At 47.5% G+C, this 121896-nt stretch overlaps 4 protein-coding genes across 15 annotated transcripts in view; 1 reads left to right on the top strand and 3 right to left on the bottom strand.

Annotated features, from left to right (window-relative positions):
• LOC149335023 (2-iminobutanoate/2-iminopropanoate deaminase-like) overlaps positions 1-1662 on the bottom strand; it is an 8514-nt gene extending 6852 nt beyond the window's left edge. The window contains exon 1 of one of the 3 annotated variants that reach the window (XM_089551724.1): positions 1549-1662. In XM_089551724.1, the coding sequence (XP_089407850.1) occupies positions 1549-1613 (65 nt within the window). In that variant the 5' untranslated portion in view covers positions 1614-1662. Of the gene's footprint in view, positions 1-716; positions 1104-1548 lie in introns of those variants that run through there. The other 2 variants (XM_089551722.1, XM_089551723.1) reach the window with 2 other exon arrangements.
• Positions 1663-4024: 2362 nt separating this feature from the next.
• On the bottom strand, positions 4025-9393 carry LOC149335024 (transmembrane protease serine 6-like). Of its 2 annotated transcripts, none has more exons than XM_089553724.1 (7): positions 9339-9393; positions 8904-9046; positions 7211-7299; positions 6932-7010; positions 5680-5875; positions 4687-4808; positions 4025-4183 (listed from the first exon to the last, which is right to left on the bottom strand). In XM_089553724.1, the coding sequence occupies exons 1-7, from the start codon at positions 9391-9393 to the stop codon at positions 4025-4027; spliced, it is 843 nt and encodes a 280-aa protein (XP_089409850.1). The 2 variants fall into 2 exon arrangements, with proteins under 2 accessions (XP_089409850.1, XP_089409849.1); XM_089553723.1 differs by having other exon boundaries at positions 9336-9393.
• An 11050-nt stretch (positions 9394-20443) lies between these two features.
• Fak (protein tyrosine kinase 2 Fak) lies at positions 20444-103849 on the bottom strand. Of its 9 annotated transcripts, none has more exons than XM_089551728.1 (29): positions 103680-103849; positions 56392-56626; positions 54024-54199; positions 53433-53520; positions 52423-52499; positions 50810-50927; positions 48070-48210; positions 47596-47673; positions 47109-47213; positions 46139-46250; positions 43422-43445; positions 42575-42596; positions 42422-42483; positions 42243-42293; positions 40646-40743; positions 40177-40264; positions 39429-39529; positions 38654-38769; positions 36679-37074; positions 35461-35540; positions 35197-35228; positions 33575-33961; positions 31741-31842; positions 29126-29242; positions 27177-27267; positions 26392-26471; positions 24932-25174; positions 24699-24779; positions 20444-23051 (listed from the first exon to the last, which is right to left on the bottom strand). In XM_089551728.1, exons 1-29 carry the CDS (start codon positions 103763-103765, stop codon positions 22683-22685), a joined length of 3756 nt encoding a protein of 1251 aa, XP_089407854.1. In that variant the 5' UTR covers positions 103766-103849; the 3' UTR covers positions 20444-22682. The 9 variants fall into 9 exon arrangements, with proteins under 9 accessions (XP_089407854.1, XP_089407853.1, XP_089407851.1 ...); XM_089551727.1 differs by lacking the exon at positions 103680-103849 and adding an exon at positions 66385-69049 and having other exon boundaries at positions 24932-25138; XM_089551725.1 differs by lacking the exon at positions 103680-103849 and adding an exon at positions 66385-69048.
• Positions 103850-104139: 290 nt separating this feature from the next.
• On the top strand, positions 104140-120947 carry LOC149335026 (guanine nucleotide-exchange factor SEC12). The gene is made up of 9 exons (XM_089551735.1): positions 104140-104287; positions 106510-106735; positions 109931-110259; positions 111546-111629; positions 112238-112362; positions 113553-113726; positions 114891-114963; positions 117518-117677; positions 119570-120947. Exons 1-9 carry the CDS (start codon positions 104153-104155, stop codon positions 119653-119655), a joined length of 1392 nt encoding a protein of 463 aa, XP_089407861.1. The 5' UTR covers positions 104140-104152; the 3' UTR covers positions 119656-120947.
• Positions 120948-121896: the final 949 nt, after the last annotated feature.

Below are 121896 nucleotides of genomic sequence, written 5' to 3' on the forward strand. Positions count from 1 at the left end.
TACCCACACAAATCGAACAGCTAGTCAAACAAGATTTCTCAATGTGAAACAGTTCCATGGTAAATTCATATACGTTTTTGAATTTATGCAGTGCGCATTGACCTACGAACCGAGAAGTCTTAAGAACGGACTGTATTTGAAGAAACGGCGCATCAAGCATCATTGAAAATAATGTAAACACACTAGCACATGAGCAATCCCAGTTATGTGAAGGCTGTTGCAAGTAGATTTGTAAGAGCTGTTTACGGGAAGCACCTGTGCACACAAGGTAGCTAAACAGATGTGTCGGTGCTTACTGAATACAAGTCTTTCTCTCACTAAACTAAAACATGAAATATTAGTGGCGCTGAAAAATTTAGCACGAAAACAAATACAGCAACGTTTCAGCTATTTACATCGACCAACGGGGATAAAAAGTACAATTATATTATTGCCATACATGTTGCTGCATGCTAGCGGTATTCGAAGCATCTTCAGTTTAGAAATACAACTTTGTTTTCAAACTATGATTTCAGGATAACGGGGTGCATTTCAACGAGAATGCACTCATATTTCTGGAGCTAAGCAACACAACCACGCTGTTTATTCGTTCACCGATTACGCTCAAAGGCATAGTTATCTGCTTCGGATACTGTCATCACCACACAGCTCTGCAAAATCTGTATTAGAAGCGAGCAGTCTTAGAGCTCTGCGATTTCAGGAAGTAAACAACCCACCTGTAAGGTCCCAAGGCCTTGGGAGCATGCTCCGAACTTATAACTTCTCTCGTCACCTTCGACATATTTCTAATCAAGACACTGGGGCGAAGTTGTCGCGACACAAATGCGGCGAGCATGCACGGTGACGGTGCGAATTCTCGAAGCTTCCGAAGCGCGCCTTCTCTGCAGCCACGCGAGGACGATAACAGCTCTGCAAATACCTCTACGTCTGTCTCCTTAGCGATACAAGGGCGTTGCCGCACGGAGACTTTAGAGAGGAGATAAACGCCCCGTCAAGGCTTTCGGTCGAGGATTTTCAAGTGTAGAATGTCTGGACGGGGGGAGTGCGAACGGCCTCCACGCTATCCACGCAAACAAGCGACGCTGCAGCAGACCGCTGCCAGCTTTCCCAGTGTTGCCTACAAACACTACCAGAAATCGTTAGATTCGGTTTCGCTTTCAAGACCCAACGAATAGGTGTTGGCAATATTTGTGCTAACAGCACTGCAAAAAATCTCGCTTAGTTGAGAATAAACAACGCTGGCATGGAAGTTGTTTCTGTCTTATGGATACTTTATAAACAAAAAAAAAAACTACTTTTTTTTCGTAGTTTTATTGACGCGCGCGTTTCAAAATACTCGCTTCAGAAAAAAAAAAATCGTTGAAACGTAACCAGGCAACCGTAACCTAAAAGCTGCTAGTTTAAATATTACAATAGGCGCAGGCTCTGCCGTTACCGCATTCTATCCCTTTGTATGGCTCTACCAGGGCAGACTATTGTACCCGCGGTGGTCGCACTTATCAGTACCGAGCCACGACAGCAGTCATGAAATAAAGGATGATTTCGTACCTAAACGGAGAGGCGGATTTCCAGACATTCGGACTGGTTACCACTTCCTTCGTGACCTTTCCCATTGTCGATCGCTGATGGGACGTCGTCTGAGGGTGGAAACGCGAGGTCTCACTGAACAGGAAATGGCTGCGCGCCGTGCTTTTAACTCCGCGCTGGCGGTCAGGACTTGGTCAGGACAAGGCAGCTGTTACAAAGGCCTGCAGATATGAGGCGTTGGCCAGCTGCGATAGCACTTTTACAGCTCGTAATACCCACTGCGCTCTAGGCCTATCTGTTTGCTCTGCAAAGCTTAGCGGGACTACGCTCTTCCTGCAGTGACGATCTACACACGGATAATGCAATTGCAGCGGTCCACAATTTTTGTTACATTTCACCTGCATTTGCATACAATAATTTGTTGTTGCTGGCACAGTGTTTAGGGAAATCCCTATGGTGGAGTAGATTTCTAATGAGGGAGTATTTATTCATTAGCACCCACCCAGTAGCAGGCATACGGCTGCAAAGAAAAGTTACGCAGCTTCCACAGAAACTTCGTAGTTCTAGAAAAATTATCACCGGCCTAGGGCTTGAACTCGGGACCACCGCCTCACCGAGATAGTCGCTCTACCTAGTGAGCTAACGAGTACTGCTAGTAACTGGTAGGGCGAAAGCTAAATGATAATCAGTTCGAACTGGGAACGGTGCTGGTTTTATGTTTAGGGGAAATCCCCTAGGTGGAGTAGATAGATAGTAGCGAATTTCTCTTCTAAGAAGTTTCTGTGGAAGCTAGCTTTTCTTTGTAGCCGCAAGGCTGCGCTTGGGTGCATGTTAATGTGTTATTAATTCCTTATTACAATTAGCTGTTGCATGCCAAAATTTGATATGCAACAATCCGAATGTGTGATTTGATTTGAAATACACTGTACATCTTGTTCGTGCGGTGTTGAGCTCACAGCCGTTGCATGTATTTATGATAGTATTATGTTGCGTTGGCTGGAAAATTGCTTCGCAGAGTGGGGCCGCAGTTGGCATAACGCTGTCAAACGCCTAGGTGCCAAACTGGAAATTAAAAAGGGCAGAAAGATTATCCTATCAATTTGTGACGGCGCGGTCCGATATAGACGAAATGAGACTGTTGGATGACCTAGTATGGCATTACGCGAAATAAGGACTATAGGTTGAATATTTGATTTCATGAAAGGTATTCTTGGGCGTGCTCATAAAACTCTTCTAACTTAAAAAGACTATGTTTAAAAATTGCAGAAAATCTTAGGTGAAACACCCAGTATATTAAAACAGCAGAACCGTCGCAGAGAATGTTCATCGCGACTGGCGAGGACTTGATTTTTCTGAGGTTTGCATTGGTACATGAGTTCAATTATTTCATGGTAGCAGAATAGGTCAAAAGAATTGAAATCTCTGATAAGCAGTTTATTTTGTATGGGTGGCGTACGATTACCGCAGTCCGCCGCAGGTGCTTCATCGGGCAGCCTAGCCCCGTACTATCTTATCAGAGTAAGCGGGAACATGGATTTGCGTGACTTAGAATACATTCAGCCATTCTGCAGCAATCTTTGACGCTACTGTACAATGGCTGCCGCGGTGGCTCAGTGGTTATGGTGTTCGGCTGCTGACCCGACAGACGCAGGTTCGATCCCGGCCGCGGCGGTCGAATTTCTATGGAGGAGAAATTCTGGAGGCCCGTGTACTGTGCGATGTCAGTGCACGCTAAAGAACCCCAGGTGGTTGAAATTTCCGGAGCCCTTCACTATGGCGTCCCTCGTAGCCTGAGTCGCTTTGGGACATTATGCCCCCCTAACCGTAACCAATAACGCTACTGTATAATGCCTGGCATCACCGGTAAGCTCGTGCGTCGTCTGTTACGTTCGTAAACCGTAAAGCGTGACTCCAAAGCGGAAGCGGCGACCTTCCGCGCATTTTTGCAAAGATGTATTGGAAGCAATTTAAGGAAACGCCTCTTGACAGCCGGGCGTTATTCTGCGAACAAAACACAGAGCCTACTGATTTGGCAATAATTTTATCATATCACGTGATTCTAACCGGCACCTTGCATGACGGCCGCCACGGACAGCACATCTGCAAAGTTTTTATCAGACTGGTTGCTCAGAGCTCCTAAATTATTTTCTCATTAAGCAAATTTCAACGGCTACTGAAGCAGTGCCAGTTGTTGACTTATGCCTTTTCTGTGCAAGCGTTTCGTGCAGAGGATTAGCACATCATCTGCTCACTTGACCCTCTTGTGTGACGTCAGCCCCATTCCGATTAAGGCGGAGCAAAATCCCGCAACAACGTAAGAACGAATTCGGTAAGGTACATAGTGAGCTTTATTGAAAACCCGAGCCCTTCTGTCACTTCGTTCACCGATCAATGGCTTGAGATAGACAGGCAAAAGAGCTCGTGTGATGCATATGTACAGGCAAAGCGATGATGCAACTACATGGCGATGATGAGGTGAGAGAATGCAGGGCTCTTCTTAGACCTCAACGGGGATGTTGCAGATGAACTTGAGGAAGTACGAGATCTGGGTGTAAACGTCGGTGCTCCCGGACTGGCACTGGTAGTCGTTGGCAACGCCCACCAGAGTGAACTCGCCGGTCGGGGACATCTGCACGACAGGTGATCCGCGGTCGCCCTGAAGAGGGGAAAAAAAATGCGATATAGGTTAACCATACCAGTCAAATGGAAAGCATAATGCACAGTGTAAAATAACAGTTTCGGAACATGACCACTTTGATACGCCTTATCATTCATTTCTATTGTTCATGGCTGGTTTCTTGGATGTAAACTACAATTGTCTGGGATAAAGTACGTTAACACCCACTTGGCTCTAATGCATTGATACGGGAGCATTTAAAGTTACCTTTTAAACTGAAGTAAAGGGATACAATACGGGAAACCGAGGCCAGCCAGGCGGATAAGGACGATGAATGCGCTCTCCGGGCTCATTGCTGCTTAGCGCACAAGAGCGCATTGTGAAAGGACAGAGGGTCCAAATTTTCAGTTCAAAAACGCCTCACAACTAATGATTCCACCGAAGTTTGGAGGAAGTCAGGACAACGGACATTGCGCAGGATAAGGCATTTCTGCCATCCCTCAGTATCGTATGCTCAGACAGCTCGGTGCAAGCATACTTACCGTGCAGAGTCCAGCTTTCTTCCCGAGTCCACAGAATGCGTACGGCTTGTTCTTGAACAGGGGGCACTGGTCGTTTGGCAGCTTCTCAATGTTCACCTCTTGCATGATGTTGTTGCGTCGGCCTGCAAGGACAACAACACATGAAGGCTGTCCCGCAGCTCAGCGAGCAGGACGCCACGGACGACGCCCCACAGATACGGTCCTTGGGGGGCTAATGGAGGACTAATCATCCACTAGTCCTGTACTTCGCCAGCCGTGGTCATCCTGCCTCAGTAAATCTCCTTATTTCACCTTTTCATACCTCACCGTCTGACGCTGCTGGCTATTATTTTGCGCCCTTGGAATTCTTTCTGGTACCCTAACGGAGCATCGGCTGCATGCTCGCCGCAATTACACGTCTTGTTCAAGCTCATTTCCTTTTCTTGATGTAAGCTGAAATATCACTATACCTCGAACCGTTCACTTATCCGCGGTTTTCTATTTCTATGTTCCTATCGTTCCATTTTATGTAATGGCATCCAGGAGCCCAATGAGGCGCTTTCCCCGCGTTGTTTTATCGCTGTCTGGGGCACAGATTGTGGTCCTCCAAATTGTCGCACAAGTACGGGACTGATCGCGTTCGAATCTGCGTGAGATTTAGCGCAGAACTGCTAGTCGCAACTTGCGCCAGCCATAGGTCGGGAGTCGAACCGCCAACCAACATATGCAAGGGTGTCTATGGGAGTGGATCACACTATCGGCGTCTATGGAATGGTGTATATCTAAAACGGCTATGCTATCACTTTGTCATATGTAATCAGTAATCGAGTGACCCTCTTTGGAGTAACTTTTTTTCTTGATAGCCTGCTGCGCTCTCCTCAGTATAACGCCTAATCTAATCTAATATATGATAGAGGACTGAAAAGAAAGAGCCCTGCTACGTTCTCCTCAGTAAAATGTCTAATCTAATCTAATATATGATGGAGGTCTGAGGAAGAGCAGGCTAGGGCTTGCCTTCCTGGTCGTATCCGAAGCCAGTCAGAGTGAGCCATCCGCGGGCGTCGACGCGGGGCTCGGGCAGGCAGACGGTGTTGATGAAGCCGTTGGCCGACGCGAAGTCCACTTCCCGTTCCAGCTGCAGCAGAGCCAGGTCGAAGCTGTACAGGTCCTGCTCGCGGTCCCAGCGGGGGTGCAGCACGCGCTGGTAGACCTGCCGTACATCGACGTCATCGGCAGGAAAGAGAAAGGGGGAAGAAGAAATCCTTGGTTAGAACATATGCACCATCAAACAGAGTCCGAGAAGAAGAAATCTTTTTTATCACTGCTTACGAGTTAAAAAGTAAATTAATCTCGGAAATTATTTTCCTCCAGGCTTCTCCGATTGGTAAGTAAACCCGAGACCATAAATGTGGGCTCAATAAAGGTTTCAATCAATATATCAATTAATCAATTAATTTAGAAACAGTGGTGGCCACAGAAAAGGGGACAGGTTGAAGTACCATGAATCAGCCAGTAAACAAGAAAGACTATGTCCCCGACGAAGGCGAGTATCGTTCGTCTAAACTTTGGTCATCTGATTGAGACTTTCCTCCTTTCATGTTCACCGGCTCCTAAGGTTAACATTTACCCCTTCTTCCTCAAGAGATCCTGGGAGTGAGGACCCGAAAATAAAATGTTTTTCATCCTCCTCCTCCTAGTCCCACCTCTTTTGGAAGTTTTTGCTGTGAAGCAGTAGGAAGAGAAGGGAAGACGCGATGAAGTTGCGCCAGGCTTTGTCCTTCATCCCCTTAGAGTGTTTCATGTGGTTCTAAATGACTTATGCTGCTTGAATAAAATTCTAACTGCTCCGAAGGTGCTACCTTGCTCAGCTATTGAATCCAAACGACGAAATAGAAATGCACGAGGAGGATTACGCAAGAGGCAGAGAACTTCGAGAAATGAGAAGCCATTACAGGCTAATAATGCTATAGAATAACAGTGCAAATAATTAAAAAGAAGCGACAGCGGTTGCTTAGTCAAGTGGGTGTAGCTATAGCGCCGATGTGTGAGCATTTCGCTGGGAGTTAGCTAGCAAGCGATTAACAGAATGCCAAAAATACACAGTATGCAGAGGGAATGCAATGCCCTTCAAGCTGTCAGCCCAACCAAAATACGCCAGAAAGCTGCGAATCCATTAGGTTACACGCAGTAGTATTTCGTATGCACTTTTCCCGCCCCCGAAAAAAAAAAAAGCGTGACGTCAGGCACGTGGCGACGTCATACGTACGGTGTAGGTGCGCTCCGTTGGCGATTCCGTGTCCAGGTCGGTCTTGCCAAGCTTTACTTGCAGCTGTGATGGGCGGAAGCTAGAAAGGGCGGGAAATTTAATTAGAAACACACAGAGAGACCATTACTCATTGCCAAGAACCGTCCCACGCGAAATTAAGTGGTCCCTCGGCCACGGAGGCCACCCCGAACATATCGATTTTTTTCACGAGAACTGCAATTCCGCTGTTTTGGGGGGATTTGGCAGAAACACAGAACATAATGTGGTGTGGACACTCACTCCTGGACGATGTAGGCCGTGGTCAGGACGAAGTTGCAGGAGACGAGAGCGCCGCCACCGATCGGTTGACCGTCGGCGTAGATGATGGCCTGCGGGATTAGAAATTTACAGAGAATTGCAGATAAGTTGACACCCATTTGCGTCACTTTGAACTCCTGAGAAATAGCCACGCGCACTTGCTCAGAAAATGACTTAATCGTTTTGTCGTCATCGTTTTGTCGTCACTGCGCTTTCCTCAAATTAGATGTAGTTCACCTGGACAAGGTAAACCCGCCTAAATTTATTCACCATCGGTGCCTTGCTGCTAGCCTTGTGACCTCTAGAGCTCTTCCCCTTCTTTTGTAAAATGGGATCGTGTATATTAGACAGGAGTTCCGCATTTTGTGTACAGGCCTTATGATACCGCATAGCGCAACAAAGTCCTCTTTAGGAGGCCAATATTTTTAGTTGGCTTTCTGGCCCTTTTTGAGAGCTCAACAAAGACGGTCCTTTCTTAAGCAGACTGATAGGAGTCGACAAGCGAAGTTCGAATTTGTATGAAAGGAGTAATAATCGGCAAAATACTACTTAGTTGTTCCCTTTCACAATGTTGGTTTACCTGAAAATAAAAATATAGACGATCAATGCGATTGGTGGGGCAGATGTATGCGTTGCTATTGTTCGCTCCGAATGGTGCAGCCCCTGCCGTTGACGGGTTGAGACCACGTGAACGGGTAGCGTAATCCACTCCGTCAGTCACTGTGTGACTCGCCGTACCCCTGCTCCGCCCTTCCCCACCTGCCCCCCTTGGATTCGAACCCGACCGCGGCGGCCGCGTTTCGATGAAGGCGAAACGCAAAAGGCGCCCGTGTGTTGTGCGATGTCAGTGCACGTTAAAGATCCCCATGTGTTCGAAATAATTCCGGAGACCTCCACTTTGATGCCTCTTCCTCCTTTCAGTCCCTTCTTCCTCCATTCCCCCAAGGCGTGGTTGAGGTCTCCACCGAAAAATGAGAGAGTTAGTGCACCTTTACTCTCTTGAAAAACCGATTGCCTTCCCAATTTCCCTCCCGCCTTCTATTCGTCTTCCTTCTTCCGCTTTTTCTGTCTGGAAAAGGAGACTTTCCTCCTTCCAATGAGCCGCCGCGGTGGCTCAGTGAGCGCCATAGCGCTCGGCTGCTGACCCCAAAGACGCGGGTTCGACTCCAGACGCGGCGGTCGAATTTCGATGGAGGTGAAATTCTAGCCCATTCCAATAATTTAGCGCACAAGACGGGACGAGAAGAAGAGAGACGACAGCAAGCAAAACCAACTAACCCAACTTCATGCATTGACGGAATTCTAGAGGCCCATGTACTGTGCGATGTCAATGCACGTTAAAGAACCCCAGGCGGTCAAAATTTCCGGCGCCCTTCATTACGGCGTCCCTCATAGCCTGAGTCTCTTTGGGACGTTAAACCCCGTAAACCAAACCACCTTGCACTCTTTACCACCTGTTGCCTCCCACCCACTCTCTGTCTTCCCTCTCACTGAGCAGGGAATATCTCTCTACCCACTTCGCCGTCTGCCAACCGAGGCTTCAGAAGTGCGAACGGATTTTTCCCCCAACTCGAGGGTTATAATGCTAACGCAATAATAAAGCAACGCTCCTGCGGGAGTACCAGAACGCAGTCAAGCATGGCGTCTGCAGCGTGTATGCCTTGCGTATACTCACGTGCCACGGGTAGCGCCCTCGTGTGGAGTTGACACCACCGTACGTGCGGCCGGGGAGCATGTCCCAAGGACTGCGCGGCCTTCCGCAGTTGCGAGGCACGCAGGCCAGACAGTACGGCTTGTACGGGTACAGGGAAGTGGCCGCTGGAAGAGAAAGAGAACAAGATGCAAATGTAAATTGATTCTATGGCTCTTGGTGGGTATGGTGATGTAAGTCGGGCAGCAAAAACAGCATTCATTGTTGAGAAAACTCTGTTGAAAATTTATCCGCAACTCGATTCAAGTTTGTCACGTCTACACCGAAAACTACGCCGGAATCAACACTTGAAGTGAATGGCTTTGCAGCCTTGCTTCTGGGACAAACGCAAACGTATGTCCCTTGGCAAGAATTGCACGGCGTAGCTCGAGGGAGTATAGGTTACGAAAGACTCACCACCAATGCTGGTCACGGAGCAGAGGACGAGCAGGGAGACGAGTGTTCGGAGATCCATGGTGCTTCGGATGTCTGGAGACGGTCGAAGTGTGGACGGCAAGGACTGTGCCATGGTTCTTATAGGGACTCGCATGTCACTTTTTCTTTGTGACCTTTTTTTTTTGGCCCTACAGATAGAAATGGGACTCACATTGGTCATAGCAGCAATCATTTTGCTGAGATAAAAAGTTCTTTTTGAGGACATGCATGACGGATGATCCCAGAAATGGTCGATTCGACCATTTCTAGAATCAAGAAATCGATAAGCATTGTCATACTGCATCAAGGAAATTGGAAGGAAAACTGCAGAGGAAGAGCTTAGATGTATATCTGATGTGTCGTTCTTTCTGTTGCGATATGACACGACACTGCTAGGCTTTAAGATAGGTCAACCGGTGCCGCCGGATAAAAAAAAAAGAAAATAATCTAGGCGTAGAGCAAAGCTCTTGTTTCCGCTTGCTCGGTTGAGACGAGCTGGTAGTGGGATTTGCTGATATCACATGTTCGTCATGGGGTTGACCGCTATCACCTTGCGAGGGAGCAGAGAAACGACAACGCTTATCCATAGCTGTGATAGAGGCGTCGTGGAAACCAGTTGAACAAAGCTGCCGGGTGAATCATTGTAGATTGGAGACAACTTTTTAAGCCATGCCAAATTCATTCCTGGAACCGGATTTAAGGCCGTGACTCGGAAATGACTCTTTCTGGTTGTTCGCCATGCGTTCCATATCTGTGCAAATGGCGACCTCGTTTTTCTGGCCCTTTTCTTCGCTTCTTTTCTCATGGCCCAGCTGCCTGCTTTCTGCATTGTAGTATACTTCATTCGTTTAATTTATTTACCAAATTTACGTTATTTATTACGTTTTAACTTTATTTATTTATTTTTGTTGGCTACGTTTTATATATTTACCATTCATTTCATAAAAGTTGAGATCAAATTGTCGCGATGACAGATGACTTTCAATCTTGGCTTTAAAGACAGGGAGAAAGGACAGGGTAGAGAGAATTATAACATATAGTTCCCTAAAGTGACACACCATGGAAGGATTAACACCACTGGCGGGCATGGGCTGTTAGGTCCCGCGCACATTGTAAATTAAGCCTTGGAATGCAGCACTGTTCGTCGTGCATGTAGTATTAGGTGTCATTACCTGCCCTAAGTAGACGTATTCCCTTACCAATTCCAGCATCTCGCTACCAGTAGTGGACTGTTGTTCCCTTGCTAGACCGTTGAACATTACTTTCGTTTTCTGCATGCTAATTTTTAGAATTTTTAGACCCGCCGTTCTGCTCTGCCTGTCTAAAACATTGATCATGCTTCGCAGTTCACCTCATGAGTGATTTAGCAAGGCGAATCGCAAATTAGCTAGGTATTCTCCCTTTCTTTTCCCCAACTGTTCCTAATCTGGCCAGGTCTTGGAACATCTTCTTTAAGCAGGCAGTGAATAGCATTGGTGAGATCTTGCCTCCCTGCCTGACACCCTTCTTTATTGGAATTTTATTGCTGACTTTATGAAGGACTATGGTAGCTGTGCAGTCGTTATAGATATCTTTCAGTATTTTCACATAACTCCCTTCATTCCGCAATGCCTGCATGACTGCTGAGGTTTCCACCGAGTCAAATGCTTTCTCGTAATCAATGAACTCTATATATAGGGGATGGTTATATTCTGCGCATTTCTCTAAAGACTGACTGATAGTTTAAATATGGTCTACTGTCGAGTACCGTCTACAAAAGTTTGCATGATAATTTGGTTGATTGAAGTCTAAGGTTTTCCTGAATCTATTAGCAATTACCTTAGTAAATACCTTGTAGGCGAAGGACAGTAAGCTGATCGCTCTGTAATTTTTCAACTTCTTTTTTATTTCACTTCATTTATTTTGCCCTCAAGGCCCTGGGTCACTGAAGAGGGGGTGGTTGTATACAGTGGTTGTGTACAGGGCATTTCAATTCTATTTATACAATTGTAGCTAAGGCGGAACAAAAACGCTGATGATCGATGATGGAGGCTGTAGTTCCGGGAAGGCGGTTCCAGTCCTTTGCTGTTCGTGGAAGGGAAGACTCTGCTGAACATTTTGTTTTAAAGAAGGGTATACCGATTTTATGCGAATGAATATGATGGAGGGGGTATAAGATCGCTGCGCAGTCTGGGGTTATGGCGCATTACTTTGTGAAGTAAACGAATACGAACGTACTTTCGATGGCTAACAAGAGATGTTAACTGTAATGTACTATTCACAGATGTTGCGCTATACGTGTGGTTGTAGCTCTGAAGGATGAAACGTGCCAAGTTACTCTGAATTAGTTCGAGGGCACTGATTAGGTTTTCCGTGAAGGAATCCCAAATGTACGCAGCATATTCCAACTTACGGCGAACTAGAGATTTATAGAGAAGTTTCAGTGAGGTGGGGGCAGAGAAAAAGTTACGGTGAAGGTAGCCGAGGGCACGGTTGGCGTTGTTAATTACGGAACTTATGTGAAAAGACCAAGTTAGATCACTTGTTATGTGAACGCCTACATAGTGTTATGAAGACACTTGTTCAAGTTCGATGTTATCAAAATGATAAGTAGGGTGGGTCGAAATACGCGACACACGTAGTACTTTACACTTGGTTACAGTTAGTTCTATTGACCACGTGGTACATCACTCACAAATTCCATCAATGTCGTTTTGCAAACGAAGAGTGTCGTTAGAGTCGTTAATGTCACGAAATATTACGCAGTCATCTGCAAATAAATGAATGTTAGAAGTAACGAAAAGAGGGAGGTCGTCAGTATATATCAGGAACAAAAGGGGTCCTAGGACAGACCCCTGTGGAACCCCCGAATGCATGGAAGCCAATGGAGAAGAATTGTTATTAGCTATTACAGACTGTGTTCGATTACAAAGAAAATGTTCTAACCATGTTAAAACATTGGGGTGAAAATTTAGATTGCTAAGTTTAAAAAAAAATGTAGTTTGTGACTAAGCTTATCGAAAGCCTTGGAAAATCTAGAATGATACAGTCCGCGCATGATCGACGATCATTAATAGCGTGAGGTTTGTGCGTGAGGGTAAGTAATTGGGTTTCGCACGAGAATGATTTGCGAAAGCCGTGTTGAGCGTCAGTGAACAAGAAGCTAGATTCAAGAAAACTAACTATGTCAGTGTATAAGATGTGCTCAAAAATTTTGCATGGAATGCTGGTTAGCGATACTGGGCGGTAATTAAGAGGGGAATTTGTACTACCTGACTAGTGCAACGGAACCACCTTCCCGATCGTCCAGTCCGCTGGAAGCACAAACGTCTCGGGTGACTGCTGAAATATTTTGGATAGGATGATTGAGGAATGAAGTTCGGTACTCTTCAGGAACTTAGCGTTAATTAAATCTGTACCATGGTTTGTAGGAGTTTTAAGATTTTCTGCTAATTTTTCTATCCCTTGGGGCTCGATGGATATTACGTCCATCATTGAAAATTGGCAATCCTCCACCGTAGGAAACGTGATGTTAGAAGAAAGAACAAAATTACGACAAAGTGTTTCATTTACAATTTCAGGGCATTAATTGTCAGCGATAGTTGAACGGTTTGCTTCTAACAGTTTAAATGAATGATTTGTATCGGGATTAATGACACGCCAAAATTTTTTGGGATCATTTGTGAGCATGTTCGGTAGAGTGGGCTGTAGGAAGTGAGCCTTTTCGTTTTTCATTGCTGACAAACACGCGTTATTTGCCGCTTGTTATAAGCTTCCCATTTAGAAACGGAGTTAGATATTTTGCATTGCGGTAAAAGCGTTTTTTTTTTTTCTTTTAGGAAGCTTCTTATGTGAGCGTTGTATCACAATGCCTTTTTATGAGTTGTAATGTTGTGTAGGCGGATATATCTTTCCGTTAGTTCATGAACTTTAGCAATGAAAATGCTCCACTTCCCTTTCGTCTCTCGGCTATCAATGTCCGTTAAAAATGCATCTAGAAATGGAGATAGTTCTTCGTTGACAGCCTGAAAGTCAGCTCTGCTATAATCACGGACACGCTTGACTTTCCTGTGAGCGTTATCAGATGGAATGCTAAGTTAAACGAGAGTGGGGAGTGGTCGCTTATGCCGGGCGTGCACGTGAAGTCTGAAACGAGATCAGAATGGGATGTTAACACCAAATCTCCTATGTTAGCAGTGGTATCTGATACCAGGGTTGGTTGTGCTACTAGTTGAGAAAGATAAAATAGTGAACAAAGGTTCGAGAACTGATTGCGCCGCGACGATGGGGATGCTTTAGGAGTTATTTCTGAAGACCATGTCAGCTCAGGAAAGTTAAAATCGCCTAACAAAGTAATGGGTGCCGCAGGGTGCCGCGTAACAGCAAAGTTAAGCACATCATGCAGTTTTGATGTGAACGTAGAAGGATGATTGGGAGGTCGATAACATACACCAAAAACGTATTTTTGGTGCTTTAATTCCAGGCACGCCCAAATGGATTCCAGGTTAGTTTGCTATGGAATGTGGTAGGAATCTGATAGGACCTCTCTTTTCTTAAAAATTAAGATAATGTTAGCGTTCTTCCAAGCTTCCGGCACGCTAGATGTCATAAGGCATTGATTGCGTGCACAGCCAGTCTTTGAACGGAAAGAATAAGGCAAGAACAAAGATGCGGGAGCCAAAGTATCCACAAGAATCCGCACTCTTGGCGAAGCAACGTACGAGCAGAGACTCACTGGGAGCTCAGAGGTTTGTCACCAAACCAAGCGTGTGCGTATGTATGTGTGCGTGCGCGTTTATTTGGGTGCGTGCATGCATGACGTGTGTGCGCGCGTACGTGCGTTTGTGTGCGTGCGCGTGCGTACGTGCGTTTGTGTGCGTGTGCGCGCGTTCGTTCGTTTGTGTGCGCGTGCGCACGTGCGTTTGTGTGCATGCGCGTATACGCGTGAGTGCGCGTGCGCGTGCGTGTGTGCGCGTGCGTGTATGCGTACGCACTCGGCTCAGCGGGAACATCTTCGGTCACAACACCGACTAAATAAAGTGTTCAGCGAGCATTAATATGTAAACTTAGTACAAAATAAAAAAATAAAATGCCCACCCGAATTTCCGCAGCCGACAAACATATTTTCATTACTTTTAGTTATTTTTTCTTATGAAAAGCCACCACCAGCAACAGGGGTGTAAATAATATCAACCAGCAGGAACGGTGTGAGGCGTTCACACGCATACATGACCACTTTGTTATTCATCACGTATCAATAGGAATTATTGAAATAATCAAAATAAATAATCAAAAATTTACAAACTTTTTAATGGAGAAATATATTTTAAGCACTCTACGCTCCTCGTCACGCTCCGGCTAATAATACCAAGGTGTCCTCTTTTCTAAATACTGTTTCACATGCTGCGCTGGATGGAATGCTACAAGCCTTTTGCAGGTTTCGATACCGCGATGCGATTATTTGAAGAAGTTGCTAAATTGTACGTGATGCGAATCTTTTTTGTCATTTATCCGGGTGTTTTTCTGCCCAGATATTCCTCTTATAAACTGCGAAAGATGCATTGGGTGAGGTCTGCATGTTGATTGCGTGACAAGCGAACATTGCGACAGAGAACAATTGAAAGATTATGAAGTGAAATTACTTATCCGCTTTGTTTTTTTAGGGCAAAACAATGCGAAATCGAAAACCGCTGAATCCAATTTTGAAAGAAGTTATTTTTGGACATACATATCATGGACGTCTGGATTGTGGAGTGGATTTTCTACGAAGAGGGCACCTTACTAGTTTCGCGCCAGGAACACAACGCGCTCAAATCGGCTGGCGCCGGCGAGCACTAAGTTGGCGACAAGAAGCTCGTACGGGGCTGCTATGCGAAGGATTTATTGACTGTTCCCGTGAAAGAGGTCGCGCTAGAAGGCACAGGAGATTTTTTTTGTTTTGTTTTGTTTTCAGAGTCGTATCGCGATGGTAGATGAAGATGGTTGAGCACATTGTTCGACGAACACGTCGCAGCGAAGGCGATGCATAAAGATGGAGCAGGAAAGCGAGATGCTTGTGGCACCTCACACTGCTCGTGGGGGACAGGAAGAAATCTTGCACTACGCGCGGCTGTCACTGAGGTGCGAAGTCAGATGACACCAAGCACGGCATACACGAAACAGCACGTCCAGTTGGTGCAGTGGGTATAGTACACAGGAAAGCCAGAGCACCTGGAGAAATAAAAGGCGATGCAAACAAAATGGCACAGGAAATTCGCGCGTGCACTCTGACAGCACCCAACCAACGTTGCTAGGCCGCGCAAATTTACTTTGTAGAAAAAAAAATTTGTTGTCCCCTGCCAGTTTCGCTTGTGGCAAGGCGAATTTCGTGGATACTGGCGCTTGCGGTCCAAGAGTGACCGGGTGTTTACCCTATGGGAAAGGATAGGGGTGTGCCGTGGGGATGCAGTTAGCATATATGTCAAGCATGGTTGCTCATCCATCTGTAATGTATGTATAAACACACAAGCGGATGAGGGAATGCGGTGCCTTGACACTGTAGGATTATCCGGGTGCAGTAAGCAGTCCACGAGTACGAGCGTGGGTACAAGGGGCGTGGGGTTTTATGGTGCACAAGAGGATTTTGAAGAATTCAAGGTAAATAATAATAACAGCCGGCAATCAGATAAAAATAGAATAATAAAATGCAGCAATACCTGAAAAGTAATTTACATGTGAACAGAAAAAAACGTAAGAAAAGGGCGAGTGAAAAAGAGCACACAAAGAACGGGAAAATTGAAGATTCGATACTGACGAGTCGGCTTCGAGGGAAGAAAGCCTGGACGAGATGAAGGCACCGCAGCAGTAAGAAAAAAAGAACAATAAAAGATACAACTTCGAAAAACAGAGCGAAAACTACACAAGATATGAAATCTGTGAAAGTCATGAAAGCGTTTGCGAACGACGCATTTCACACGACACAGAACTCGCTAAGCTAGCTCACACACTCTAAAAATAAAGGAGTAAAAAGGAGTAAGCTGTCCTCTAGAGCACTCTCTTTCATAAAAGGGAATGCGCTAGAGTACAGCTTAGCCCCTTTTTACACCCATATGGGAGTATTCGCGTTTACAATGTACATACATGGATAGGCTGAGTCCTATCAATAAGTAATCAAACTCATTTCGGACGCAAGTCTGAAATGAGTTTGCTCACTTGGGGTAGCCCGATGCTTCGCCCAACGACGCCGATAGGCTAGTAAATGAGATTAACAGAATATGTTGTTATGTGCAGATTGAGGTCGCCACTTCGTTCTTTGATCGCATATCTTGAAGAGATAGACAAGCCCTCTGAGAAGACTTGCATGGCTCACACAGCGAATAAGAAAAATGTTGACTGCGGCGTATGCCATAGAGTGAGGCTTCGAATTCATCTTCGCCAAATTCCGAGCCCTCATTCTTGTGGCCACGGAAGAAAAACTTGTGCTGGAGTCAGCCTTGCGTAACCAAGCCGGAATATGAAGTTCCGCGAAAGTTTTGCTTCGAAGCCTGGATTCTGCATCTATGTATATGTGCAATGACAGCTGTGTTGTCAATTACAGGCGTTTATTTAACATAGATGTGTACTTTGAAAAAGTGCAATAATGTCCATGCACGTTCCCATGAACAGAAATATTGCAAGGTAACTTTATTGCGTGTTTTCATAACCATTGAATAAATGATTTCAAGTTTGCTTGTGTAACAGTTTGGGTAACAGTTTACGTGTTCATCTAGGTATACCCAGACGAACAGGCGAATGCTTATATTTTATCACCGTTGCTGATAATCATTGTTTCTTCAAAACGTGCGAAACCAAGAGACACTGTGTCATTGGCCGCGTCTGCTCAGTTTTCTTACCCATCCATTGTACTCACTTGTATTGGGACATTCATAGCTAAAAGTTTAAAAAATAACGCAAAACAAGCTTGGACATAAACCACCCGATGCATTTCAGCAATTCTAATAAACTTGGTAGTTTGAAATTAATTACAAAAGAAGTGAACACAATTAAATGCTTTCAATTGAGGGACGTGTGGTCTAAAATAAATTTTCAAACCCTCCCCCCACGCAGTGGATTGTGGCATTTTTCAAGAGTTCTGTTCGCCCGGAGATTAAACATGCATAGGAAGGACAACACCAACGGGTCTGCCAATACCAGCGGTGGTATGCAGAATATGCCTTGACATAACCGTCATCGAGATTTAACTCATCTTAAAAGCGGCTCAAAAGTTTTTATTGCATGCTTCTCTGCTTAGTAACGGTTCCCTTCACCTTAATCTGTCGCAAGCCTCGGTAAATAAACGTTTTTCGGATTTTTTTTGTCCTCTGCTTCTCTAGGAGGATGGCCGGTTGACGCGAGGACGCAAATTTATGTTGGGGTGGAGTGCTGTTTCGACGCACCAACGGGGTCAGTGCATAAGAGATCGGTTTTGAACAATAGCGATAGATTCTTGAGAAGCTTCTTGCATACCCGCTTTCCGTGTTACCGTCCACGCCTTGACGTTGGTTGCTTGTCCCGTTTTGAAAAGCAGAGGGCTCTCCAACAAAATTTAGTATTATATTCTCATGTAAAACAAAAGCGCACCGCAAGACTCCTTATTTTTCTTATTTTAAGCGTCCGCGGCAAGCGAGCAGCCCTAGAACGAAACCTGCATGCCGCGGGCGCGATAATGGCGGCCGCCGTGGCAGACGACGCAGCTGTCCTCGCCCTGAGCCAGAGCGGCCAGAGCCCTATGAGAGACGCTGCCTGAGCGAGGGCGCGCACATCGAGGCCCCCTATGAAACCGATCAGCCGCAACAGCGCCAGTCTGAGAACATGGCGTCCGCATCACCGCGCACTCCTCAAAAGCGAAACCTGACAGCGAGCACTTCGGCCGGTTTCGGTTCCGTTTGTTGCGATGAAAGCAGCGGTGATGAGTCAGACAACGACGTACAAACGTCGGATTTCAGTTCCGACAGCGCGACTTCGTCTCAGGGGCCTGCAACGTCAGCGCTACTTGCACGTAAGTTTTATTTTCGCTCTCACTGTTCTTTCTGTGGTGCATGCGGTTTGTAATAGATGACAGTGGTTTATTTTAGTGCTTCAGGGTTTTCACAACATATGGCCAATACAGTTTGCCAAATGCTCAAGGTCGCATCGTGTTTTTTAACGAAGACACAGCCAGGTGTTCATATCGACGCATCGCTGCGGAGCGGCGCACGCAGAAACAGGCCAAGAGGAAACACACATAAGGCACCACATCCTTCCTGTTTCTACACACTGCTTTTCACGATTCTCGTATCACCGACTAGTCCATTGTACAGACTATTGTTAGTCACATGCTGTGTTATTTCCAATTCCTTCAAAACAGATTGCTTGGAATTTTTCAGAGCGATATGAGACGCTTTCCGCGGACATCAGCGTGACCAAGTACTATGTCTATAAACGTTTAGCATGACCCCCGTCACACGTTTCACAGATGCACTACCAGGGGGTGCCACCAACTCAAGTTCTCGGTGCTGCTACGGGATGGCGCTGTGGGCGCTCGAGTCGGTGATGTCTAATAGGCGAGCGCTAGAGTGAGGAGGGGCGCATAGGCACACTTTTTATAAGTTTAATAATTTATGCAGTGACAGCATAAACATAGGGTGGCAGATGAAGAGTCAAGCGAGACGGTGAGAATGAGGAGGTGAGCAGAGGCCTGGGGGAGGGGGTAATGTTCTTGTTTGGCACCACAGCCTGCATTGCAAAGATTGCGTTAGAAGGAGAGAGATAATGTGAACAGCGTATGCGCCAGCACCCTCAGTACCAGTGAGCATGCACACAGATTTCTGTCATAACACTGATGTCATAACATTAAAGGAGTAGACACACCAAATTTTTGGATGCATGTTTTTTTCTTTGAAGTGATGCACTAGACATTGGTATAAGCAAGTCACGTGATATTCACCTACGCCAACAGAATAATTTATAACTGAATTTTTTTTCTCTGTGTCATTTTGGTTTCAAAAGCTGAACAACGGCTGTAGTGTCACAGACAATATGAGGTCGCACGAGGCATGCAAGAACTGTGATATAATCTCTGTCTGTTCATTCCTTGCCATTCCAACACTGGGGCAGGCTTGCATAAGGGTTGATGTGCATTAAAATGAAGAAAGCAGCGACCATCCTACAGTTTTCGTATGCCTTATGTGACATGAACATGTCTTTTACATCACAACATCGTCTGGCTGTTGAAACTGAACCAGCAAGGGAAAAAAAATTCAATTATAACTTGGTTACCACCTGTTGGCGCCAGCCACATGGCTGTCTATGTTTTCTGATGTGCTGCGCAACATTCTATTGTAGGATACAACTTAAAAAGCAGCAGTTGTTAACATTGGGCCACGGTCCACAGTGTCTTGTATTACTCTGCTAGCCAATCGCAACAGTAAACCAAATCAGCTCTTTAATGTTTGACTTCATTAAACGAGGCAGTTATCAAAATTCTAGACCTTATAATTCTCTTCTTGTGATTGGCTTCTTGTTTAGGTAACAAGAAAAGTTTTAACAACGGGCTACTTTTTTGTCGTGGAGGAATTCTGTGCAGCGGGCCTCAATGTGGGCAGAGCTTCACTGCAGACTTAAGCTGTATCCAACTGTAAAGAGAGTAAATACAGCTGAAATGGGGAGTCTCTATTCCCTTAAATGGATGGCATAACCAAATTTCCACACGTGCCCGCACAGGTGCTGGTGTATATTGCACGAATCAAGCAGTGTGGATATGATAGAGTGTCGCAACACAGCTATGAAAAGTGCTGCAAGGCTTCATGGACACCAGGGGGCACCACGTGCTCTGCACAACAGACTTTCCCTCAGTTTATTCTAACTTATAATTTTCTTTTTAGAATCAATCTTTTCAATTAATGATGCCACTGTGCATACTTGTACTGTTCTAAGAAAGGCAAAAACTAATAAGCATCGAAGAAAGCATAAACATAAGGACGAACCCACTCGGTAACAGCGAATGGCTATGGCAGCCTGCACATGTGTGGCTCTCAGGCAAAGAGTTCAAGAGGGCACTGCACAGACTACATAGTTTAAGGCAGTTATTCTAGGCAGGAAGTCAGACAACAGCATCACTTTGGATTGAATTTAATAAGTTCTATTAACACCTGAACATGATATACACACATATGCACGCCAATATATTAAAAAAAACGTCATGAGGCAGGCCTTGTAGCAAGTCCACTGCTGTGTATGTAAAACAGCTCACGAAAGAAAGAAAAAAATTATGCAATAAAAAAAAAAACTTTGCTGCAGAAACAACAGGTAGAGGTTTCGTTTCACACTGCGGTAAGTTCACTCAAGTTTGCACTGTGACTAGTTTGCTGCCATTTTTTTGCAAGCTGAAGTTAGAAGCAAGCGGACACTGGATTTGGTAAATGCGCTTCTGTGCCTGAATGTTATCACCAGCCTGCCGTTTTTTTTTTCTGCTACAATGCAGGAGAACAGCGATTACAAGATAAATAGATACAAGAGATACATCTGTCACAATGCTGCAGTCTCACGACCATGAAAAAAAAAAGCACTGGAACATGACTGAGTGAAACAAGAAAATAACCGTTTTATAGCAACATTAAATAAGTCACTCGTGTGTAGTACTATTCACTCTCATTCTTGAAGCACATGTACAACGCATAATCGCTGCTTGCAAGTTACTTGCCCAAGTAAAGGCATATAGCATTGTAAATGATGCATCGCCTTAGTGTAGAAAAAAAAAAAAATAATAAGCGTGAACTTACTGGTGCAACCCGTTTCCTTACTGTGTGAAGGTTGGTGACAATGGTTAAGAGTCCAAACGCGCTGCTGCAAATGATAACTACTCAGAGTAACTTCTGCGTGGGTCACATAAGTAGCTGCTAGGGAAGTTGACAACGTCAACTCAAGTCACGTCCAGAAAGTCAGTTGCATCGTGATGCAATAACGCGCACGAGCATTTTCAAGCCTATACACAACACAAGCTATACCAAGGTTTTAACGGCTAGATATATGTATTTCCGAAGCACTCTCTCGAGTAGCTAGCTCTACCCGGTTGTTCACACTACTCTTCATTTTGAGTTTCTCAGCATAAAAAACACACAATAAAAACCTAGCTGAAAAAAATTTAAAACTGAAAACACCACAATGAATGTCAGAATGGCTTGAATGCAGAAGTGGTCACGCAACAAATGCATTTAAATCAGTATGCGGCTGCCATCAGTACCCCTCTCACCAGGGCCACTCCAGAAGAAGTTCTACGAGGAAAAGTCACAAAATTATGACATTGTTAAATCGCTGCCTTTGCGTATAGCTGCCATGAAAAAATTGTTGATTAGCTGCTTGTTTAGTTTTTGATAAGCTTCCAGATCTTCTAGAACCTAGGATTACACCGGCACTTGTTCCCAACAGCAACATCCTCGTAGCAAGCAGTAATGCAGTAAAGTTGCATGTAGTGTGGTGCTTCTTCCTATCACTCACAGCTTCTGGGAAATTGGAGAGAGAGCCTCTGCACACAGAATCAATCAAACAACAATCAACGTCGTCATTTTGTCATTGCCACTAGACTGATGAATGACGGAAGCAGCGAATACTATATATGTGAAGAGCCTAGCAATCCAGCACATAGACACGCTACAAGTACTCAAAACAAAAACTTTTTTTTTTCTTACTGAAAAGAAATGTGAAATCCTTCTCGCTCCTGGTCTTTCTGATCCCAAGCATTCCCAGTCACAGCCTCAGTAAATGTTGAGAGAACTTCCAATACTAAAGCTAACGCTGCTTTCAGGCCTTGCAATACTCTATGTCCTTATTAACGTCAATAAGAACCTTTCAGTCTCCACTTATACTGGTCCCCGCAAACAAAACAGCTTGAAACTGTTTGGCCATTTGTTACGTGCTAGTTGAGATGAACAAATCTACCATTAACAGCAACCTGTGTGGTAAGAGCAGCGCATGTTGACCAAAAGGTCATTCTGTCATCCATCTGGACAACAAGCCCCTGTTCCATCCATAAATAACTGCACCATTTTCGAAGTCAGTCCACGACCGATTTCACAGCCCTGTTGAACACCACAAACCTTGCAGCATGTCGTGTGTGTTATTTACCCATACACTTTGGCTTGCAAAATAAGCTGCACATGTTTCAAGGCCTTGCACACACAACAACACTAGCAGCTCTTCGAACGTCGCCAAACAGCTGAAAAGCGGCTCAAACTCAAAACACAAGCCACGAACACTGGGAAATGCTCTTAAAATTTGTACGCCTCCCTCAACTGGCTCAGTCTATATGTTTTCCAAACACGTCACAGCAGCATTATACATACTAGAGGAAAGTTCTTAAGCGACGTCATAGTTTGGTTCACAGTCTTCTTGTTGAACCTCTCGTTGTACGCAGCTTGTGGACGCTGCCACCTCTTCATCCGGCTCCAATGCCTGGCCGTTCCGGGTGGCGACAGGCGAGGCCAACGCCGGAGGCGTAGTGGCAGACGGTGGCGCCACCTGCGATGGCGACATCTGGATGCGGACTCGCACCGAGTCCACCACGTCAAGCAGGTTCTTGGCATCGATGGCGAGGGCGTGCGCTGAGGCCAGCATGCCCTTGCGGTACTCAGCGTCGAGCGTCGTCTTTGAGTATTTGATGGCGAGCTTCATGGCCTGCACGAGGTTGGCCATGTCTTTGCTCAGGACGCGGTGTGCCATCTCCACCTGAAAAAAGCAGATCACAAGGGGATTTAATGTGGCTTCTTGATTCTGGCAATAATCATGATGACTACGCTGCCAGGTAGAACTACTAGTGCCCCACAGGACAAGTGTGGCAAGGGGCTTCCCTGCAGTTGGGAGGAGAAGGAAGATACGGGAATGAACTGGAAGAGGCAGGGGTTGGCCAGTAGCCAGGAATTGTGAAAGAATAAGGATGTTGGCAGCACAATGCAGCTGTCAAGGTCATCAACTAAGCCTAACACCACGACAACATGCTTGCATAATCACATCAGAAGAGATAACTGCAGAGCATCGAGAGCCACCTTTATTTTGCAGGAGACATGATCCAGATTATAGTGACGATGATGGTGATGTAGAGCCTTTGTCAAAAGTTGAGAGCGCAGATGTGTTCACTTCTAGGCCATGCCATGTGGTTTGCTATGCACTGCCAGCATTTCTAATATTTTGGAGGCAAGAGGAACTCTGCACTTTCCTTCTCCGAATATTAAAACTGTCAGGGATGCTGTAAGAGCACCACTACACGACTTAGAAGCAAACCCACCTGGGCTCTAAACTTTTGACAAAGGCTGTACGTCCAGAGCAGTGACAATGGAGGTGCACTGTTTCTAATGGGAAAGCATTATATGTCCCAGTAGCACAAAAGCCGGTGTCCCCCGTCCGCTATCCACGGCACAAAATTCGAAGGATATCAGAACATCTTTTGACAAGGCGCACAGTTTTATTTCGGGGCCATGTCATTCTGGTCACTGAACCTACGCATGACCACCATGCATTGCCTGGACATGTGGATTAAGATTTTCGATCACCAGCTTCCGACCCCTGGCAGTGCCTGCATCATCATTCTACATCATCATGAGCAGAGTATTGTGCAGCGGGACTCCAGGTGGCGACAGTGCAATCAAGCTACAAATGGGCATCATGCTGGCTTTGCAGTCACTGCACACAGCAGCATCGGAAGCATGCGGAACACCAATCTGTTTGTCTACCTTGTGTAATTCTATATATAATGCTTTGGCATTCTCACACATAAGCAGTCTTGAGTGTCTCTGTTGAACTTTTCTTTTTTTTAGTCTGCTACAGTGGAGGATTCTATAACCGTGATATACATGCCTGCTATTGGACCCTAGCAATGTCTAATGCACAAGACTTGCACATTAACCTACAGGGAGCTGACGTTTGAGCTGTTCCAAGTCTATAAAATGCATGTGAAATGCAAACGAATTCAGGAAAAAAAGAAGGAAATGCAAAAATGCTAATCAGATGGGTTGCCAAGCTGATCAGACCTGTCTACCAAGATATGCTCTCAGATAGATTAGTTAATAGATTTCCAAAACCTTTAGTGGCGAATTTTCCACCAGTGTTAAAAAAAAAAAGTGTTCAAAAACAAAAATAGGACGGCACTGCGGGTTGGCCTTCGGATAAAAAGTGTGCACAACCACACTACTGAAAAAGAAAAACAAAATGCTGCGAAAAGAGAGAAAGCATCAAGAGGCAAAGCAATATGGGCTCTGATGAAAAGTGTTTCAAGGCCCATACAATGGCGAAGCAGATCTGGCCATGCCTGGCACACATTCACACAGCAACTGTGCCTTGGGGACATGAACAACACAAACTAACCACAAATTGGCTCACCTCCTTTTTGGACCACAGGGGAAAGAAAGTCATGAGATCATCCACACTGGCCAGAAGGTTCCGAAGCTCTATTCCCACATTCTGAAATAAAAAAAGAAAAAGCTGCTGTCATTCCCCGGTTTGACAATTAACTACCAGCTCAGATACAAGAAGCTGGCTGCAACAAGTTTAGCATCTTCTTACGCTTGCATGAAGCATTCCAAGGGTCATGTTTTGCAACATGCCATCCTCACCTTGACCAGGTCAAGGTACTCCTCCACCCTGGCCTCAGTGACCCCCTGCGAGAGCTGCATGACCGACCGGACCACCCGGGTGGTGCACTCGTACACGTGGTCGTTCGTCCGGTCCGTCTCCAGCGTGGGCGGCTGGGAGCCCGCGGGCGCCGCCATCTTGGGCTGTGGCGGTGGGTACGGCTGCGACTGCTGGATGACAGGACCCTTCTGCATTTCAGCGACATCTCCCGTCACAGGTGGGCTCTGGAGGAGAAGCCCATGCCAAGCCAATAGAAGATGATGAACAAGGTTGGTTGGTTGGTTGGTTTGTTTATGGGGGTTTAACGTCCCAAAGCGACTAAGGCTATGTGGGGCGCCGTAGTGGAGGGCTCCGGAAATTTCGACCACCTGGGGTTCTTTAACGTGCACTGACATCGCACAGCACACGGGCCTCTAGAATTTCTCCTCCAAAGAAATTCAACCGCCGCGGCCGGGATCGAACCCGCGTCTTTCGGATCAGCAGCCGAGCACCATAACCACTGAGCCACCGCAGCGGCTGATGATGAACAAGGCCCCGGTTTGCTCTGTCAGACTTCATTATCTCACTGAAGGCTGGAGCACAGTCTTTACACCTGCTGTTTGCTCATGTAATTAAAAACCAGGAATTTATCAGCAATTACTAAACATCCCGAAGCAACACACCGACAGCAAGGGATGCCATAGTAGAGGGCTCTGGATTAACTTAAACAAACTGGGGTTGTTTAACAAGTGCTGACATTGCCCAGAACGTCGGTAGTTTTGTATTTCACTTCATCCAAATACAGCCGCCGTGGCCAAGACCAAACCTGCAACCTTAAGAGCTGTAGTCAAACACTAAAGCCATTGAGCCATAAAGCTACAATCAAGAAATACACTAATATGCAAATATTTTTGATGTGAAAGTGAACATTAAAAGGAAAAAACTGCACTAGAATGGTACCTATGCATTAATGCACAGTGCAGTTAAGAATGCCACAAAAAGAAGTGAAATTCAGAATAGACATAAACATAAAAGAAGTGAAATTCAGAAAACACATAAACACAATACCCTTCTCTGCACAAGTTTGGTTTCATTACAAGAAACTTGGTTTAGGCACTCCAGTCGCGAAACCAAACCATATCTTAGGTTTCAAAGAATGCTCATAATGCCAGAACACTGACTGTGCACGAGCACATATAACAAGTCATCGAAAAGCCAGTAAATATTGATACTAAAAGTTCTTAAAAAAAATATCAATCAAGCTCCACTGCAGGCTGCTCAGGTTTTAAAATCACCCAACATTTATTTGCACTGCTTCTGCATCGTGGATTTACTGTACTAGAGTCCAAGCAACTGGAACCCCTTAAGAGTTAACGTGGCTTTGACAATGGCTACGTGAAACGCAACTGATTTCATAAACAGGAAGGAAGGAGAATGGTAAACCAGAGAACAAGGCACTTACATGTTTCTTCTCTACCATGGAGTATTCTAGCGACCCTGTGCAGACTTCCTCTTGCTTGAATGGGCCAGGGCTTGCCACAACTGCAGCATAGGCACAAGAATAAATTTAAATAAATTCATATACAAATTCCTGACAGCATAACCACACTAATCTCTTCGTCAAATCAACCGCGGACGTCATGAATATATAATATTCTATGCCCCAATCGTTATTTTGTATATTTTAGATATCCGCTAGGCATCTGAAAAATAGCTGCATGAGGTACAGTGGGCATCTGTGAGGTGTTGCAAAGCAACTCCCATAAATGTCCATGGCACGTCCCAATGGAATCCTGCAACAGACTTACTTGGACATAAATAACAATGCCAAAAATAAATTGTTATTTGAAAAGCGCAGTTTTTGTATTGGTGAAGACCTGAGCCATGCCATGGGGAAGGCATGAAGAAGGGAGTGAAATGAGGAGAGAAAGGGGCACGTACTAGAGGGCCCCGAATAAATTTCGATCATCTGGGGTTTCTTAACCTGCGCTGACTTCGCATGCACAGCATATGCGCATCTTTTGCGATCCTCCATCAAATGTGAAGCTGAAAAATGCCCCCTTTTATATGCATTACTATGCAATGAATTACATTCAAGACTGAAACCTGACACACTAAGGATATCCATAGTTGTCGGAAGTCAGGCTTAAAAAGTGCAGTACTTCAAAAAATTCACCATTTTTTCTGTGAAATATTAACCTCCCTTTTTTTTTTACATTATGGCTACAAAGATGTATGACCTATTACCTGGGGAAGTTGGGCTGGTCCCATTTGCCATGCCTAAGCTCCCTGCATCAGAAGCATCACTGCACGACGCTCGGCGGCGGTTGGGTGTGGTCTGAAAAAACAAAAATATGGTTATCCATAAACTACACGTTCTAGATGCAGCAGACAATATGAGAGGCATATTTAGCAAAACCAGACAGCACTACATTAGTAGCATGGGTGACATTACCCTAAATGAGGCGACGTGTGAAGCCACACCCAGTGAAGCCTCCACCCACCAGTTTCCACCCATCACCCCAGTAGGCTGCCTACCCACTCACCCACCTACACCCTCCAGATGGCCTCCACTTACCGAAAGATCACGCACCAGTGGAATGAAAAAGTTACACTGAAAACAAATTCAAAGCCGCAATGCGAAAGCGATCAATGTGAATGAAAATGTACAACCACAACTGCTGAAGCAGATTTACCGCGCAACATCGTATGATCACCTGAAGCTTTTTTACTATGCTGGAATATCGGAAGAACATCCACCATTACTTGGTAGCAATTAGGTGTAATAACAGCACCACCACAACCAGATGAGAAAAGTCCTGCGCAGGAGGAGATGGATAAGATTTCATAGAATGTGGGTTTGCATAATGAAATTTATTTCTGCATGGTTAGGCAAACCAATAAAATAAAAAGCTTGGAACCCCATGATGGTACATGCCAGCTGCAATCAACTAGAATGAATACCAGATGACCAGTTGGGGAGGGAATCCAGAAATCACTTCTCCGCAAACTCGCATCCCACAAACTTTTGTTCATGACTGCATACCCGCAAATTTCCAAAACTAGTCTCTCAGCCGCCTTCATTCAACAATGTCTCCCTTCTCTCGATATCCAGTAAGCCATACTAAAATGCAACCAGTAGGCTGGTCTGTCATGCCCTTTAGATCAAATTCACTTACAAGGGTGGACGTGCAGGCTAGTTGGTGAACCATGATTCTTTAAAACAGCGCAGAAGACAGGGACACAGAAGCGCTGTGTGTGTCTTTTCTTTCTGTGTCCCTGTCTTTTGCACTGTTTTAAAGAATCATGGTTCACTTCTTTCCCTTCATTTAAGCTAGAACATCATCTGTTCGTACTTTAACCTTAGCCCAAGCTCCCCTATATTAGTTAATACAAGAGTTACAGTTCTCCTTCCTGTCATCCACTGTGCTGCCATCAGTCTTCTTGGACTACAAGTGAATGCTAACAGGACACACCAGTTACACACATTTTCCTTTCTTCCGGCACATCAGTAAGTCTGATGCTTGCAACTTGGGGCAGCCTTCCTAGTGCACTCCAGCACATGTTCATCCTGTAGCTAATTCCTCTCTCGTAGTTAATGTTGCTCTGACAACCTGACCAAGATAAATATTCGTGCAAGTTTTTTAAGGTGAAAGCCTTTAATGGCTCATACTCGCAGCCATGACTCTGTCTGTCCAACCGTTACATCTGAAGTGAAAGTCAACTAGTCATTACAAGTCACAAGTTATTTATTTATTATTAGTACCTCAAATGCCCCTTGGTGTGGGGTATTACATGAGGGATGGGCATAATGTTCAAGTGAACAGTGGTTCAATGGCAGTCTTGAAGGAATGTGGGTCGGAGTGGTGCACAGCGTCGACAGGCAGTTTGTTCCAGTCCCGTCATGAATAACAAGTCATGAATAACTAGTCATGACTGGTTAGCAATGACTAGTTAGTCATTAACCAGTCATGACTAGTTAGTCGTTAACCAATAACGACTAGTTAATCATGGGTCATGACTAGCCAATCCAAGTCGCCCCATAGCTGCCTCGTGTGTGCCTATGGCCGTGAAGCTAGAGTTGCGTGGCAAGGCTTTCGGCTCACGCACTTTAAATCGTCAAAGTGCCCTCTGAAATTTTTTTTTTGCCTCTCTGTCATGGCACAGCCCTGACAGCTAGCGGCGCACGCACTCACGGGCAGAGGGTCGAAGTGGGTCGCCTCCTGGTTGAGCCACCGCGAGTCCTCCTCGGTCTCGCGCTGCTGCATCTGCAACCGCATCTCCAGAAGACGCTGCTCCAGGCTGTCGTTATCCTGCACCACACCCCGTACACCACACCATGTACGAGAGCTCGATTTCTTCCTCGATCTCCCTCCTCACTCATTACGCATTGTACATGCCACACAGAGGGAGAGCTTTCGTCACAGCTGCTGGCAAAAATACTGTAGAGAATACCGTGATAATCCTCATACCTTCTGGTTATGGCCCACGTGCCCTAACCACTCGCACAACAACTATGCAAACAATGCATCAGTTTGGTTTGGAGCCACATATAATGGAAATAGTTTTTATCAACGCCCATGCAACACCACATAAGTTTTCAGCCATTAGTACCGTATCTACCCACATATATGATTCGTCAGTTATTATTTTTATTTCAGGACCATACTCTTCAACAAACTCGGGTGTCGATCAGTAAGGGAATCATGGCAAGGGTGAGGCACAAACCCGTCTACAAAAGGAGAAAAGCAGGAAGAATGAGAATGACACCGAGATCCTATTGCAGAAGGTCCTGTGTTCTGGCCTTCGATTTTTCGCAAACTACAGTAGCCGCTGCACTAATGCTGCACAAAGGTTTTGTGCATCTCTCCTTTTATAGACGGCCACAAAAAATATTCCCAGATAAGGCTGATAATGAAGACGAGAATGGAGCCCCACCGCAGCACACAATTTAGAGGCAGATATCCCCATTAAAACGAAGCTTCTCCGAGTTGCACAGATGTGCAGTGAGTCATACCTCCTATGGAAGGCGACGATTATTTGCAGCATGTAAACAGGCTGTCATCTTATAAGTGCAGGCTTAAAAAAATTTAGCAATTTTGATGTTGCCAAAATGTGTGTCAGATACTGAGAAAAGCAACAGGGATGCTTGTATAGCGTTTTTTCGCACTGCCGGTCACCTGAACTGCACATTGATGGCTCAGAATTGATTGGTTGACCATTACAACCTATTGACCTACATGATTGTAAACAAGATACATACATAACATCCCTCCATGTGTTTTGGATTCCTAGCAGCCAACAACAAAGTGGAAACATTAACTGAGAGACAAGCAGTACTTGCTTCCCCACAATCCTGACAAAGTCTTCAAGGTGACTATCCAGCTTTTTTAAATCATAAACAAAGGTCATCTATCACTCTTCCTTTTCCAGTCCCATTGCAAACTACGATAACTCGAAAGCTAGTTGCACCCAAGAATTTACGTACTGCGTTTAATAACACTAAAGACTGCTCATGATGCACTGAAAAATGCCTGCTCACCAGAAATCACAACCAATGCTCACTGGCAGCCAAGCAAGAGTTGACTTGCTGTCAAGCCTGCATTGCTTCAGAACTAACTTTGCTTAACGCGAACAGTATTTGTGCTGAGTGATATGGTAGTATACATATGTCGCATGAATTAACAACTGCAGAGTGTTTCCTGACCAGCACTGCTGAGAACTGTGCAACATGCAAGTGGCTTTCAGTGTTCTCTCTTCCAAGATCAAGCCACACAAAGGAAAACGATACTGACTACACAGAACTACCGTATTTATTCGAATCTAGGCCGATAGTTTTTTCAAAAAAACGAGATGTAGAACTCTTATGTCGGCTTAGATTCGAGGATTTCGTTTCGAGGTTTCGTATTCGTAAAATACGAATAAATGTAGCACGCAGGTGGCGCCCCCACAAAACGCCAACGAAAGACAGCACTGTAGCCGTTGCTATCCGTAGCCGATACTGATCAAAGCACACATGAGCACTGGCTGCCATTTTGGCCTTGTTCTGTTCTCGTGCGGTGGCGTGAGCACATTCGCAGCAGTGAAGTTTTCGTGCGCGGTTTTTATCACCAACACCATGGCACCAAACAGGCGGTGCCATTATAGTGCCGCCTTCAAGCGGAAAGTTATACTCGCTGCAGAGCAGTCGTCAAATCTTCAAGCCGGACGGGACTTCGGCGGCTGATCCCGGGCTGGCGTTGCATATGTCTCCTCGCCCAAACGCCAGCCCGGGATCAGCCTGAGCGGGTTCCTGGCAATAAATGTCGTTTGCGTGCTGTACCTCTTGTTCGCAGTTGTTTTTTCGGCCGGCCTAAAATCGAGGTAAGTTTTTTTTTTCTGTGGCCTTCAACTTTCGGGTCTCGGCTTAGAATCGTGGCCGGCCTAGATTCGAGTAAATACGGTAAACAGTACGAGGTATGAAAAAAGTAAATAAAGGCAACACAAAGTACCAAGCATCTGCAAGAAAAAATATACGCACCACACAAAGCAATAAAATGCAACTGTAACAATGCACAAACAAAAAAAAGCACTCTACAGCTACTCCCACAGGCAGGGTACAAGCGCTCGCCTCACAGGGTGGCCGGCATTTCCTCCATGCAGGAATGAATGGGGTCACAACATAATGGACTCGCTAAATAACCAAGGCACTGAGGCTACTACTACAGGATCATGCCAGAGGTAGGGGGAGACCACTGCACAACACACGCACCGCAAACAAAAAAAACGACAAGCCAAACAAAGCATGTTCGAGCAGGCTTCCAAAACATACCACGAGGTTGTCGTAACTCTCCTGTTCTAGGACGAGGTCCTGAAAGATGCAGTGAGCGGTGTCAGCGGAAAACATGCCGGAACCATCGGTCTTTATTTCAATCTGCGCAGTAATTTTATTATAAATTTTTTTTAGCATCATTACCAGCCACTGCTACATGAAAGTTGGAGCGATGGAGAATGTGCGAGAATGAGGCGCTTTGTAACAGAATTTTGCAGTTTTAAACACTGAGCTCATCTTATTTCAAAAGTTTAATATAAACACAAGAGTCTGACGTGGGAGAACCTAGAGATCTCATCTGAGAGCTGCAGTGCAATAACACAAGCAGCCTTGAAGGCTTCCCAAATGACACTGAAAGTGAAGCACATTCAGGTATCCATGATTTTCAGACATTAAACTTACTGTGAAATCATACCAGTTGAGCAATTAAAGCAGGGCATTCAAAATCTTAAGAAGCCTTGGTGACTTACTCATACCATGAAAATTCTACTAAATCAATAATGTATACATATACGAGATGATCTGCAATAATATCAGCATAAATTTTGTGAGCCTAGCATTTTCTACTGCTCTCTCTTAAAGCACTCCACATTATGTGCGGTCTACAGATGACAACTTCTCACCAAGAAATCTGAATCTACGGTCAATTCATCCATGTAACCGGAAAGACGCAATTTATTTCCCACACTTACTCAAGGTGTGCATATTTTGCAAACCATGACAAAACATCCTCATTGAATGCAGTCTGTTCCAGGTTTTTCTGGGCTGCAAACAGTGAAGTGACCCCCTCTCTTTCAATGCCTGGCATGATCCTTCGAAATGAAGGAGTCACGTAAAATTAAAGCCCCTAGCCTGGCGTTCTCTGATACCCATGTATGCAAGCACCAGGAACTGATCAACTAGCTTGGAGCTGCCTGCAGTGAAAGATTTTGGCCTTATAAGGCTGGTAGCTAGTCGTACTAAGGGGGGGATGTGGCTCTCACCAAAAAGTTTTTTATCTCCTGACGTATTTACATGCAATTTGTTGACCATAATTAGAGTTTTTTTTTTTCACTACTCTCCCAAAATTTCATTGTTATATCTCTAAAAAATTAGTTTCCAATGTATATTTTTCATCTCAAATCTTGTGAAAAGGCTACAGAGTTAAGAAAATGTGGCAGAAGACTGGTTCAGCTTTAAGACATTTTAAAATATTTTTCTTGTCAAAACCACACATTTTGGTTTTGAATTTTTTGCATTGCAGTGTCTGTATCACCCTCCCTCAATGGAAAATCTATCCATGAGGGACTGAAAACCACCTTGTACAGAGTTCGATCTCTCGCAGATAGATTGTCATCGAGGGAGAGTGAGGTGACCAAAGGCTCTTTTCCAAGCATTTCAGCCCAAAAGTGCACAGCACCAGGTCTTGAATGAGAAGAAAATTTCATACAAGAAATTTAATACTAAAAAATATGAAAACTAATGAATCTCTCGACCTGCATTATGGTCCCAGGAGTGCCACAAAACACAAACGGGGTTGAAATATACAGAGTATCTAGGCAGAAGACCATTACAGGGAAAATGCCCATTGTTCTAGCATTTTCCAGAAGTGCACAACTGGTGCGGTTAACGAAACAACTTATTTAGCGTACTTCCCGGTCAATTCCAGGAATGAAACTCCGGGACAGCATAAAAAACGAGGCATACAAGAAGATACAACAATTAGCAAAAAATCAATTTTTTTGGCCATTTTTGGAGATCTGAAAGCCACGTCCCCCCTTCAGTATTTGAGAGGCGGGAGAAATGCCACAAAGAGTCCACGAAAAGCTGGTGGCTGAAAGAAGAGGCCATTGACCTGTGAGGCGAGGCTTGACCTTTGACCCGCTGCCACCGCACCCACACCCCCACGGGGAGACGCTGATGAGGAGGTGGTGCTTCCCGCCACGCTACCACCCCCCGTGGTGCTGCTGCTGCTGGCGTCGGCATTGCTACCACTGCTGCCCTGCACACTGCTCCCGAGGGCACTGCTGCTGCTACCACCGCCAGCGCCACCTATGTCCTGTACCGTGAACGTGTTGGTCGGTGACGCTGGCGCCACGTAGGCCCACGCCGGCGGCAGGCTGCCGTCGTTCTCCTGCAGGAGCTGGGCCAGCACCTCTGGCGTCTGCGCCACGATGTACGTCCCGACAGTCGGCGTCGGGGTCTGCGCACGGCTGCCACGGTCGATGGGGTGCCTGGAAGGCTGCAGAAAAAAGGCCGAGCTGAGTTTATACACAATGCTCAATGAAAGGGGTTTGCAAATAGTAGTTTCTTCGTGCGAAGCGGATTTGAAATGAATACTAATTTCTTTCGAATAATTTTGAAGCAAATACAGCTGATATTATGTTTAGACGAACTTGAAACTCGGATAAGGTGAATGGTGTGCGACCTATGGTTGGCTCTCCAGTGGGTTCAGTGAAAAAAAACCACATGAAACAAACTGTTCTGCATATGATTCGGTTAAGACGAATTTTCGCAGTGACTGTGAACCCCGGCGACCCCGCACAATGGCACTCATGGGGAAGCTCCGTGGCACAGTCGACCAAAGGAAAAAAAATATAAAACGCTTCCCCAGAAGAAAGCACACCCTGAATGCACAGAGCATCTGCTTGTAGAGTTGATAACAGCTTCACTGTGGAAGACTTGAAATAAGAGAAGTGTACACCCAGCTGGGCACATTCAGAGCACTTGAAGCCTCAAAAATAAAGTCAGGAAAAAAAAACATACAAATAGCAGTCACTGGTGAAAAAAAAAAAAAAGAGTGAAAAGAAGAAAACAAGACACATGCTGCTTTCAAGGAGGATAACACAACTTTGTTACATGCTCTCACTGTTCAACTCACTCTATGTATAATACCACCTATGTTCCATTTGGAACTGTCCTCTCTCTGCAAGGTAATTTGATTACATTTTTAACGTCGCATATATTTGGACATGCATAGCATGCTCACATATCTTTTCTGCGGGCACTTCTGTAAGGTAAAAAAATTTTCTGGCCCCTTAAGGAGTCTACTGTATTTCCAATACTTCTGGTGCACAAAAACAGTTCAATGGCACTATAAGCATTTTCAAAATCACGTATTTTTGTACCACACAAGGCCATTACATGAAAAAAAAAAAATGAAAAAAACAGAAAGCATGAAGTTTTGTCAAACTAAATGAAGCTGTGTCGACTATCTGAAGAGGAGGTATGGTGAACTGAATCCATAGAAAGCAAGCGTTCCAGAAATGTTATTCGCTTGAAACCAATACTTCAAGGTTTCGAATACCAAACATTCGAACTGAATACTGAATACCAGTTCACTCTGTTTGCTCACTTGATTGCACTTCCATGAGCTAGCACAACATCATCTATGCCAAAGTGTGGAAACAAATTGCACCTATGACACCATTCATGTGCACAAAACTTCACAAGCAGCACAATGGCGCTCGTGCTTACCTTGGGGGGTGGTTCATCAGATCCAGAGGAACCTGCAGAAGAATAACACCAATGTCACAACATAAAAGAGTCTGCAGAAGCCTACTTCCTTAGCTCAAAAAGCTAGTTCTTGCAGAGCCTTGCAAGTGGCACTGGTATACAGGTATATCATCAAAATCATGATGATGATGTTGTACAGACGACCAGCTCAAAACAACTGCCCTCATTTCATACATGAATGGTCAAGCGAAAGCTGCTCGAAAGTGGAAGCTCGCCACAACTTACCCCAGGACATGGCCTGGACCCTGCGGTTTTCTCGGCGCATGGTGTCTTCCAGCTGATGCCGCTCTTCAGCCAAAATTTCACTGCGAGGACAGCACAGTGCAATTCATTTACCGGCTGCAGGCGTGTGAAAGAACATTTTGATTCGCAGTGCTTTATATTTACTTCAGTGTCAACCAACACAGCATCCTAAGGAAGTGCAGAGGAATTGTAAGACTTTTAAATCACGAAGCAAAGTAATCATTGTCATGTCTCAGAATGTATGTGAATTAAAACATAGCAGTAGGAACAACAACAAGCCACATGTGGTAACTGATAAGCATTCATTACACTAGAAGTGCTGGCAGGCACCTTTCTTTTTGCACCCTCATCAGTATTCATCCTGCACATGTTTGACCTAGCCATCACAATGGCTGTGGGCTTCTCTGCTCCAGCCAGTGCCACGCAAGGCATGGAGAGTCGTTAAATTTTCCCCTACTAGACCGTGCCAGTGTGTGTTTGTGTCCAGTTGCACAAATGACGTAACGAAGCGAAATGCAGGAAGGTAATCAGGCATATGCTCAGTTAACGTGATGGGGAGGAGGATAAACGCTCGAGCTGGTGAAAAACGTCTGCAACACTACCACACCGTGCGCACACACACAACATCCTGCCACGGCACATTCCTGCTCCCATGCAGACCGTTTCGCTGAAGACCGAGCAGTTTTTTTTAAATATGCTTTTTCAGTTGGAAGAGCGCTTTTTTCGGCATAGCATTGTCAACGGTGTAGCGCATCAGAATAGATGTGCAAACTAGAAGGCTGGATATTGATTACGTTACTTTTTAACTATTACTGTTAGTCTACTTACTTAGTGAGAGGTTTAAAGCCCACCGTTAGTAATATCTATATCACTTTTCCGAATTTCGAAAATGCCATTCTGCTGCAGTGCAAGGATTTCTGGGGCCAAATATGGCCGAAAGTGATGCTGTACGACCAGAAAGGGCATTAGCCATGCCTATGAGCACACCTACCTTAAAGTAATGGTTGAAAAATTGACTATTCAATATTAGTTAACCAACCTGCTAGTTAGCATGTTTAGTTGTATTGTGATGCACAACACTGCTCACAATGCTATGCTGAAAAAAAGCAATCTAACTCCAAAAAGCTTATTTCATAAACTACTGACTTGCATTCTTAAGTGAAACTCTCACAGAGTACACAATATAACACGCGCATTCACCTGAGCACCTGCTTGACGTCTCGGAAGCAGGGCCGCTTGGATGGCTCGTAGGCCCAGCACTGGGACATGAGGCTGTAGAGGCGCGGGGGACAGTCGGGGGGCAGCGGCAGCCGCTCGCCGTCCTCGATGCGCCCGATGACGTCGTTGTTCTTGACCCCCTGGAAGGGCTTCACGCCGAGCATCAGGATCTCCCACATGCACACGCCAAACATCCAGACATCGCTGGCAGCCGTGAAGCGCCTGAAGTTTATCGACTCGGGGGCCATCCACTTGATGGGCAGCTTCCCGCGAGAAGCCTTGTAGTAGGAATGATCCTCCACCCAGCGCGACAGGCCAAAGTCGCCCAGCTTCACGCAGTCGTGGGACGACACCAGCACGTTGCGCGCCGCTATGTCCCTGCACAACGGCGGCAAAGCACAACGCTCAGTACACGGTACTCTCTCAACGCTCTCCAAAGCACCATGCTCAGTACTCTCTCAACACCCTCCAAGTATTTAAAGGTGCACTGAAGAGGAATCTGAACTTGTCTTTTTGCCATGGGAACTCGATCTACACGTTCCTAGCATTCTTAGAAACTGCGACTTATTGCCCTGTATGGCCGATTTCCCTAATTAAATTGAATTAACGGCCGGCGCCCGCCATTTTTTTTAATTCTCCCTCGTACGGTGGGCGGAGTCGACCAACGCGTGGAGTGCCTTTCACCCAGTCCCGTGGCGGCTTGCCGCTCTGCCATCGGCGGAGTAATACGTAGTAGTCCGTAGTAGCAAATAGTCCGCGCGTATTTTTATTTCTGCGGGCTTATTTTGCGGCTATATTATCTGCGAATCAAACTATTTATTCATGGAAACCTAAAAAACAACATAAAGTGAAAGCAAAGCCTCCACGGAGCTAGCTGAAAGGAACTTCACGCGTTGGTCGACTCTGCCCATCGTACGAGGCAGAATTAAAAAAAGAAAGGGTGGGAGCTGGACGTTAATTCGATTTAATTAGGGAAATCGGCCATACAGGGCAATAAGTTGCAGTTTCTAAGAATGCTCGGAACGTGTAGATTGTGTTCCCGCGGCAAAAAGACAAGTTCAGAATCCTCTTCAGTGCACCTTTAAGTGCACTGAAGTGCACTTTTGCTGCAGTACAGCAAAAGAAAACGAGAAGAAGTTCGCACCGGCACAACATAAATCACAGCATGAAAAGTAGGTTTAGCACGACAGCAACCTCGGCCTGATGACTCGTGGCTGGAAATTGGATTCATGTGCTCCAAAAATGTAACAATGAAACAAAGGACAGTCATACAAGTGGATGCCATACAAGTTGACCAGATCTGAAGACAAACTAATGCTCTGCATGTCACCAGAATATGCCTGCCTGCCATTCCACTAGGGACGTCTACAGGGGACAAGGAGGAAATACTGCCAAATAGGTATTTGCTAGATAGTAGTATTTGACAAAGTTCTGAAGAACTTCTGCTCCTGGTGCAGATGAAGCAATCATGCAAGCATAAAACACAAAATGAGCCATACGATTTCCCACAGACAAGTCATGACAAAACATGCACTTTATCATCAACATGCGCATCTTCCAATTCTTAACGCAATGTATGATCATCATCAGCAGCAGCAACAGCCCAACCATGCTCAGTGCAGGATAAAGGCCTTGCCCATATTCCTGCAATTATCCCTGTCCTGTTCCAGCTGTGACCCCACAAACTTCCTAATCTGAACCCCCACCTGACTGTCTGCCACTCCCTGCTATGCTTGGTGTATGAAATATGTACAAGAATCAAATCCACCATTTCAGTCCGTTACTCCACAGTAAAGGCACAGTAGCAGTACTACAAGCACCTTCCAGCACTTTATGAAAACCACAAAGAGAGGGAAAGCCCCAGAGGCGCAGAAAAATGCCACCGTGACCCCCTGTAATGGCCACAAGTTGTTACCCGGTGCAAGAAGGGCAAAGGTAGACTGTGCGGGGGGCATACCTGTGGACATACTTCTTGCTCTCGAGATAGGACAGAGCGGTGCTCAGCTGGTAGGCGTACTGGATCAGCGTGGCCAGGTCTAGCCGATGCTTATTGTTCTGCAGGTACGCTCGCATCTGCATTGGACCAACACACATCGTCCCCCCAAAAATTCAACATGCAGACAATGCAAACAGCATGACACCTCACCCAGCACAACTAAGTAATGTATGTGGAAGAAAAATGTAATAAAGGTCGTTCAGCATAACAGAATAGCCAGCCCAGTGAGTTAATCGGTTTAAACAAAGCTTGTTACAGAGTGTGAACAAGTGCGAAATTTACTGCCTGTACGCATGGTTCTTTTATTTCCTGTTTTGTTCTACCTTGAATGACTCCCTAAAAAGTGGCACAACTGTGATTAAAATCATATAAAAATGCACTAAAACTCTAAACACAGAAATGCAAGGACTGAAACGTTAGTCATGTCTAGAGCAATTAGGTAGATCAGATGCACAAAACTTTTATGTATATGCCTTAGAAGGCCAGTGCAACTCCACTGAGTGAGTGGGAAGACCAAGACACTGTCAGAGTAAAATATAGTATAACCAATCAATAATCAAACTGGCAGAAAATGAAGGTCATTTACCCAAGCCGATTTCTCATAACTCCCAGTGACAGGAGATAGTAAAGGTAAATAAAAAAAAACAATACTTCTTCACTGCATTCGTCCGCTGTTCAATTTCCACTATGAAAGGTCTAGCTATGAATGAGGCTGCAACAAGGATTTCACACCCACCTCTCCATGCTTAGCCAGCTCCATGACAATCCAGATCGGAGAGCCCGAGCAGATGCCAATGAGCCTGATGATGTGGGGGTGATCAAACTGCTGCATAATATCTGCAACACAACCGTCACCCCGTTTGAGCACATTTATGCAATATCTGCTAACACTGTCATCCTCTTCCTTTGTGCAAAAACTGAGAAAACGAAGCAGCAAGATGAAACAAAAGACAAACCCACATAGAATACATCTAAAGCTTCTCATCCATAGAAACCCACTGCTGGAATACAGAGCCAATGCTTCGGTGTGAAAAGTCTTGCCGCCATATGTTACTGGGCATTCAGTTAACAATGGCTTGCTAGCGACAACTGAGTAACTGCTCCCGTAACTGTGGAATTCCACAGCAAAAGATGTATGTGGTCTAATACATGCACTTGTTGGCTCAATTAGTTTCTACAATTTCATGGTGCTTCATTTTTCTCAAGATTATCCAGCAATACTTGGCCCCTTTGTAAGGCTTCTCTTTTGCCTCAGAAGGCCATGAGTAACACCTTCTACTGCATTTTTTACTGCTTCAGCCCTCTCTCCGGATCACACAAGAGTGGCCCTCACAGGTGAGCAGACAATTTGCAATACTCGACTCCAATGATTAATCAAAGAGCACTAGCCCTTTCTTTCTCATCAGGGCGCCCAGACAGAATTCTGTACTGCAAAAAAAAAAGAAACAAAAAAAAACTGAAAAGAGGGTGCACAGCCAACTTACAGGCTTCTTCAAGAAACTTTTCGCCCATGGACTCCTCTGTCTCTACCTTGCAGGTCTTGATGGCTACGGGGACCACTTGGTTGTCCGCCTGCAGTCAAGCCCGAGGGTGATCACTACACAGGCATCCTTGCTGCACAGCCTTCACACAGGCACTACACAGATATATTACATTACACAGGCATAACACAGATATGCATATCTGTTGAAGAATTCAAGAGTCACAAAGATTGTGGCACTGTAACGAGGGTGCCATCATGATACCAGTAGGCATGCTAAACTTTACCAAGAAACGAAAATTAGAGCTGCCAAAAACAGTTGCAAGTCAAGACAAAGCACGGGCATTCTGGCATCAACTACTACAACATAAAGCAAAACAAAACGAAAACTGCATGAATTGGCAACTCTTTTTCTAAACCAAAAGCTTCAAAATGTTAATCAAGTATGGTGTGTGCAGCTCATAAGGGTATACCTTTGAGGTGTAAGTGCCTTTGTGGACGTCTCCAAACTGGCCTTCGCCAATGATGTCTCCGAGAGTGATATGGGAACGACAGAGTTCGTAGTCTTTGGCTGCGGAATGCAAAAGGGGAGGTTCCTTTATGAAAAACATGACGTAAAACAAGACTAAAAATAAAAAAAATCACAGGCGGTTTAGCTTAGGGCTAATCATAAATCATCATGTGCTAACACGATTAGCCCTGGTTTTTGGATGGTTTGAGCTGACCTACCTTGGCTGATATACAGTCAAGCCCACTTATAACAATATTCAAGTGCCATGGAAATACTATTGTTATAACCAATAATTGTTGTAACAGGATTGTGCCGAAAAAAAAGAAAAGATGACAGACTTCATAGCATTTATTGACAGTAAATACCCGGATGGGTTTGATTGTTTTAATGCCTGTAAAAGCTCGTTAATTCAAACTTAAGGGGCCCGGAAAAATGTTCACCGTTCACCGATGACCAAAGCACCCCCATCACTGCACCGGCGGGTGCTTTGCACACCTCCACGTCACAGGAATCAAACCGGCTTTCCGGAAGTGATTCTTACGGGAAAGTCAAGAAGTGTGCAGAACCAAGGGTGCAGTGACAGCTGACAAGAGGAAAACCGTGCTGGCTGCACACACGTGCACTGCACCGACTGATTGGGAGTGCGCATGGCACGCATAGCCAATGCAGCAATGCAGCAGCTCGCCTGACGTGATGACTCCTGCTTCTGGGACGCGCGAAATATGTGAAGCTGGGAGTGTGGGGGAGTTAGCAAAGAACAGGGGAAGATGGGGCAACGTATGCGCTGCCGTAGCTCAGAGTGTAAAAACAAAGAAAAACGCGTCTGCGCAATTTTTTCTGTGAGCGGCGCACCCCTCAGTAACGTTAATAATGGACTGCTCTGCCAAGGCTCCCTACCATGCTCCCTACTTTCTTCTCTGCATGGGTCTTTTGCTCAAGGGAATGCATCCGTCATTTCTCCTGCCTGTGTCATTGCAACACGCAAGCATCCTTGGCACGCCCGGTGGCATCGTTTCTGAGTGCATGGTCACGGGTTCTTTTGCTTTCGTGGCGTCGCTGCGCCGGCTCAGTCCGTTGGTTGGCCCCACACGCACACGCTTTTGTGTTGTAAGCGTGGTATTCTGGTGTGGTCGTAGCATTTCCTTGTATTTTTTTTTCTATAATGGTTGACACTCAATTACCAGATTTAATTGTTATAACCAATAATGTGCCTTGACAACATTGTTATAAGCAGTTTATTTTACCACAGAACACATGTTAAAGCTCATGGTGCCACGACTGACCATTGTTATATCCAATATATTGTTATAACCAGTATTGTTATAAGTGGGCCCGACTGTATAATATTTATTTTATTTATTTATTCAACATACCCCTAAAGGCCCTCATTCGAGGGTACATATGATGTAGGTTTGCGTGATATTGCATCCTTTTAGACTTTTACTGCAGTACGATTGGTCCTTCTCTGCATTTATAGATGTCTGGGAGTCCTCGTATACCACTCCTGGCACAGTGGTATACGAGAACAGACACTCACTTGCAAAGAAACAGACACTCACTTGCAGGCGTTGAGTAGTCCCCCTCTTCGTCCACAATCTCAGCATAGTCCTCTGAAATGAAAGCAGGTCTGCCTGTTGAACTAAAGCCTTTTAAACTTGCTACAGTCGCAGTGGAAACGAAATGCCAACAGTAATACAACCAACACATCAAGGACACCTCTGTCAAGTGCCTCTGTTACCTGATACTCCCTGTTTCTTCGAACTGGAGGGGTTGGAATGATTCTTGTGCTTGAAGCCTGACCTAGAGAGAGAGGATAGCCGTGTTATCATTTCCCTCTCCCCATGCTCGCTACTAGTATGCTCAAGAAAGGAAGATGTCAGAGCTCTCATACCTGTATTTAGGGGGATGTGCATCTGCAAGTGAAGTGGGACATTGGATTAAACTTTGATCATGGACAGAATTCTGCCAAAAAGGTAATATATCAATTACGTTGTAGCTTGTGCGGCAGTAATCTGACACATGCAAATTCAAAATTTTCAGCACTTTTAAACAATTTTTTTTTCTTTTTGTAAATGTAGTGAGACTTACAAAGCACCAAAGAATTTCTGCAAACTGCACAGAAGGCAGAATTACAAAGAAAACAAAACAAACTTACAAAAGTTCAAAAGAGTTAGATACTAGCTTTGAGATCAAACCACCAAGTCAAAGAGAAAGAAAATTTATGGAATTGTTAAAACTTGTGGTCATAAGCGCGAGTAAAGTACAGGCGCGGCCATAAGTAAACGGAGCACGCTGTTGCGTTCCAAGTGCAATCACGCTTTCTCCATTGATGATGAAGAAGCGTTGTTTGTCTACAAGAAAGCCCACCAACCTCCTCTACCAGCATGCGTGTACCACTGCTGGAAATTTCAATTAGGCGACGCGTGAAAAATATCTGAAGACAGCTGCGTGCTCTGTTTACTTTTGCAAGCGCCTGTACATCTGGATGGCAGCATTTTATAGACAAGCGTACATCTATGTCCTGTGGCTAAAAATTCCCAGAAGGCACTTCACAAGTCCCACACATAGAAAATCCTGAAGCTATGTTGAGAACAGCTACTACTATCCTGGACATGCATTGCAATGCAATGTTACTAGGCATCAAGCGAGTGAGTGAAGCTAAAGCCAGTAAAACAATTAAGTTAGCCTCGAAAACTGGCCCTGCAAACAGCAACCAGGAAAAGGAGATGTCAGCCTACCTTCTTCAGCTTCCACAGTGGCTTCTACAAGGACAGAGACAAGCAGCGCAACGAGAAAGCAGGGTCAGATGCAGGCATCAAAGGCAGGACAATGGACGGACAGCAGATGTGGTTAGCAGAGGTCACACCACGGTTTTCACAGCCAACTTCCTCGCACACAGGCATTCATGAACAGTCCAGTGACACAGTGACACAAAGGCCAAAAACTCCATTACATTTTTCGGCACAAACACGCCAATCAGTTTGTTTAACAGAATGAAAGTATACTGGAATATCTATCACTTGTCAGCTTAGTAGGAGGCAACGTTACTAGATAAAGACAGTCGGAAAACTTGCTCCGGGTATGCGGCCCCTTTCTGTCGCCGATTTCATCTCAAAGAGATGCGAGCGCATCTCTCGGGTGGTGGGAGTACCGCATTTGTTTTCCCATGGCCTCCGTGACCAGCTCAAGCATCGGTACTTTAACATCGCGCTTCATCTCAGAGGCCACGATTTCTCTTCACCACCGCGGCGCCCATTGGCTGCGCTTGGTCAGTTTGCTGCGCGAATGATTAACGTTAGCTCGCGCCTCGCATCGTCTGCGCCGGGCGCGGCTACTTCTAGCCACGCTCATCTACGAATTGCGCGTCTGGGCTACGTGAGGGGAGGATGCTCGAGGTTGAGCTTCTGGCTGTAAATATCGAAAAAAACTGGAAGACCTTCTTTCCACGGTTTAAAGAAACATGACGTACCGCTTGCCTCCTTGTAGTTTATGTTGATAATATTCCTCGGGTGGGTAATATGCGGTTTTGCAGAGTGATTACCAAGTCTGCTTCGTCGGCCATGTCCAGACCGCTCCTCAAGCTGGGAGTAGCAGACGACGCGCTCATCCTAAAGCGACCGCAGCACCACTGCCTAGACGGCGATCGCGTGGGGCCGCTCTGCTCCCTGGCTCGCCGGCGCAGTTTACTAACCGTTCTTATCTAAAAACGTTGGTAGGAGGTTTCACCAACTCACCATTAGGGAGCTAAACTAACGCAATGTGTTTCACGTTTCTGTCCCACCTGCTGAATCATTAAAGGGCAACTCCAGTTGTTTTCCAAGGTTCATATATTCCAGCAGGACCACAGCTGTCTGTTTTCCTCAGTCTCCATGATTTGTGGTGCGAAATTTTGAAGCCGTACAGCACCTTTTTCTCTTCAAATCAGTCTAATAGCTATCATTTCGTGGCTTTGATTGGGCCTAATTCTACAGTAAACCCGTGTTTGTGATGCCACAACCATTGGCTACCCATTGATAGTCACTAAATGAAAAGATACTGGGTATGTTTTCAATAAATTCAGACATTTCATAAGCAAGGTGATTAACAAGTTCAGCCTTTAAAAGAGTGCATAGGAGCCTCGCTGATGATGTTTGTGGCTTTATGTCTGCACTGCAGGAAGCAGCACCTTTGACTACGCAGCCCATTTTCAGTAATGGTTACCTGCTTTTGACGGTTTTCAAGAATTTTTGCTCATTTTGCTAGGAAAATGGTTTATTACAATAAAGACGACGCAAAACTTTTAAGTTAAGTAACATAATTCGACTGTAAACTTCCAACACTGAAAAATTCCCCGCAGCTGCCTTTTATTCAAAGACCCAGTGAACTGAGCAGTAGTCTCACTACTCGAGTTTCTTTCAAAGTGCTCTCAACTTTATTTTCAAGGTTCCCACGAACTCAATCCTACACACTACTGCAATTTACTCCAGACTGTATAAGTCACCTCCATGCGACGGCTGTAGGTTACGTGCTTAAAGGTACACTGAAGAGGAATCTGAACTCGTCTTTTTGCCGTGGGAACTCAATGTGCACGTTCCGAGCATACTTAGAAACTTCGATTTATTGCCCTGTGTGGCTGATTTTCTTAATTAAATCGAATTAACGTCCGGCTCCCGCCTTTTTTTTTAATTCTCCCTCGTACGGTGGGCGGAGTCGACCAACGCGTGGAGTGCCTTGCAGCCAGTCCCGCGGCGGCTTGCCGCTCTGCCGTCGGCGGAGTAATACGCAGTAGTCCACAGAAGCAAATAGTCCGCGCGTATTTTTATTTCTGCGGGCTTATTTTGCGGCTATATTATCTGCGAATGAAACTATTTATTCACGGAAACCTAAAAAACAAAATAAAGCGAAAGCAAGGCCTCCACGGAGCTGGCTGCAAGGCACTCCACGTGTTGGTCGACTCCGCCCACCGTACGAGGAAGAATTAAAAAAAAAAAGGCGGGAGCCGAACGTTAATTCGATTTAATTAGGAAAATCAGCCACACAGGGCAATAAATCGAAGTTTCTAAGAATGCTCAGAACGTGTAGGTCGAGTTCCCGCGGCAAAAAGACGAGTTCAGATTCTTCTTCAGTGCACCTTTAAGACTAAGGCAGACAACTAGGACAGCAGCACATAGTACACCACACGTCACGGTAACACAAATCACACGAAATGGCTCTCAAGCATGCAAAAGCTAAGCAACACAAGCAGCAAGATTACACAGGAAACAGCGCGCGCTACTAGAGAAACAGAGAATAAAGACAACGGACACGAGTTGAGTTGAAGACAGGGTTAGCAAAAGCCAGCACAAGTTAAGTGCCACAGCATTAGCCTTTGTGTGGTACTGGATGTTTAAGCATGGTCAGTAAGCATACAAGAGTCTGCTGGACCCAGAAGATTATCACTGTATGGCTCCAGAGGCTGCAATACGGCATGACGTACCTTTCCGGCTCCAAAAAGAAGCCTGTGTTCCCTGGATAAGCCGACAATAGCCGTCCACCAGATCCGCAATGCTTTCCGCAATGGCCAGCGAAGGGCACGAGATGCTCAGCACCTGGAAAGATTTTGAACGGGTAGCTTGCACTTACAATTCGACACATGGTGAATATTCAGCAGAAAGGCAGGACAAAGTCATAACGCGAAAGCTAAATCTAAAATGGAGGCATTACTTGTGAACAGCTGCATTATAAAACACTGAAAAGGAAAAAAAATGTGCAAAAATATCTACAAAGGATATGGTCTACACATTACAAAAGAAGGCAGCTCATTTCAAAAACAGCCCTCGCCGTGGTGGCTCAGTGGTTCCGCTACTGAACCGGAGTACCAGGGTTCGATCCTGACCACAGCGGCTGCATTTCGACGGAGGCGGAACGCAAAAGGCGCCCGTGTTAAAGATCCTTGGGTGTTCAAAATTATTCCGGAGCCCTCCACTCAGGCACCTCTTTCTTCCTTTCTTCTTTCGCTCCAATCTTCCTCCCTTCCCTTACGACATGGTTCAGGTGTCCATCGTGATATGTGAGACAGATACCAAGCCATTTCATTTCCTCAAGAACCAATTTACCAATTTTCAAATTTCTGCCAACTAAGCTACTGCAACATTCATCGCCCTTGAAGATTCTGCTTTAGTACAAAAAAGACACCAACAGCTAATCACACCTTCCAGATTACAACAAAAATTGGCATGCACATTGTTAAAAAAAAGCTGTAACTCTACCTATAACATGTTTTAATTTTCTCCTCCTACCTCCAACTCATCTTCGACTTTACATCTTATTTAGGGCACTGCACTTCGCTTGTGCTTTCCCCCACTATCAATGACTAATGCCCTCTTATTCTTCAGAGGTACGCAAGAAATTTTGAACTGGCTCACATCGGTCAATGAGAGCACCTGTAGACCACCATGCTTGCTCACCTCTGAGGCCCCAGCGATCTTCAGCTGGAGCACAGGTTTCGGGCTGATATCGTTGACTATGGTCTGGATGCTCTGCACCTGCTGGAAATTTGCTATGTGGTTCAACTGCAAAGGTAATGCACAGAAGAATTTTTATTATCATTACTACTATCACAGGTTCTGGTAGCTGACAGAACAACAAATGAAAAGTTTATGCACTGCAAACATACAGCAAGTTGGCCATTCTTGAAGCAAAAAGAGACAGATGAGGCAGAGACAGAAGAGAGAGAAATAAAAGTGTCCCTTCAATGTCCTAGTACTGTTCTGAACGCTCAAATAACCCAAACATAAGGCCATGGTTATATGGGTAGAAGTGCTTTTGAAGGGCCAAAGACGCTGGCTATGTACTAAAAAACTTAATTAAATTTTGCTATATACTAGTGCACAAGAATACAAAGTATACCACACAGCTTTTTCTTTTTTTTTTCACACAGAGCAGAGCACTGACCTGTCCATTCCTGTCTGTCAGGTACCCGATGCCAAGTTCTTGGTTCACAACCAATTCCACAGGTACACTCCACCCAGTCTGCAGAGCAAATCACAACACAAATTTAAAATTTGCCACAAAGCTCCTCCGGACAAAATTACGAAGGAACAGGGTGGTTGCAGTGCCAGATGAACCACTGCTACCATATCTCGACTACTGGTGGGACAAAATACACAATGGCAAACTAGACATGTTGGCACATGTTAAGGTGCATGCATGCATTGAAAAACATTACATAAACGCCCTCCATGAGTATCAGCATTGTGAAAGATGCGACAAACGCGGGTAAAGGGTGCTTGCCTTCGTGGCCACCAGATGTCGCCAGCATACAAGTGGCTCCAAGCCCTTACAATCGTTTGCAACACTTTCAAGGTGCCGCCAAAGACCACGGTTTACGCCCGCACACGTCCTCACCCAGTTATGACACTGACTCACCCCGAGGGCGCAGGAGAACGTCTCCCGGTCGTAAGGCAGCACCTGCCGCACCAGCTCCAGGAATCGCAGCATGCACTGGGTCTCACTGAGCTGCGAGCACTTCTTGAAGTGCGCCTGGATCAGCTTGCGCAGATTCTTGGGCTGCAAACGGCGACACGCCATGCAAGGAAAGATGATGATCACATGAGGGTTGCGACGACTCAAGCAGATCCACTGGAGGCTGATGACTTGGGATATATTGTACCACAACTGAACTGTGAAATGGCTTAAAGGTGCACTGAAGAGGAATCTGAACTTGTCTCTTTGCCGCGGGAACTCGATCTACACGTTCCTAGCATTCTTAGCAACTGCGATTTATTGCCCTGTGTGGCTGATTTCCATAATTAAATTGAATTAACATCCGGCTCCCGCCTTTATTTTTTTAATTCTCCCACGTACGGTGGGCGGAGTCGACCAACGCGTGGAGCGCCTTTCACCCAGTCCCGTGGCGGCTTGCCGCTCTGCCATCGGCGGAGTAATGTGTAGTAGTCCGTAGTAGCAAATAGTCCGCGCGTATTTTTATTTCTGCGGGCTTATTTTGCGGCTATATTATCTGCTAATGAAACTATTTATTCATGGAAACCTAAAAAACAAAATAAAGCGAAAGCAATGCCTCCACGGAGCTGGCTGAAAGGCACTTCCTGCGTTGGTCGACTCCGCCCACCGTACGCGGAGGATTAAAAAAATAAAGGCGGGAGCCGGACGTTAATTCGATTTAATTAGGGAAATCGGCCACAGAGGGCAATAAGTCGCAGTTTCTAAGAATGGTAGGAACGTGTAGACCAAGTTCTCGCGGCAAAAAGACAAGTTCAGAATCCTCTTCAGTGCACCTTTAACCTTGTAGTGACATGAACTGCAGGAAACAAAATACTAACTGAATAAATCAAGCTGTTAATGTCACGCTCTATCACAATTAGTAAACTCTTTGTTTTCAAGCTTGTTCTTTGTCATCCAGGCAGCTTAAGAAAAAGTGGATATTGTCATTCATGTCTCAGCTGTAAATTGGCTTGACTTCTTCGAAGGCATGAAATTTAACCCTGGCACTTGACAAACTCAATACTGCAGCAGAAAGAAGTTATTTTTGCATTTAGGATTATGTTGCTGAATTGAATGATGGCCTATATTGCAAAATTATATGGCTAAAAACTTGCGCTTAGATTTCCTATGCAATGACAGTTTGAATATCATCTGTAAGTGCTCTGTGTACATTTGTACCTGTGTCCTAAATACTGTCAAATCTCCATGTAAAAAGTGCAGCGCATGGAAATGTGGACCCTATATTAAAGTGCTGAAATGTGCAAAATCGTCCAAAGTTCCCTTTCAAGCCAGGCATGCAAAATGAACGCCAAGAAAATAGTTTTTAAGATTAACATCCCTGCAGTTTACGGTAGCTTAATATGCTTCAAATGTGCTGCTTTGTTTACATGATGAGTTCTTATGACAGGAATGAGTCAAAAGCAATTTAACTGACACCCTGAAACCAGTGCCGAGTCATAATGCTGAGAAATGAGGTCTCCACAGAAACTGCAAAATTAAGCATCTGGGAGGATGAAATTCTTTTTTTTTCTGTGCAATCGTGGCATGTTCCTCAATAAAATACGAAAATTTTGGCATTTTCCCCCATTGGATAATAATTTATGCCTGAAGGGGACATTAAGTGCACTTCAGCATTTAACACATATACATGGTCTGTTCTGAAAGTAGTAGGACTGGTTTTTTCCTGGGCGAACGGGCGGACGAGAGGTGGTCTGCGCGTGCAGGATCGTTGAAGGGGGATATTGGGAATGCTGTGGAAAATCGGCAGTCGGCTCTTGGCCGTTAAAAAGAGGAGGTCGCTTGTACTGTGAACCCCTGTCGAAACGTCTCGTCACACAGAATCGTCGAGCGTTTACTGCATCAGCGATACGCGATCAAATTTTGAGTAAATCTTGGTAAAACGGGCAAAGAGACTCGCGACATGATTAAGGAGGCCTACGGTGACGCTTCCATGGGTAGATCAGGTGTTTTTGAGTGGCACAAGCTTTTCCGAGAAGGTAAGGAAAGAGTGGAGGAAGACGACCGCTTCAGACGCCCTTCGACCAGCAAGACCAACGAAAATGGGTAGCGAGGGAAACATTTACTTAACAGTGATCGTAGAATGAGTATCAGAATGATTGCTGATGACTTCAGCATTCCTCAAACCCAAGTTTTTGGGATCGTGACAGAAAACTTACCCATGAGGAAAGCGTGCACGAAGTTGGTGCCGGGAGTGTTGTCACAGGAGGAAAAGGCCAACCGGTAGGATCTTTTTCGTCATCTGAATGAGGACCCCGATTTTTTGCCCAGCACAAGGTGGCAACGCTGTCTCAGCCCCCCTACAGCCTCGACTTGGCCCTGCCAGACTTTTTTCTATTCCCGAGAATAAAATCGACGCTCGAGGGGAAACATCACGGATCGGTAGAGGTGGTTCAACAGGCCGTGACGAGGGAGCTAAACAGCATTCCGGTCCAGGCGTTCCTGGAGGCGTACGAAAATTGTAAAACTCATTGGCAGCAGTGAGTAGGTGCGGAAGGGTGCTACCTTGAAAAATTGTAATCGTTTGTACTATTCTCTTGAATAAATTTTGTTTAAAAAAATGAGTCCTACTACTTTCAGAACAGACCATGTATGACACACATTGTCAGACAGAGACAGGGTCCTCGGGGAAGGGAGCACGTCAGACCTTGTTGGCCGAGATGATGTGCGCAGGCAGGAACTTGTGCAGGCCAATCTCTTTCTCGATCAGCTCGTAGTTGGACTTCTTGTCCAGTGCGCCATGGGTCATGTCCTTGCAAAATCTCCTGCAGAGGAATTCACCACTGGGTCACACATTAAGACGAGCTAACATCAGGAAGTTGAGAGATATGTGCATACTGAACAACACCACAAGGCTTCCCTCCACCCAACTTAAAAGCAAAAAACTTAGAACACCCTCAAATGTAACAGCTGCAGGCTTAAAGCTGCACACCAGTGAGGGAAACATCTGTCACATGTGACTAATGAGAAAGAACTCCACGCTTGCCTTGACATTTGAAGCCAAGTCTGGTAGTGTAATGGTATCCGAAAAAGAATAATTATAAATTTGAAATTGGAGTTAGAACAGCAGAACAGAATGTTGAAGCTTTCTTCATGGTGCCTCACATATTTGGTGTGGTGGACACATCAGCTGACCATCTACTACTACAGCAACATAATTTCTTCTGTACTGATCAAGGGTCAAGGCAAACATGACAATGTTTTTACTGTTAGCAAGGTGACCTTGTAGAGAGCATTTATTCTTTATTCACTAAACTCTGCTATGAAATCTTTAAGTCTGCTCTCAGTACACCTGTGTTGTAACTCCTTTCCTTTGGTGCATAAAGTAATTCCCTGCAACACAATTCAGTAGTACATTCAAGCAGATACTAGACTGTAACAGTGTTTTTGCAAGACATCTATGGTGGCTGGGAGAAGTACTACATTACAGGGTTCAAAATTAAGGTAGTGACATTTAATGGCTCTCACATCCATTGCTTAAGTCCTTCAAGAAAAGGGAAGACTGGTCGCCAGACAAACATAACAGTTCGGAAGTCAAAATGTGCATTGGGAAGATCTGTGATGGTGCATGAGACCTTGAAAAAAAAAAAAAGTACTCCAGAGGACAACGTTACTGTGATGCCTTTGAAGCTACCATAGAACCAAAAGACACATTGTAATGAGAATCATCACCGTCTCCTTTCCTCTACAAATCAGAGCACGACAACTGGGCTCTCCAGATGTTTTTCCTCTGATTTTACGTTTCCAGTGCCATGGGCTAGTGAAAAGCCGACTCCTATTTTCATGCTCACAGGCAGGATCAAGACACAGAATGAAAAAATTATGCGCCACACCCCTTTCCCTATTTCCCTGCAAGGTCATTCACTCCCAGGCCCTTCTGAAATCGGGATATAGGGAAGAGAGCAACAAAAAGTGAGGAAACTGGGAATGGGGACAGGGAAATGGATACTGATAGCGGGGAAAGTCAAGATGTGGGAAAACAGAGAAAAGTGAATACAGAGAAAGCGAGACTAGAAGATACAGAAAAATGGAAGAATAGAGAAACCTCCTAGGCTCTTCACCCTCGTTTAGCACAAGGAAGTGGAAGTGACAGCTGCGCAACATCATAAATGTTATGAGAACACCCCGTCCCTGGATCACCTACATAACACACCGACTGGGCAAAAAATACCACAACTCCAAAATGCACATCGCAACACTGTCTACCCTCAAGACCATGAAAGAAACCAATCACAAGAACACGCAGAGACAATAACTTGCCTAATTTCTAAGCAGCATAGATGAATCGCCAGGTCCTGATCCACATTCACACTTTTTCGTAGATAGTCACTCTTGACCTAAGGGCAAAGGAGAAAGCATAAAAAAGGGCTCTTGCAAACCGGAGTTAGAAAAGTGATATCACTTATGTTACAGTCCAGCCATATCTCCACACAAATAACAGTTGCAAGGCTTTACTACGCCTACAAAGTTCATGTTTTTTTCTTTCGAAATGAGGCATACGTCAGATCACAATGTTCATCTAGCATACTGGCAGCACAATTAAGTGTACATAAATACATTTTTTAAAACATTCATTAAAGGTGCACTGAAGAGGAATCTGAACTTGTCTTTTTGCCGCGGGAACTCTATCTACACGTTCCGAGCTTTCTTAGAAACTGCGATTTACTGCCCTGTGTGGCCGATTTCCACAATTAAATCGAATTAACGTCCGGCTCCCGCCTTTTTTTTTTAATTCTGCCTCGTACGGTGGGCGGAGTCGACCAACGCGTGGAGTGCCTTTCACCCAGTCCCGTGGCGGCTTGCCGCTCTGCCATCGGCGGAGTAATACGTAGTAGTCCGTAGTAGCAAATAGTCCGCGCATATTTTTATTTCTTCGGGCTTATTTTGCGGCTATATTATCTGCGAATGAAACTATTTATTCACGGAAACCTAAAAAACAAAATAAAGCGAAAGCAAAGCCTCCACGGAGCTGGCTGAAAGGCACTCCACGCGTTGGTCGACTCCGCCTACCGTACGAGGGAGAATTAAAAAAAGAAGGCGGGAGCCGGACGTTAATTCATTTTAATTGGGGAAATCGGCCACACAGGGCAATAAGTCACTGTTTCTAAGAATGCTAGGAACGTGTGGATCGAGTTCCCGCGGCAAAAAGGCATGTTCAGATTCCTCTTCAGTGCACTTTTAAGAAGTGGTGCACACCTTATTTTGGGATCAAGGCAATTTCATATTCTTCCAGTCGAGAAAAAAAAGACTGCAGTGTTCAGATATCTCACCTGTTTGTAGAAGTAAGTAAAGAGCACGGGGTCCTTGTCATGGAATTCTTGCAAATTACTGAGGAGGTAGCGTACTCTCAGCTCAAACCTTGGAATGAAAGAAAGGAGTGGGGAAAAAAAAAAAATTTTTTTTTCATTACAAGCAGTTCCATTTTCACTAACTGGACCTCAAAGATGGTGGCAGCAAGTGAAGAATTTCAGTAAATTATTATTCGTGAATTATGATTAATCCTGTAACGAGAAAAACCTCCAGACTTTCAACCCTCCCCAGGGTGAGGAAGCAACAGCAAATGCAACATAACTTCCAAGCCTCTCCACCTCCTTTGTGTACCAAAAATGACTTCTAGAGTCACCGCGTCATTGTATATTACAATGCAACATAAATATGTTGTAATGGCCTGAAAGCATGCAGAGGGTATTGCAGTGAACAAACAACAAACTATTGTACATATATAGAGCTCTGAACCAAAAACATAAATGCACACACCAAGCACCACCAGTATAAAACAAAGACGGGGTGATTTAGACCACTTCTCTGTTCACCATTATTTCAGAAGTGACCATGATGCAGACACAGCTGCCCATGCGTACCTCCAGTCGCTGGTGTTCTGCTGTGGGAGGTACTTCTCGACCACCTGGAACATGGTGGTGTCCTGGTGCAGCCACCGGACTTCACCGGAAGCCGGGTGGTGCAGACGCAGTGCCAGCAGGCACTCCAGGGGCAGGGGCCGCTCGGACAGCTGAGAGGAGAGCAGCCGCAAGATGCCCTGCACGCGCACAGACCAGTTAGCTTGGATTCCAGTCTTAGAGCACACTTAAAGTCCAAATACCCACACTGAATGCAGTACATTAACACCACCTGCACCGCCTGTACATTAACATCAACACCACCACCCCCAACTGCAGAATAGGATTACGATTATACAATAGTTTGGGCCAAGTAAAGAGATTCAATGCTTCCAACACGCTGCAAAACTCAATCACTACCTCAAGTTTCTACGCTGCTCACACCAACGAGAAGCACAATTTTTCACTGTGACCCATAACATCAAGATACTGTTCTACCTTAGAATACCAGTAGTTCTACCAGGAAGCTTACAAACGTTCTGAAAGAATTCTTAACCCTGGAGCCATATTTATAAGCAATACTGATATTTCAAGCAGACCTCACTCAGTGAGAGTATGGTATTTAGGTCACGGAGATGTCACCTTGTTTCTTATACAAAAAGGCCTCTTAAAGGTGCACTAAAGAGGATTCTGAGCCCACCTTTTTATCGTGGGAACACAATCTGCACGCTTGAAGCAGATGTCACCTTGTTTCTTATACAAAAAGGCCTCTTAAAGGTGCACTAAAGAGGATTCTGAGCCCACCTTTTTATCGTGGGAACACAATCTGCACGCTTGAAGCAGATGTCACCTTGTTTCTTATACAAAAAGGCCTCTTAAAGGTGCACTAAAGAGGATTCTGAGCCCACCTTTTTATCGTGGGAACACAATCTGCACGCTTGAAGCACTCTTAGAAACTTTGAATTATTGTCCTCTGTGGCCAATTTCCCTATTAAATTGGATCAAAAGTCCCGGATACTGCCCTTTTTTTTTTTAATTGACCTCCGAGAGTAGGAGGAGACAACCAATGCGTGGAGTGCCTTGCAGCCAGTCGCATGGCAGCTTGCCGCTCTGCCATCTGCGGAGTGACATGTATAATACATGGAGTGATTGGCAAAAGCAAAGAGTCCATGCATATTTTTGTTTCCATGGGCCTAATTTGCAGCTATGTTGTCTGCAGCTGAAACTATTTATTCACTGAAACCTAAAAAACAAAATAAAAGCGAAAGCGAAGCTGCCACATGGCTGGCTGAAAGGCACTCCAGGCGTTGGTTGACTCCTCCTACTCTCGGAGGTAAGTTAAAAAAAAAAAGGCACGAGCCGGGACATTTATCTGATTTAATAGAGAAATAGGCCACACAGGACGCTAACTCGCAGTTTCTAAGAATGCGCGGAGCATTTAGACCGAGTTCCCGCGGTAAAAAAACGAGCTCAGAATCCTCTTTAGTGCACCTTTAAGAGATATTAAGAATGTTTGTTTGCTGTCTGCATGTGGTAGAACATAAACATAACTAAGACCCCTAATTTTTGCCACATAAAGTTTTTAATTCGGCGAAGTGAGAACAAATACTCTGCAATATTTCGCGCTCCCGCGCATTAACGAATGCAGCCTTAGGCGCAGAAGCGGACGCGCGCTTCGCCTCAATGATCCAACGTCGTCGAGAAGCTGGCTTTCCCTAGCAACTCAAGAGCATAGCGGGTGAGCTCGCCGTGAGGGCCGCAGCGCGAGTCCCGAATGAAGCGGCGTCCTGCTAGGACATAGGCTCAAGATATGCATTTCAAGATATCCAAGATACGCAGGCATCACACTGCCATGCAGGCATGCTACGGACAGAGACATTAACCTCTTTTAGCCTTAGAACACGCCTACATAGCCATGATTCTGATTCAATACTCATTCCAAATCAAATATAGAGGCCGCAGCTGTAAATGCTGCTAGGATGCACTGCACTACAGGTAGAAGTGATTGTGCAGGCACTGGCCTTGAACTTCAGGGGTGAGAGAAAGAAGTAAAATAGTTCAAGGAAGGAAGGTGGAGAGGTCAGTGAGCCGGCCGGAGGAATGTGTATCTGACCTTCTACGATCCACACTACAGGAGGGGAAGGAAAGGAGTGAAATAGGTGGAAAACGCAGAAGGGCTAGGTGTTGCATGCGGGTTCTTAAGCGCTCTGTTGATGGCCTAGCTGGATTAACATACAAACACAAGGTGCGTCACAGACAAACCACACTTGTTCATCGACGGACAGGATCCCGCCCCCATCTGTGTTGTTAGACCAGTTCGCTGGCGGCACATTGGCAGGCTGTCTTCAGAACACACAGCGTGACGAATCCCCGGGAGGAAACCCATCCTCACCTTGACGTCGGTGGCATCGCCGCACTTGACGCCCTTGAAGGTGTCGTTGGACAGGTGCACCCTCAGCGGGGACATGGGCGTCTCCGGGGCAGCGGCACCCGCCCGCGCGGCCAGCGGAGAGGTGGGCCGGCTGCCGCCGCCGCGGGTCGGGGACAGCACGGGCTTGCGCGGGGGACACGGCGAGGCGCCCGCCGCGTCGCGCACTCCCGCCAACGACTCGGGCTCATCTTGCAGCCTGCGAGAGAGAATAAGACCCCGAGTTGACGGACCCCGCTCCACGACCTTGCCCCGGAGGTAAAGCCCCAGAGTCCACCAATAGAACACTGAAGAAAACTCCCATAAATTTCACAGCATCAGCTGCATTAGCCAGACCCCGCCGTCCTGGCTCTCCCTCTGGATCTCGTGGTCGTCGTCCTCGTGAAATGACGTCATTACCTACGGCACGGCCACGTGACCCAACTCCTCACACATGACCGTGACCCCCTACACAACAAGGACCCCATGGCTCCCGTAACGGTGACATCGAAACAGTTGTGATGCCCCCCAAACTTTTTTGACCAAATTACATAGTTTCGGATTTAGTTCGTCAGCAGCGGAAAGTTTAAACTATATAGTTCACTAAATTATTTGGAACATTTTTCCTGCCATTTCACTCAAACTCGCGGGGCTGTTGATAACGTTTAGTTAGTACACCGGGGAACTGTAAATTGCGCGGTTTAACGTCCAGAAGCAATGCACGGGCAATGAGAGACACCGTATCGGAGGGCTCGGATTAATTTCGGCCACCTGGAGTTATTTAATATACAATGACATCGCACGGCACACGGGCAGCTTTTGCGTTTCGTCTCCACGGAAACGCGGCCGCCGAGGCCGGGATCAAGACCATGACCTTGGGATCAGCAGCCGAACGCCAAAGCTACTGAGCCACCGCGGCGGGTGTGTCGGGCACATCACGATCACCAGAAGGAAGAGGCCAGATATCCTCGCATATCCCCAAAATAAACAAATAAAAAGAAAGCTTGCAGAACTTCGTTCTGAGTGAAAGCGTATTTTTTATACTTTGAATCAGGTAATCCATCGATATAAGCTAATTTCAAACTGTCCTCATAATCTACGAGTTATGAAATTTGTAGTGTTAAAGAAAGAAAGAAAGAAAGAAAGAAAGAAAGAAAGAAAGAAAGAAAGAAAGAAAGAAAGAAAGAAAGAAAGAAAGAAAGAAAGAAAGAAAGAAAGGAAAGACGTCTCAACAGTTCCCCATATTGTTGCAGGTGACGCGACGATCTGCAAATCCCCAAACTTTGGATACATCGAGCCTTTTTGATTTCGAATGTGGGGACGTTTTCAAGACTGGTGCGAACACAAAGCTAGGCTCGACTCCAGCCTCTCACACAAGCATAGTTGCTGCACCAGCTTGGAGCGCAGTGCAACGGTGGCAAATACAAGAGAGACACCACAGAGCACAATAGGAGATTCGTCCTCCCCTGCCTTAATTCGGAGGTCAAGGGTTCACATCCTATTATGCATTGTGAACCATCTACCGGTGAGACTGTATGCTACAGCTGCTCTCTCGTTACACAGAGGGAGCAGCAGAAAATAACAGCCTTGATAAGATCGGTCGCAGGAGCGTGATTAACTGACCAGTCTCAGACAACACCTAACAGGCACACCAGCAGCATTTCAGTACAGCGTACACGATATGCATCGGCTCCATCCTTCATGTCGCTACAAACACCAGACATACATAAACGAAGCGCTGTCTGAACCAACGTGGCTACCAAACCGCACCGCGAGCCACCGGCTGCGTTCCACGATGTCGATACACTTTTTTGGTCGACGGCAACTACACACGCTTCACCACACGGCACATACGCATATCTATCTAGGAGAAGCCCCACATACAGGAAGGACACGCCGAAAATGGAGCGCAACAAACAAGGGCCAGAGTACGGTGTAGCCAGACGTTCGCCGGGGCGCTATCTTCTGTTCTGCGCGTGCGTGGAAAAGGAGAATATTTGCGATAGGCTGTAAGAGCACAGTTAAAAGCCGCTATTCCCTTTCGCGCAATGAATTAGTGCTGTGTTATTGAACGCATAGGACAGCGGTTCGAATCCGCTTTTTACTATTTTACTTGTCTTTGAGACGGGCCGGAAGCTGGAAACCGGAAGCTGGTGACTGCACCGTTGCGCAAGCGCACTGCACGAGATCGCGCGTGAGCGAATGCCAAGACAAGAAAGGGCGCGCAAAAGAGGAGCATTAACCGAGTTAAAGACACCCCCCCCCCTTCCCCCACCCCCTTTTAGAAAAAAAAAAAAAGAAAAGTTCAGTACGCCTCGCGATAAAAATCCCGCGACTACACCTGAGATCCCGAAAACATAATGCACTCCTTCTTTCGGGAAGAAGAAAATACGTAAAATGCATCCACAAGTCAAGCAGGTGACGAAAACACGGAGATTAATAAAACAGCCTTCGGCGTTTCCGAAAAGTAACTCATATTAGAAGACATAAAAACGAAACTGGCATCTCCTTACTGAATGCAATGTGCTTCACCGCAACACGCGTAGGCACGTATTTCACGAAGGCGGCTTTAACGTATTATACATAAGTGATATGGTCACCATAAGCAATGTCCCGTTATGGGCCCATAGGGTAAATAAATGGAATGCAATAATGATCATCATCATCATCATCATCGTCAGCCCAACAACGTCCACGGCAGGACAAACCCTGTCCTGTTTTAGCTGTGGCCACCTTATCCCTCGCAAACTTCCTCACCTAGTAGTTTGGTATGTGGGGTTTAATTAGAAGCCTCATTGAAGCACTGCAGATTAATTCAGGCCACCTGGGTTACCTTAATGTGCGCTGAAACCGCAGCCACACAACGAGCGTGTTTTGCACTGCACCTGCACCGAAATGCAGCCGCCGCGACCGGGATTCGATCCCACGACCTTGGGGCTCGGCAGCCGAAAGTCACAGGCGCCGAGACACCGCAGCGGGTGTGCACGACATCCACGAAGAGCGAGCAAAGAGAAGGCCCGTCCACGAGGGAAGAATGCGAGTCGACTCGGACGAGTCTTCGCTGCAGGATTCCCCTTCCGAATTCCGAACAGGTCCGGTTGCTCAGCGAGAGCCGTGTTTGCTCTGCGACCAACTCGAAACAATGGGTCCTTCTCTGCTTTCCTGTCAGCGCATCGCATTCCTCCACAAAACTTTTATTTCGCATTCATTTGAGAAAGCCTATACGCGGACTCCGTCAGTTCAAAACTTACTGTCTCTACGCGAAGGGCATTTGGGCTTGTCGACAAACATTGAAGGAATTTCGCGCATCCTCTTGAAAAGAACAAACCCTACCTCTACGACTACATTCTTTTTCAAAGATGTCTACTTAAATATTGAACTACGTATTTCCTGCATTCCTCAGCTAACGTACTTCTCTCCCTACACCTTCTTCCTAATGCACAGTAACATGTCGGTGGTTTCCACACGTATGCTTGGCTTTTTATTCTACGTTTAATGAGACAGCGTTCTCCTCCTTTCTGCTGTTGCGTTGCGCTACTTTGCAGGGCTACACAAACACGAGGCCTTTCGCTCCGCTACCCACAAGTTCATCGCGAACACCCGAAGAATGCAATACAGGCTCCTTTCTTGCATCAAAAACTTTCACTTGACAATAGGCTCTCATTCCGCGTTTTCTTTACTGTAACTCCTGCTGTTTAGCACCGCTTCTGAACATGCACTACAGTAACCGACTGGCCCAATTCACCCTATTTCCAGGAAGCCCCGAACACTTTTTTTTTTCTCAATGAGGGAGGGGAAAGGGCACTTTTTTTCATCTTTTCATTCGAACATTTATTAAATTTCACTTTTGCTTACATTTTTCTTATACTGCCCTGTTCAAGAGAATCCGTACACAAAACTTTAAAACGAAATGAACAGCCTCATAAAGATGTACGCACGAAGAGTGATCGACTGCATCGAAGAAGTCTGCTCACAGTCTTTCAACTCTGATAATCATGCTCGTAAGTGGGGTCAGTTAATCAATGACTTCTGTTGGGGCACGATTAGATTACAGGTTACTCAAACGACGAGCCTCAAGTTTCGCTACAAAGCCAACTAGCTCAGAGCCACACTGCGTTGTACATTAACAACGTCCTAGAATTGAAGCGTTTGTCAGAAATATGACGTAAGTGCAAGCATTTCGAGATTTGGCGTATGAGGGCGTGCCCCTTTACAGAAATGTTAGGAGGTGGGGGTAAGTTTTGAATCCTTCGCTGCGTGGCCGATTCCTCTCGTGGGCAAATAAGCCATGCTTTCGAGGATGCAACAGTTGCAATTAGAGCAGAACTCACGTGGTTAGTAGGGGAGTGGAGAAGGTAGCGAAGGAGGCACGCTGCCAATTAAGGTAGGATACAATTTCTTAAAATCAGCAGCTGGTAAAATGGGTCATAATCCGCGGTTTCCTGTATTACTCCGCTGACCAAACACAACAGTAAGCCTCATCAGCTTTTTGATGTTTGGCTGCATCAAATATGTCAGAGGTGCCAAAATCCTTCAGCTTATTACTCTGTCTGATAGTAATAAACGAGTAGAGACACTAAATTTTAGTAGTGTGTTCTCTCTTTGGAACGACGCGCAGCTCACTAGGAAACAGACAGCCACGTGAATTGCGCCAACAAATGGTAAATAATTAATAATGGTTTTTTTTTTTTCTCTCATGCTGTTTCGGTTTCAGTTTGAACAGCCGAACGACAGATGGGACGTCACAGACGAGGCGAGGTCACGTGTGGCGTGCGAAAACTGCCATGTAATCTTTGCTTGTTCACTTTAATCATTCCAACTCTTGGGCAGGCTTGCGTGCCGTAAAGGCTTGCGTCTTTACGTGACGCAAAGACGCGTTCGGGTCACGTGACGCATACGAAAGCTGCAGCATGGTCGCTGCTTTCTTCATTTCGCATCAACTCTCACGCAAGCCTGCCTAAGAGTTGGAATGATTAAAGTGAACAAGCAAAGATTACATGGCAGTTTTCGCATGCCACACATGACCTCACATCGTCTGTGACGTCACAGCTGTCGTTGGGCTTTTGAAACCGAAAGGGCACGAGAAAAAAAAAAGGGGGGGAATTATAAATTATTCAGCCAACGCAAGTAAATTCCACGTCATGACTCATATACACCATTGTCCAGCGCTTCATTCCGCAGAAAATAAAATCCACAAGTTTGGTGAGTGTACTCTTAATAGCGGACTACTTTTTGTCGCGGAGGAATTCAGTGTGGCGGTCACTGCAGACTTGAATTAAAAAGAGGTGAGAATGAAGCAGAAGAATGGCTTGGGCTAGTTTGCACATGCTGGTTGCAAACAAACCAAAAAAAAACAAAAATGAGAGGACACACAAGCTCCGCCTTAAGGTATGAAGCGATATAGCGTAATGCCTTAATTCCCCTATATGCAGAATACGTCATTCTGTACTTTACATTCATAGACCCCTGGGAAGTCCTCACACCACTGCTGGCGCAGCGGTGCAACGGTTAGGCGATGCGCCACTGCCCTGCGATGACAGGCGCTGCCACCGATGGGGCTCACTGAGCGACTCAGGTTGCTCTTCTCGAACGACCAATCATTAACTGCCACCTGTCACGGTGGGCAGGTTGTGGTGACGCTGCAAGGTCACGTGACTTAGGTGGGCCACCTGCCTCCTATAGGTTTCTCTCTGGGCACCACCTGACAGAACCATCCCCGTCACTTTTCGCTCACAACGCCGACACACCGTTTTTTTTTTTTCTAGTGAACGGGGCATTTTAACGCCGCCACGTTAAAAACGAAACAAAGCGTAACCGCGGCGCGAACAAAATCGGCGAACAATGAAAGGAACACAAACGACAAGGACGTCTGTGTTCCCCTCTTTTGTTCCCTTGTCTCGTTCGCGCTGCAGCTTCCTTCCTTTTTTTTTTGCATTCGCGAGAACGACGGAAGACAGATGATGTTTGCACAAATAAATGACCCGACGGGGCGACGGGCGCGGCCAGCAAACGATTCGGCACGGCACGGAAACCAGGGCGGGCAACAATAACTGAGCAGCCCGCAACTATACCACAACCTCGCCGCTCACCGCGACGAAGCTGGCATAGCGGGTAACGCGAAGACGTTACCTGTTCTGGATCATCCCCCACCCCCCTTTCCTTGACGCCGCCCAACAGGTTAAGGCCCAACTCCATCGGCGCCCCTCGGTGAGCGCGCGCAACGCCTGCGCGACCAGCACGCGCCGCGACGAGCGTCGAAAAGGGGCTTGCATCTCCATGCACCTGGTGTTGGCTCGCTCCCCCTCGCGAGCCGACTGAAAAAATGTCAAGCCGTGAACAATACATGGTTGGGGGCGCTGAAAGGACGAGTTAAAGCGCGAAGAAAAGTTCGGGGAACACGAAGCTATGAAGAAAAGAGTCCTCAAGAGCCCCGCGGTCCTCCGATTGTTGTCAACCGGACCCCGCTTCCGACGCGCGCGCTAGCGCCCCTGCGCAGGCGCCGATATCTGGCACTGTCAGATGCGCGCGTCGTGGACGCGCTGGGCGGTGGCCGACGCGTCGCGCATGCGCAGACCTGTCCTGGCCGACGCGTGGGCCCCCAAGCGCGCAGGACGCGCGCCGAAGAGCGCCGATGGAGTTGGGCCTTTACAGCGCACGCGCGCCTCCAGAGAGGAGTGTGCCTGCCAAGTCGTACGCGGTTCTGCTTCCGCCATTCACAGCTGCCGCCGCTGTAGCGTCCCACGGCCAGATGTGGTAGTGACCTAACGCCCCTAAACGCAGCGCGCGTTGGCGAGCTCGGCCGACTGACTACAGGAAAACGACGGAGAAGCGGAGAGCTCTCAAGGTGCTCTCGCGGCTGGAGCGTGCACGCATCTCCCACGCCAAGTTGTTAGCGGCAGTTTGCGCGGCCGTACGGAGAAGGTGAAAAACATGGTACCTCTGGCGTTTATCCTCCGCTCGTTGGCACCGTAAAAGCCAACGGAGGTGGAACTAATAGACCACCGAGCGCCCGCTAAACGAGGTAACGAAAGAGGCCAACCCAACAAGTCGCTAATCAATGACCCGAGGAGGTGGGGGGAGGAGGGGGGGGGGGGGGGGTAGAACAAGTAGGTTTACACTAGAACTGTACCCCCCCCCCCCACACACACACACACATGCACATACAACCGCCAGGCTATACGCTTCTACAGCGGCTGCCTGACGAACATATACGTGCGACAAAATAAGCCCACGAATAAGTCGCACGTTTGCCTGCCTATTTTAGTTCAGAAAAATGCCACCAGGGCAAGCATGAACTGAAACGAAAAAGCACGCATCTCTCCCCACTCGCGTCTAACTGCATAGAGAAAGGAGTCCCAAGGAAGGGAGGTGCTAATGGACTAGAACAGCCGCGGGCTAGGAACGAATGTTCGGTAGCCATCCAGTTCGAAGAATTAAACGTGACCCCTAAGCGACCCGGGAAGCCGGCTGCGGTGCCCCCACTTGCAACTAAAACGCCATACACACGCAATAAAAGCGAGAGAGAGAGAGAGAGAGAGAGAGAGAGAGAGAGAGAAAGGAGTCGTCGCGCTCTAAAGGACCGCGAACCTACGGCGTCTCACGGCCGCCGCAATTGCTAAAGGTGACAACAAGAAAGTAGAGAGAGGCACTTGGCGCGAGCCGCAAGGACGCCGAACAATCAGCGTGATCAGAATCTAATTAGCGGCCGCGATTACAGGGAGGTGGGGAAGGAGCATCGCGGTCGCGCGCTCTGCGCACACCAGCTCAACTAACGACAGGTGTGCGGGTATGTGTTAAGGGGACAGGGCAAAGCGAGAACGCAAAGCACCTCGGGGTTTTTTGTAGTGACTATACGAGCTCTGATTAAGAAAAAGAAATTCGCGCATGTTACCAGTGATATATATCGCGCTTTTTTTTTTCTTTTTAGATGTCTAGGTCCAGCGGATCTTGCAAATCTTCATTCGTCGGCCCTTGACGAAATATTTCAGTGATAAAGAGTCTTAACACTGGAATGCATTTAACGTCTACATTCGCAGACCTCGGCATCCGGTATACGCCGGCAGTTTTCTATTTTTCTACCTGAGCGCAATTTACCTTTTCTTTTCATTTGGCTCAGGTCGGCCTCGGAGAAGATAGAATCCGGTGGGCTTGGAAGAAAATGATGAAGAGTATAAGAAGTAGTGCACAAAGAAAAACATAACCTCGGTAGAATATACAGGCTTCTAGAGCAATAATGCTCCCCTCGTTATCGCATGTAAATTAACCGGGGCAGAGTTTGTACGACAGAACAGAGCTGAAAGGGAGTAAAGCGCACATCCTTCTTTTAAAGAAGGGTTCGCGTTTTTATTCCCATATAGGTGTATTCGTGTTTAGAGTGTACATAGGCGGGGCGTTTTTCCTCCACTTTTTTCCTTCGATTACTCCCCCGTCTTGCAATACTGAACAGTCATGCCCTCGGCATGCAGCGCATCGCGGCGTCGTAGCGAGTTACGCAACAAATTGAAATCACTCCACCTCATCAAAATGACATAGGGACTCCAGAGAGTAAACCTTCAACAAGTGAAAAAAAAGAAGGATAATTGAGGGTCAAACCGAACCCGATTGAGTTTGATCTTCAGTGACTCTATGGGCCTGTCGTCAGGTTTTCCGTATACTGAAAGCCTTCGCCAACGAAATTCTAGACATAAAAACCATTCTGCGTTCGGGCATTGCATTTCGGCCCAGTTACTAATTCTCACCGTCACTTTCACAGATTTCACATTAAATACGTGCACCTAGAGAAAGTAAGGCTGCACATGTGACTAGCCTCAGCACTGGTGTTGAAATATACGCGCTACTCGATACTACACAACGCGAGGAAAGCTCCACACAAGCGCGAAGTTTAGTGTTCGACGAAATCGGGTGCTGGGGTTTAACGTCCCAAGGCGGCATTGGCTATGAGGGACGCCGTAGTGGAGGGCTTAGGAATAATTTAGATCATCTTGGGATATTTAACGTGCATCGACATCCCCCAGCACACGGGCGCCTTTTTGCGCTTGGCCGCCATCGAAACGCAGCCGCCGCGGTCGGGTTCGAACCCGCGTCCCTCGGGCTTCAGCAGTTGAGCGCCCTAACCCCTAACCCAACGCGGCAGGCCCGTCTCACAAGTCGGGATACAACTCAAGAGCAAAGCGGCAGATGCCCCTCAAAGGAAGGCCTCCAGCCAATGGCGTCGACCGATTTTGAAGACATCGGTCGACGCCGTGTGGTTAGTGCCATTAAGAAGTGATTACTCCCCATTTATATGCCACCCCCTGCAATTTCACGCTAGCAGGTCCAAGAGGATCGGTCAGAGGGGAGAGTCGGTCGACGTCGTTAACTTGAGGGGCTCTTTTCTAGGGCATCTGCCGCTTCGTTCTTGAGTTGTATCCCAATATAGCGTTAAAGAAATGAAAATAATAGGTCCAGCTTTAAGAGACAGGAAGAGATCAGAGTGGTAAGGGAACAAACGCGGGTTAATGACATCCTAGTCGAAATCAAAGGTGAGGAAATGGGCTTGGGCAGGGTACGTAATGAAAGCAAGATAACCGATGGTTCTTAAGAGTAACGGAATGGATTCCAGAAGAAGGCAAGCGTAGCAGGGGGCGGCAGAAAGTTAAGGAGGCCGATGAGATTGAGAAGTTTGAGGGGATACGGTGTCGGCTGCTGACGCAAGACAGAGTTAATTGGAGAGACATAGGCAAGGCCTTTGCCCTGCAGTGGGCGTAGTCAGGCTGATGATGATGACAGTATCAGTAATTGACGAAACTCTCAACAAGCGCAGGCGTCAGCTGCTTAGGGCAAGGAACGCACTCTTTAACCCTCCACTACGTAAGCCGAAGTCAGTGAGAAGGCACTGCACTTAAAGATAACGACAAAAAAATAAAAAAAAGACCCGACTGCACCCATGGCACGGGCCGACACAGATCTCAAATGGCGCAAGAGCCCCGCTTCCGGCACCTTGTGAATCGCGGCGAGTTGGGCGGACGCCAGTAGAGGAGCGACTCGGTCCGCTCGTCGTTCTCCGACGGCGCGCCCCGAGCGGCGCCCAGGAAGCAACACGCGTCGTCCCACCAGGCCAGGCACCAGCTGAGCATGGCATGCCGGGGGGCGAGGCCACGCCCGGCGACCCCTCGGCCAAAGCCTCGCCTCGGCTCACCGGCGGGACACGTGCGGGAGCATGACGGCAGAGACCTTCCACCCTTCTGGAACCGGCGAATGTCCGCGAGTCTCTGGCTTCATGGCACCGAGAAGCGCTCTGGCATATTGCGCAGACTTCCAGAGAGATGTCCGCCGGCTTTGAAGGGACTACGGATTTACAGAACAATTCAGCTAACCTCAGGACTAATAGCGCCGTCTCGAGACACACTCGCGTCCGCAGACATGATGAATCCTTCCAGCGACGTCCAGACACAGTGAAATAGACCTCCCACACAGCATAGCATCGATACAGTAGGCTGTGTTCTTAGCAGCAGAACTACGTTCTACTCGGCGTTGCCGCTTCACCACTTAGCTTCCGAGGAGCGTATAAGTTCTTCACTGCGCTTCGAGCTACGGTAACGCACGACAGTGGGTTGTCCCGAAGTCTTCAGACTCGTCGAACCTTTCAGACAGTAGGGAGATTTCTTGGCAGTCCGACGGAGATTTCCGACACAAAGCAACCTTCTTTGGACCAAGCGAAGTCCTTTCTTTGAGAGCGCAGTAGAGGATTCCCAAAGAGCGTGTTCTTTCAATACGCTCTGGATGACCGCTCGCGAAAGGTGCTCCGGCCATCACGCTTCACGAAGAACCGTCGAGCGCGCACTTCGCAGCCGGGGCCGACGTCTCGACGGGAGCACAAAAGCAAACACAAGGACACGCCGAGCGGTCAACGCTTATCTTCATTGGGGGAGCAACGACGATTCACAATGCAAACACAAGAGCAGCGCGGCGCCGTCACTGCAGCAGCAGCGACCGGAATATTATCGGCACGCTGAGACGAGTGCGGTCCTCCAAGTGTGTTGCGTCTCGCGGTAGCAGCAGCCAACGCTCGGGTTCGCACGTGGTACCGGTCTGTGCAGGGCAGAACGGTTTGAGGGACGCAGGACGGCGCAGACAGGGGGACGACGCGAAAGCTCCAGCGCCTGCATTATCCGCAGGCTATTTTTCTCGACGTTCCCACAGACGGGGTTTTCTGTGTCACACACAGGGCGACAAAATAGAGCTCCGGCGAAGCTCGATAAATGGCAGCGAGATACGTGTTCGAGCTGGTTTTGCAGAGAACCATGCATCCGAAGACAAGTGCCCGTGAGAAGCCGATATATAAGCGTGAGACACCGGTGAGACAACAGCACGTCTTGCAGCAACAGGTGCTCTCCGGACTGACGGGGACGATGCCTCGTTTCAGGTAAGTCCGTCGGATTCGTCAATGACCTCGGCACTGCACAGAAGGACACTTGTGTCTCAAGGACTGCGAAGCATCACCCAGGTTTTCGCTGCCTTGCTTTCGTGGCACACACACACACACATAAACAGGCGCCGGAATCACGATGATGCGAGCTACTGAACGGAAGTTCTTCAACAGGCACAAGCAGGGGCGAGCACCACTGGAAGCAGCGACGGCTTCCGATCGCCAGGAAGCGGAGCAGAGTCGCGCACGAGGATTTCGTCGGGCGCGCACACTTCACGCTTAGCCACCCAGCTCACCTTGGAGGCGGGGAAACGGACCTCCATCAGGTCGGTCGACAAAGAGTGGGAAGAGGAGGCTCCGGGACTTCGATGCTCACTAAAGAGGACACTTCTGAAGGGCTTACCACAAGGTCTCAAGCACGCACGTATCCACAGCGACGAATCAGAGCAGAAGCCAATCGAGGCACGTCATCCAGAAGTGGTACGATCCTGCATCCACGTCTAGACTACAGCACCACCGAGAGCTGTAGCAGCGGAGCAGCACACACCATTCAACCATTCACAGCACGGTCCACGAGCACAGTAAGGGACATCGCGTACACGCGCATCGCGGGTCTAGCGCGCGCGCACGGAGTCCCACACACACACACGTTTCCTCTGGAACTGCCCACGACGCAGACAGGCGAGACACACGGGCCACTACACGGCTCCCGAGGACTGATCGCGGCGAAAGTCCAGAGAGGACCGACCGAAGGCGTCGCCCACGCCGCTCCTTGCGCGCGACGATGGAAGGAGAGGGAGAGAGGTTCGATCGCTCGTCGTCGTCGTAGTCGCGCTGAGAAGAGGGCGACGGGGGAAAAAAAGTACAAGAAATAGAAGAGCGTATGCGGCGTTTCCGTTAGCGGCGGAGAGATACCAGAAAGCGAAAAGGAGCGTGCGCGAGTTGCGCACGATTCACGCGCGCTCTACTACTTCAATACGATCGCTGGCCGCGGGCGCGAGTTGCGCGTGGCCGCCCAAACCGCCAATGAATCCTCGCCGAAAGGCAGGCAGGCGCGCGCCGAGCAGGACCGGTTGGCTGGCCGGCAAGCAGGCCTTGCCGGCCAGAAAGTAAAAGCGTTGGCGGAGGAGCGCGTAGGTCGACGGTCGCTCACGAGGCGAACAACAGCAAAGCGGCACACACATACAGACACTGCGTATGTGTGCCGCTTGCTGTTATTTGCTGCTGCCTCGGGTGTCCGTGTGTGTGTGTAAGAGGGCGAAAGAAGAAGAGGGTGAAAAACGAGGGCGACTGACTGCCCGCGGCCGGACAGGCGGGCGCGGGGGCAACCCTTGCCTCTCTAGCGCGAGAGGGATGCAGGTGTGCACAGGTCGCCCATTCATGAGCTCTCTCTCTCGGAAGGCACGCCGTCGTTGAATATGCGCTCTGCGCGCGCCGCCGAGTTGTACATACGTAGTAGCAGAGCGCGCAGCAGAAGCGTGGAGCTCGTAATAGCGGGTTTCAATGGGCCGACAATGAGGTGCAAAGCGCACGGGCCGAGGAACCGCTCCCACATTGGCGGTGCGGTTCAACAAGGGCACACGGCGCGTTTGCACGAAGGCAACCTCTTCGTTGCAGCACAGAGCGTTCTTTGCACGGACGGAATCTGCAAATCGGGCTGCTCCTGACGTCTCTATGGGCCATGGAAGACCCATTCAAATCCCGTCGTAATAAAACGCCGAACTGGAGCGCGGACGTCTCTCGGCAGATCGGTTCGATATATTTAATGACACCACGATGTCGGTTCTAGATGACGCCATTTGGTAAAAACGCGGGCTTGCGTACTGTCTCATGGGTCCTTAGCCTTCGTTCACTATAAGCGTCACTTCGTTATAGACCACACTCCAGCCATTTCTTCACAACGAGGTATAAATGCAGTTGCACTACCGGAGTTCTCGACTGTACCAACTTTCATGCTGGTGCAGTGCATATATACACACGCTACACAGCTCGACTGCTTTTCCGCCCCACGTTCTGTTGTCTGCGCTAAAATAAATCAATGATATACAAAAGAAGCCGTACGTGCTGAGTTCGCCTACCGTGTCGCAACGGCACACACAGCTCCAAGCCTCGGAATCCCGACCACTGTCCTTCGCAGAGCAGGTTTTTCCGAAAAATGACGGTCCCAGACCGTGTGTCAGCAAACACAAACGACAGCCCGCTGAAGTGTTAGCACACACAGCGGCCTTCAAAAATGGTTCAGCCTTCGGTAACTGTTTCGCACTCCGCAACAGCGCGCAGTATTATTTGAACCGGTAAGGACAAAACAACAACGTCCGTCGAATAAAAGTCTCGAAATCCCAGCTCTTCGCTATTGGCCCCTACAATGCACAAATGAAAAAAAAAACTGCTAGGTTTGATTTATTACTGCGTAATTAAAATCAGAAAATCATGCTCATTTCTGTGCGCCTATAAAGGATAAAACTACGCGCTCACTCAGGCGCGTTCAATAAATCAGCAGCTGAATTCAAAGCCAATCCATCCCTTCGCGACGAAGTAGCACACAAAGCCGCTGAAACTTCGAGCTGCTTCTAAGGGGAGGGCTAGCTTTTGCCGCGAGGGATATACAAAAACATGCCTAATACTTAATTGGGAGCTCTGCTCCGAGGAATGCGTTGGGGAATGCGCTTTACATAACACTATGAAAGTTCGATAACCTTGGGCCAGCATTAACCAAAACTATTCACATATGCGCAGTACGCGGCCTGACACGTGACACAACGGACGCAGAAGGGCGCCGTCCGCTCTCGCGACGTGCTCGGAGTCCCTCCGGCACCGCGGCAACGAGACACCTTCCGGCACGAGGCTGTCATGTGGTGTAGTCACCGCCGCGGCGACCGCTGACTCAGTGGCGTCGAGACAATCCGTAGCAGAGTGCAACGTTACAAGTGGCGCGCCTGCTTAGTCACGGCGCGGTCTCTTGTCATCGAAGCAACGCGCAAAGCACATGTGTAAGTTTTAAAAAAATGGTAAAAGAAAGAGAAAGTTGCGTCAAAACTAATATCTGTCGTGGCCCAGCTTAGCGACGACACCCCTCTTAAACTAAAGCCCCTATAGATCAGCTGAGCTAAGGACTTTACCTGAACGGGAAATGCGATCGCGTGGCTTCGACGCATCTAGACCGCAAAACAATCGCGTCGCTGCCTCTAGCACCCCAGTACACTTGGACTGAATCACGTGACTCCGGAGGCAAGCGGCCATTGGCTGGTAGGTGCACGAACCCGGCTTCGCGATCCCGGAGTGGTTACGCCGCTGAATTTTTTGTAACAAGTGGCATACTAATACTACTACTACTAATACTACTACTACTACTACTACTACTACTACTACTACTACTACTACTACTAATAATAATAATAATAATAATAATAATATGTCACGCCAAAAACCCTTCCAGACCGTTCCGAAAGTGCAACGCCAACAAAAAAGACAATGAAGGATCAACAAGAGAGAGATAACAAGGAAGCAAGCAAACAAAACAAACAGAAAAAAGGTAATAAAATAGGAACAACGAAAAAAACAACCAATGCTTTCAGCGCCTTTGTAGGCCACAGCTGCTTGGCTCGCGTCACTATCTATACCCGGGGCCCAGTCCGACAGCTACCCGAATTTAACATGGTCCCATTTGACAGCAGGGACACACGGGAGCTTTTGGTAACAACGTATTACACCGACGCCCAAGTGTTCAGCACAGCTACCACTGCAAAATAAAGCCAATTGGTCACCCGGGGCCAACTACTGCAAGCAGAGGTTTTGGCGATCGCAAGCTCAGCACCGGGTCACGAGATCGAATTCCGGTAGCCGCGGCCGCATTTATCCTCCTCCGACGCCCGTATGCCGCGCAACATCAGATCACGCTGAAGAATAACCTCGGGTTGTCTAATTTAATCCGGAGCACTCCAACACCACGGCGCCCCCCTCACAGCCCACGTCCAACCCCGGGACGTTAAACCCCACATACCAATGCCGTACCCTCCCCACATCTCTCCCCACTGCTGGAAGGAAGGATGCCACAACAGCAGCGGCACATCACAGGCGCAAGGCCGGCGACGGCGCCCACGCCCCCCGCCCGAGTCGGAAAATACAGCGACGGCAGACAGCGCGGAGCAGGGCCGACGGACGCGCCTGGCGGCGCCTCCCCTCCCTCTCTCTTTCCTCCTCTCCCCCAAACAGTTCTCAGAACGAAGGCGCGAACTCACCTTGGCGAGAGAAAAAGAGAGAGACGATCATCACGCAACAGCAGCAGCACCAAGGCAGACCCACTTTTCCCGCCAGAGGCGCTGTTGCTTTTGTATTAATGCGCGCGTCTCTCTGTCAAACCCTAAAGGCACGGCAGGTGCAGCGGCCTTTTCTCTGCAACAGGCCCCCTCACAACGAAGTCGCGCTACAACGTAGCGGAACGTAATGAAACGACTGGAGGTGCGAAAAAAACCTCGAAAAAAAAAAAGGCCTTAGCAAACAAATTTCATAAGCCCTTCAATGAATATGCACTAATGTACAGAGGGCCAAACGCATGTCTAGAACACGCTCTGAGTGGGTTTCGGGCGTATCACGCGATAACTAGCGATAAGATGTGGCTAAAAATGGTCTGGATATAAACATGTGCTGTTAAACTCACAGAATTTCATCGTCATTTTTTGCCTTCTTAGTTGCAGCGGATTTGGGAGCTCAGGAACACAGAGTTTAGTTGTTCTAGGCATGTGTTTTGCCCTCTGTACGTCCAATAGTCTTATTAGTTGTGTCTTAATACTTGTAATATTTCCCCATGTACGCCTATGAATAGTAAGCTTGATTGTGTCCAATTAGAATGTCTACAAGATATGTATAAGTGCTCTTCTCTGCTTTTAATCCAGACATCTAGAATTGTTTCAATGAAAAGCTGCATGTTAACGCCCTTCAACCTGCCAAATATAGGGGCAGCAACCTTCGTCAAGCTGCTAATCAGGAGCTTTTTGTTGCTTGCCCTCGCATTTTTGTACTGTTGTATAAAAATGCGAAATAAGTTGAATTGAATTGTGGACACGGCGTAATATGGCCGGTGCCGACTTCGAGAAGTACCCGTTGCCCGCCCAAAAAGTGGTACTTCGCAGTTAATCGCGACAGTAAGAATCACCCGCTGGTCTCAGTGAACATACTTGCGTCGTTTACCGTAGTTAGTCGTCATGGAAATGAATCAAACGAAAGAAACAAAAGAACCAACCAATAATCACTACAAGCGCATCTATCTGACTGCCTTCAATTTTGCTGCACAGCACAGTGCGAATCATCCGTAAATAAGCATTCGCGGCGATTTATCAGGATAAGATAGGCGGGAGTCGAAGCAACACAGCCGCCGACGCCGCTTCCGGCCACCGGATTCCATGCCTCCGTGTTCGCGGAATCGCGGCCGCCGCGCCGACTCCCCTCGGCAATAGCGAACTAGAATTACGTGCACCTGGGCGCATAGACTGCGTGGGAGAGGAAAGAAGGCCGCGGCGAGAAACAGGGCAGCCGCACGGCTGAGCCGTTCGACGAAGTGCAGCCGCGTGTGCCTCGGTTTCCATGTCACTGTCTTTATTAACTTACGAAGCATACTAGCCGCACAACCGAGCTCTTCCTTGCTGCGCCGCGCGCGGCCGCGTAGCTACCACTTGACCTACATCGGCGCACCACGTGATATGACGTCACAACAGCTGTGAAAGCTGGGGCTCAACTCGTGCGCTCGCTGGCGGACGCGCAGCCTCCGCCGGCGGTATGCTTCGCATCCTAGGCTTAACCATAAGCTAAGCCAGGCCATTTTTTTTACCTAGCAACCAACGCTTTTATGAACAAAATTATTAAGCCCGCCGCGGATTGCGCTAAACGTACGCACAACACTCGAGCGCACTTACAGCTTGATCCAATTACTCTTCGCAGCAAAAAAAAAAATAAAAAATATTCTATGGCTCTCCCTGGCGATGTTGACGCTTGTCCGGCAGCAAAAGACTCGTTTATCATCGAGAATATTGAGTTTTCAAAAGCCTTCCCGCCGGTCGTTTCAAGCTCGTGACGTCCCGCAAAAGGCGCCCGTGCGCTGCGCGATGTCGATGCACGCTGAAGATCCGCAACTGGTCGAAATTATTCCGTAGCCCTCCACTACGGCACCTCTTTCTTCTTTCACTCCCTCCTTCATCCCTTCCCTTACGGCGCGGCTGAGGTGTCCACCGATCTCAGAGACAGTTACTGCGCCACTTCCTATCCTCAAAAAATGAAAAGAAAGCACTAATTACTAAAAAGAGAAAGAAGGCTGCCACCGTTTTGAAGCAGTTTGATGCGAATGGCGGCGTAGCGTAGCCTCCGAGATCCATGCATTAAATCGGTGCAGATGTACCCATTTTACTTGCGAAATCGGCCGGCGGTAGCATCATCTGTATTTCGTTTTCCAGTCTTCTAGATTATAAAAGCTCCACTTTCGGTGAGCTAGGTCTCCTTGCGATCAGAACAACTGTACCCTATTGATAAAGGCCAACTTACATCTGTGCTCAGTGCAACTTTAAGCGCAAGATGCAACCTTCTCGCCGCACGGACTAAGCTATAACGCAAAAAGAAGGGCTTTCTTCTCAGTACTCGCTTCTGAGCTGAAATTACACGCTGGGGGAGTAATGTAGTAAGTGTAGATTACTCTTGCTTATCATTTTTTCAACAGCCACGAAGACGGCGCCGCATTAGGCGGTGAAAATCGATGTGCACTGAGGCAGCCTTACAGTTTTCTCCCGTTTCTCTCGTGTTATTGCACTCCCGACGTAGAGTGACAGTTCTGAATTACTTGTATACAGCCATCACCAAGCCACACGATCCTAGACGCGTAAGTACAACACTGATCACAACGGCAAGCTAATCTCTCCCTTTCGTAAAAGTTACAGCCAGACCACTGCGCAGACTTCCACAATAGAGCCATGACGACGGCGCACAAAGACTGGACAGTGCAGCGGCAAGCAAACATTTGTTATAGAACCGAACAAGTCGCGGCGAAAACGGCGCACAAAGACTGGGCAGTGCAGCGGCAAAAAATAGTCATTATAGAAACGAACAAGTCGCGGCATCGAATCCCAGCCGGACCCAGCAGTGGTGGAAATGAATCCGGAGTCTACGGCGACCCTCTCCCACAGCCCGCTTCAAGTGAGCATCATGGGTGAGACAGCTACTGCGCCCTTTTCATCTATGCATCACTAGTAGCGTTTTATTTATTCCTTCCCGCTTTTTGCTACAGCGGGAGATGGATATGTCACCGTCGCAGTGTGCAGACATCGAAAACTCACTCGTCAAGCAGCTGGACAATTGGGATATATGTAATGCAAACAGGGCCCAGCTCTCGAGGGAGGGCGAATCGGGAGCTCCCGCTATAGAAACAGCTATCGTTACGGCTTTCTGGAACCAGAGCTGTAAGGACCGGCGAGGTGTCGTACTCTTCTTTAATCGGGGAATAGAGATGCGCGCGTGCGCATGTGATATCTTAATAGCGCTGGTTACCAAGTACTAAAACTGACTGCATCTATTTATTACCATTTATTCGTTGATTTATTGGGGTTTAACATCCCAAAGCGACTTCGGCTATGAGGGACGCCGTAGTGAAGAGATTCAGAAATATGGACCCCCTGGGGTTCTTCAACGTGCGCTGACATCGCACAGCACACGGGCCTCTAGAATTTCGCCTCCATCGAAATTCTACTGCAGCGGCCGGGATCGAACCCGCATCTTTCAGGTCAGCAGCCAAGCACCATAACCGCTGAGCCACCGCGGCGGCCCTCTACCATTTATTCAATTTCGATGGAAACGAAATGCTTGAGGCCCGTATGCTGTGCAATGTCAGTGCACGTTAAAGAACCGCAGGTGGTCGAAATTTCCGGAGCCCTTCACTACGGCGTCCCTCATTTCAGTCGCTTTGGGACGTTCAACCCCAATAAACCAAACCCAATTCATGCGCGTCATATTACTTGTTTGTTTACCGCACAGGCGGAAGTGCAGCTTGCGTCGCCCTAAAGCAGCAACAAAGAGAAGCCTTTCCGCACACGTGCGCTCGTCCCCTTTCTCTACAATGACAGGCGCTTGCATCGACAACAGCGCGGAAGACCGTATTTACCTTTGCGTCGCTGTCACCTGCGCGTCAGACGCACGTCGGAGGCGGTCGACAGTCAGCGCGTTGTGTCGAATAAATCCTACTCCATTTTCCGCGCCCCCGTCGGACGTCAACGCCGACCTGCCCGCCGTGTGAGCGATCTCCGCTGTCCATCACCGATGGAGCAATCGGCCAGTCGCGCTCTCTCCGAAGCGATTTGCGGGGCGACCTTTGTGCGCTAGACGAGCGCCGAACGGCGTTTAAACAGAAGCGACGCAACGCCTGCGAGCAGCTCGGTGTTCATTTCCCACGCCCCTTCGCGCGTGTGCCGTGGGAAGCTTTCGCGCTCGCCCCACCTCACCGGAGAGTTTTAGCACACAGCCCGATGCGCTTCCGCGCTCTCACGAGATGACAAATGAGGGCGCACAAGTCTCTATAGGTATACTGTCTTGACGGTCATGCTCCCAATTAAAGCACAGTATGTAGCTCGCAAAGACGGTCCACGTCGCAGGATGTTAAGCGGTCTGGAAACTGGAGACATGCTTCACGCGTCAACTCGGGCTAATACAAGTAACACCGCGTATACCGTTTGCAAGGCCTAAGCCTGTAGCGAACGCGCGCCTACGAGGCGAATCCTGATTTTTTGGCAATGCCCTCAGTCAAGGCAGGACAAGGCAGCGATAAACGATAGGCGTTCGCACGCGCATCTGCGAGAGACACACCAACATTATTAAATCTTGGTTATAAACCTCGGTTAAGCGCATGGAAGAGCTAACCCCTTCTCCCCCAACTTTCAGACTGCAATGGTTGGCTGACAGTGACGTCAGATCTCTCACTCGGCCACTCGAAACACTAAACCCGAAACAAAGAGGCCTTTACGAGTCTACCTTAGATGCATGTACACGAAGGCCGCTAGGCGTGACGAAATGCTCTTCCACAGCTTCTCTACATGCTTACGCAACGAGACAGCATAAGAAGTCTGTAAAAACGAAAGCACATGTGAGCGACACCGAATCCTGCGCCTCTCACCCCTCGTCCTGCACAAATACCTTTGCCAATTCTAGTCAAACGTTGTCAATGCCGTTTGCCAACTCCAATTACAAACACAAGCCTATACGCACTGCAGATTTGAAGTGAGGTATGCGTACGGGCCGCAGTGCATGCTCGAAACACCTGCCGGTTCGAACCAACAACGCCACGCCCAACGAGCCTCGCGAATCGACAACGGGTGCACTGCGCGTCGTCGCATCTACACGAGATAAACGTTCCCCGTTCTCCTCACTGTGCTCGCAGCAGCCATTTCAAACTGGGTCAGCGCAGCCGCTCAGCCAACCACGCAGACAGGGAGCACCGCGCTGAGATAAGCAACGCGAACAGCCATTCTCTACTATCGTCGAAAACAGCGTTAGAACTCTTCCCACGCACATACCGGACGGCATGTGTCTCGCCGAGTCACCGACGCCGGTCGATTTTGAGTTTTGACACCACGCACCTTCCCGATAGCAGCGTCCTCGTTGTTGCTTACTGCTGCGACTGCTTCGCACAAGCGCGACTCCTGTCTATACCCAGGGGAGTCGCAGACCGAGCGGCCGCGCACTAATATCCGCGGCTGGGACATCTGCCCATAACCGAACAAACAACAGGACCAGTTGGACTCTCGTTATAACTGATAGCATTACGTCTGAGGACTCGATCGTCTTAAAAAGGCCACGCGCAATCTTTGGTTTCGTGTACGTAGACGCGTGTTGTTCGCATATTTATGCACGCTTCGTTTTGCTATAAGCTAATTTTGTATTCTCGGGCAGTGCGCACGTGCGGAACATCATAAAAGGCAGCGTCGCAGCGCGCTAGCCCATGTGAAAAGACAAAGCGCACAGAGGGAACGCGGCAAAGGTGTGTGTGGATGTGTGTGTGTGGGGGGGGGGGGGGGAAGGGGGGGCGCAAAAGCAGTTCTCGTCTATTTCAGACGGCGTGCAGCAGCGGCCGTACTAATCGCACAATAAATAAGACTAACCCGCTGGCTCCTCGATAAAACCATGGCGCCTATCGCGACAAACGCTGTGGCCAAAGTTGTCCTGGCGACTAACCCACAGTAGCTCACGAACAAAGCTGTCTATGTATCTCTCTCTCAAGGGCGGTGGGGGTCGTGGTGGAAACCGTGCTAAACCTCTGTGGCGCGTGTTGACCGAGCTACCAAGGAAAGTCGTCACTCCTTCATTATATCTATTATTTCGTTATAAACCGTATAGTTAAAACGAGGTTAGACTGTACCTCGACCAGCCTTGAAATCTGGTCAAAAGCAATATTTTCGTACATATGGGAATCTGCATGGTATTTGAAACGTAACACGATAGCTGTCTGTAACCTTCGGTATCGCGGTAATAACGGCCACTATGACACCGCTCGCTACCTTAAAACACCTCGCTACATCACATCGAGATCCCACCGCGTTAAAACATCGTCGTTGCCGGATCAGTGTGCCTTTAGCCTGATGCGCACAGTAACGGTTGACTGTCACGAGGCGTTGCCATAATGACTGACACCTTGGCTAGCAAAGACGTCGCAAGGGTTTACATGGGAGTACGCGGTAGTTACTTTCACTAGTCAGCACATTAATCTCAAGACTGTAATGAAGTCCTCAGGTTTAAACTTGGACCATATGCACCTCGGTCTTCTTCATAGCGCCCCGATCAAGTCTCGGCACACGAACGTTTCCGCATTTCGCCCTCGCCGGAATGCGGCCGCCGCGGTCGCGGGCACCCAACCCACGACCTGCAATTCACGACGGGCGCTTTTGAGAGAAGAAAATACAACAGCGAACTGCAGAGACGGCTCGACAGCGTCCTAGTGGGCACCGTTCCAGCCACGCCGACACCTGAAGGGAAGGGGGCGGCGGAAGGAAGGAAGTGACGAAAACGAAAAGCAACGGAAACTGTGCGAGCGTTTCCAGTTAGTATATAAATAATATAATGCATCCGGTGGCGGACGATTTCGGCACCGCGAAGCGCGGGAAGCCGCGCGATCCTGTTGCGTGTTTTTTTTTTTTTTTTGCGTCAAGCGGAGGTCACGTATGAATGCAAAGACCGCGCGACTTCCTTCCTCGATTCTCGCTGTGAATCACTGCTCCTACACATCCGTCGTTTGCGACCAATGCAGTTACGCGAGTACGGCAAACGAAGAAAAGAAGCAGAAATAATAATAAGAACCCTGCAGGACAGTTACTACTGCTAACGCAACATTCAGTGACAGCTGTCTGCGGTGGTGGTGGTGGTGGATATAACTGTTTATTTTTATTTTTTCTCCGGTACAATGCACGTGACGCCACTGTGTTCGGGTCACTCGGCGCGACGCGTTGCAGTGACGTCATGCGTGGCGTCACTTCATGCATGCTGACCAATCAGCATGACGCCGTTACGCCAACGTCGAATAAATGGTAAACGTGCTCTTAGCGCCTATAGGTGTAAAAAGTTAAACGGGAACGGGTCCCATACTGCAGTCGACGTCAACGGGTCATGGGATTTGCTGCGCAATGACGTCATTTCCTTGCGGACGACGACCCCGAGATCTATACGGCGGGTCTCACAGCAGCTGACGGCATAAAACAAATGACTGCGTCCTGGACAGCTGCTACATTTTACGAATAACTGGGAAGAGAGATACACCCGAGAAGGCAAACAGTTATACACGCCTTCTCGGCTGTCCAGTCTCTTTATTCGCCACGAAAACTAGCAACGCTGGCGCAGTTTGTCATTTATCATTTCCACACACTTTCCAGGCGTCCAGGGGATCATTGTGCAAAGGGAAGGCGGAGAAAATACGACAAATACGACAAAAAAAAAAACACTTGTGTTAAGGCAGAAGCCTATGGCGCTAGTAGCTAATTTCTCCCTACCGTGTCCGTCTGGAGGGGTTAGGAATGGCGACAGCGGGTCGCGCGCTTCGGATGTTTCGGATGCCGTCCAAGGCTGCGGGAAAGACCGCGACCGCCTTGTCGGGGACCAAGGGGCCGACGACCCCTTGAAAGGATCCCTTGACAAACATAGAAGTGGGGGTGGGGGACAATAAGGTCGACGACTCCTTAAACCCCCGACTGTCTAGCTAAGCAGTGGCGCCTCCAGAGTCGGGCCCTGGCGTGCACTGGGCTCCGCCTACTTGTATGCGCAGTGCCACTGCAGCAGTATTGGTTGGAATTGGGCGAGAGCCGGTTTATTAAAGCTCCGCCCAATTATCGAGGGGATAAAAACCGCTGCAAACAACGAGCGCGCCGAGTCCCAGTCTCGGCCGCGTTTTCGACGGCCTTTTTTTTAACAGCCTTTCTTTAAACCGCCTTTTCTTTAAGTGTTTGTATTTCGGTCTCGTCTTGATTAAATCAGTTTGTCTGAAGAAGGTTGGAGTTGCTGCCCCAACCGGCAACGTGTCGCCGGACGAGCGGACAAAGTACCGCTGACCAACGTACGATCGGACCAACCGGCCATTCCATTCCGACCGTTTGTATTTAACTGGTGCCGTGACCAGGATCGTCCGAGCGGCTTTCTGCGAGCGGTTGGAGGCAGTACCTTCCGGAAGCTTGACGGGGCAACACCTTGGTGAAGAGTCCCGGGGACCAAGGTCCAACTGAGGTGATTTCTTTGGGAGAGGCCCGGAGCCAAGACTTCACGACAGCGCCAAGGAGCGAGCGAAAGGAGATCGGCGGAGCGAAGTGCTGCGCCTTCGGCGGCACCTGCGGCGGCCGACTTCATCGGACTGGGAGACGTGACGGGCCCGCTGTGAGCACCGGTGGGACTGCCACCATTCTGCCACCAGCTGGACGTGGAGAGCGGAAAGACTGAGGCACGGGTCCAGCCGCAACGCAACGCGAGCGAGAAGTCTGCGGAACACAGGTGGGCCCTTCCCCGTTTTCTCCGGGAACGCGATGTCAATCACTACCCGAGCACAGAAGCTGCGTGCGGGAGACCAAAACACTAGTGATGTGGACTCTGACGCGGAGGACTCGGAGAATGTAACGACTATGGATGGGCAGAGCAGTAGTAACCCATCGGCGTGTGAGAACGGCCAGGGCAACACGCGCTTGAGGGAGAAGGAGCTCGAGATTGAGGCTCTTAGACTAAAAATCCAGCTTGAGACGCTGATTCAGAGAGGTCAGGGCATCTCGGGAAATGGCAGCCGAAGGGAAAGATTGGGTCGGCACGCAGATGATCTGAGGGCAGTTCTCGCGCCAATGCCAGAGTCGGACGACCTCATTCCCGCCTGGTTTAAAAGCGCCGAAAATATGATAAGGACCTGCGAGATCCCGACTGATGTCGCGGGGTCGATAATAATGCCCTTTCTCAATGAAAAAACTCGGGCACTCGTGGCTAACCAGTCGGTCGACACGGTGATGAGTTTTGAAGAAATTCGGGAGCTAGTGCTCGCGGAGCTGAGATTGACAGCTGAAGAATATAAGCGTAGGTTTTACGCTTGTAGAAAAGAGGCAGAAAGCTGGGGGCAATTTGTCACTAAATTGGACGTAACGCTGGACTACTACCTGCGAAGTCGGAAGGTGAAAACTTTAGAGGACGTTCGTGCCTTGATGGTGGCAGATCGCGCTAAGCAGGTTATGCCGGAGGAAATGCGCGAGTACGTCCTCCAACAGGAGGCAGATAAGTGGTTAAAACCGAAAGGGCTTGCACAACTTGCCGAACAATACGAAGACAGCAGGCGTGGACGCCGCCAAAGGGCTGCTGAGGGGCTGAAAAGGAATGAGGCGATGCCGCGAGAGACACGGAATCGAGGAAATCGGTTCACGGACGAGCACGGGGAACCGCCAAAGTGCTATGGATGTGGCAAATTCGGTCATGTCCAGTGGAACTGTCCACAGATCAGGCCGAAAGTAGTTTCTGGTAATGAGATAGGTCGTAACCAGCAGGACCTGAAGTTGACAGCGAGAGCCGTGGTTGAATTCGCAACGCAGGCTGAGGTGGTAGCGAGTGGTCTGGCGCCGGGATCACGGCTAACCTGGGTGGACCTTTTGTGCGGGGAACAACCATTCAAAGCATGTCTAGATTCAGGCGCAGAGATCCCCGTGTTGAGACGGAAGCTGGTGCCTGAAGAAGTCCGGAAGCAGGGAAGTGGGACGGTTCGCTTACGGGGCGCGTTTGGGCACACCGTAACAGCCGAGCTCTTTTACATTCCACTGAGTTTGCCCACGGAAGATGGTGGCGCAAGCCCGCAACTAGTGACGTTATGCGCGGTTACGGACGAGCTAGCTAGAGAGGCTGATGCCCTACTGACCCAGGACGTTTTTAAGGCGCTCGAAAGAGAGAAACGTGAGGCCACTGATCTCGCGGTTAGGATAATACGAGCGGAAACCGAGAACGCCAACCACAACCAAAACGCAACGCGAGAGTTAGAATTTGAACCAAGCGAGAGCATTGAGGAGAGCGTGGTCTCAGAAAGTACGCAGCTCGCACCGCCGCAGCGAGAGCAGAGCACGGCGGACCCTGTGTTCGCCAGTGAACAAAGAGGAGACGCCTCCCTGGCAGAGGCTTGGTCACAGGCGCAGGCCAGAACGCATAACATGGTAATAGAAGGAGGACTACTCTTTCACCAGGAAGGGTTGGATGGCAGACAGTGTCGGCAGCTCATGCTCCCACTGAGTCGTCGGAAAGAAGTGCTGACTCTTGCGCATGATATGCCTTGTGGGGGACACTTTTCTGAAAAGAAAACTAAACAGCGATTCGCGTGTAAGAAAAAAAAAAGGAAGAGAGAAAAAAAAAGTCAGCAGGTACACCTGCCGCCTGTTGCTGGGTAGATGGTTCAGACATCGCGGGCCAAGGAACGTACGGGACGGTGGCCCAACCCGCGTGTGTGTAGCTTGTGGACTGTGAACTCAAGTGCATTGATGTTGGACTCCTATGCTACGAGTGTTTCGACTGTTGTGGTTGCTTGTGAAAAGAAGTTAAGGAGTGTGAGTGTTGATGCATGCATCATGTGGTCTTGAACATGCTCTTTGTGCACTTGTTAGTAGGACGCAGAAGCGCTCCTTTTTTATGTTGTTCGTACAGCGCTCAGTTGAGATCCTTTTTTTTGTGCTGTTTTTTTTTCTTTTCTTTTTTGTTGTTCACGGCCGGGTCTTTTGTACTTTTGCGCGCTTTGGTATGTTGTGTGTACGGCGAGCGTCCACCCAACATTCTTGGTGGGGAGGTGTTAAGGCAGAAGCCTATGGCGCTAGTAGCTAATTTCTCCCTACCGTGTCCGTCTGGAGGGGTTAGGAATGGCGACAGCGGGTCGCGCGCTTCGGATGTTTCGGATGCCGTCCAAGGCTGCGGGAAAGACCGCGACCGCCTTGTCGGGGACCAAGGGGCCGACGACCCCTTGAAAGGATCCCTTGACAAACATAGAAGTGGGGGTGGGGGACAATAAGGTCGACGACTCCTTAAACCCCCGACTGTCTAGCTAAGCAGTGGCGCCTCCAGAGTCGGGCCCTGGCGTGCACTGGGCTCCGCCTACTTGTATGCGCAGTGCCACTGCAGCAGTATTGGTTGGAATTGGGCGAGAGCCGGTTTATTAAAGCTCCGCCCAATTATCGAGGGGATAAAAACCGCTGCAAACAACGAGCGCGCCGAGTCCCAGTCTCGGCCGCGTTTTCGACGGCCTTTTTTTTAACAGCCTTTCTTTAAACCGCCTTTTCTTTAAGTGTTTGTATTTCGGTCTCGTCTTGATTAAATCAGTTTGTCTGAAGAAGGTTGGAGTTGCTGCCCCAACCGGCAACGTGTCGCCGGACGAGCGGACAAAGTACCGCTGACCAACGTACGATCGGACCAACCGGCCAAATCCGATCTTTTCCTTTTAACTACTTGACAGATAGAATACACATCAGAACTGCTAAAATAGGCGCAAATAAAAGATTGCAATACCAAGAAGAAGCACCACCATCCATGCTAACGAAAGCAATACAAATATATAACAAAAAGAAGAAAACCTCAGAACACAAGACTAAATCCCGAAAAATCATTTACAAGCCTTCCTTGACTGATAGTTCTATAAAGCAGTAAAAGCAAGGACCTTTACCGCCGGCTTTTCCTTGAGGTTAAATCGCTTGATGAATAAGGATAACGCGACAAAAAAAAAAAAAAGTGAACAGGAACGATCAGAGCGTCAACGCTAACGGCAGTGCTTCGCGTTGGTAATACCCCCTCGACATCGCCAAACACGCGAGGGATGCAACTGGGAGACGCAAATGACGTAAGCAGCTCCCAAGCAGCATAGATAATTCGCCCAATATTTGAAAGAGATGGCCCCACACTCGTCCTTTGTAGAACCAGCGTTTGCCATTATATTTACAATGTTGGGTCGATTACCTGCTCTGCTTGGGAGCAGAGCTTCCAGATATAGTGCCTCACGTATAGCTCCGAGCGGCAGCGCAGCGCACAGCATGAGTCCGACGAGTGCTATAAACGAGGCTCACTGAAACTAAATCACGACCTCCAGCCGTAACCACGACGGCGTGAAAGCGAAAGCTTTGCCGACGCCTCTCTCTAGACTCTGGGCCCGCGAGAACCGTGCAGTGTAGGAATCCATACAAGGCCGGCGTCAGCCGGACGACGGAAGGACCAATTTAACGAAGGCGTTCCGCGCATCGTAACGATTCTTGACTGGCCTTTGCTCAGGCTCGTTCTTTCGTTCGTGATATCTGAACCTACTACAGTGTTTGCGGTCGGTAGATGGTACAACAAAACGTCTTGTACAAAGGTCAACCCGCTCGAAGTTATCCTATGCGATACACGCAGTTCGTTAACACGCACCGCTGTCAGCTACGACGACCCTCCGCCTAGCGAAATACCCTCCTGACACGCGCGAATACAGAACAGCTTCGCAAAGTAGGTATACTTACTCCCGCCTTGCACGCGTAGCAGACTGCTGCGCGTAGCTTCTTCGGCACTGTACGGTTCTTCCGAGACAGCGTATATACACAACAAGGGCCGGCGGCTTCGGGCGCCTAATTAACGCGGCGCGACCCCTTTGATATGCGCGCGCCGGCACAGCCTCGAGATACAGAACGAACGAAAGAACAGACAACCACGGCGGCAGAAAAAAAAGAAACAATAAAGAAAACGAGAAGGCGAACTATACCAGCACCACGCGCCCCGTGTCGCGTCCGTCTTCCGGGGAAATAGTGCGGCGGCGTGTCGTCTAAATTTACGCCCGCACGCCACCCCTCCCTTTCCTCCTCCTCGAAACAAGGAGAAACCGAGAGTACGCCCGAGCTTGTGGGGGAGGGGATGCAGGAGGGCACGAACTCCCCTTTGCACCGGCTCTCTCGACGTTGCAAGCAACGTATCGACGGCGGAGACGTCGTGCAGAGCCGCGGCCGGTCTCGAGCGGAGCGCGGTAGAAGAGCAAAGCGAGCGCGGCGGTTCACTGGCATCCTACCCCCGCCCCCCCCCTTCCTCTTTGACTCCTGTCTACATCTTCTTCCCGAGTTGTAGGGGGCCATCCTGACCTTCGCACCGTTCTTCGTCTTCCTCGGAACGGCAACGACCGACCCAAGCGACCTCGTCTTCGTTGGCCCCCTCCGACAAAAAGGAAACGATCTGCAGCGGCCGCGCGATCGTGCACGAGCCATCATAATAAGTGTTTCGCCGCTGGAGTTGTACACAAAATGGCCCCGTTGTCGATTCAGACATGCTCGAGGAGAACGTATACCTATTTGAAAAGACGTGCGCAGCCACATGATCCCTCGATTTCCTGCCCGGAGATACACAAATTGAAACGACGACGCAAAACGGGATGAGAAAGAAGGCCATAGCAAGAGCTCGCACAAGGCATTTACCAATTCAAGATCAAATTTCCAGCTCCACTGAAAACTATATGCACTCGCTTCCAAAATTCCCCTTTGCCACTTCTGCTACGACAGTCTCACAAACTAACCAACGAGGTATTCCGTCTTTTTAACTTTGGCGACTGAACACCAAAGCCTCTCTTGGCTTCCGCCATTTCAAAATAGCGGAAAACTACAGCGATCACTAGCGAAGCGCGCCCGGCGGGCGAAAGTTGCAATAGAACTTTGTATGTTTCACAGAATCTAGGAGCGACGTCTTGTTCCGCCCTTTTTTCTCAAGACGGGTAGGTTTCCGAGAGGACAAAATAAATATAGCCCAACTTCTCGCACGCGACACTTGCTCAAAGCTCACTTGCATAGGGCTTTTCGTTTTCGCTATCAGGAGCTCCAATTATCTCAGACTCTCAATATTCAAGCGCGCTCTCCGTATCGCCCAGCTATGGCCAACAGCTCATCAGAAAACAGCAACTAAGCCTGAAAGAAGTGTCTGGTCTGTACAAAGACGTCGTTGGAGTACAACTGAAGTGGCTGCGGCGACAGAGTAAATAAAAGGATTACCATCCCAAACGCGTTCAAAATGCCGATGCGACCCTAAACTTATGCTGGCCCGCGGAGAAGCGTTCTCCGCAGTGTTCTCATACGAACCCGCTATATCCCTGTTTAATGCAATCCGCAACGCATATCTCAAGCGTGCATGAAGCAAAACGCGCGACATATAACATTCCCATGTTCCTATGCACGCGACTTCACAAACTTCATGACAGGCGAAAGTTTTCCTTCTATACACAGCCTACAGGCGAATGCACATGTTGCATTAAAATACCGATAATCGGCACAAAAGCGGCATTCCATAACTCGAAGCATAAAGCTTCAAGGTTCCCACGGAGGGCGAAAACCTTCGCCGACCGATTACACCGAATGCGCACCGGCAGACACAACGAGTTCGCCCACAGTACCAGCAACGACCGACTTCAAGGCCACAAACATATCGCACAAGCAAGCAAGCACTCGGGAATCTGCGAAGCACACAACGAGTCGTTTCGTCGGGAATGCCGGAAACGGTGCGAAAAGGGCTCGGGCGGAAACGCCCTCTACGCAGACCCATAAAAGTCATCGCTCCGTCGCCCATTTGTTTCACCCGAGTAAGCAAGCACCCTTCGCTCCCTTCACCGGAGCGCCCCCTACCTGCCACACGGTCATTACATTTTTTTTTTTTCAACAGTTCGGGGCTGGGCTACATGGTGTCAGACTATGTTTAGTAAGGGAAGAGGCCGACAACACGACGTTCATTTCTCGCATAGCCGAATATTAGAAAAGTTTAGACAAGAAATGATACAAAAAGAAGGGATCGGATGTGAACACGGATTCAAGGCCGAGGTAGACACCGGTTCACAACAAGTCCAGCATGAGACCGGCAAACAGCGCAGAGAAGGGATCGGATGTGAACACGGATTCAAGGCCGAGGTAGACACCGGTTCACAACAAGTCCAGCATGAGACCGGCAAACAGCGCAGACTGCGGCGTGTAGCCTGCGCGAGAACCCGAGGGAGCTAACAAATCGAACACGCTAAAAGATAAACAGTTCGATTGGATGCACCGAAGCCACAGAGCAAAACAAGAAAAGTTTTCTTCAATTAGAAGCACGCGCTCGAGACACAGAAAGCCGACCGGAAATAAGAAGAGTAGCTACATCAACAGACTTTTGGAAGAACTTTGAGGCTCTGCAGCCAAGGCTAAGCAGGAAAGGGAAGTACACGGTTCTTTGTCCCCGTTCCGTTGGGACAGCGAACCTAAACCGCCTCTACACCCCCTCTCCCCCCCCCCCCCTCTCCCCAAATCACCCGTGCGCATCACTGGCCCGAAGAACGAGCAACACACTCCCCAATGCACGGAAACAAAGGCCCATCTCCTTTCATTTCCCGCCCAGCCTTGGCTGCAGATCCACAGATAGTTGACCAGTGGTATAGTGGCAGCGGAAGCAAACGTAGTGGCTTCACTGCGATGCTTGCATGCTTTGGGGACAAGCGACCGGCGCGCAAAGGACAAACGCATGACGCTCTTCCCCGCGGACGCACATCAGCGTCAATTGAAACGCGAACAGCACAACCTGAAGATATTATACTAGGGAGGCAAAATACATGAGCAGTTGATTTTCCCATCTAAGCCGAAAAGACCGCTCTTCTGAAAGGTTAATAGGCCACGCCTGTATTTCACCTCCAGCCTCTAATATGCTTGATTCTTTGTTCTCGCGTTTCAGGTGTTTTGTTCGCGTTTCATTTGACGCTGATAGTACATAGAGGAACTCCAGCTCCAAAGCGCGAAAGAGACGACCATTCCGACTCGGGAGTAGAAGCGAAAGTGCACCAATCCAATTCCTCTACTTGTTCAATGGGTCCAGTTACTCCTCCACGCTTAAATGACAGTTTAAGCGGCCGGAACAAATCGATTCGAGGTGGAGCCATTGCAGGAGACCCGCGACCATGAGTGACACAGTCACTGCGCCTTTCCTTTCTTCATAACGAATTATCACTACTGATTTCAGAAGTCAGCGCCAAAAACTCGTTCGGGAACTCGCTTCCCACCAGGAAAATTCTGAGGATCAACTGCAAACCGCATACTACTTAGTAGCGGCGCTTAGCAACTCCAGTACCTCAAACCACTACAACTACGCGTAGCAGAATCATTCAAGCAGATCTCAGAAAATGGCGTTGACGTCTCCGACGACGGAAAGGCGCCCAGAAACCGAGGAAAAGCGACCGCGCGTCGCGCACGAATTTCCCAACGCGGTCGCTCACTACACATCCAAGTGCATGCCCGTGCGCGGGTTGTGAAAGGGACCGTCTCTCGCCATCCGCGGTGGTACCAGACAGCCGTCTCTCTTGGCAGACGCCGCACCGGCGCAGGTGTGGGCGGGAGGACGTCGGCTTTCGAAAGTCTGCCAGTATAGGAGTGTGTGTGTGCGAGTGACGCGACATCGCTGTCAACATGGTTGCGTAACGGGCCCCCACCGCCAACACCGCTACCCTCCGGCGCCTCATTTCGGACAAATTACGCCCCACGCCTATTCTGGGCTTTAGCTTCGGAGGCAACGGTAGAAGGCGCCTTTAATGAAGCACACTCTGTTATACCGCCAAGACAGCCCTGATGTGCTGAGGGAACGGAGAAAACAGGGGACTCGAGAGTACTATTCCACCAACGCTGCTCGAATGCATGTTCCGAAAATGAGGGGGGCCTAATTAACGCTTACGAACATCACTCGAGAGCCACAAGGTGCGCGGACAAAAAGTGTGCCTTCCACCCACGAAGTCTCTTTAATCATGTCAGTTGCGAAAATTCGCCTCAGAGTAGTACTGCGGTCTTCTGAGGCCGGTTTTCGGCAGCTCACGGGTGTATGCTACCGCGGGCTGCAAATTCAAACGCGAACCCGCGTACGGCTCATCCTTCGACTGTGCAGCCAGACATCGACGTTCAAAGCCGGCCGCTGTAAGACTCAAGAAGAAACGTGAATCACACCAACTCCTCAGCACAGCTGGGCGTGAAATACATACTATGTGTTGTTGTTCATAGGCGGCGTCCGCGTTTCATTCCGACCTGAAAGTATGTGCGACGCCTATGCGTTGAATCCTAGCGGATTCAACGCAAATAGTATGAATAGCTTTACTGAAGTGGGAATAAAGCTGCCTCTCTTTGCTGAATTCGACCGGAAAGTTGGGCGAGTTGGTGACTAATTAAGATCTACAACACTCCCGAAAGGACGAAATACAAGCGTAAAGAGTGCACACATACGACGACTTTCAACCGAGGTTTCATTCCAATCGAAGAACATCAAGCGAGCGAAAAAATGATTGCTTTGTTTCTAATTCCCTGGCTCCCGTGACCTCCTTGTGTTGAAGAGTTATTTCTGGACTGAAACTCCTCATTTGAGAGTTAGCGCATGCGTATCTCTTTTTTCTTGTCTTCCCTCTAAGTTGCGCCGCTTTACGCCTCTTGAATGGTCACCCCTACTTCCCCTTCGACTTCAAGCTCCGAGAGACAATGTTATTTCCAATGCACACCCATAAGGAGCCCGCCGTAAGCATTATCCATATCAGTTTTTAGAATTTCAAAAACACGGTTACCAACAAATTTCGGCTATTGCGACAAGTAAGGTGCACTGGAGAGGTTGCTTTGCCTGCAAGCTTCACGAAAGCATGTATTTTGGCGCGATGCTGTCAATATATTTTGGGCAACAGCGGCGAGGGTAAACGCGTTTCCGAAATTCTAAGAACTGATAACCTTTTATTACAGAAGATTCTTTAGAAGATGACCGATGACAGGAAACGAATCCTGCAACGACAGTTAGGCAGTCGCGCCGACATCGCCAGAGAACCGCGTGGGTCAGGAACCTCCACGCGGACATACACGGGAATCACACCTCCCCCAAGCGCTCTAGAATGAAACGGACCGACCTCAGAGCAACTGATCGCATCGTTGTAAAGAAAAAAAAAATTGCAAGTGCCGAAACGAAAATATAGGGATTAGAAGTGGGTATATAGCCAAGACAGCACAAAAGGATGGTAAAGACACCGTCTTGTCGCTGACAAACTCTGGTTGCAGAAGTTCTTAACCAGACCTAGACGTATACGCAGTTCGCCTAACAGCAGGATCACCCCTTGGAGCCTGGAACCCGACACTGTCTGCATTCAAATGCGACGCCCCTTCGCTACCAGCGCCAGTTTACAATTTCTTTTTTTTTTACCGAACACATCTATATACTTTGTACATAACTCGCTGAGCCCACCATCAAGACGTGATCTCTCAACGCCGTAACGCGCGTAACGCATAGTTCTAGACATGTTTATGGAACTCAAACGCAATCTCCGCGCGGTTTCGGGCAGAACACCCAGGGCCCGATATTCCGACCACGTATCGCACCATGTGCGGCGGGGACCGCCGCCCCACAGCACCTATCTTGCCAGCTGTTACGAGGCGTGCCGAATGTGTTGAACGACTGCGAAACAGGCACGAGCCGATCGAAGCCGGCGCAAAACCGCCCGCAGTCACTTCCGTGTCACTGAAGACGTGCAACGTTGTGTAAGCTACGCAACTGCTGTCAGCAATCAGGTGCACGAATTTGTAAAACCGTTGGCACGACTAAACGGACCTCGTGATTCGCCGTGTGTACCGTATGCCAGTATAGCTCCCATCCATGTGTACGGGCGCCGGACCAATCAGGGACCGTTCTCACGTACCTCGTGCAGCGGGCTCTTCCGATTGGCTGGCGGTCATTCCATAGAACCCGCACACGACGCCCGGTTTTTTATGCAGTGAGGACGGAGAGCACTGCACAGGCGTCGCGCCTAATGCCCGACACCGGACCTGTAGTGCAATACATTCAAAGGATAAAATATACGGCACTCGTTCAGGCGCCCAGGAAAAGCATCGCATCCCGAGTCGCAGCTAGACTGAACACCAGGAGCAAGCTCTACTCGAATATATCTAAACCGCGCGACCGCCGGTTGCTGCTATAGAAGCCGACAATATGCGACGATAACGGTGACATAACGCCAATGCCTTCCGGGTCCGATAACGCTCGTGCGTGCATATCTGTCGCGCGCATATAATACGTACACACACTCACAGACACTCGGAGCGTATATGCAAGCCAGCCAGCCAGCATACCGGCCCCAAACCCGTTCCACTCCGCGAAGATGATCCAACGTGGGAGCGGGCGCGTCGCCCAAGGATACGTGCATGCATTTTGGCCGAGGTGTTTAGCGCTGCTTTTAAAAGGGAACACGTGAGCGTATGCCGCGACAAGCCTCGAGTGCGGTCGGGGGCGTTAAATGTACGCGGTGTAGCGGGAAAGAAAAGAGCGAGGTATATAAAACAAAGCCGGCCCAATTTGCCAAACAAAAAATAAAGAAAAGACGATAAGGACTGCGCCGAGGGATCGAGAGCTCGGTCGGACCAGAAAGACCCTAGAGATAAGATAGACAGCGAGCGCGCTCGGAAGCAAACGACAACTTTATATAAGGCGATACGAAGTTGTCCGGACAACTTCTGCCGACGAGTCATTTCTATGGACAGCCCGCGGAGAAATAAGTTGCACCGCGCGACTCTCTTATCGGAGCTCCCTTCGTAAGCCGGCAGACAGACGGGTCAGCCACGGTGGCCAAGGTCGCCCCAACGTTTACACGAAGTAGGGTCGGTCCGAAGGAGCTGGCCGGTACAGCACACTGAATGAATGCAAGAGGCCAGGTCGCAAACGAATGCGGGCGGCATTTAAATGGGTAGCACGCTTCGTGCGGTCAGGCCTGCCTTTCATGCTGGAAAGTGTTGTTGGCTCCCAGGCGCTTCTTACACCGTGGTCCCAGGTAGCATGCCTGCAGCTATGCACTGCCAAGTAAGCGGGAGACGAGGCTGAGAAAAGAAACGGAAACCTTTATATACAAAATGGCATGTTTCCGGGGCTGGTTGGAGCGATTCCTTTTGGGTACGGCTCTGGGGTACACCAGTTGGACCGACGGGGACGTATTGAAATATTTACACGATCGTAACTAGCTTTTAGAATGTTCGCTAACCGTTCACTGTCCAAAGCGGTCGGCCGACCGCGTCTCCCTGACAGCCTGCACCAGAAGGCGCCACCAAACTCCGCGTTCCCACTCAGGTGGGTAGAATATTCGTGATCTCAGCAGCAGAGCCTCCGTCAAACTAGGGTCCCTAAGCACCCTAGTCAAACGAAAGACAACTATTTCGACAACGATGCCGTAGTTGACCACGCCACGGCACCCACGTTCTTCAGGCTGGCGCCAACCAATGGGCGCACCTTTGGAGAGGAGGAAAGCGCCTCCTCTCTGCGAACGCCGAAGAGTCCATGCTCTCAGGCGTTGTTGAACAGCTCTGGCTGAAATCCCAGCGGCCCAGAAGAACTCCAGCGGAGAGTCACTGGCCATGGCGCTCTACTGCTAGCCATGAGGTCGCGGGTTCAGATCCGGAGGCAGCGACCATAGTAGGTTCTGGCTAAATGCAAAACGCCTTCGTATCGAGACTTCGCCGCGCGTTAAGGAAATCCAGATGGTCAAAATTAATCTGCAAGACTCCACTGCGGCGTCCCCAGTGCCGGCCAATGCCCGTGCCTTTCGCTTGCGAAAACGATTTAACCATCGCTGGCGTGACAGTGACGTTAGCCAACAATTTTAAGGGGGAACTGTCCACTAAAACCCCCAGACTTCTAGCCGATGCACCTCCGAAGCGATCAAGTGACAGGTATCCTTATGTTCACAACACTTGACTCCCTCTCAACAACCCCCTGCTCAAGCCACTGAGTGCGTCGACTTGGGTTAACGCCCCTGACCACCACTCGGGACGCATCCTCAACGGGGCTCATTCTCCTGCCCACCTCAACAACTTTCTCATCGAACAGCGGATGAACGCGCGAGTTCTCGAATACGACATGTGAAGCCGTTTGCCCTGCACAAATTTCACCTTTTAACACAAGACATCTTTGCGGAACTAAGCTGACCGGCCTAGCGCGTTAATCGACGAAAGCTGTTACAGCTTTGCTTCAGCCACGTTAATCAAACTCTCCCTACCATCTCTCTCTCACTTGACTTTCGCTCCTAAGAGACTGACTCTCTCCACTTTCACTCATTCCACCGTGGCAGGTGGCGCCCACTGAACTGAATTTACTGAATTAAGCCAAATTAATTCACCAAGTAATTAAGGCTTAAACGGCTGACGCTGCAGACTCCACGGTAGAATGCTGGGCTGCGCGGCATAAACCAACGCTACAACAGATTTCACTGTAAAAAAGCCAGGGAGGGTGTGGCGCACCGCACCAAAGCAATCACGAGTCGCTGCGACGTTACACAGAAAACAAGAAAGGGAAAAGGAACCTCTTATCGGCACCGCCGTCCAGAGGGCTTCCGCGCACACGCGCGGCGCTCGGTTTTCACGCCGCCCCAAGAGCGGCGACGGACGGGAGCGGGAAGCGATGGCTCATCTTCAATCTCCGCTCATCAAGACCCGGGGCGAGGGGGAAGAGCGCGAGAGAACGAACGGAGGCACTGCCGGAGAAGCCTGCATCGCGTGCAGAGATGACCGGCCGCCCTCAGGCAAAGCCCGCTTGTGAGGGAGGCGTCAAAGCAGCGCAACACGGCGCGGTTACTCACTCGACAGCTTTGTGCCCCCTCGCCGCTTGTTTCCTCGCTTATTACTCGCCGCCCTGTTTGCTGTACGCATACAGAGAACCGAAAGGCGTGCTCAACGAGGGGGCCAGAATTATACACAAACGAGTTCGACGTGTTAACCCCCCCCCCCCCCCCCCCTTCCCCCACCCTTTTTTCATCTTGTTTTTTTTGAACCGGCGCTGAAGTCCAGCGAGGTGAGACAGCTCGGTTTCGGCGAAGCATCTTTCATCGACGTCGGCGCCACCTTTCTACAAGGCCGCCTCGATCGCCACTGAATTCCCGGTAGTCCAACACAAGGAAGAAGCGATAAAGGAGTGAGCAAGCTCCAACAAAGGCAGCTATAAAAAAAAGGAAGACCCGCAAAGAGCCGAAACGGCTCGGGAAGGCTACTGCAGCAGAGCTGATGAAGCGCGAAAGAATGGAAGAATAGACGGTAGGTAAGAAAGAGAAGAAACGCAAGAGGAGAAAGAAAAGAAAAAGAAAAACCATTCAGTTGGTGATGGCCCGACGGCCTCCGCGCTGCCAGCTCGCCGGCGCCGCGTCACTTTACGACCGCACGACGACGCCACCCGGCGCGCGCTCAAAAATGAACTCGGCACACTCTCCGCAGAGGCAGAGGAAGATGACGTGCCCCCCGACGGCAGTCCACACGCAAGCAGCACCGAGAACACCACGTCGTGTTCGCCCCTTAGCGACGACGACGACGCGTCATCTCCCTAGACGTGCTCCCGCTGCGCCGTTCAAGAAGTCTTCGCATGTTGGCCTGGGAGCGCTGCTTTGCCACCTAATGTACATACACCCTTCGCAGCTCGATGCGACATTCCGCTCACGCCGGTTCCGCGGGTACGGCGGCCAAGAAGGGGGTACAAGGAGGCAGGTCCGATGAATGCACGCAGTCATGCCTGACGACGACGCGCGACCGAGAAAGGAAACAGGTTTACGACGACGTGTACGTACTGAGTAACCTCCCGGCATCGCACGTGTGTTCACTGGCATAACGCGGCCAGAGACTGAACGAAGCGAGTGAGAATGCGCGTGGCGATGGGATCATTCGGCGTCTTCCGGACGTCGCGAAGCACAGAGTCGTGGTTCGCTTTTAAAACGCTGGTCGCATTTTCTCTCCTTCTTTACTGGGCATTCATTTTCTTTTCCAACTACGAGACACGGGCGGAGAATTTGTCGGCATAATTATTGTGAGGCTTGTACCACCACCGGAACCTACGTACTCACAATTAACGTCGACTCGCGTCAACAAACACGGAATGAAGGTCGAGGCACGTGCCTTAATAAACGGGTTGGCTACTTCTCCATTACTGCTATAAAAGATCCCCCTCCAGGTAACAGCCCAAGATATATCCATAGGTCGTTTACCGTTGTCTACCGTGGCCAATATTCCTCAAAATTTGCTATGTGCCGAAACCAGCCACACTAAATCAAATAACATGGGTCTGTCCTGAGGGCTCGCCTCCCGTGCTGCACAACTCCAGCCCCGAGACCCAACTCCGGGCCAGGGAGGGGGCTACAGGGCACCTAGCACGGACTCAAGACCGCTCACAGTGGCTCTAGGCAAAATAAATAAATGTTTTTTACCCTGCTCCTGTAGGATATGTACCGAAAGGATGTACTCCAGTGTGTTCACTAGACATCCACAGGCCGTCCTCATGAAGTCCAAAAGTAACCGCTCCGAACGACCGAAGCAGGTAATGGTTTCTCGCAGCGAAGGAGAAAAAAAAATGAGACGTTGCACTTCGACAGCATCCACATGCAGTCAGCACCCCCCCCCCCCCCCCCCCCTCCGCATAACAGGACGCCTCCTTTCTTCACTGTACTGTTCGCAGCGACATCCCGCTATGTCCCGAACGGCGGCAAAGTGCCGCCCCCCGCCGACGACCGGCAGCGACGTCGACGACATCATTTGGCGTACGCAGCGCCTTTCTTTCTTCGCACGGCTTCTTTCCAGCGCCAAACAGGAGACGCTGAACAAAGAAATCTGGGCCATGCAAATGAAACTTCCCCGCCGCCGAATGCCGGTGTTTTTCTCCGGAGCAGGTCATCCGCACCACATCCCGGAGCCATTGTTTGCTACAACGGAGGAAAGCGGCCGGTGCTCTCGTCGTCGGAGAACCGTTTCTTCGAATGACTCCCTTATTTTTATTCTTTTTGGTCGCCCGCGTACGCACCATCTCCTGACGCCATTTACGTTCGTCGAAATAAAAACGCGGAAGTAAGCAGTGCGCGCCTATTTTGCGTTGTGTTGCAGCCGGGCATCTGGACCAGCGATATTTAAAACTGCCTTTTATGCAGGCCCGATTTTGGAACGCCGTTGCACGCTACCAGCCTAAAACACTCATTTGTGTGGACTAACAGAGTAGGTAAAGAAATGACGCTTTTTTTAATGCGAAATCATTACAGTCGATCCCACTTATAATGGCCGCGGTTATAATGAACACTCGCTTATTACGAACGAGGACAGTGCTACCGTCAAGATATGTATTAGGGAAATGGCAATGCTTCTCAGATACAACGAACAAGCGTGGACGCACAACTGGGTTATAGCGAACGAGGAGGTGCCACCCGCCCCGCAGTCGAAAATCTCGCACTTCCTGCGGTGGCAGTGACCGAAGAGAGTCCCGCAGTCCCCGTGACTCAACCCCCCCTTCCCCCCCGCCCCAACTTCTTTGGAAAGAAAGTAGCTGCACCACGTAATGGCCTCTCTGACAGCGGTGACCAAGCTCTTCTGCAGACAACGAATGCGGCACCAAAGACCAGCCATTCGACATGGGCATCATTCACGCGCTCAATAGGTGTACTATCGGCGGCGTGTTACAGCTCATACTGAGAGTAACTGAAAGAGCAGATGCAGACATACCGGGTTCTTTGTTCACCGCCGTGAAAATGATTTAAGGCCGCTTGGATGGAAATTGTAGTGTGCACCCCGAATTGCTTCAGTGGGGTATCGATTTACGTACCCGGGGACGGCGGAGGACGCAGTCGAACACCCATGAGTTCAGAAGTACTTGTAATTGCGGCAATGTGTCGTTCATACAAAGCTGGCAGGATATGAAGTCGTTAGGAAGACTTGGTTTGCGCGGACGATGACGCCGAAGCCGCAGAGTCATTTGAGTATACGCGTAATATAAGCACTCCTAGAATGCCAAGAACATAATAAAGATGATGACGAGGGGACCGACTTTCCACTGGCTGCCATGAACGCTTCAGCCGTGATTTGCTATATCGCATCTCCAAAGCAGCTTGTTAACAGCAAGTGTCTAAACGATGAGCACATGACCGCGCTGGCGAGTTTCGAAAGCTCCATTATAAAGTCTGCATTGAGGAAGCAGACGCTCATAGGCAGAAGTAAACGCCCCTTCCGTCTGACTATATTTTCGGTTGCAATACGGCAAGTCCACTTTCTACGAACCTCGGATACAACGAAAGCAATCCGCGTGACCGTCAGGTTCGTTATAAGTGGGCGCGACTGTAGTATGTTCAATTAGCACAAAAGCCGTCATTCACGGCACGAAATTCGGAGGACGTCGGAACGCCGGTGTACAGAGTCGATCACACTTGTCTAGAGCGCTGGAAAGGTGCCGTTCGGGGGAATGAAGAGAAATTATGAAGCAGGTATTGACTTTCATCGATAATGCTTGCGCTGGAGGGTAGCCGAATAGAGACGTAAACGCACAGGCGCCAGCGCTCTACCGCTAGCAAAGCAGCTGAGAAAAGATTTCAGTTCATTTGCTCCGCAGCACACCGTCCGAGCACTCTAGACAAGTGTGATCGACTCTGTACGATGTCACAACACATATAAGCGAACACGCATAGTCATGCATGAAGAAACGCAACGTAATATGAACCATAAAAGACATGACTCGTAGTCATAGTCATGACGCATAGACATTCTGCAACGTAGCACAACCGAACAACGCGACATGAACCCATACTGCTCTCGCATTCTCGCATGCAAGCAGTCTTAAATGTGTCTGCCGATTTTTTCTTTTTTTTTTGCACTTCGGTACACGATGGCGTTGTGCTGTCGTTATACTGAAACGCTAACCTATGCAGCAGCCTTGATACATATTATTCGATCGTCAGCTAATCTGTTCGATTTTTCGACGTTGGAGCGACAATCAGCCGGCGGTTTAGAGTTTTGTACCACCGACCTCCCAGTAAGCGCACGAAGGTGACACGCCATTTCGTAAACAGATACAAGTAAACGTATTAACACTACAACTGGCACGCACGCCAATAGGTGGCGGCGGAACCATAGAGTTTCTTACTATTACCTACAGGGAAAGCTGGCAGCCCGTCTATGGGAGTTTGCACGGGGACCCCTCGAGACCCCTTTCAGCCACCATGGGCGCTCAAAGCATCACGGGGCGGTGAGCTACCGACTGCATAACTACAACTTTTGGCCAAATAATAATAGAAAAATAAAGCTGTTCGATAACTACGGATGTCCTGACATTCAATATCTTGTCTAATGATTGCAACAAACGAGCAGAAAAGCATTTAAGTGCAAAGTTTGCCCAAAATTAGAGATGACTAGCTTTCCTATTGGCCAAGTAATGAACACTACAAAAACTAATATTTCGTAAATAACAGGCGCATTTTTGAAAACAAATATGTTTTAAAAAAAATTGTTGTTACTTAGATACTTTAAGAGGTTTTTTAATGGCATTTCGGAAAAGTGAAACCTTTTATTGGCGTCGTGCGTCGTTGCGGTTTCACTACTATGCTTTTTGCACACTGCGTACGCGCGAAAGTCGTCTGCGCACACACAAACAGCGTTTTCGGAATGAAATACTTTAGTAATGACACTCTGTGTTTCCGAAAAAATACAATTGTCCCGGAACAAGTAGCTCACCGCCCCATGATGCTTTGAGCGTCCATGGTGGCTGAAGTGCAGCGCTGCCAGCTTTCCCTCTAGGTAATAAGAAACTCTATGGGTGGAACAGTGCTTAAACACATAGTTTAAAAACTTCACAGGTGCTTCACGCAGCGTTTCAATATGACACGGCGCGGCGCATGTAACGGTACTCAGCTTAACACCGTTCTTCGTTTCGGATCAGCACTGCGTTCCCACAATGATCCGACATTTATTACGGGACGAACAACCTGACAGGTCTTCTCCTCTTCTCCCTTCTGCGTTTTCGAAGGCGATCAAGACAGGTACCTCTCAGACAAAATGCAGAGGTAATGAAAGCCTGAGGCGCCATGAGTGCTTCCGCACGGCCCGTAGAAAAAGTATTGGGCAAGCTGCTCAGAAGTGCGGAAAGCCTACCGGGATCGGAACTGGTCAGGCGCTTTGTGTAGAAAACTAAATTAAAGAATAAAAATAACAAGACAACTAAATTATCAGCCTCTCCACCCTCGCCCAAGGCGAACAAGTCGCAGCGAGAGCTACGCTATCTCCACCTGTGCGCGATCCTGTCAGTTGCGAAACTCCGAATGAAAATCCGGGCATGACCTGCATCCAGTTTCTGGAGGTTAGCAGATGATGGGGCCGCCAATCAGCTCAGCAGTAAACTATCGGTGGCACCCAGCAACTGAGCGGCCCTACCTGAACAGTTGGCCCCGAATGGCACAGGTGGCGCGATAAGTCGGCTAAACTACGACTTTTGGACCAATTATGGCGTCGTATTTTTCGACATGTGAGCCCAGTTTCGCAACTGGAATAGCCGCTCTTAAGGCAGTCAAGCTTCAGGACTACTAACCTGGATCACATGAACGCATACAGAACATTATCACTGGTCCCCAGTATACCAGGCGATGCGGGATTGATGACGTCACTGCATTTTAAACCATGGCCCACACCAGGGAAGAAGGAAACAACTGCCCACAAATCACAACGACCACACAGTCGGCACTGGACGAACTCGTTAATGCGGTTATATGGCAGTAGACTAATGGTGTATTCGAATCGGCGATCCGGAATAGCTCCCCGAATCTGATAGAGCAAGATATCCGTCGCCGACCAATCAGAGCTAAGGATCTGAATCCAAAGCGCCCAATTGAATTTACGCTCTTCGGAGAAAGATCGTCGACTGGAATAGACCATAAGAAAGGCACCTTCTTGACGCTCGATAAAATATCAGAATATCATAACTATTTAATTTGACGGACCCACGGCTGCCAGACCGGCGAAAAACTAATCCGGGCGGACGCTGCGCCTACGGTCTTCGTTACAACGTTAAAGAGAGAGAAAAAAAAAAGGCACTTAAAGTTGCGGAGGATTTTAATCTATGCAAATAACGACAATTTCTAAAACAGGGAAAAGTCTAACCTTTCCGAAAGTCTCGGTTCCTGGCTTCACTTTACCGCTAAGCAACGTCAGCTAGGCACGGCAGTTGTTTTTATAGCCGGCGCTCGCATAATTGACTTCCGTGACGGACTTCCGTAGCGCGCGTTCTCTCGGCGGCCTTAAACGCGGCGCCGTTGCTCTACGTAATTACTCGCAGCGCGAGATGGGAGAAGTAAAAAAAGAAAGCAAGACGATAATCGCGCGAGAGTTAAAAATCCGCGCTCGTTTTCAACGTGTCCCGGAGTTACCGCAGTTCAGCTTCTCCTGCACTTCGACGGGGAAGTCCCCTCACTTTTTCTTCCCACGAAACCTCCTTCACACTAAAGCCGATAGGCGCGTTTCCTGTTTGTCAGTGCACTTCACGACTCCGCTGCTTATCGTCAGGCGCATCTTGCGGGCTTTCTCCAGGTGGCAACGATTTGTGAAGGGTTGCGCCCGCCGGGCAGTCGCTCAGCATGACGTTCTGCTGCTTGGGCGCAAGGTGACCACTTCCACGAAGGCCCACGATTAAATTTAAAGTAACTCTTATTCAACTCTCTTAGAGGCACTGGCAACCTTCAATTACCTTAGTTACATCTGAAGCAGAGGCTATTTTAGCCCTTTCATTCTGCAGTTTTACTTCAGACCCTAACATTTTTACCCATACCTAACCCATACCACCTTATGTCTGGAATATCATCGCCTAGGTCACTTGCTACTCCAATTAACCAACAACGACACATGGCGACGGCGGCGTTTCAACAAATGAGGCGAAAATGCGAAAACAACCCGGCGCATGAGGTTTCTCTATCCAAAGAGTGCCAAGTCGTTGAAATTAGTCCGCAGCCCTGCACCAGTCGACACGGCGTGCTTCGAAGGCCAGGTGCAGTTCCACTATTATCACCACTGGTTTCTTTCTAACCTTGAAAATGCTGAGGATTACAAGGGCAGACGTGCGGGCTAGTTGGTGGACCATGATTCCTTAAAACAACGCAAAAGACAGGGACACAGATAGATTCAACTGAATGAAACTCTTCTGTGGACCGCCAACTACACACTGACACTCCGATGTATTAGGCACGCTCCACGCATGCTGAAAGTAGCTCCACGGATTATTGCGTCACCTGTGATGCAACAAATTAATTAAAAGCTTTTGACAATCTTTTTATACACCGAGCGCCAAATCTATCAATGTTTGTTGCTAATACGAGGCGCAAACATTAGACAGCGCGGATTTCAAAGTGAAGCTCCGCACGACTCTAGTGGTGAAAGAACCCTTGACACCACGCGCGTGACGCTGCCGAGGACAACATCCCAGAAGCACGAAGAAAAGCGAGGGCTAAGCAGCAGCTCGGCGACCACCATCACGTACAGCACGCGTCAGCTGACTTTCAGCGAGGTCGTGCTACGCGCACGGGGCAACGTGTCGTGAGCGGACAGAGAGAAAAGGACGCGCAGGAAAGCATGCGGACGACCAGGCGGGAACGTGACTCGTAATCGACGCAGCGCGGCCAGACAGCAGCGAGAACGACCGCGAAAATGCTGCACGAAATGGACAGACAATGGCGCCGCCGGCCACGCCGAGTGCACAAGAAAAGAAACAAAAAGAAAAAAAAAGAACGGAAGGAGGAGGAACAAAGACGACGCCGGCCAGTGGCCACAGTTGTCCGTCGCACAAACGATCACTGCTCGCGAAGGTCAGCCCGACCATTTCGTCATCGCGATACAGTGGGCAGAACAGTAAATGGCTAGCCTGTGAAGTTCGGTCAGCAGACGAACGTCTGCGTAGTCCTCTGCCGTCTGCGTTCGCGGCTTTTTAAAATGTCTGCTTGATGCGAACGACGACTAAAAAAGAGAGCAGTATTCAAGTTCCTTCCGTTCGTGCGGAGATCCTCTCCACAGACTGGTTTTCAATGAGCGTAATGAGCGCGTGTGTTGTAACCTATCGAACAACGACGGCCGCAGCATACGTGGCGGCCACAGCACCTACACAAGATCGCCACAGGTGTGAAAATAGCGCATTTGCGTTTACATTCACACACACACAAGCGGGCTTGAAACGCCGACTGCCACGCCTGATGCCACGAAAAGCGGCATATTTCAACGGGAGCGTCGCCATCTATCCAAGTTTAGTTTCTTTCGGGCCGACTGGAAAGGAGCGTCAGCCAGAAAGGAGCAGACGACAGCCGGGGAGAAGCCGCGATCCCGATGGGACCGGCGGAAAAGCGGCCACAAACAAAACGCACCATTTGCGCCCCACATTTTATCCGAGAATACGCAGCAACACCTAAAGAGAGAGAAGCCGTAGAGGACAGCAAAAAAAGAAAGAAAAAAAAGAGGGCCCCACAGCGCGACGCGGCGAAGCGTTGGCTGCTGATAAGCTCTCTTTATTGTCTTGACCTCTCGTCGTCACGACACAGCCGGTCTGACATCGATTGAAGGTTGGATAAACATGATTTTTTTTTTTTTTTTGGCTAGGACTCTTGGCTCGTGTTCTTTCTTCACTTCATCGGTGCAAGCTTAGCATAAAGACATCGACATGACGCAGAGCTACCGAAAGCAACGTATTTAAAAATGGTCAACTGATCAGGTATGCAGAACATACATTACTTATACGCTGAATTGCCGTTCTTCAATATTCATCAACTCCAAAAAAAAAACATGAAATGCTTGACGTGAAGGAGTTCTCGCACGAGTTAACGACGTTGACAGAAAGAAAGGGGGGGGGGGGGGCTACTGTCAGTAGACACGGTTGTATATTAAGCGGGTAAGCAAAAGAATCAATCCATAGGTTCAGTAAACGCACCAGTGATCCTTCACCACTCCAAATGCGTTTCCACTCCATGACAGCAGCGTTTCAGGTTCAATCAGCAATCTCCCCGTCTAGAACCACCCCGAAATTCTGGCACTAATAAAACAATGATAGCTCAAATGCACAAAAAGTGCTTTCGTTTGGAGCCCCACGGAACGTCAACGGTCTGGAAACAAATCGCGCGCCTTCGCACGGATAAACAAACCGTTATCAAAAAGCACGAGCGTAGACATTGACCCGGCAGCTCAAACAAAACGACGCTTTATGTGCCCAGCGTCGAGATTCGTCCCGGAACGAATGTGATCTTTCTTCGCTCAACGTCCCCGTCTGGCAGCTCGTCGAAGCACGCCGGCTTGGATTTCATCTCAGATGGGGAGTCCGCCCACAATCCCACTCTGTGTAGGGGAACTCTCAGGGGGGGCTTGGCGTCGTGCTTCGAATGCGGCTTTATTGCGGCGTTCGCGACGCCGCATGGATGCTGTTTTACACGCGATGCGAAGTTCCGGCAAAGCACGGCACACGCACCAACGCGCAGCGCCCACGGGCGACGCGCCCAAGCGCAAAACACGCGATTCTGTCACTCGTCTAAAGATGGTCTGGTTTACTGTGTTGCGGTTTCCGAACAAGAAGCGCGCTTCTGGCTCGCATGGGACGGCAAAAGCCTCACCTTGAGCAGGCGCTTTTCTTTTTCTCGAGAGTTGAGAAGCGGCTCCCCGAGTCGGAGCTGGAGATGCTGTGGCCCCGCGAGTGCATTCAGAGCATTGGGGAGGCTTTTTTCGTGAACCTCCACAGCGTATCCGTGCGGCTGCTCAAAGATGTCCACCAGCGCACATTGAATCCCAGAATGCTTCGCGGCTGTCTTGTGTGGACAAATGCTAACCAACAATGCCTTGAAATTAACACGTGTACCGCGCCATCTGCTAACAATGTGTGGAACTTTACACTTGCAGTAGCGTCTATTTTTTTTGCTAACCACAGTTTGTTGAAGCAACTTTAAAGTGTTAAACCAAATTTAATAGGAGTATAGTTTTATTGTTTTTAACAAAAAGTTGCTTATTCAGCCACAAATTTCTAAAAATAGTTACTTGATTATCTTGTTGCTAGAGGGATGCCTGCAGTTCCACGCACTAGCACGTCAAGATGGCGCCGTCCAAGTCGGGCGAGCTGTTGGCCCGAGTCAATTTTCCCCTGTATTCGATAAATGCGATCACGGAAAGGCACATACTTGTCACAGGAGGCGGCGGCAAGTCAAGGACAGGCATACCCAACAAAATTGTAAGTTGTTCATCTCTCAGAACCGGCTCTTTTCACCGAACTAGTTTCGGCTCGACTAACACCTGTGATGAGCTCTCACTGCCACATACGTGTCAAAAGAGAACCGCAGCTGATTCTACATTTCTCGGTTCGCCAGCTTGTCATGACCTCACGAGAGCAGCTGAACTATTTTGGGAACAAGAACGGGCTTTGGTTTCTTTCATATCGCAGTTTATTTAACAACGATGCGTTTGCGTGATTTCTTGCTGAATGGGTCGCGCATAAATGATAGAACACACACCGGCCTTGCAGAAGCTGCTCGGGAGGACACGTTAGTCAAGGCTGTCTGGGCAGTTTCGCGCCTGCCTTCTCTCTAGATAATTACATCCCGTGCGCCATCGGGGTACAGTTTCGTTTCGTGCTAGATAAGCAAATTATCCTGCCTTGTGAAGTCCAATTAGCAGAGGATAATCAGGGAAGCGTCCATCAAAATGAATTAACAGCGCCTGTTTCGTTGTGCTTTTATAAAAGAGGAAGACCATAAAATGATCTCATTCCCTTTATCTGCTTCCTGAAGTGTAGTTTAGTTTAATGCTGGCAAAATCTCTTCATCGAAAAATTCGACTTTTGCTGCTGTCACTCATTTTAAGCGTCAAGGATACGTCACTGTGACGTCACATGCGGCCTTCGTGCAAGCGCTACTCCAGTGGCAGTGGCGGAAGTTTTTATTTTCCTCATCTTAATGATGATCGCTGCGCGCCGCGCGTGACGTGTTATCGGGACAAAAGGAAAAAACCTACAAAATGTTTTCTGTAGTAAAGGCCTATGAAATATTAGCTGGAACTTAGGGTTCTTGATCCCCAGTTCTAGTTCTCCTGTACGAAGTGTCGCTCGCATTATTTAAAACACTTTTCACGGACGCAGAATTTCTGTTGCTTGAAAGTTAGTTATGCTGATGAGAAGAACAAAATGTGATGTTAATTTTCTGCACTTTCAGTTTTAGCTGACTTGCAAAAGCCATTCACTTGTGTTATAATTTCTTCTTGGTTTGTAAAATTTGTGTCTCTGACAGAAGGCTGAGCAAGGTGACAAAAACTTGTGCTGACGTTGTGTGTGGGTCTCTGAAAACTGAAAAATGTCCACGACCTGCCCCTAGCTAGATAGATAACTTGAGTAGGGATGGGGGAGCTCGAAATTAAATTGGTAGCCTTATGCTTTGGACTTTGAGGACAACTACATCCCACACTTTTGTTCTTAGTAAAAATCGATTCTGTAGCTCTCTCTGTTGATGTTTGTCTGGAAGCAAAATATGCATTTATTTTTTAGAAACTTGCATTCACAATTTTCGTGGCCCATGATTCAAACTTGAGATGTCGAGATTCAGAAGGACTTTGTGGTCATCATTTGGAAGCTAATAGCACTATAGCCTATCATCAGGGATTCGCAGCTGAATACAGTCTTGACAAATCTCAGTGTGATTCCGAAAACTGCTATAGTCGGATTCAACTTAAGTCTGCAGTAAAGTGCGCCCACATTCAGGAACGCTGCACAGAATTCCTCCACGACAAAAAAGTAGTCCTGAGTTAAAACCCCTTGTTACCTGAACAAAAGAAGAAATAATTATAAGCTCTAGAATTTTTATACCTGCCTTGATTGATATAGTCAAACATAAAAATCTGATTTTGTTTACTGTTGTGGTTGGCCATTGGACTAATACACTAATACACATATAAAGGCGCTGCCTGGTTTCAATAAAATTAGTTGTGAGTTAGCGCTTTGTGTCTCGTCCTTGTCTTTTCGTGGTCTGCATGCTCTGGCGCTATTTTCTTCAATTCAAGGACTAATACAAGATGCCGTGTACCGTGGCCCATTGTTAGCAACTGCTGTTGTTTTTTTAAGTTGTATCCTCCTTTATTGTTTACGACACCTGCATTTCATTTTTTGGCATTTTCTACTTTTTGTAATCTCCATTTTCAGTGAAAGTATTCTCTTTGTTTTTAGAAAATAATAGTCGATTGATACAGGCCCACTTTAATTTGTCCTTATTATGCCTTTAACTAGTCCTCTACAGGGCGTTGAAACAAAGTTGAAAGGCTGGTGAATTATACGGCGATGACTGTGCGGACATAAGGGGATGGTATTTAAAGTGCCTGTTCTGGTGCGTTGCACCTCTTTACGCATCTCAGTCACTTTAATAGTCTTTATTATTATTATTTTTTTCATATCTGCCTGGGCTTTGCTAGGAGATATATGAGCTGGTGCCGACGAAAACAACATGCAAGGCGGAGCCCGTCACCCGTTACTCAACGGGCGACTGCGCCATTATGAACTCGACCGTGTTCTTCCACAAGGGCCGCAAAAGCTTCGCTCTGGCTGCAGGTGCAGACGAACACTGCCGGATATACACCATGCGCTACTGCCTACTCGAGGACTGCCAAGAGGAAGACGCCGAGAGCAAGTCGGAACGAGGTATACATGGCCTGTTCTTCCACACTGCATCATGCAGCAGCGAGCTTTACAGTGCGATGTACAGCCAACTACGGATGTATGGTGTGGGCAACAACAGCAGCTGAAAATATTAACAAACTCAGTCTTACAAAAACGTACTATACGTATTGCATCTAAAGTGTCACATTTCTTCCACACTGCGAGCCTTTTCCATCGACACAACATTATACCAATGAAGTCCATGTATAACTATAGGCTGTGCTATAAATATGAACTCGCCATAATGAAAAATGATGACTCCTTACTTACACTTGCTGGGTTAGAGCAAATTAGAACTGTGTTAATACCCGCGCAGCAGAGCCTTGGAATGTTAAAAATGCCGCACAAACTATGGCAAACAAATGTTGCAGCATACCTTACGGACACTTTTGAGCCAGTTGTACTGCCACAAGTATCTTGATGTATCCAATATTTCTCTGAAAGATGTGCCCCAAATGTTCGTGTAGTTTTTTTTTTTTTCTTGCTATTACCATTTTGAGTGCACCTGTCAATTTTGCTGTCCTTTATTTTCTCCTCCCTGTGTTTGCCTCTATAGGCTCTTTGATCTAATGTAGTTCTTTTTACCTTTACAAGCACAATGTACTGCATACTGAACGTGCATGTCTCATTCTCTGTACCGAACGTACGTTTTTTCTCTTTACATTTTGTTTGATTTCGTACTCCGCCGTCGTCAGTGCTGCACTGCAAGAGGAAGCCAGGACCTCTCAAGCTGTCTGTACAGCTTTTTCCCTGGCTGTCCTCGCAACACCTAGTTGCGGAAATAAACCTTCAACCTTCCTTCCTTCCTTCCTTCCTTCCCTTTCCCTTCCTTCCTTCCTTCCTTTTCCCTTCCTTCCTTCCTTCCTTCCTTCCTTCCTTCCTTCCTTTTCCCTTCCTTCCTTCCTTCCTTCCTTCCCTTTCCCTTCCTTCCTTCCTTTTCCCTTCCTTCCTTCCTTCCCTTTCCCTTCCTTCCTTCCTTCCTTTTCCCTTCCTTCCCTTTCCCTTCCTTCCTTCCTTCCTTCCTTCTAGCATCAAAACAATGAAAAGATGAGAAAGCAAATGATGATAGACACATAGTGCTGTCAGTCATCTTTTGTTTTTAGTAATAATAATAATAATACTCAATAATATTGATTGGGTTATGGGAAGTGCGCGGTAACTGCCTCACCAGAGTGGCAGGCTCTGGATTAATGTCAACTGCCTGAGGTTGTTCGATGTGCACTGACATCGCATTTGCAAGCTTTTTGTGATGCAATTCAATGCATGCAGAATTCCCTACCTAGCCCCAGTCTCTCTATTAGTCATTACCAAAGCATGTTCAGTTTGGAAGCGGACTATGTCTGACAAAAGATTGAGTTTTTTTCTCTTTTGTGTTTTAACAGTATGAAAACAATTTGAACGTGTTCTTTTATTATTTATTTACCATTGTGATGTGATATACATTGTTTACAGTCTGTTTCTAGCTTTTTGTCCATCCAAGATATAAGCCTGCCATGTGAATGGATCAACAGTTGCTGACATATCATGCAGTGGCATACTTTCTTTTTTTTTCATTCCGAAATGAAAACCGTGGGTTCATGAATCTGTTTGGGAGTTTATCTATATGGCCAGCAGATTTAAGGGGGGACACTGGTCTTGAAAAGAAAAGTTTATTAATTTAGTCATAGTTATGAAATTTTCAGGGCACATGTATTTTTGTGTGCTGATTCTAGATATGTCATTTAATTTCATATAAAACAATTCCTTGAGCACTTATGCAACTTTTATGCAAGCATTTTGCGGAGAGTTTTCAAGAAAATTTGCTGCAGGAAACTTGCTGAAATATATGCCATTGGGTTCTCTTGACACCAAGGAATACAATAAGGGTGAAATCATCATCCTGGCTCTCATAGAACTTGAGTAATAGGGTACTGAAGCTGCCACTTCGGATACAGGAATACACACTTTCCTTCTCATTTCTGAAGCGACAACTTCAAAACTCTATAACTTAAGTTCTATGATAGGCAGGAAGACAATTTTGCCCTTATTGCATTCCTTGGTGTCAAGAGAACCCAATGGCATACATTTCAGCGAGTTTCCCGCAGCAAATTTTCTTCAAAACTCTTCGCAATATACTAGCATAAAAAGTGCATAAGTGCTCAAGGAAGTGTTTTACATGAAATTAAATGACATATTTAGAATCAGCACACAAAAATACATATTCCCTGAAGATTTCGTAACTGTGACATCATTAATAAAAATTTTTTTTTTCAAGACCAGTGTCCCCGCTTAAATGGCATGTTATGCCTAGATACATTATGTGTGGGAAATAAAAAGGTGAGCCGAGGTCTTTGTATCTCGGCAAGCTAAGGTCAGCTGCAGTTACCTGTGTGCTGTATCACTGAAACAAGGGATGCAGTAAATAGAAGTTACTTTGTGACACTTTTCTTTTTCATTCAGTCTAGGTTCTTGCATATTTTCATAAAAATAGGTTCACATAAAACAGTAGACAATAACATAGAGAATGCAGCATGACAGCACTTGTGTTTTTATTTTATTTTGTGTCTGCACAAATTCACATTCAAGTGTGTCGGATGTGATCACATACTGCAGCTCAAATTTCAGTAGTAATGCTTTTTCAATGCATTTTGCTGCGTATTTAGTAATTTGGTGTTTTTGCTACATGTTAACAAGTTTCCAAGTGCATGAGCAAGCATTGGCTTAGCTGTTGTGTTGTTGGTTGTAAAAGCTGAGGCTATATTCCCAGAATAAGCAGTGTGCGCTTTGTGTTTTTTGCAGAAGCATGTACCCAGTCTCGGGTATGCTATTGTAGTTTTAGGCCATGGACTTGGAATTAGTCCTGAGATGGGGGCTGTCTACTAAAGGCATTTCTGGCAAGGCTCCCACTTCCCTTGGATGTAAAGCTCAGCTTGTTGTTGTGGTTGACTAAACCACAAGCTCGCATTAATTCTGGTTAATAACAAGATGAAAAAAAATTGACCTGGACAGGTTATGTAATGCTGCGAACATTTAGCTGATTGTCTGGAGAGATGTGATTAGGAAGTTCGCTTGGATGAGGCATTTATCCTGCAGTGTACATAACCTAACTGCTGACCATCGTTGTTGAAAGGGATTTTTACCTCTCATCCTGAGTGCATGCCGTGCCATTTTAATTCTATTGCGAATCCTCACCAACAGACCGAAGAGGCTCGTCATCTTCGCTGAGACGGAGACGTAGGTCCGAGTCTACGTCGTCATGCAAGGACCACGGGGAGGGTGACAGACCAGAAAAGGTGGAGAATGGCGCCATTGCCAACGGTGTGGCGCACGAGCCCCTCGACTCTGCCAAGGCGGAGCCAGACTCGAATGCCAACAGCGTCCGGATCGGCTTCTCGATCCGCCCGGACACAAGCTTTCAGACGGATTTCAGCCCAAAACAGGAGCCCTTCCAGAAGGTGGTGCGGTTCGCCCCCGAGGCAGAGATGCTGTTCACTGGCGGTGCTGACGGCTGCCTTCGGGCTTGGAAGGTCAGTAACTGGTGCTTCGCTGTGCTTAAAATTCTCGACGTTTGACCCTTTCCACGTGATGTTTGACCCCTTTTTTTTAACACGAGGGCCTTAGTAGCCTCATGTCGGAAAAAATTGTCCGGTGTCGGCAGCGACGACTGTTTGAAGCCACTCATCAGCGGTGGCTTGAGCAACCGGCCGCTCCGGCAACCTACGTTTGCCACCTAGGTCACGTGACCTGGTGACGTCATCACAGCCTGTTCACTGGATTGTGGCAAACTGACCACTGCGGCAGGCAGCTGTTATTTTAATGATTGGTTGTGAGAGATTGCTCGGGAAGAGCAACCTGGGTCTCACAAGTTCCACACGTGGTAGTACCTGCTATCAAAGGGCAGTGGCGCATCGCTTAACCACTGTATCACTGCTCCAGGGGTGGTATATTATGGCTCCCAGCGATCTGTCAATGTAAAGTAGGGAATGAGCAATTCTGCATACATGGGAATCAACGCAATGCACTATCGTGTCATACCCATGACACAATAGTGTCATGTCATGTGCTCATGTGTATGAGCACATGATCAAAGAAAAAAAAGAAGAAACATGCATGGCAATGCGCTCATTTACTTTGTTGCGATTGATAAAATACTCGCACAGTGCTCGTATGGGAGTATTTTTCTGCAAATCAGTACCTGGAACTTTTTGCAGAGCAAATCGAATTGAACCTGAATTTGAACTGAAACATGATCCAATTTTTACCCCCCAAATTGTGGCAAAAAAAGTTAAAACCTGATTAGAAAGAAGTCTCGATATACTTCATTACTTTTCGGTCTATGTGAGGCAACAACTGCATCAAGTGGGCTATCCGCTCAGACAGGCAGTCAAATTCCATCCAGAGAGCTCTCCTTATTGCATCATGTCTTGTCGATAGGCCGACTGGAGCACTGCTTTGCCTGGCTTGCAGGTCTCCGTTTTGTACAATTCGCTGAAAGTAGAGATGTATAGTACTTTCTTTTGGATGTGAATGAGCCAGACGGGATGCTACCGCACTTCGTCTCTGTAAAATTTCACAAATATGTCTGATGCCTGATGCAAGATATTGGTGCAACAGAGTTTGTGATTAATGAAGTTCTATAAAGTGCCGGTAACTGTGCAGAATGTGAACATTTGTGTTGGCCCTCAGAGTTTTAATTCAGTCATAATTTTGCCGTACTTGTGGCCCTGAGAACCGTGGTTCTGCAGCAATGTCTTATTGCTGTTTGATGCTGCTGTTGAATCTTCCCTGAAACCTCGTTCTTGTCTCTTTCCAGTATCCTGAGTACAAATTGGCATACAAAGTCCAAGCCCATGAAGATGAGCTCGACGATCTCTGCATCTCACCTGATGAAACCAAGGTAAAATTGAGGCGCTACCATTCGCTATTTTGCCAAGGATTAGAAAGACAACCCCGCATTACAGCTGTCTCGAAGAGATCCTTTTCATTGCGTAATCCTTTAAATGGGCTGCTATACATATGTGTGTATGCTACTGCTTTGGTCATGTTGGTGAATTTTTTTGTTTTTAATAAGGGTGTGTAATTTCAGCAAGTTAAGCAGAGCTTTTTTAGCAGTTTACTTGCAGAATATGTAATTGGTCAGATTTGTTGAATGAGGCACCAAAGCAAAGCTATTGATAAATTAGGTTTTTTGAGTTGAGTTGAGTTTATTAACATTTTAGTTCTCAGTACAGAAAATTGAGCATTTGTTGAGCGGATTCTCTGTCTAGGATCTCATGACTACCCTATTTGTGTTATCTATTTAGGCCAGATTGTTGCAAAACTAAAATGAATTGAGCTTTTACGGACTGAAATGTCAGTAGTTGATGTATGCCAAATATGTATTTGCCTAGAGCAGTTTTACTTTCATGCTGATGAGAACAAAGTTCGTGGAGTGATAAAAGTCAGTATAAACTGGTTTGTGGTAGTGTTTAAATAGTCCTGAGAAATGAAAAATTTTCCCCAAAGGTGGTGACAGTGTCCCGAGATGGCCATGGTTACGTTTGGGACGCCAAGAATGGCGAGAAGGTCTGCGAGCTACTCTTCCCGCCACCCGGCAAAAGCTCTGAAAAGTACATCTTCAGAGCGTGCAGGTAAGCAATGCGTGTGAAGAAAGCTGTGTGCACTTTAAGGAACTGTGCTGGAGGAATTTTGCTTGCCCGCTTGGGACTGCGTGTTGGGTAAACACCTTCTTCGACATGAAGAAAGGACATTTTAGCGGCATGTTCAAATTTAAAAGTTCCAGTAGTAAGCAGCACTCTGGTATGATAGTGGGATTTCCTCAAAAATGAGAAGACAGAGATGGGACAGTCAAAGCATGGTCTTTAAAGCCATATTTTATTCTGTGTGCTGTAGTTTATAGCAACGGCTAATATAGATGAAACGTCATTGCAGTGAAAGATAAAGTTATCAATGTCTGAATTTAGTTGTCTGTTACACATCAGAGATAATTGTATAATTGCAATATTTTGGAAGGTTGCAATGTATTGGAAGGAAAATCAAAGGCTTCTTTACACTGTGGACAAGTTTAGACACAATGGAGAAAGCTGTACCCGCAGAAATTGTGAATGGAAGCACTGCATCAATACACACTTCTGAGCTTAGACAGCCTGACATGTGTAAGCTGCTTCGTACTGAAAAGTACTCGTTATTGTGCTGCTTTCTGTGTAGAAAACCGTAATAATTGCTGTTTTTTTTTTCTCAGGTGTTGTGCTAATTCATTGTTTTAACATTGTGCCACAGTGCAGCCAAGGTGCTTTAGATTTCATTGCCATCCATTTTTTTTCTTGATTTGCTGCCCTTAAGCCATGTTTTAATGTGAAAGCATTTCTTGGCTCATGAGTGGCGTCACCGGAAGCTGTGGATGGAAGTTGTGGACAGAACTTGTCTGCACGAACTGAATACAAATAATGAAGTCTAGTGAATGCACAGATGTCTCAGAAACATATCTTCGAAATATGTACTGAGGCGTACATGAGTAACTATGAGCATCTAAATTGCAGATGTATGTTTTCAATAAATTTCCTCCGTGCTTGGAGTGGAGTCGTAGTGCCATCATGTGGCACCCACTGAAACCCCTCCTTGCAAAGTACGGTGCTGCTCCAGCAGATGGCGTGTGCGTAGCCGAGATGACGGAGGCGAGATGGTGGACACACATGAGGGAGGAAAGACGCGCAGTAAGAGAAATGCTTTCGCATCACTGCACCTAAGCAGACTTAAGTGCACCGCTGTAACTTTTGAGACCACAGCTGAGTGTTTTGTTTTCATCGTGCATTCTGTGCAGGTTTGGCATTGTCGAGGGAGACAAGAGCAATTACCGGCTCTTCACGGTGTCAAATGCGGCCGTGAGGAAGAAGCCTGCCTCACGCTGTTATCTGACCAAGTGGGACATGCGGAGAAACGTCCCCGAAAGAATTCAAGCAACGGGAACAGACGTCTTGTCATCCCTAGCTGTCAGGTGACCTGAAAGAAAAAGTTTTTTCTGCTCAGAGATGATGTTGGGGTTTGTTTGCTGGACTGAGAGCTGCAGTCATTGCATCTATTTCTTGAAAGGCATATCTGTGCGCTTGCTCATCTTATTTGAGTTCTGATTGGTGCTTGAACATGAATTACACTATTTAATGTGTTCCCTCCGCATGTGATATTACTTGTATGGTATGCCTAGTACCTCACATAGAGCCCTAAATTTTCGTCTTTTAAAGTATACTAACAGATAAGATTTTGGTTTTTATTCTTTGCTGCTTAAAATGATATAAATGTTTAGTAATAGAACCCAATCTTGATATCTCTAATTCATTTAAGATAGTTTATCCTAAGATTTTTTCTTATTTTATTCGTGGCTCATAATTTCTTCAGAAAGAGAGTTGAATGCTCATCTTGAGCCATTGGCGACATGGAACCACAGTGCGTGCATATATTTGCATCCTGTGGCCGTCATAGTAACTTAATTTGTGATTCTGGGATTTTTATTTCTCCACCTGTCTTGTGAAATAACATTGCTTTCACCTGCATTGAGCTCAGCCGATTAGTAAACCAAATGGACATTGTAAAAATGTTCATCACATTTTTTAAGTTTTGCGCATTCGAAGATTCTGCACTGTGATTTGTTGTAAACAGTAGCACATGCAGCAGTGTTAAAAAATGAACGTGATTAAAATTTTGTTGCTTTTACCCTTGTGAAGAGAGAAACGTGGATGAAAGAGAAACCTGAGTTAATGAAATCTTAGCTGAAATAAAGTGGGAAAAAAATTGTGTAATGTGTTGAATGTAATGTGTTGAATGTAATGTAATGTGTAATGTAATGTGTAATGGGTAGCCTGTGTTGAATGAATTACAGACTGGACTAAAAATGATGGCAAACTTAGCGAGAGGAAACGGAAGGTCAGGTGTGGAGGTGAGGTTAAAAAATTCGAGGTCACTGCGGTAACCTGCACTGGAGTCATGCGAAAGCAATAACGCCTCCTTATTTCAAGTTGCTTTTTTGTTCTTAATTGGTTCATTAATTACCCACTTCATTCACAATTAATTCATTTCAATTCACCTTAATTCCCATTTAATTTACAATTAATTTCTTTCATGGCTGCAGTTGGAGTTACTAATTGATGGTTCCTATCTCTTACAGTGAGGACGGTCGGTTTGTAGGTGTTGGCCACCTGTCCGGTGCTGTTGAGGTGTACATTGCATTTAGCCTACAGGCAAGTGCTGCATTTGTTTGAATCTACACTGAGCATATGTGCTTAATTTTACACCGACTTGCATTCTTTTGCCGTTACATTTAAACCTGGATGTAATGAACCTCTGTGTAGCGAATTCCTCAGTATTACGAATTTCGTCAATTTCCCAACGCCGCTCCCATTGTAGTGTGCGTATTTCTGATCTCCACGTAACGAAAGTGTTGCAGAGGCTGGCCTTAATGTTACGAACTCCCTACGCTGACTATCTATTAGGTAGTGCTGTGGTACTTGAAATTTGGGTGAGCCACGCCAAAAGTTCCATGATGATAAAACATGAACTGCCTTTGAGATACTGTCTACAATCGCAACTATTGAACGCAATTGGCACAGCGTGCCGTGCTCCAGCACGATTGGCACCTTGTTATTTGCAAACACAGCAGTCTCTGCAGCTTTTGCTTTTGTGATGTCACAAACTGGCACTGCATTTTATGTGCAAAGGCAGCGCAAAGCTACCAGATATGGCAAAGATGACGCAAGACGAGCAGTGCGCATCCGTTTCCGCCGCCCAGTAGCTCGCATGATTTCGGCACCACGAGGATGGATGGCAGAGAGCACTGGCGGCTCGACCAATCTCTATTCCCCCCCCCCCCCCCCCCAATGTCTAACTCCATACTTATCAGTTTATCGTGTCGTGCGAGCCACGTTGAGCATGGTGGCGGCTGCTACTGCGTTCGTGTTATCAACACAGTCGCAATATGTTTCTCCTTATCAACAACTTCAAATAATGGGGGATTTACTAGTTCGTGTTTGCTAGGCGACTTAATTTACATGTGTTTCACCTGAGTTTGGGTTCTGCATTGTCCTTTCAAGTCTTCACGTGAAAACTGCATGCAACGAAAACTTTTTTCGATTTCATTACATCCAAGTTTAACTATATGATGGTGAGGAGTCTCGGAGATTATTATATTTTGTTTGTTTTAAATTCAGGGTGGTATTGAAGGTCAGTAAAAGCAAGTGAAAATGTTTTATAAATCTGTGTCACCGCTTTAAGATCTACTGTCTACGTTTGACTTGTTTGTGTGACTCTAGAAAGAAGTGGAGACTTTGCTACATATAGGAGTGGAGAATGCCTGTTTTGGCAGTGTCAAAGAAATTGTTGAACAACCTCGTTTCTATCACTTATAGCCGTAGTTCCGTCTCCCTTTCCGAAAGCTAACTTGTGCATCTTTTTTTTTTTTTTGCTTCTTCAATGTTTACACGCATTATAGGAGCATACATTGCATGCATTTCGGTCTGCAAAATGCAAAAATAATGCAAAAATAAAGCTGTTCGATAATCAAGAATGTCCTAGCATTCAATATCCTGTCTGTAAATTGCAACAAACGAGCAGAAAACCATTTAAGTGCAAAGTATGCCCAAAATAAGAGACGACTCGCTCTCCTATTGGCCAAGTAATGAACTCTACAAAAACTATGAGAGAAGCCAACAGCCACAGAAACCAAGGAGCACAGGGGATTTTTTTTTTTAAATTCATTTATTTTTTTTTGTGGTGTTGATCAAGTAAGAATATTACTGAATATGTTGTCGCTTAAAGCTAATTGATTAGAAAAGCAGAAGAAAAAACAACCACATGCCGCCGGTTTCGGGCTGTCGTGGCCTAGTGGTTTGAGCGCCCGTCTCGGCTGCGGGAGGTGGGTGGTTCGAAACCAACCCACCGCCGGGCACCCACCGGTCAAAAGGGTACAAGTGTCCCCCGGCCTGGCGCTCGGCTTCCTTTAGGGGTGTACATTTGGGAGAAGTGAAAAAAAAAAAGGGCCACAAATTGGGCTTATGCCGCACGAGGCGGACTTATGGTTGCTTGACGGGGGAACTTATCACTCATCCGTCAAGGCAACTGTTCGGTCTAAGACCCTTTTTCCAAGCATTTCACCCTAGAAGAGCCGAGCACCAGGCCAGGGGAAATCTTGTACCCATTAAAGAAACCGGTGGGTACCCGGCAGCACTGGGGATCGAACCCAGCACCTCCCGAATGCGAGGCGGATGCTCTACCACAAGGCCACGCTTCGGTTCGTAATTAACAGGCGCACTTTTAAAAGTAAATATGTTTTCAAAAAGAATGTTGCTTGAACACTGTAAGAGGTTTTTAATGGCATTTAAGAAAAGTGAAACCTTTTATTGGCGTCGTGTGCTGTTGCGTTTTCATTACTATGGCTTTTGCACACTGCATTCGCGCGAAAGTCGTCTGCACACACACGAACAGCATTTTTGGAATGAAACATCTTAGTAATGACACTCCGTGTTCCTGAAAAAGTACGACTGTTCCGCAACAAGTAGCTCACCGCCCCATGATGCTTTGAGCATCCATGGTGGCTGAAGCGCAGCGCCGCCAGCTTTCCCTCTAGGTAATAGTAAGAAACTCTATGGTTCAGTCAAAGTGCAGTTTACCAAGCCAACTACACTCACTCCATCTCTGTGTCACTAGGCAAATTGAAAAGCATTTTGAGTCGCCCTAAGAAACGAACGAGAAAAACAGTGTGCTTGACGTGGCATCGCGGTGTCATCTTCCCTGAAATAGAGGCTGTACCGAGCCGAGCACGCTCACAACATCTTTGTCACGGGGGTGGAGTTCCTCAAGTCCTGCGACGAGACGCGCCGCCTGGCAGGAAACTACGATGCCTCGCTCATCAGTATATCAGTGGACAATCACATCGTGGCGCATCATATACCGTACCCAGGTGAGCTGCGTGAAAATGTCCAGCCACATTGTTTGCTGAATACAAGCAGTGAACCAACAGCCCGAAATCTAGCTGGTGTTAATGCAGTATAGTGATCAGGCTTGTAATTGAACTGAGGACAGCACAGCAAGCGAAGGAAAGGAAACTAATAGGGGTCACACTAAATACGCGAAGAGAGCAGAGCGGGTTAGGGAACAAACACGAATTAATGATTAATAATTAATGATAATGGTAAGGAATGAGAACAGTGCATTACATAAAGTATTCAAGCAGAGACAAACAGCTCCGGACTGGGCGGAGACACAGTAGTGACATTAATGGATGAATCTGTAATTATCTAGTTTTAGTATTTGATAATGGTCACCCATTGTTAGTGCAGTTTTCGAGTAGTTAGTAGCAGGATAAGCCTTATTAGGGTCTAGTTAACTAGTGCCTTCGTTAGGTCACAGCTGTTGTTTGTGGAGATACAATGGTCGCAGCTGGCGAAGGACAGGGTTAATTGGAGAGACATGGGAGAGGCCTTTGCCCTGCAGTGGGCTTGGTCAGGCTGATGATGATCATGATGAAAAGGACTGCAGAGTTAAGGAAATGTGTCAGAAGGCTGTTTCAGCAGTCACTGCATTCCTACTGGCGTGCTGCAGGTCAAGAAGTTCTTAGAATTTTATTTTTTGCTGAGCACAAATTTCAGTCCTCAATTTTTGTGGTGTATTGTCTGTTCGCATATCTAGAGTGAGAGGAAAATTTCACACAAGAAATATGAAATTCACAAATTTTAAAAACAACGACAGTCTTGACCTGCACTGCGCTCCTAGGAGCGCAACGAAATAAACGGTCAAAATAGATAAAATTGTGGCGAAAAAAAATGTGCTCCACAAGGTACCGTAATGAAGAAAAACGGCCATTGTTCAAGTGTTTCCACATAATGGATGGCCACCGCTGTTCACGCAAAAATTTTTTTTACAGCACTTCTCGGTTGATTTCGAGTAATGAAAGTTCGGGACAGCATAAATAAAGCATACAAGTGGATATAACAATTGTCTAAAAAGCAATTTTTTGGCCATTTTTTGGGATTTCAAAGTAGCATCCTTCCTTAAAGGTGCAGTGAAGAGAAATCTGAACGTGTCTTTTTGCCGCGGGAACTCAATCTACACGTTCCGAGCATTCTTAGAAACTTCGATTTATTGCCCTGTGTGGCCGATTTCCGTAATTAAATCGAATTAACGTCCAGCTCCCGCCTTTTTTTTTTTATTCTCCCCGTACGGTGGGCGGAGTCGACCAACGCGTGGAGTGCCTTTCACCCAGTCCTGTGGCGGCTTGTCGCTCTGCCATCGGCGGAGTAATACGTAGTAATACGTAGTAAGAAGCAAATAGTCCGCGCGTATTTTTATTTCTGCGGGCTTATTTTGCAGCTATATTATGTGCAAATGAAACTATTTATTCGTGGAAACCTAAAAAACAAAATAAAGCAAAACCAAAGCCTCCACGGAGCTGGCTGAAAGGCACTCCACGCGTTGGTCGACTCCGCCCACCATACGGAGAGAATTAAAAAAATAAAGGCGGGAGCCGGACGTTAATTCGATTTAATTAGGGAAATCGGCCACACAGCGCAATAAGTCGGAAGTTTCTAAGAATGCTCGGAACGTGTAGATCGAGTTCCTGCAGCAAAACGATGAGTTCAGATTCCTCTTCAGTGCACCTTTAAGTGCTCCACTGAATGGTCAAAAACCAGCAGCCTGAAGACCTTTGACGAATGCTGTACACATAATAGAAGAGCAGTTGGAACAAGGTTTCAGCACCTCTTCAACCTTTTTTTATAACTAGGGTTTAATTGATTTCAACACGGCTTGCTGTGTTTTGTTTCTGATGACCAGTTTCTTCTTTTTCTGCCGCAGCTACTATGGGCATCATGGGCTTGCTTGCTATGTTCGTCGGAGTGATACTCATGGTCTATCTACTGATGGACTTCATTGGACTTTGAAGACCGCACAGACCACTGCAGATGGTGTCTCAAGTACCGCTCCCCAAGAAGCATCGCCCGCGCATGCACCAATGACAGCATTCCAAATCTTACTACCCCAGTACAGACTATTGCCAGCTGGCATCTGTTATCCGCTGGTTTTTCTTCACATTTGTATTGGCCATAGTTTGTGCAAACTACTTGCTGGTTACTGCGATCAAATCTCTTCCTAGCTGCCTATTAGTCTGTTTGCTCGGGCAATAGAGGATATTCAAAATTCCGCAAGTGCGCTTTCCCGCATAACAATGTTGCCCCCAACAAGATGGCGGACCATGCGTTTCCAGCTGAAACAAAGCAAGAAAGACTGGTTTTTTGTTTGGTTCTTCCAAAATATGTTTCTTACATTCTATCCACACCTTTAGCGCCTGTCCTGAAGCCCATGTAGTTGCTTTATAGCGAAGTCGGCCATCTTGTTAGGGGCAACATTGCTATGCGGGAAAGCGCACTTGCGGAATTTTGAATATCCCCTATTGCAGGCGTGCACAGTGTGTCTGAAGAAGTGCGTTTTTAGTGTTTACGCTGACACTAGCCTTGTTCCTCTGGCGATTAATGCAAAGCCAGGTTTGTGTGAGACAAAGAAAAAAACAAGAGACAGACTTAAAAAATGCTGGTGTTATAAGTGCCATAGAAAGAGCGGCGGGATGTTAGAGCCGACACTTGTAATAAGTATTAGAAAAAGCATTCCCGCGGATTTTCAGAACCACAGTAGGTGAAACAGATGGTAGTGGCTTTTAACCCGTTCCCACCCCCTCTTCCTCATCGTTTTTTTTTCTTGCGGTATCTTTAAGACTGCAAAGTTTTCTGCTGCTGAGTAGTGCATAGTTACCTCCCCTTTTTTTTTTTTTACATTGAAAATGTTGCCGTGGTCTTTGTACAGTTTTGCTGGAGACCTTGTTACTAGATTGGTTCTACTGTGATGTTACATTGTACAAAGTTGTTTTAGCTTGCCCGAGAAAAAGTGCTCTTGTATTCTTTACCTTTAGGCGCGACAGATATGCATTTCTTTTCTCGTACTGATATTTTAACGCTCGCAAACTGACTGGAGAGATCTTGTCTCATTGTTCGACGCATGATCAAAACTGTGCTTGAAATTTCGCGTAGCGTACTGGTCTAGTGTGCTCGCACTTTTGCCTAGCGGAACATATTGGCTTCTTTTAATAAACTCCACGCTTTGTCTGTCAGAGGTGGGTATCTCTGTGCTAGTCAGACCTGGAATTGTCTTTTTCGAAATAAAACAAATCTGTTCAATGAAATGCGTAGCCTGACCTTTGTGTTTTTGATGATGATTTGATTTTTAATGGCACAACCAGATGGGCCAAAGAGCATCATGACTCGTGTTTTATTTTGCGTGAAAAGATGTAAAAGACCTATGTTCTCAAGCATTTCATGCCACAGAAGCCAGGCACGAGGCTTGGCTTAATAATTTTGTACCCTTAGCAGAACCAGTAGGCTTCCGGCAGCACTGGGGATCGAACCCTGAATTTCCCGCATCTTAGGCAGATGCTCACACCAATATACCACCACTGAAGTTAAATTTCGTTTCTGCTGTTTATATGTGGGACACGATGTGCCAACTGTCTTAACATGTCGTGGCAGCTCTGAACTGAAAACCACTGTGGTAGGATACAACTTAAAAAAAAACAGGAGTTGCTAACATTGGGCCGTGGTCCGTGGCGTCGTGTATTACTCCACTGCCCAATCGCAACTGTAAATGAAATCAGCTTTTTAATGTTTGACTATATGAAACGATCCACATATCAAATTCTAGAGCTCATAATTTTTTTGTTGTGATAAGCTTCTTGTTTAGGTAACAAGAAACATTTAAGCAGCTGTCTACTTTTTCATCGCGGAGGAATTCTGTGCGCGGAGGCTGAATGTGGGCGGAGCTTCACTGCAGACTTAAAATTGTATCTGACTATACAGTACCAAAGTATCATTATGCTAGTTTAGCCAAGCTACGGTGGATTAGTGGTTATGGCCAGCTTGGCAGTACAGTAAAACCCCATTAATACATAGTTGACGAGGACGCGGGAAAAGTATGTGCTATCCGACAGTACAGCTTACCAGACTAGTACAAATTTGCCATTATTCACGATCCGAAAGAAAATTCAGGCACACTAAATTTTCCACAAATACACGTATGTATATGCACTTTATTTGTTTGCTGCCATGGCGGCTGTGCGACGACGATAGCAGTCTCAA

Source organism: Amblyomma mixtum, chromosome 7 (genome assembly GCF_055824585.1).
Source record: "Amblyomma mixtum isolate Tamu chromosome 7, ASM5582458v1, whole genome shotgun sequence".
NCBI lineage: Eukaryota > Metazoa > Arthropoda > Arachnida > Ixodida > Ixodidae > Amblyomma > Amblyomma mixtum.

Bases quoted from the DNA above. Each gene is read 5' to 3' on its own strand.
- LOC149335024 (XM_089553723.1), bottom strand. From the start codon at position 9,393: ATGGATCTCCGAACACTCGTCTCCCTGCTCGTCCTCTGCTCCGTGACC. The intron at 7,300-8,903 runs GTGAGTATACGC...CTAATCCCGCAG, and splicing joins GAGGGCGCTACCCGTGGCAC to GCCATCATCTACGCCGACGG. The intron at 5,876-6,931 runs GTACGTATGACG...GATGTACGGCAG, and splicing joins CAACGGAGCGCACCTACACC to GTCTACCAGCGCGTGCTGCA.
- Fak (XM_089551725.1), bottom strand. From the start codon at position 66,521: ATGCTCAGCTGGTGCCTGGCCTGGTGGGACGACGCGTGTTGCTTCCTG. The intron at 38,770-39,428 runs GTGGGTGTGAAA...GGTCCAATGCAG, and splicing joins AGCTGGCTAAGCATGGAGAG to ATGCGAGCGTACCTGCAGAA. The intron at 35,541-36,678 runs GTGAATGCGCGT...CTGTCCTCGCAG, and splicing joins GACGTCAAGCAGGTGCTCAG to TGAAATTTTGGCTGAAGAGC.
- LOC149335026 (XM_089551735.1), top strand. From the start codon at position 104,153: ATGGCGCCGTCCAAGTCGGGCGAGCTGTTGGCCCGAGTCAATTTTCCC. The intron at 104,288-106,509 runs GTAAGTTGTTCA...GGGCTTTGCTAG, and splicing joins CAGGCATACCCAACAAAATT to GAGATATATGAGCTGGTGCC. The intron at 114,964-117,517 runs GCAAGTGCTGCA...TCCCTGAAATAG, and splicing joins ACATTGCATTTAGCCTACAG to AGGCTGTACCGAGCCGAGCA.